The 144,179-nt window shown below is 42.3% G+C and overlaps 3 protein-coding genes, 1 long non-coding RNA gene and 1 pseudogene across 16 annotated transcripts; 2 read left to right on the top strand and 3 right to left on the bottom strand.

The window, feature by feature from the left end:
• The first annotated feature begins 44,056 nt into the window (after positions 1-44,056).
• Positions 44,057-46,471, top strand: Hirip3-ps1 (HIRA interacting protein 3, pseudogene 1; annotated as a pseudogene).
• Positions 46,472-56,382: 9,911 nt separating this feature from the next.
• Sh3yl1 (SH3 and SYLF domain containing 1) lies at positions 56,383-99,753 on the bottom strand. Of its 9 annotated transcripts, none has more exons than NM_001108705.2 (10): positions 99,600-99,753; positions 91,444-91,554; positions 88,500-88,613; positions 86,488-86,552; positions 77,742-77,854; positions 76,975-77,103; positions 75,173-75,335; positions 74,393-74,471; positions 57,651-57,707; positions 56,383-56,732 (listed from the first exon to the last, which is right to left on the bottom strand). In NM_001108705.2, coding segments are annotated over exons 1-10 (1,023 nt in total). In that variant the 5' UTR covers positions 99,601-99,753; the 3' UTR covers positions 56,383-56,541. The 9 variants fall into 9 exon arrangements, 5 of the variants coding, with proteins under 5 accessions (NP_001102175.1, XP_006240032.1, XP_063118146.1 ...); XM_006239970.5 differs by having other exon boundaries at positions 75,143-75,335; positions 99,600-99,740; XR_010052117.1 differs by lacking the exon at positions 56,383-56,732 and adding an exon at positions 63,357-63,500 and having other exon boundaries at positions 57,661-57,707; positions 75,143-75,335; positions 99,600-99,740.
• Positions 99,754-100,212: 459 nt separating this feature from the next.
• Acp1 (acid phosphatase 1) lies at positions 100,213-115,852 on the top strand. 4 transcript variants are annotated; one of them, NM_001313740.2, is made up of 7 exons: positions 100,279-100,325; positions 102,725-102,886; positions 107,411-107,484; positions 107,721-107,834; positions 113,382-113,443; positions 114,607-114,712; positions 114,880-115,114. In NM_001313740.2, the coding sequence occupies exons 2-7, from the start codon at positions 102,862-102,864 to the stop codon at positions 114,955-114,957; spliced, it is 459 nt and encodes a 152-aa protein (NP_001300669.2). In that variant the 5' UTR covers positions 100,279-100,325; positions 102,725-102,861; the 3' UTR covers positions 114,958-115,114. The 4 variants fall into 4 exon arrangements, with proteins under 4 accessions (NP_001129034.1, NP_067085.1, NP_001300664.1 ...); NM_001135562.1 differs by lacking the exon at positions 102,725-102,886 and having other exon boundaries at positions 100,213-100,325; positions 114,880-115,852; NM_021262.3 differs by lacking the exons at positions 102,725-102,886; positions 107,721-107,834 and adding an exon at positions 107,570-107,683 and having other exon boundaries at positions 100,250-100,325; positions 114,880-115,848.
• Positions 110,959-114,880, bottom strand: LOC134479359 (uncharacterized). The gene is made up of 2 exons (XR_010052581.1): positions 111,399-114,880; positions 110,959-111,278 (listed from the first exon to the last, which is right to left on the bottom strand). It is a non-coding gene; the product is annotated as an uncharacterized LOC134479359 (long non-coding RNA).
• A 1,142-nt stretch (positions 115,853-116,994) lies between the features above and the next one.
• Positions 116,995-126,585, bottom strand: Alkal2 (ALK and LTK ligand 2). Of its 2 annotated transcripts, NM_001109372.1 has the most exons (5): positions 125,713-126,407; positions 123,662-123,715; positions 123,501-123,581; positions 120,787-120,852; positions 117,022-117,582 (listed from the first exon to the last, which is right to left on the bottom strand). In NM_001109372.1, exons 1-4 carry the CDS (start codon positions 125,966-125,968, stop codon positions 120,788-120,790), a joined length of 456 nt encoding a protein of 151 aa, NP_001102842.1. In that variant the 5' UTR covers positions 125,969-126,407; the 3' UTR covers positions 117,022-117,582; position 120,787. The 2 variants fall into 2 exon arrangements, with proteins under 2 accessions (XP_006240033.1, NP_001102842.1); XM_006239971.4 differs by lacking the exon at positions 123,662-123,715 and having other exon boundaries at positions 116,995-117,582; positions 125,713-126,585.
• Between the last annotated feature and the right edge of the window lie 17,594 nt (positions 126,586-144,179).

Here is a 144,179-nt window from a genome sequence, read left to right as displayed (position 1 = left end):
CTGAAATGTTAACCGACATTGCCTACTTACTCAGGCTTCTGGACTGCCTTCTTGCCTCCCACAGCTCTTTCCTCTGCTGGCCATTGTGGTGGCAGAGACCCTGCACTTCTGTGCTGTGGATAGGAATTACTGGAAGGAAGATGATTCTATAGATTGACTGACTGATTAAAATCTCAATGACGTGATGAGGTTGGAAGGTTGAGGTTCCACAGCACGATTTCCCTTGGGTGATCTTTAATCTACTAAGTAGCCATTCATTGCCCAGCTCTATGTCAGATCTAACAATCTGCCACAGGATAAGAACCTTTGGAATGTATTGACAGAACTCTGTTCTTCACCAAGGCCTGAGAGCATTGTCAGATAACATCCAAAGTCTGTGGTGGGGTTCTCTCAGTCTTGCATAGTCTGCCTGTCAGATGTTCCTGCCAATTATTATTTTTTTCTTTTTTTCTTTTTTTCTTTTTTAACTTGAGTATTTCTTATTTACATTTCGATTGTTATTCTCTTTCCCGGTTTCCAGGCCAACATCCCCCTAACCCCCCTTCCCCTTCTATATGGGTGTTCCCCTCCCTATCCTCCCCCCATTACCGCCCTCCCCCCAACAATCACGTTCACTGGGGGTTCAGTCTTAGCAGGACCCAGGGCTTCCCCTTCCACTGGTGCTCTTACAGGGCTATTCATTGTTACCTATGCAGTTGGAGCCCAGGGTCAGTCCATGTATAGTCTTTGGGTAGTGGCTTAGTCCCTGGGAGCTCTGGTTGGTTGGCATTGTTGTTCATGTGGGGTCTCAAGCCCCTTCAAGCTCTTCCAGTCCTTTCTCTGATTCCTTCTACGGGGGTCCCGTTCTCAGTTCAGTGGTTTGCTGCTCCTGCCAATTATTTTCTAATGCCTTGATTTATCACTTTCTTTGTTATGGTGCCATAAACACTCTGTAAGTTCCAGTGTAGACTGGAAATCGTATTTGAGGAGATTTAAATCTATGTTCCTGGGTCATGCCATTCATGTTTTGCTCAATAATAAGCCATAACTTTTATTCTTTTGAGGTGAGAGATGTTTCTTTTGTCAACATTATAGATCATAGAGTAATTCCAAATAAATACTCAAAATTTCCATAACATTTTTTTAGAAAATAGGTTTATTCTAGATTTACAAATAAAATAATCCTGATAAGGTGGCAGGGGAGATATATATTCAGTTCAGGCATTCATGCACAGTCGGTGTTCCAAAACACGGCCCACAGAAGATAAAAATAGAAGGTCTTTGATGAGGGCAAAGTGAGCCCCATGTTCATTGTCAGAAGCCCGCTCTAGTGTCTCGAAGGGACATTTTGCTACAAGCCAGTATGCTTGTCACTCATGGCAGTGAAAGGGTGTCCAGAGAAAAGGAGTTGCCACTTCCTGATAGTTAAGCTCCTATGAGCTTCAACTTTCTTAGTTGTAATTTTGAAATACCAACGGAACAGTCATTGACTCTTACAGATGCCTTGGCAAAGGCAGAAACACACCCCAGCTTTGCATAGACTCCCTCAGAAAGACTCAAAATGGCCCCCACCCAAGTAAGAGATTTTCTTATTTACATTTCACACCAGCGTGAGGAGTGAGTCAGGCACTGGAGTCAGGGGAATCTTGTAGCCTGACTGCCAGTCAGTCAGAGTGCTTCTTTATTTATACAGAACTCAGTAGGCAGGGACAGAACCATGCTGTTCCAAAACGCAGATCTTATCATTTTAAACCCCACACATGTGTTTTAACTTCCTGTTGGTCATATGTTTAGTCATCATTGATAAACAGTGACAGGACAGACTTACCTTTTACAATCATTTTTTCCCTCGTCAACTCCATAACCACATTTTTGAGAGTCTAGAGGCATATTTTGCCAAAGCATGACAGCCCATTCTTGGGTTGGTAGCTCTTGCAGTTTCAAGGGCATAAGACAGAAGGAAAATCTCCAAGCCAGCCTGGGCAGATTGCCATGCCCCAAGCAGTGTATTATCAACTTTAATGGTCAGAGTGAGTGCTGATTGTCATTAGGTCCAAGAAAAATCTGCAGCCTAAACGTGCTGCACTTTGATTGCTGCCATAATACAATGTTTGTATCTTTGCGGAATTTATTTATGTGTCTAATCTTGGTATTCTCTTGTCCCTTGGTCACAGGACACCACAGTGGCCCTGTATAACTTTTCTGAGAAAGTGAGTCTTTTTTTTTTTTCCCTCCATCTTTATTAACTTGGGTATTTCTTATTTACATTAGTTATTCCCTTTCCTGGTTTCCCAGCCAACATCCCCCTAGCCCCTCCCCCTCCCCTTCTAAATGGACTTCCCCTCCCCACCCTCCCCCCATTGCCGCCCTCCCCCCAACAGTCTAGTTCACTGGGGGTTCAGTCTTGGGAGGACCCAGGGCTTCCCCTTCCACTGGGGCTCTTACTAGAATATTCATTGCTACCTATGAGGTCAGAGCCCAGGGTCAGTCCATGTATAGTCTTTAGGTAGTGGCTTAGTCCCTGGAAGCTCTGGCTGCTTGGCATTGTTGTACATATGGGGTCTCGAGCCCCTTCAGGCTCAAGAAAAGGAGTCTTAATACTTCCTTCTTTTACCATCTGTCTGCACCATTCTTTGTTCTTCAGTATATGCCCCTGTATGGGGCAGAGACAACTCTGGCCAATCTGACTTTGTTGCTTGAGGGGCAATACCATATGCAGCACTTAATCGTGTATGGCGCGTTTTGCCTGAGAGTACAGTAAGAAGAGGCTTTTAATCTGATCTGCTGCCCACTCCTCAGATTCAGGAGCCCCCTGAATCATGTTTTACTTTGTTCTGATTATCTTGTTCCTAAGTACAGGGGCAGACGCTCCAAGAGAATCTTGGAGTCAGAGCCTCATAAGGAGATCTATGTGAGTACCAACCTCCAGGACGTAAGGAGGATCTTCAAGTAAGCCAGATAAGGGTATCTTCCTAAAAGCAGGAGGGGTAAGATGCTCAGGACTTTCCTGGGGGAGCCTTAAAAGCAGTACTCCAGGGAGAAGGCATAAATGATCCATGAGAAGACTTCCATCAATCTAATATCCCAAGCGTACAAATATTTAAAAACAACCAAGGATGGAGATGAGGATGAAATGTGGAAGGCCACATGGGTTGAGGATTTAGCTCAGTGGTAGAGTGCTTGCCTAGCAACATGACAACGATTGTGTCACTTGGCTGAGCTTTACTGGATCTGTGTCAAGCAGCTGTGCTGGCTTTAGGGCTTCTGCTGTCCCCATTACATATGGCTGTACCAGTTATCGAAGGGATAATGAGGTCAGGTTTGATTGCAAAATAAAACAAATTTGGGGCCTTTAAGGTCAGGTGTCAGGTGGAGAGGCTGGAGGTTTCTTTAAGAGGCATCCCAAGGGGGAATGAGAGGGTACTGATGTCATCGACCCCATGGATAAGGGGGTGGGAAGGAAATAAAGGTTGCAGTAGCCTGTAGTCGAGGGCATCAGCAGGACTCAGGTAGTTCCGAACAAGACCAAGCCAAATAGTGGGTCATCACTGCATTCACAGTGAAGTGCTCAAGGCGACTAGGTGGCTGATACCAGGGCTTTTGATGAGGCCCAAAAGGCTTGTCAGAAGGCAGTGAAAAACTGAGCCCAGGACCAAGGAAAGGGATGGAAAATGGTCACATAGTATCACAAAAGCCACAAGGGCGTGGAGAAGCTCCGGGACTATATGCAGAGTCAAGGGGAAGGCAGAAAAAGGAAAAGTGAGGTAAGAGTCACAGTAGCCCAGTTGGGCCTAAGGAAGGTGCAGAACTGAAGCTGCAAGGGAGGCAGGTCAGGTGGAAATGAGGGATAGGGTCCCAGTGTGGCTTGTACCCCATGAGATTACAGGTTCTCAAAGAACCTATCCGAGTCAAGGCACCAGTGTAAGCGTTTTTCCAGCACAAGGGCATCTTGACAGTCAGGAGCCAAGGAATACCACAAAGTCACACCATGCACCAAACGTCACACAAGGTATTTGTTGGGGGGAGAAGAACAGAATGGTGGTTGTCCTTGTACAGGAAGAGAGATAGCAAAGGGCTGGGTAGAGGGTTTTTGGAGCATGCTCAGTGAGCTAGTGGAGCTTGTGTAATGAAAAGTGGGAAAGAACAGCTCTGCCAGCAGTTTTTGGCCAATAATGCTGAGTCGTGGGGGGTGGGGATTTCCAAGCTACAGGAGCGCCAGGCAAAGCTACAAGCAGGGTGCTTTCCTTTGGCCTTGGCCTCACCCATGAGACTTCATGGGTGTGATCTCTCTGACATTTCTGAGAACATAATCTCACAGCCAGCTTTCTGTTCCTCTGACTTTTCCAATATTTCTACCCCCTTCCACGGTGATCCCTGAGCCTTAGGTCCGGGAATTGCGTTGTAAATTTATCAGTTGGGGATGAGTACAACCTCCTCTGTATTTTGGTCAGTGTGGTATTCTGAACGCTCTCTGTCTACTACAAAGAGAAGTTTCTTTTTTATTTGGAATGAGAACTACAGTTATCCTAGGGTATAAGGGTAAGTATTCAGATATAGTTAGGAATTATGCTAATTTACTCAAGTGGTGTTGTGGGTTCTCCTCCAAGATCCGTGATCTTTACTAGCTGTCTACGTTTCCAGTACTACACATGGTTTCTTTCCCATTTGTTGAACAAGCTTTACATTCAGTTAGAGAGCTGTTGGTTACATCGAGGTATGTGTGCACTACTGCATGTAGTCTTATGGTTATCAGGCCATGCTGTTCACTGCTGTGGTTCAGAGGCATTGTAGCTGGGCAGGACCATTGGCTGTCTTCCTCCCTTGGACATTTACATGACTCTTTCTACTGCTGTGAGAGCTAGTCATCAGGGAGCAAGTTTTTAGGTCCATTTTGGCTTGGGTCCTCTGAATCCTGTATCAGAAGTTCCTGGTGTCTTCAGAAGTAGAGACATGTAGTAGAGTATGTGTACACACATACACATATATATGTATATATATTTGCGTGTATATTACATGTAATTTTACATAGTAGATAATAATGACTTTATCACACATCTTTACTGTCATTTTATCTTCCTTCCCTTTTCTGTATTTACTTCCCGTTTCCCTAATTAATGCCCCGACTTTCTCTTTCCCCCTTCAAATCACTTGCACCCTGCTATCCTCCTCTCGATTGGCCCTCCCGACCACTATCATTCGCTCATCCTTTCCTGGTTCTGCAGTCAGTCCAGGTTATATCCTCAAATATGAGGACTTGGAGCAAAGATGAGAAAGTTATACTTGTCTTTCTGGCTCTGGGTTACTTCACTCAATATAATCTTTTTCAGTGCTATCCATTTCCCTGCAACTCTCACTTTTCCTTACCATTGAATGTAGTCCATAGTGCACACGTACCACATTTTCCTTATCCATTAATCAGTCACAGGACCAGATTGTTTCCATTTCCTGTCTGCTGTGAATGCAGCAGCAATGAACATGGCTGAGCAGGTATCTGTGGAGTAGAATGTCAACGATAATGCTGGGTGTAGGCTTCTCATAGACAGCTTTTATTATGTTGAGTTTTGTTCCGTCTAGTCCCATTCTCTCTAAAACCTTTATCATGAAGGCATATTGTATTTTGTTAGAGGATTTTTCTGCCTCTACTGAGATGATTCTGTGATTGTTGTTTTTAAACCCCTTTACATGGTTTATTGCATTGATTGACTTTGGTGTCTTGAACCATCTCTGAAATTCCCAGACAAAGTCAACTCAGTCCTAGTGGATAATCTTTTTTAACATTCTTTTTTTTTATTAACTTGAGTGTTTCTTATTTACATTTCGAGTGTTATTCCCTTTCCCGGTTTCCAGGCAAACATCCCCCTAATCCCTCCCCCTCCCCTTCTTTATGGGTGTTTCCCTCCCCACCCTCCCCCCATTACTGCCCTCCCCCCAACAATCACGTTCACTGGGGGTTCAGTCTTAGCAGGACCAAGGGCTTCCCCTTCCACTGGTGATCTTACTAGAATATTCATTGCTACCTATGAGGTCAGAGTCCAGGGTCAGTCCATGTATAGTCTTTAGGTAGTGGCTTAGTCCCTAGAAGCTCTGGTTGATTGGCATTGTTGTTCATAAGGGGTATCGAGCTCCTTCAAGCTCTTCGAGTTCTTTCTCTGATTCCTTCAACAGGGGTCCCGTTCTCAGTTCAGTGGTTTGCTGCTGGCATTCGCCTCTGTATTTGCTGTATTCTGGCTGTGTCTCTCAGGAGCGATATACATCCGGCTCCTGTCGGCCTGCACTTCTTTGCTGCATTCATCTTGTCTAATTGGGTGGCTGTATATATATGGGCCACTTGTGGGGCAGGCTCTGAATGGTGTTCCTTCTGTGTCTGTTTTAATCTTTGCCTCTCTATTCCCTTCCAAGGGTATTCTTGTTCCCCTTTTAAAGAAGGAGTGAAGCATTCACATTTTGATCATCTGTCTTGAGTTTCATTTGTTCTAGGCATCTAGGGTAATTCAAGCATTTGGGCTAATAGCCACTTATCAGTGAGTGCATACCATGTATGTCTTTCTGTGTTTGGGTTAGCTCACTCAGGATGATATTTTCCAGTGTGGATAATCTTTTTGATGTATCTCTGCATTCAGGTTTTCCCATATTTTATTCAGCATTTTTTACTCTATTTCATTCATGATGTTGGCCTATAGTTTTATTTTTACATTGTGTCTTTACCTCGATTTGGTATCAGTGTGATACTGGCTTCATAAAAGAAATGTGGGAGCATTCCTTTTGTTTCTATTCTTTTTGGATACTTTAGTAAGTAGTGGCTGTAGATCTTCTTTGAAAGTCTGGCAAAGTTCTGCTGTGAGTTCATCTGGGACTATCCTTTTTTTTTTTTTGAGTTGGATGGGCGTTTGTTACTATTTATGTTCTTGATTTCTTCTTGGTTTTATTTTGGTAATTTGGCTGAATCTAGAATTTTCTTTTTTTTTTTTTTTAGTTTTCCAAGTTATGGAATATAGGAAACATAGGTTCTTTTAGCAGTCCCTTATAATACTCTAAATTTCTTTGGTGTTAGCTGTAATTTTTTCCTTTTTATTTCTGATTCTCTTAATTTGGGTCCTCTCTTTTAATTGGCTGGGCCAATGGTCTATTGATTTTGTTTATATTTTCTTAGATTCATTGATTCTTTATACTGTTTTCTTTTTTCTATTTCATTGATTTGGGCTCTGGTTTTTATTATGTCTTGCCATCGATTGTGTTTGGATTTGGTCTGATCTTGTTTTTCCAAACTTTTGAGTTTTATCATTAGGATGCTTGTCTGTGCTCATGATTTTTTAAATATAGGGACTAAGAGCTACAAATTTTTTTTCTTTTTTTTCTTCTTCTTCTTTTTTCTTTTTTTCGGAGCTGGGGACCGAACCCAGAGCCTTGTGCTTGCTAGACAAGCGCTCTACCACTGAGCTAAATCCCCAACCCCTACAAATTTTTCTCATAGAACTGTTTTTAATGTGTCCCAGGGGTTCTATTGTTTTATGCTTTTACTTTCATTCCATTACAAGAAATGCCTTTATTTACTTTAATTATTACATCCTGATCGAAGTTTCTCCTCCCTCCTCTTCTTTCCCCACCCCTACTTCTACTTCTCCATTTCTTCTGAAAAGGGCAAGCATCCCATGGATACCAAATAGCCGTGGTCTATCAAGTTGAAGTACAACTAGGTACCTCCTCTCCTATTAGGACTAGGACTAGGCAATCCAGTAGGAAGAAAGGGTCCCAAAGAGAGGCAACAGAGTCTGAGATAGCCCCTGATCCCATGGTTAGGAGCATCACAAGAAGATGAGGCTACATAACTATATCATATGTACAGAGGGCCTAGATCAGCCCCATGCCTGCAGATAAAGTTCAGCCTCTGAGCCCATATGACTCCAGGTTAGTTGATTCTGTGGGTTTTCTTGTGGTGTCCTTGACTTCTCTGGCTCTTACAATCCTTTCTCCCACTCCTCTACAGGTTTCCCCAAGTTCTGCCTAATGTTTGGCTGTGGGTCTCTATATTTGTTTCCATCAGTTGCTAGATAAAGCCTCTCTAATGACAGTTGAGCTAGGCACCAGTCTATGAGTATAGGAGAATATCATTAGGATTTAGTTCATCGACTTTGCTTCGCTATGCGTGTTTGGTTCTATTATAGGTCTCTGGGCTACCCAGCCTTCTGGTAGTTTCAGGCATAGGCTCCCTCCCATTGCACGGGTCTCAAGCTGGACCAGTCATTGGTTGGCTATGCCCACAAATTTTACCCCAGCAAGTCTTATGGGCACAACAAATCATAAGTGAAAGGTTTTTGCTGCTGGGTCGGTGTCCCAATCCTTTCTCTCGAAGTCTTGCATTGCTACATGTTCAGGCTCCATATCCACATTGGGAGGAATCTTGGTTGGCATCATCCTCATAGATTCCTGGGAGTTTCCATTGTACTAGGATTCTAACTCATCTCAGAGATGTCCTCCAGTTCCAGTTGTCTCTCTCAGTATTCTCCCTCCATCCTTCCCCAACCTAACCCCATCTGTTCCCCTTCCCATCCCCCATCTAGAACACACTCTCCCCCACCCTCCCCCATCCACGATGTCTATTGTATTTCCTTTTCACAGTGAGATTCATGCACCAACTGCTCCCTCAAGAGCCCTCCTTGTTATTTAGTGTATTAGTCAGGGTTCTCTAGAGTCACAAACTTGTGGAATGAATCCCTCTTCTCTCTCTCTCTCTCTCTCTCTCTCTCTCTCTCTCTCTCTCTCTCTTCTCCACCTTCTGCCCTCTACCATTTCCTGGCTCTCTTGGCTTTCCCTACACTTGTTTCTCATCCACTCCCACCCCCATTTCCTTTCTCATCCCCATTCCTACCCAGCTTTTTTCCTCCATCCACTTCTAATGATAATTTTATTTTCTCTTCTGAGATTCAAGCATCCTCCCATGGGCCCTCCTTGTTATTTAGCTTCCTTGGGTCTGTGGATTGAAGCATGAGTATTCTGTATATTTTGGCTAATATCCACTTATAAGTGAGTACATACAAAGACTAAACAAAGAAAGAGAATTACAGACTGCTATCTCTCATGATCATTGATGTAAAAATACCCAATAAAATATGTGCAAACTGAATCCAAAAGTACATCAAAAAGATCATCCATCATTATCAAATAGGCTTCATCCTAGATGCAAGTATGATTCAATGTACAAAAGTTTGTCAATGTAATACACCATATAAAGAAACTGAAAGAACATACTCAAACTTATGGGACACAATGAAAGCAGCGCTAAGAGGAAAACTCAGAGTTCTGAGTGTCTCTGAAAAGAAACTGGAGAAAGCATACACTAGCAGCTTGACATCACCCCTAAAAGCTCTAGAACAAAAAGAAGCAAATACACCCAAGAGGAGTAGACAGCAGGAAATAATCAAACTCAGGGCTGAAATCAACCAAGTAGAAACAAAAAGAACTATACAAAGAATCAACAAAACCAGGAGCTGGTTCTTTGAGGAAATCAACAAGATAGATAAACCCTTAGCCAGAATAACCAGAGGGCACAGAGAGTGTATCCAAATCAACAAAATCAAAAATGAAAAGGGAGTCATAACAGCAGAATCTGAGGAAACTAAAAATTCTTCAGATTCTACTACAAAAGCCTATACTCAACAAAACTAGCAAATCTGGATGAATGGACAATTTTCTAGACAGATACGAGGTACCAAAGTTAAATCAGGATCAGATAAACCATCTAAACAGTCCCATATCCCCTAAAGAAATAGAGGCAATCATTAAAAGTCTCCCAACCAAAAAACTCAGGACCAGATGGGTTTAGTGCAGAAGTTTATCAGACCTTCAAAGAAAACCTAATACCAGTACCCCTGAAACCATTTCACAAACTAGAAACAGAAGGAACATTACCCAATTCCTTCTTTGAAGCCACAATTACACTTATACCTAAACCACACAAAGACCCTACAAAGAGAACTTCAGACTAATTTCCCTCATGAATATCGATGCCAAAATACTCAAAATTCTCCCAAACTGAATCCAAGAACACATCAAATCGATCATTCATTATGATCAAGTAGACTTCATCCCAGGGATTTGGGCATGGTTCAATATATGGAAATCCATCAACATAATCCACTATATAAACAAACTCAAAGGAAAAAAACACATGATAATCTCATTAGATGCTGAAAGCATTTGACAAAAGTCAATACCCCTTCATGATAAAAGTCTTGGAAAGATCAGGAATTCAAGGCCCATATCTAAACACAGTAAAAGCAATATACAGCAAACCAGTAGCCAACATCAAACTAAATGGAGAGAAACTTGAAGCAATCCCACTAAAATCAGGGATTAGATAAGGCCGCCCACTTTCTCCCTACCATTTCAATATGGTACGCGAAGTCCTAGCTAGAACAATTAGACAATTAGCAAAAGGAGGTCAAGGGATATAAATTGGAAAGGAAGAAGTCAAAATATCACTATTTGCTGATGATATGATAGTATACTTAACGACCCCAAAAATTCCACCAGAGAACTCCTACAGCTGATAAACAACTTCAGTAAAGTGGTTGGATATAAAATTAACTCAAACAAATCAGTAGCCTTCCTCTGCTCAAAGGATAAAGAGGCTGAGAAAGGAATAATGGAGATGGCACCCTTCACAATAGTTATAAATAATATAAAATACCTTGGTGTGACTCTAACCAAGCAAGTGAAAGACTTGTATGACAAGAACTTCAAGTCTCTGAAGAAATAAATCAAAGAAGATCTCAGAAGATGGAAAGATCTTCCATGCTCATGGATTGGCAAAATTAATATAATTAATATAGTAAAAATGGCCATCTTGCTAAAAGCAATCTACAGATTCAATGCAATCCCCATCAAAATTCCAACTCAATTCTTCATATAGTTAGAAAGAGCAATTTATAAACTCATTTGGAATAACAAAAAACCCAGGAGAGCAAAAACTATTCTCAACAATAAACAACTTCTGGGGGAATCACCATCCCTGACTTCAAGATGTATTACAGAGCAATACTGTGATAGAAACTGCATGGTATTGGTACAGAGACAAGCAGGCAGATCAATGGAATAGAATTGAAGACCGAGAAATGAACCCACACACCTATGGTTACTTGGTCTTTGACAAAGGAGGTAAAACCATCCAATAGAAAAAAGACAGCATCTTCAGCAAATTATGCTGGTTCAACTGGAGGTCAGCATGTAGAAGAATGCGAATTGACCCATTCTTATCTCCCTGTACAGAGCTCAAGTCCAAGTGGATCAAAGAGCTCCACATAAACCAGATACACTAAAACTAACAGAAGAGAAAGTTGGGAAGAACCTTGAACACATAGGCACAGGGGAAAATTTCCTGAACAGAACACCAGTGGCTTATGCTCTAGCCACTGGTTATTAACAATAAACAAATTGGACCTCATAAAATTGCAAAGCTTCTGTAAGGCAAAGGACACTATCATTAGGACAAAATGGGAACCAACAGATTGGGAAAAGATCTTTATCAATCCTACATCCAATAGAGGGCTAATATCTAATATGTACAAAGAACTCAAAGAGTTAGACCCCAGAGAACCAAATAATCCTATTAAAAAGTAAGGTACAGGGCTTAACAGAGAATTCTCAACTGAGAAATATGGGATGGTCAAGAAGCACCTAAATAAATGTTTAACATTCTTAATCATCAGGGAAATTCAAATCGAAACAACACTGAGATTACACCTCACACCAGTCAGAATGGCTAAGATCAAAACCTCCAGCAACAGTAGATGCTGGCGAGGATGTGGCGAAAGAGGAACACTCCTTCATTGTTGGTGGGATTGCAGACTGGTAAAACCATTCTGGATATCAGTCTGGAGGTTCCTCAGAAAATTGGACATTGAGCTACCTGAGGACCCAGCTATACTGCTCTTGGGCATATACCCAAAAGATGCCCCAACATATAACAAAGACACGTGCTCCACTATGTTCATAGCAGCCTTATTTATAATAGCCAGAAGCTGGAAAGAACCCAGATGCCCTTCAACAGAGGAATGGATACAGAAAATGTGGTACATCTACACAATGGAATATTACTCAGCTATCAAAAACAATGACTTCATGAAATTCTTAGGCAAATGGATAGAACTTGAAAATATCATCCTGAGTGATATAACCCAGTCACAAAAGAACACATGTGGTATACACTCACTGATAAGTGGTTATTAGTCCTAAAGCTTGGAATATTCAATAAACAATTCACAGAGCATATGAAACTCATGAAGAAGGAAGACCAAAATGCTTTAGTCCTTCTTAGAATGGAGAACAAATACTCATGGGAGGAAATACAGGGACAAATAGTGGAGCATGGACTGAAGGAAAGACCATCCAGAGATTGCCCCACCTGGGCATCCATCCCATATGCAGCCACCAAACCCAGTCACAATTGCTAATGCCAAGAAGTGCTTGCTGACAGGAGCTTGATATGGATGCCCAGAGAGGCTTTGCCAGAGTCTTACTGATCCAGATGAGAATGCTTGCAGCTAACCCTTGGACTGAGCACAGGGACCCCAATGAAGAAGTTAGAGAAAGGACTGAAGGAGCTGAAGAACAACAATATCAACCAATCAAAAATCCAAGAACTCCCAGGGACTAGACCACCAACCATGGAGGGAGCCATGGCTCCAACCGCGCATGTGGTAGATGATGGCATTGTCTGGCATCAATAGGAGGAGAAGCCTTTGATCCTGTGAAGACTAATTTTCCCAGTGTAGGGGATGACCAGGGCATAAGGTGTGAGTAGGAGCATCTTTATAGAAGCAGAGGGAGTAGGGGAGGGAGTATGGGTGAGGGGGGAAACGAGATATCATTTAAAATGTAAATATATAAAATATTCAATCAAAGTATACTTATTAAAAAGGAACGAAAGTATCCGTACACTTTAAGGTAGCTCGGGGCACAAACAAAGCAGTGTGACTGATGTGGTGGTGATCCAGATATCACTCTTAAGCAGCAAATACAAATTGAGCCGGAAAATAGTAGCAATGGCTTTGCTATTCAGTCACACATTAGCCATGGCTTCCACTGAGTTGGCTGCTCATGTCCACTTATTAGATGACAGAATTGTTTGCAACACATTCATTCATTTTCCTTGTTTCGTTATTATGAAATTTCAGGAGAATGGACAGTAGTTTTCATAGGCATATCTAGAAGTAGTTATGGATGAGTCACTTAACCTTACAATCTCATGATAGACATTCATTTCCATGCCAACCCAACAACTAAGGATTATTTTGTGATGGAGACCCTAAAGTTCCAATAAATGAAGCAATTTACTCAAGGTTTCACAGTTACTTAAAGGCTAGAATTAAAACCCCCACTGTTCCCACTGAAGAAAGGGTCTTTTAGATCTTCACAGTGTTTGTCCAAATTATTGGCTATATCTAAGTGACCGACAATTGCTGTCTTGTGGAAAACCCTTGTGCACAGGATTATTTTGACAAGCATTTAAGAGACACCTGGTATAGTTTTCATTGCAAAATGAATCCTAGCACCACAAGTCACTACAGGACTGGTTAAATCCTCTCTCAGGCTAATCAATTAGAAGATCAGGATCTACAGGCAGGAAACAGAGTCAAGGTAAGCTCCCATTCCAGTCGTTGGGGAACCTGCATGGAGACCATGCTACACATCTGCTACATATGTGAGGGGAGCCAAGGTCCAGCCCATGCACACTCTTTGGTTAGTGGTTCAGTCTCTGTGAGTCATCCAAGGTACAGGTTAGTTGACTCTGTTGTCAAGGACAAACAACTCAGGAGGATAAGTTGGAATGTAGATGTCTCTTGCCACCTCAAATGTCACCGAAGTAGATGCTATGCTTTATGTCTGAGGAGATGAAGGTCCTCAAAGCAATACCAGAATGGTACCCAGTGTTGTTATGTCTTAGGCAGCCATGTATTGTTGAATCTGGGGTGTAGCTCCCCTAACATGCATAGGAGACACAATCTTGCAGCAGAATCTCTGATCCTCTAATACTATAATCTTCCTGACTCTTATTCCAAGGTGTTTCCTGAATCTCAGGTGTGGAGACTGCAATATAGATACAGCAAGCAGAGCTTGGCACATGACTGCCAGTTGCCATCTGATTTGGACCAGTTATGGCTTTCTGTAATGGCCTCTGCTGCAAAGGGAAGATTCTTGGATGAAGGATGAGAGCTGCAACTTGTCTTCAGTTATATGAGTAAGTATTTAGAATTCAGTTAAGATGTATACTTGTTTAGGAAAATGGTAGTAGTAGGTTCTTTTCTAAGATCCATGACCTTAGTAGCCATAAGTGGTTGGCTAGGCTTCCCATATCAGGCATGGTTTCTCCCCTGTTGAGCAGGCCTTAAGTCCTATTAGATGGCCATTGGTCACCACTAAGAGATGGGTGCCACTATTGCACCTTTAGGTGTATCTTGCTATGCTGGTCATTGTGGTTCATAAGGTCACATCTGGGTAGGACTATTGGTTTTATCCATCCTTGGGAGTTTGCACACTTTCCAATATTCTAACTAGTCCTCAGAGAGGAGGTTTTATGGTCAGGTCCAGCTGGATTCTGCCAAGATATGTGTGTGTGTGTGTGTGTGTGTGTGTGTGTGTGTGTGTGTGTGTGAAGTTTATGTGGTGTCTTCAGCAATAAAGACTTACCATCATCTCCTGGGAGACAACTAAGGGCAACAGCAATAACCTACAATGTTTTGGTAGGACCTTGGACTCAACTGCCCTGATCAACCAGTTACAAGAGAAGTTTCATAGCTGGAACTGGAGTCTTCATTAGATATTGCATGGTTCTTTGAGGGAACATTTCTAGTGAGAGTTTGGTTCCTTTTTGTTCTAATCCGAGGTGTGAGATAAGAGTTGCTTCAGAGCAGGTGATTGTGTTTTGTCTCATGCAGTAGCAGGGGTGTGATTTTTGCCATCTGCAGATAGTTTATCTCTGGGGACTCTGGAGAGGGTGTAAATGAGAAAGCCCTGAGAGGGCCTGTGGTGCCTGCTGCTGCCCCTGCCCCTGCCCCTGCCCCTGCCCCTGCCCCTGCCCCTGCCCCTGCCCCTGCCATTGCTGGCTGCCATTGCTGCTTCTGCTGTTGCTGCATCTGCTGTTGTGTTTGCTATTGCTGGATTGCTGGTTTGATGATTTACTGGACTGCTGGATATTCTGATGACAAAGATTTGAATTGCCAATGCCCATTATCAGCAGAAAGTAGCCTATAGAGGTCTATGCCTCTTTTCCCCTCTAACCATCTTTCTCTCCTACCCAGTGCTGGGGGTGGGGATTGGAAAGGATTAGGTGGAATAAGGACTTGAAAGGAGGTAGAGGCATAAGAACTCAATGAATGTATTTCAAGTGGTATATCCACACACACACATTAGAACATGGTTCACACACAAGTGTACACACAACTAGAAATTGTGATAAGACTTAACCCCTTCATATTATTTATTCTTTAAGAATGTTTGACAGATTTGGTTGGTTTTGTATGTAAAATAGATTATGTAAAATGGCCTGAAAACATACCACACACATATGTATATACACATGTATATGTCTGAGCATGAGTATGATATATATGTATATATAATTAGTTATAAGTATTATATGTAATTTAAGATAAATAAAATGATATAATTACTGGAGTCTTGCTCAAATCACTTTAGTGTTTGTTTACTCATCTTCCTTCCTTCCTCTTTCTGTATTGTCACCCCTTAGTTAAAGGTCCCTTTCACCATTTTTTTTTTTACCATTTCCCAGTTTAGCAACTATTTTAATTTGAAAAGTTTAGACGGACATTTTCTGTGAAGTTTAGATTCCATGGGATTGATGACCTGGCAGTGTCCATTGCTCTCCTGCCCTGACTCCATCTATACTGGAAATCATTGTCCTGTTTTAGAAGGGAGTTCGGATGCTCCAAAATGAATGCTATGGGTTGCAGTTTTACAGGTGGTAACAACGTAGCTTTCTTTAATCCTTCTCTTGAAGAAGGCTAAACAGAGAAAGTGTAGGCCTGTGTGTAAGGAAGCATTGCTTGATACACACACAGCTCTGGGTGCTTATAGGTCATGTTGTTCTCTGGCATCGGGCACGTGGGTCTGAGTCCTAGGTCAGCCATTTGTGCGCAGCCCCCTCCTCGGTTTCTTTTCCTTCCTTCTTCCCTCCTTCCTTTCTTCCTTTTTTCTTTCTGTCTTTCCTTCTTGAGACAGAGTATCCCAAGCTAGTCTCAAGTTCATTATGTAGGCAAAGACGAACATCTGGTCCTCCTGCCTCCACAGAGATTACGTGATGCCAGAGATGGAAACCGGATCTTTGTGTATTCTAGGTAAGTGTCCTATGTCGATAGATTCCCTAGCCTCCGTTTTCCTCCTCAAATTTGTGTTTAAGATGCTGCAGTAATATTATCACCAGAGCAATAGGATTTCCAAAGGAATTCCTGGTTCTGTGTGCACCAGATAAGCTCTAGCCATTGAAATGAGTTATTGCTTTTGTGTTGATTTTAATCTTTTACCTAGTTAAATCCCTCTTTAATAAATAAAAGTAGACAAGGGAACACTATCTTACATAAAATGTAAGATTACATCTCAGGATTGGAAATAAAGTGCCTCAAAAAGTTAAGGCATCAAATCCACATTTGCCATTTGGTTGTTTTTGGCCACTGTAGGAAATTTTAATGAAAACTGTTCATCTCGTTCAATCTGTGTTTGGGCTTTTGCTACTTCTCATCAATTACTAGTAATTTAAATAAATATTGATACAAAAGAGATAAATTGATGAAAGAATGAATGAGAGGAAGGGGAAAGAACAGGAGGGAAAGAAGAGAGAGGTAAGAAATAATTAATTTGATCAATGTAACATCTTACTTCTGGAAACATATTTCTGTCATACTTGTCTGTTGTTTTCTGTTAGCGCAGTTTGTAGTACAAGCTGGAAGTCTGTGTACTTGCATAAGCTGCATATTGTTTAATTTTCTTTGCAAAGCATTTTCATGGTGCTGACATTTTTATGGTCTTATAAAGTTAGTGATCTCAGCCATCTGGCTCTAATTTCTAGAACACCCCTGAGCTCTGTGCTTGGTTACACGATAGGTCATATGACATTTAGGTTTTGTTTTCTTTACTCTTGATGAGTGCTCACAGAAGGATTGTATAAACTTATTGCAATGAAGGTTACTTATGAGCTGACAAAACCTAAAGTCAGCTGTGCCGAGATCAAACACTGACAAGAGCTCTTACGATTCTGGAACAGGGTAGGGGCTATGTTTGTATGAAAGTTGCTTCTACACACAGATGAGTGACACACACTTTGAGGTAATGACCTACACACTGACCTCTGACTTCCCTAAATATCAAGGCTTTCCATTTCAATTCATCCTGACTTCAGGATTAGTTTGGGATTGTTAAGAAAGACACAAAATTTATCATTTTTATTATTCCTTGAAAGCAAATCTAATGTGCTACAAACCATACTACCTAGTATACTGGGCCCAGTCATTTTTCATTTTTATGTTAAAAAACCAGCAGGGTTCAACATAAAAATAAATAATTAAAAATCAATTAATCTAATTATAAACGTATTTTAAAATCGTTAACTGCTATAGTTTATAGGGACAAAACATCTGAATATATAATTTTAAAATATTTTCAACTCGTGTTTAATAAATAGCATTTTGTTAAGCATAGGACTACAATGCATGTTTATGGGAGAGATATTGGTCAAAGACATGCTGCTTTATAATGAAGGAGTAGATATAAATTGTAGTTAATGCCAACATTTGGAAAATTCTGATTTTGTTTTTAAAACATGTTTATAGTACAGTGCTGAGTCAAATACACAATATATAAAGCACGGTATCATTTCATCATCAGTTTATCCAAGAAATTTGGAACAAATGCTTCAGGAAATGGGAGTGCATGGGTTTATAATGGTACTTTGTAAGTTTCTTTCTTTTTTTTTTCTTATCTGCATTCTTTTTTATTGGATATCTTAACTTTGGACATTTTTATATTGGATGATATTTTACATATTTTTAACATAAGGGGAATCAAATTCTTTCCCAGTTTGGAAATCTTAAGTGCTGATTATTTTTTTTCTTTCTTTCTTTTTTTTTTTTTTTTTCGGAGCTGCGGACCAAACCCAGGGCCTTGCGCTTGCTAGGCAAGCGCTCTACCACGGAGCTAAATCCCCAAACCCGAGTGCTGATTATTTTTAATGAAGACCACTACATATCTGCTCTGTGCTCAACATGGATATCCTCTGGAGACGCCAGTGCCTTGTTGTCCTGCTTATTTCTTTTTATAAATCAACACGTAATATTAATTCCTCTGAGCGAAATATCACACATTATTTTATGTAAATTACTCTAATTTGGCCCAATGACTATTTTCTTTTAAGCTCATCATGTTTTCATCTTGATAATGTGCAAATAACTGGAGTTTGTTGTGGATTTGATTTATGGCTTGTATTATGTTAATTGGGTTCCCGAAATTGCACGGGAATTCTCATGTCTGTAGGACGCTGAAGGTCCCTACCCACAGTTGCCTTTGGTTGGTAAATAAAGCTTCTGGCGGCCAGTGGCTGGGCAAAGTGACAGAGGCAGGACCTTTAGGATTCGGGCAAGCAACACAGGGTGGGGAGAAGGCACCATGTTGAAGATGGAGAAGGTCCAGGCCTGAGAAGTGTAGGACAGAGAGACTGCCAACCTGTAACAGTGAAGGACTGTGGCCCAAGCGGGTTGCAGGCACGGGCCTGGGGCAGCCAAGACGGAATGTAGGTTTTAGTACGTAATGATTCAGGAATATTGGAGGGGAGAATGTGTTAGCTCTGGGGAGGTTTGGAAAGGTCCAGCCATTGAACTGTTTAAGGTGTATTAAAAATAAGGCCGAGTGTGTGAGCGTGTCTCTCTCATTCGAGAATCCAGAGCGTTGCAGCAGACAGTGAGGAACACACCCAGGTGCCGCTGGGAAGGCAGAGCAGATTAATTAGCTACAGCAACAGGAGGTCATGTATACCTTTGAGGTAGTGAGAACAGAATCAACCTGAGATGTCATTTTAGATAACGGAGATATCATAGGCACTAAACAGAATAGCGTAGCTAAAGTAAGCCAGCATCAGCGGCAACTGACACTCCTCTTACTAAATCCTTACTAGATGCTGTTAGTTTAAAGCACCCCAACAAAGAGATGTCTGAGTAAAAATGGCTTACCTCTTGTCCTTAGCCTGTTTACAGGAGTCCTAGCTGGAGAAAAAGGACCATGGCCACTCAGTGCTATCCAGTCCAGAGCTGCTTAACTGAGAACTAAGACAAATAAGTAATGACCAGACACAAACAACAACGTTATGGAACAGAAATAGCAAACCCCTATTCCACTAACATTTTTACAACATTAAAAAAATCACTTCCTGAAGCCTGCTGCCAGCCTTGCACAAACCCTTCCCTCACAGACCTACAATTTCCATGCCTAGTCCTTCCCAAGAGTAGGCTGCTGCTATCTTAGTGCTTGGCTTTGTCCAGAAGGAGTGAATAAATCTTTTGCCATACTGCTGAAAATATTTGCTCCCCACGACTCTGGACTAAGTTTCTAACGTATTTTGGTGGCCCATATCATCACCCCACCTCACTGGAGCCCATGGTCTATGCCAGGGAGAATGGTAAGTTAAAGTCAACTACAGCAACTGGGGGTGTCTGCTGCGAGGAGCAGAAAGCTCTTGGTCTCAGACAATTTCTGTTTACCTTTCCATTTGGCAAAAATTCTAGAGCTAAAGTTTCCTGTCTCCTCAATGGACTGAATTATGCTCGCCAAAACCTCCTTGTGGTTAGAGTTTTTGCACCCTCTCCTCCTTCCAGATTTACCCAAGAGAGGGGACAGACCTCCTTGGTCTTTTATCACCAGCTGTGACTCACGTCTTTCTTTTGCAAGCTAGAGAAAATGTTCTGTTCTCTAATTATTTCCTCCAGGTCTTTTCTTTCCTCAGAACATTCTCGTTCTTATCAGTGGTATCCTGGGCAACACTCAGTCTCTTGGCACCTCCCAAGGGCTTCCCTCTGTGATGTCTCCTAAACAACCTCGAATCTGTCTTATTAGAGAGAGATGTTTGGCCCACACGCCTGATATTCTATGGCAGCATGGCCTAGTCCTTACATAAATAAGACAAATAGGTAGTTTGGCTTGAAAAATGACTCTCTCCTTCACAATAGTCTCCCCAAACTTGATCTTTATCTCTAGGTCTTGGCAAAGGTTCTAAAGTGCCTTATGTTTGGGTTTCTTTTAAACGCATCTGCCACTTAGACATGCTTCATGCATTCCATTCAACTTGTCCTCTTCCCCCTTCAGCTGCATCCGGCCCCAACTCTGAAAGTGCTGACCAAGTGGCTTCCCACCATTCCATGCCTGACCACCTTCTTCAGCCTCTTCCGTATCCACTCTCCACTCTATCTCCTCAGCCACTTGAGCCAAGCCCCTCCCACACACATATCCACTCTGGAAGCCCTTTCCAGGCAACGGGTTCTGTTAGTCAGCAGCCTCTCTAATAAGTGGCTGGAATAGAGAACATTGTCCACATTGCAGTCCTTTCCTCAAACTGAACCAAAATTGGAATCCCTGAGGCAAAGCTCACACATTACAAAAATTAATTTCTAACCTTTTCTCGACAACTTGAATACATATTCATGACCTGTTTCCAGTCTGGTTTCCTCCAAACGAATGGTCATTAAGGCAATACAATATTGTACGTATGGCTTAAGGCAATAGAATGTTGGCAAGAAGATTTTTTTCACCCGTATGGTCAAAGATTTATCCACTCTCTTCGGCAATGAGCATGTTAGGATACTGAGGACGCTGCTATCTCTAAAGTAGATCCGCCATGGAACTGTCAGCTACCCTTCCCTGACTGAACTAAAAGTATTATATACTGTCTTGTCTCATAGAAGGAATGAAAGGACTGTTTCCAAAGCTATTAAATAAGGTAAAACCAGGTAAATCACTTGGAGACTCAAAGAAAACCTTCTATTAGAGACTTTTCAGAAATGCACAGGACTCCTCTGATGTAAATCCATCCTGGTCATGCACTTCGTCTCCCAGCCTCCTTATCCGAGAGCAAGGAGAACTACACAGGCCTTGAGGGTTCACATAATGAGCTTTGGACTTAGCCTTTAAAGATTTTAATAATAAAGGTGCATAAGCTGGGTGGGGGAAAAACAGAAAGACCATAAGATAATAATCCTACAAACTTCCTGCCTTAGTCATTATCAAAACACTCCAAGGACAGAGCCACCCTTGGCACCAAGAGCCACTCTTTCATCAATCCAAAATGCCTCGCAGTTTGTTTTAGATGCCATCATACTGGCCACTGGATCAAAAGCTGCCCAATTAAAGGTACCTTTCTCCAAAATTGTGCCCAGACAGTTGGTCATTGGAAGAAGAAAAATCCCTCTTCCAAAAGAGAAGGCCGACATTTCTCAAATCCAACCCTAATGGACAAAAATGATTCTCCTCTTCAGTGTTATACATTTTGGGCTCCTTCAGAAGTTTAACACCCCCCCAAAGTGGAACAGACCCCTTCTCATATTATCCAAATGATTGAACCCCTAAAACTCTCCCTGTGGCAGATAAGAATATGACTTTTGTTATAGAAACTAGGTTCTCTTATTCTGCCTGGATTTTGAGGTTCTCTTCTCCTTCTGAAATCTCCATTGTTGTATAAGATACCATTCTTTCACAACCAATGATGGCTCCCTTACTGTCTATTAGTCTAGAAGATCAAGTCTTTAGTCCTCCCTATCTGACTTTGCTCTTCTGTCCTAGCCCTTTTCAAGAGAGCTCTTGTCTAAATTAGGAACTAGGTTGCATCTGTATCCTGAAGCACTTCAACCTATTGGTTTATTTTTTTAGCCACTGCCCCCTCCCAATGCTCTACCTCTCTTATTCTAGTACTTCTTCCTCACTGACTATCCAGGTTTGGTTTTCTTCTCTGTAGAACACATCAACCCCATGCAAGTTCTCTCACACTGTGCCCATTTCCATGAGACCATCTCCAATGAAAGAACCAATACCCGTTGATACCTAAGTCTCTTAAGGGACCTCACAAATCCTTCTTTCCAAATTTCTAAAAGCTGATATTCCTAAGCCCACTGAATATGCCTTATTCTCTCCTTTAAAAGGCCAGTTCATTCTTACCATATGTTTTAAAACTATAGGTTTATCAATGAAACTATAGTCCTCTTACATCCTGTTGTCATGAGGCTGTCCCTCATGACATTCAGCACTTTATAGCAATAGACATTAAAGACGAGTTTTCCCCATTTCCTGATCCTCTGAGTCATAGAATATTTTCATCATGAACATGAGGATTTCTGAAAAGAAGTTGTATCTATGAAGGCAGATTGACTGATCATAATTACAGTGATGGAGGAGGTTAGAATGTTGCAAGTCAAGAGCTTAATTGTAATTTATGTTGACCTACCTTTAGCCCCCTAGTCATTCCTCGCCCATCTTTGGGTTAGAGATAACATCCCATGACTAACAGATTTTTAGATTGCATTAACTTAGCTGACCATTAGCTTCAACAACTCAAAAGCTAAGAATGTCATCAGATAGCATCTGAAATTTATAACTGAGATTTTCCCAATTTGCTGTAAACCAGATTTCCTAATTTGTTTTTCTTTACTGGCAAAATTTGGAACTGTCCTGTTTCTCTGTCTCTGTCTCTGTCTCTGTCTCTGTCTCTGTCTCTGTCTCTGTCTCTCTCTCCCTCCCTCTCTCCCATCTGTCTGCATGTGTATCCTTGTGTGTGTGTGTGTGTGTGTGTGTGTGTGTGTGTGTGTGTGTATGCAAGCACGTGTTTGTGGGGGAGAAAGAGAGAGAGAGAGAGAGAGAGAGAGAGAGAGAGAGAGAGATAGATTGTGGTTCAACTTTAATCAAACAGAGGAAAAAAAATGTTTAAATGAGTTCTAGTAATGAACCTTCAGAGACCAGCAACACCAAGACTTGTTGGCTAACACCCTCAACTACAGTGTACCATGAGCAAAAATAGCATATGTAGGATGATGTCATCACGCAGGTGTAGGCAGGTACAAGATAGAACGAGGCCTGTCATTGGACGAGAAGGAAGGATGGGCGGGAGAAACGTTTTAGAGAGAAGAGGAGACTGGAGAAGCAGCAGAGAGACCATGGAGGTGGATGTTAAGATTCCTCTCTGCACCTTTACAGGTTGCTGTGAATATTCTTAAGTGATGGATGTGTACAGGGCTTTGTGTGTCTAGATGAGCAAATTATATATTATCAATTGGATCAGAGGATATTGTGTTGTGTGTTCTTTCATTTAAGTTCAAGTAAGTTTAAGTATATGGTGGCTGGGGACACTAGGACACCACAGAATTGGGATGTATATTTCTGGCATGGTGGCAACCTGCCTTGGGAACTAGAAGGGTAGAGAGATTGTTGCCAGGCTCAGAGAAGCCATTGGCAGTGTGATATGGGATGGAGCAAGGTGGGTGAGAGGCTTTGCTGACTGAGATGGAGATGAAGATATCTTGGGGCACGTGGGACCAAGTGTGGGGTAAAATTTAATTAATTAAATTAATAAAATTAATTTTTTATAATTTTATAGCAACAGCATATAAGTTCCATGTCTTAATTTTTTTTCTTTTTTTTTTTCTTGGTTCTTTTTTTTTTTTTTTTTTCGGAGCCGGGGACCGAACCCAGGGCCTTGCGCTTCCTAGGTAAGCGCTCTACCACTGAGCTAAATCCCCAGCCCCAATTTTTTTTTTCTTTAAAAGCGTGTCACTTGACCAGTTTGAACAGTTTCTGTTGGCATGTTTCCTGGACTTTCTAAGCTATTTAGACCATTTTAAAAAGACATCACAGAATTAGAACATGGAAATGAGGCCCGTGCAGGGACATTTAGTGGCCTCAATTCATGTAAGGAGTGAGGACTCTTTGTTGACTCTAAGGCAGCACCTGCACTGGTAAGCCAGGAAAAGGAGCAATATCCTCCCATAAGCACTTTAGTCACTCACACTCGATGCATAGTTGTGGGCTTTTAGAATCTGGGAATGGTGCTGTATTCTTTTTGCCACAGTCTTCTCTTTCAATTACCTCATGATCAAAATTATATCATTGAATCCTTACTACATTGGGAGGTATCATGCACTTGACACAAATTATTTGATATAAATAACTCTATTTCGTGTTTGTCCTAGAGTTAGTATCACTATGTTAAAGCACAATAACCAATGACCAAGGAAAAGTTGTGGAAGAAAGGATTTATTTGGTTTACACTTCCACATCACAGTCTATCACTGAAGCAAGTCAGGGCAGAAACTCGAACAGGGTAGGAACTGGGAGGCAGGAGCTGATGCAGAGGCCCTGGAGGTGTGATGCTACTGGCTTGCCCATCATGGGTCGCTCAGATAACTTATCCAACCCAGACACAAACCAGGAAATGGTGTCCACTGCCTCCATTCCTGTTCAATGTAATACTTGAAGTTTTAGCTGAGACAATCTTTGGTAAGACAAATGACGGAGATAAGGGTGACACAAATAGGAAAGAAAGAAATTGTAGTGTGCTTATTTGCATCTGATATGATTTTACATACTAAAGATAGCTCTTAATTGAAAAATATGTTTTGTTGCCTGTGATAATCCTATCACCAAGAGATATTTCCCTTTTACTCTTCATTCCTTCAGTACAAAGTTGCTTTTACCGACTTTTAGTCAGTGGCATTCATCACTTAGCACTAAAAATAAAGGGAAAAGATATTTTTGTTAAACAATTGCTCAACTGTGCAGCCATCGGGTGAGGAATCTCCGGCCATGATTTCTGATTAGAGAGACTGGAATCAGGTTAATTCACAGTCTTTGCCATCCTTAACTGTCTGGAATTGCCTGAGTTGAGAGTTTTAGGGAAATATTCACTAAAATGTGTGAGACCAACTCAAAGGAATGTTGGGAGTAGGTGGTTCTATATCGGCATGCTGACCTTGTTGATCCCTGGCATCTCTGAATGGTACAGCACTTTTCATGCTGGGGAGAGGAAAGTTTATTCCTGTGTGACCTTCTGATACCACAGAGTTCTCCACCTAATCATGAATTTCAGTGTTGTGCAGCTTTTGAGTTAGCATTCCTATTCTTATATTCTTCTTTTTATCCAAAATATCTAATGCCAATATTTTCATGTCATTTCAGAGCAGGTCATTCCTGAAAACCAGCCTGTTAAAACTCACTCTTCAGCAAAACTAACTTGGAACTACATCTTTTCCCCCCTTCAAGTGGAAATGGATGTTTTTTCCATATACAATAAATTCTGATCAAGGTTCCACCTCCTTCATCTCCTTCTGGGTCCTCCCCACCTCTTCAAGCCATCCAACTTCAAATATTCTTCCTATTCCCTTTTAGAAAACAGACAAGAAATTTAAAAATGAAAAGAAAGCACAAGAAACTCTCTCTCTCTCTCTCTCTCTCTCTCGCTCACACACACACACACACACACACACACACACACACACACACACACACCCCTTAAAGAAAGAGAATTGGAAACCGTAATATAGAAGCAAAAGACCAATAAGAAAAAAATGTCAAAACAAAGCAATATGAGATAAAAAGTTTACAAAAATACAGCTGTGCTTGTTTTTGTGTTGTCCATCCAGGCATGGGGCCTGCTCTTAGGTGTGGTTTAATATATCCGGTTAGAGTCCAACTGGAAAAGACTTATTTTCCTTTGCAAGCAGTTGTCAATTAGAGATAGCTTATTGGTTAGGAATGGAGGCTTGTGTCTACCCCCCACCCCCTGCCTGACTCCCTAGCACTTGGACTCCACCTAACTTGGACATGTGCAGACGCTGTGCATGTTGCCATAGTCTCTGTGAATCCATCTGTATGCCAATGCTGTTGCATCTAGAAGATACCTCTTTGTTATCCATCCCCTCTGGCTCTAAGACTTTTACTGCCTCCTCTTCTGCACAGTTCCCTGAGCCCTAAGGAGAGGGATTTGATGAAGATATATTTAAGACATATTTAAGTGTTCCAAAGTCTCTTACTCTCTGCACATTGTCCAGTTGTGAGTCTGTGTATTAATAATGCCTGTGGTGCTTTGAATAGAATGGCCCCCATAAGTCCATAGGGAATAGCACTATTAGGAGTGGTGGACCTGTTAGAGTAGGTATGGCTTTGTTGGAGGAAGTGTAACACTAGGAGGTGGTCTTTGAGGTCTCTAAAGCTCAGTGCCTACTGGCTTAGGTCTTTTCCTGATGCTTATGGACCAAGATGTAAAACTTTCAGCTCCTTCTCCAGCACCATGATGATTAGTAGACTAAACCTCTGAACTCTAAGCCAGCCCCAATGATATGTTTTCCTTTATAAGAGTTGCCATGGTCATGGTGTCTCTTCACAGCAATAGAACAGTGACTAAGTCAGTTCCCTTTTACAGCAAAAGGAAGCCTCTCTGATGGCTGAGTGTGACACTGATCTGTGGGTATAACAGAATGTCATTAGGAGTCATTTTTTGCTCCATTTCTTTAGCAGAATAATAGAATTTGGTTTTCCTCTAAGATTATGGCCCATCTAATCTTAGATTAGGCATAGGTTCCATCTCATGGCGTAGGGATTGTAGATTGCAGGGTATGTAGCTGGGTTGATTGCTACCTTTCTACTCTGGTAACATGCAGAGTAACTTCTGGTAGCATGAACACTAGTCAGTGAGCGTCAAGACTCTCTACTTAGGCACCAGTGTTGGGAGCCATTTTGCCTGCTCTTATAAAAGTTTGCCTGCAAGGTAGGATCAAAAGGGTTTGCTGACCTGGCAGGATGTTCTGCAAGCAGGCAGATTTCCTGGTCTGATGACACATGGAATGATGAGAGGAGACACACTTAGGGTCAGGGCAAGGGGCTGAGCATTCTATTGACCAGTTCAACTTCTCCATATTTTATAAGTTATGCAGATGTTGTCTTCAGCAACAGGGCCTTAGCCATCACTTTGCAAAGAACAGCCAATAGTGATACCTTGACTACTTCTTTTTCAATTTGTATCCCCTTGATCTCCTTTTGTGGTCTTATTGCTCTAGCTAGAACTTCAAATACTATATTGAATAGATAAGGAGAGAGTTGGGCAGCCTTGTCTTGTCCCTAATTTTAGTAGGATTGCTTCAAGTTTAATTGGATGTTGGTTGGGGTTGGGGATTTAGCTCAGTGGTAGAGCACTTGCCTAGCAAGCACAAGGCCCTGGGTTTGGTCCCCAGCTCCGAAAAAAAGAAAAAAAAAAACAAAAAAGCAAAAACTAGATGTTGGTTATGTTTAGGTATGTGTCTTGAGTTGCTGGTCTCTGCAAGACTATCAACATGAAGGAGTGTTGCATTTTGTTGAAGGCTTTTTCAGCATCTAATGGGATGATCATGTGATTTATTTTTTGATTTTGCTTATATGGTGGATTACATTGATGGATTTTTATATAGAAAACTACCCTTGCATCTCTAGAATGAAGCCTACTTGATTTTGGTGAATGATAATTTTGATGTGTTCTTGGATTGGTTTTGAGAATTTTATTGAGTACTTTTGCATCAATGTTCATAAGCAAAATTGGTTTGAAGTTCTCTTTCTTTGCTGGGCCTTTGTGTGGTTTAGGTACTAAAAAATACAAACAACAAGGCTGGAGACACAGCTCAATGTTGGTCACTTGTCCTGCATACACAAGGTCCTAAATTCGGTCTTTGGGGTTGGGCCACAGAAAATTTATGAGAAGCCTACATAGACTAGAGGGGCATGGGGATTTTAAGGAACTGCAACTACATTGTAAATTCCTGAAAAATACCGAAGACGGTTTAAATTATATGGATACAATAATTATGGTAAAATAAACTTCAGTTTGAAAGAGAAAGAAGACACCAAGGAAACTGTCAGGGATTTAGACAGTAGTTAGCAGGATCCTAGATTCAGGCGATGTGAAAACATAGGAGGGAAAATAGTCTGTCCTACTTTAAAGACATAAGTCATGAAGGACGCTGTAAATTTCTTAGCGTGACATTGTAATACAGGAAATCAAATTGCTGAAGCAGAAGACATTTTTGTACTCTTGGAGGCTATAAATACAAGTTTAGAAGCACAGATTACAGTGCTGTTTTTGGCTGATTGAGAAATCATTTTGGATTCACGGGATCTTTTATCTTCAGAAGAAAACTAGGGAGGACTCTTAGGGAGTCCTAAGGAGACACAGGTGCATTGTGGGTCTGGGAAGGGGAGGGAGCATCTGGACTGTGTCAATTACTCTTCTTTAGCACCACAGTAATAAATCCTCCTGAATTCCTTGGCACAGCTGTCTGAGGGCTCCACAGAACAATCTGGATATTTAGCAAGATGCTGTGGAGTTTTTTTTCCTCATATCTGTCTAAACACTATAAACTCTAATTCTGAAGTCTCGTTTTACTATAACTGTTGGTGCCAGGTTTCAAATCATGGCTTACTTTGGGAGATCTTTTAAACACTAAAGTAACTGTCTGAGAAAAGATGCTTTTTTTTTTTTTTGAACTCTAGAATGATTCTGGTGCACAACCTATTTGAGAACAACCGGTCTATTCATCACCGATGTAATGAGTAACTTGTCCAAGTGTTGTTTGTCCACAATCTAAAGTATTTGCTCGAATCATCCAAGTCTCTACTTACTCTTGCTTCATAAGAGTAACTGAGTCAAGGGCGTGTAACCTTCCCTCAGCTGAGTTTGTACAGGCTTCTCGTCAAGCCCCAGCTCCAAAGGGTTCCCAAACTTACCAAATAGCATTACTGGTCGAAGGTCAAGAAAAAATGACCAGGGCTTGTGCGAGATGCTTCAGACTCTAGTCAAAACAGGTGCCAGGAGCAAGCAGGCAGGATTCAGCCGGACAGCGTGGGAGGTGACGGCCGGACCTAACGTTTTAGATACTACAATATGGTGCGATTACTGTTTTCTATTTTTGCATCTTAAAATAATTAAATTCATATGAACTAAAAATAAGCTCTGAACCTTTTAAGAAGAAGTAATGATAGCTTTATCTCTGAAAATAAATTAAATCAAACAATGGCACTTAATGGTGTTAAAGAAGAATGGTGTAAGCCCCCACTGTAGCTTGTCCTTGCTTCACTGAAAAACTGAGCCGAAGCACCCAGCATGAGGGAAATCCACTAGCTCCTCACTTTGGCTGATGTCTAAAGTGGGGGAGTCTGATTGTAAAAGGGAAGACATAACTCACTTGCATAACTGTCTCTGTCTCTAAACCCTTGAAATTATAAAAACCAGGGAACCAACTATGGTTAGAAGACATGTAAAGACACGATAAGTCAAGACAAGGGCAAATGTGAACAGAAAGAGCCGTAAAGGAATCTCTGAAAGATGAAAACCGAATGGCCTTTGACTTTAAAGAAGTTTGGTACAGGAGAGGAATGATTAAACGTAGCGGCCACATCCTGCAATCGACCATGGATGTCCACCCATAGGGACGAGCCTCATCGTATTGCACAGATGCTTAAGGCAACAGCCTGAAAAGAAGAGATCTAAAATCCAAATACCCAGGTACAGTGGGGTGACGTTTACAGGATACCCACATGATAAATACAGTTACGCGGAAGGTGAACCAACTGCTGCTCTAAGTAACAACAAAGTCTGTGCCAGGATGCGTGACGGCGCAGGAAATTGCATCCCCAGAGGCCCCTGTATAACAAGTAGGAGGCTCCACGAAAGCACATGGGAGGTCCCCAAGCTCCCTGAGTCTAAGGAGCATCCTTCCTTTCTCCGGGCAAGAAAGCTTCAATTCAGAGAGAAGTAGTACAGGGCATTCCTGTGCCTTGGGGACCCAGCAGACACCTGAGGGACAACGGAAGCTGCAGGTAGCCCCTGGAGATGCCTGCCCTTGGGCCCCTTGCTCACTTCACTATCTTTGCTCGTCACCTTGTGGTTCTGGGGACGCCAGACTGAATGAAGCTTTTGCAGCCGCCTGCAATCTCCCACTTGTGCGATAGTAAAGAAAGGAATTCATTTCTGCTGATGGGAGATGCATCCCTGTCTCCTCTGGTGAGAGTTAACCCAGCTGAGCAAGACAAACTCAGGAAGGCAGGCTTACATTAAGGTAGCGTAGTTTTCCCAGAATCCCCATCTCTCTGGCACAGTCTCTAAGCAGTGCTATGAGGGTTTTGTCTACCTCTGCCCACTTTTCTGAATGGACTTCTTTCCTTTCTCTTCTGTCTGCTTTTCAAAAGACGGTGACCACAGTCTAAATCCGCTTCCCTTAGTCCTTACTCTTTCTCTACAGGTACCCTCCCCACCATGTGGCTGAACTCCATGCTCACTTATTCAAACGGTATGGCTTTCCATCCTTCCCTCTTTCTTCCTCCCAGCGGCTGATAGATTTAGAACTGGTCTGTCCTGGGTTTGTTTTCTCTTTTAAAGTCTAAAAAAAGAAAAAAACTCCAAGCTTGTGGTTAAAATTATTTGTTCTTAAAGTTTGGAGCAGAGACTTAAGGAATGGCCATTCAGAGCCTGCCCCACCTGGGGATCCAGCCCTTATATATACAGCCACCAAACCCAGACGATATTGATGAAGCCGAGAAGTGCATGCTGACAGGAGCCTGAACAAGCTGTCTCCTGAGAGGCTCAGCCAGAGCATGACAAATACAGAGGCAGATGCTCGCAGTCAACCATTGGACTGAGCACAGGGTTCCCATTGAAGGAGTTAGAGAAAGGACTGAAGGAGCTGAAGGGGTTTGCAGCCTCATAAGAACAATATCAACCAATCAGAGCTCCCCAGGGACTAAACCACTACCCAAAGACTACACATGGACAGACCCATGGTTCTAGCTGCATATGTAGCAGAGGATGGCTTTGTTGGGCACCAATGGAAGGAGAAACCCTTGGTCCTGCCAAAGCTGGATCCCCCAGTGTAGGGGAAAGTCAGGGTGGGAGGCAGAAAAGGAGGGTTGACTGGGGAGGAGGAACACCCTTATAGAAGAAGGGGAGGGGAATGGGATAGGGGGCTTATGTCCGGGAAACTGGGAAAGGGAATAACACTTGAAATGTAAATAAAAATATCCAATAAAAATAAATTTAAAAAATTATTTGTTCTTAAATTCTTTTATTAGTAAGACTAAAAAAACCCAGGAGAGACTTCTGAGTTCCTCAGTATCACCTGTACTCTGTGATGTTAACTTACATACATCGTTGGTTTATTCTAGATACAATGCTTGTTGGTCAGCCTCTACATGTGTTACATGTGAGTATGACTGTTAGGTCCCAATGCTGTTCCAGGCAGCAGACATAATTGAAACCCTGCTTTCCACTGTGAGATGCCAAAGTCCTTCGGCCATTGGTGGATGTTTTAGAGACTGCTCAAGGCCTCCCCCTATCACTCTTACCATTGGCTCCTGTCAGCAAGAGACACAGAAAGGCATTTGAGACACCTGGGAAGAGAGTCTGGGATTTTCTGCATGGGGTTCTCCCATGGGCATGTTTGCAAGGGGGGGGGGCGTTTTAATGAAGGTAGTGGATGTGGGAAGAGTATGGGGGAAGGGAGGGATAAATTGAGCTGGGCAAAGGCAGGCAAGCAGGTGAGAGTGAATGCACTCCTTCCTTTCTGCTCTTAACTGTGGAGGTGACTCGACCGCTAATGTTAAGGTCTTGCTACCTCAACTTCCCTGCTAGAGTGGACCTAAACCTGGAGTTGTGAGATAAAATAATTCCCTTTTCTTCTGTGTTGATGTTGCAATTTTTATCACAGCCACAGAAATGAAGCTCTACAGTTTCACTCTGGAACGTTAATACGATGGACGGCAACTCTGTCAACAGAGTTTGGCTTGGTTGTTGTTAACAGGATGAAAACATCCAAAGGAAGAACAGGAGTCTGGTAAGATGTGACCTGTGGGAGCCAAGGCTCTACTTCTAGGGCATGCACCAGGACAGTGACGAGTACCACGGTAAAGTGACAGAATTATTGCCATCCCAGTTGGCTCTGGAATGACGTCTTCATGCCACCAATAAATGCACTAACATAAAGAAATACACAGAAAATAATAGTTTTAAATTTTTCTATTACATTTTATAGTGCTTGTGCGCACCGGCACACGTGGGTATACATGCATCCACACCACAGCATATGTGAGGTGGTCAAGAACAGCTTTTTGGAAATGGTTCCCTCCTTCCGGCTTGTAGAGCCTGGAGATGAATAGCAGGCTCTATTCACTGAGCCATCCTGTCAGTTCTGCATTGCATTGAAAATCATATAGCAAATTATGTGTGATATTATACTTGTAAAAGGTTAAGTAATTCCAGAGGCAGCCTGAAAGTGTATTATTATTGTTTACTGTTTATTATTATTTACACGGAACCCCTGAGCTAACTCTAGGACATCCATGCAGACCCCGATCACGTGAGACACGGAGGAAACTGCCATACTATTGCTTGATGACAGCGCGTGACTGCTGGGTGGCCAGAGATGCTCCTGGTGGCCACATTGTTCTAAGCCTTAACATCCTAAGTTTTGGAATTCCTGAACATCTAGGATTTAGTGAACGATGTCATTTTCCTTTCCCGGTAATATAAGGGCTCTGAAGACCCCCAAAGATACCTGGATCCTCCCATTCTTGGCCCTCTTCCCTGGCTCTGAACAGGTAATAAGACTAAGTAAGCCACGACAAGCGAAATTTTTTATGAAGTCACACTGGGGTGATGGCTCTCAATGGTCCAGAGTGTTGCAATTTAGAACATAAAATACAGAATTTCCTGTGAAGTAAGATTAGTATTCTTGCACTTTATCTTTTGGGGTTCAGTGCAGGAAGCCCCATGAATTCGGGGTTTGAATACATGGAGAGGATATTAGATCAAATAAACTTCTGATTATCTGGATGGCTTCTTGGCTCTATTCTGCCATCATGTGGCCAGATGTGGAACTACACTTTTTAAACCAAAGTCTCATTCCAGGGACCGAAGGACTACCAAGATGTGGCTGTGTGTTGCTAGTACCAGACATCACTATCAACATTCACAGCTTCCAACACGTATACCTGTGAGATGCACCTGTGACTGAGAGCACATGAATATTTCAAAAACGCTTCCCTAGAAAGAGGACAAAACCACGTGATTGCAAAGCCATGGCTTTATTCAGGGTTCTTCTCATGGGAGCATTTTGGCAAAACTTCCCCACTGCTGTGAAGAAGGTTGTGGCCTACACATCAGTTCCCCACTTGTCTCTCCCATCACTTCACCCTGGACTTGGCCTCTGACATGTAGCTGACTTGGGAGACTCAGTGAGTGTCTAAGACAGAACCTTATGCATTCTGCACTCTTACTGAGGCCAGGAGGTGGGATGGGGTCCTGACAAGTCTATAGGTTCCTGCTGTTGTGTTTATAGCCTGTTGCTTGGTGATAACCACTTGAAAACGTGGCTGAAGACATTCTGATTTCTAGAGAAAGCACAGCTGCTCATGGCTGCTGCACCCACAGCAAATGCCAAGCAACCAGAGCTTCCAGGGACTAAGCCACTACCCAAAGACTATACATGGACTGACCCTGGGCTCCAACCTCAGAGGTAGCAATGAATGAGAGCACCAGTGGAAGGGGAAGCCCTTGGTCCTGCCAAGACTGAACCCCCAGTGAACGTGATTGTGGGGGGAGGGCGGTAATGGGGGGAGGGTGGGGAGGGGAACACCCAGATAGAAGGGGAGGGGGAGGGGTTAGGGGGATGTTGGCCCGGAAACCGGGAAAGGGAATAACATTCGAAATGTAAATAAGAAATACTCAAGTTAATAAAGAAAAAAAGGAAAAAAACATATATATTTTTAAAAGGCAACAGAAACATCTGCCTGGAACTTCCACTGATGGGCACCCCGGGTGACTGTGGATCCAGTCTAAGTCACAGCGTCTTCATACCATACTAAGCCCTCCTGTCTGTTGACCAGACCCCATCGCTCACAGAGAACATTTCACCCTTCCTGCTACTGTGTTTCTTGGAGTTTCCACTGACTATCTTCTTCCCGGGGAGTCAGTGAGGCATATGGGCACTGGCCCACTTTACTTCAGTTTCACTGTTCTTGGTATCCTGAGTTATTTACTTGTGTCTTTCTGGACTCTGATTGGTAGATATTCACTCACTCTTGTATTTTGTGAGGTTTCTGGGGGTGGGGACGGGAGGGAAATCCACTGGTAACCAATCACTATACACATTGTTAATGACTGTGAGCCCTTACACCTTTCTTGTCCTGGTGCTGCTCTCTACTTCAGCTCAGGAGGATTAGCATGCACCACACCCTTGCTATCCTTTTCTCATTTATTTTTCTTACCCCTTCTTGGGCTCAGAACTGTGGTCATAAATTCCCATTCCAAAGACAAAAATCTACAGTAGAGAGAAAAAGCAATGGATGATTGGGAGAGGTGGAGGGAGAGGGGACGGGGAGGAAGAAAGGAGGAAGAGGATGTAAGGGTGGCAGCATCAGGAACTGGAGGAGAAGTGAGAGAGGTACAGAGGTCAGGAACTCAAACAACAACAACAACAACAACAACAACAACAACAACAACAAAAAGGTAGCAGGGGGGACGAGGAACTGGGGATAGCCACTGGAAGCTCCCAGATACCAGAGAAACTTGAGGTTCCCTGGACCCAACAGGATTGACTTTAGCAGTAATGCACAGAGAAGGGGGAGATAGAACTTGTGGAGAACACTACCAGTAGATAGGCATGGCCCCTGGTTGAGGGATGGGGCCACCCACCCATAAAGTTTTTTTTTTTAACCCAGAAATGTTCCTGTCCAAAGGAAGAATAAAGGACAAAAATGGAACAGAGATGTAAGGAAGGGCCAACCAGGGATGGCCACACCTGAGGATATATCATGTCTGCAGACACCAAACCCAACCCTGTTACCGTGGTCAAGAGGCGCTGGCTGACAGGAACCTAGTGCAAAGGTTCCTGAGGAGGTCTGGTCAGCAACTGACCAATGCAAATGCTGATGCTTGGAACCAACCATCAGACTGAGCTCAGCAAACCTGGTAGGGGAGCTGGCGGAAGGACTACAAGAACAGGGGGGATTGCAACCCTATTGGAAAAACATAGTCTAGCCTGACCACCCAGTTCTCCCAGAGTCTAGACCTCCAACCAACGAGTGTACATGGAGGGATCCATGGCTCCAGATACATATGTAGCAGAGGATGGCCTTGCCTGACAGGAACAGGAGAGGCCCTTGGTCCCGGGGAGGTTTGATGCCCTAGAGTAGGGGGAAGCTGGAGAGGTGGGGCAGGAGAGTGTGGGTGGGTGGGGGAGTACTCTCATACAGGCAAAGGGGAGAGGGGAGGGCAGACGTGGGATGGGTGGGTGGGTGGAGGGGTAACCAGGAAGTGGGATATTACTTGAGATGTAAACGAATGGAATGATCAATAAAAAAATGTAAAAGTACTAACTGCACAATTTTCTCCTCCTCCTCCTCCTCCTCCTCCTCCTCCTCCTCCTCCTCCTCCTCCTCCTCCTCCTCCTCTCACACACACACCCCTACCTATATTTTTGGTATATATGCGAGTATTCTGATAAAATAAAATCCCTGTGGTATATAAATCTGCTGTTGTCTTTGGTATTTTGGCTCTCCAAAAACCTTTAACAGATAGGACTGGGGAACTGGAGAACATCCTTCAGTTTCTCCAATGGGATTTACTAGTCAGACTCTGTGGGCACCAAAGAAAGCAAGTCCAGTTTTGACTTGTGCTAGGACATCAAACTGATTTTTCTATGCTGTATGCATAGAAAGATTTTGGAATTGACTGTGTTTTCTTTGCTGCCTTGGAAATCCTCATCTTACCAGCATGTGCAAAAGGAATTACAAAATTTTTACACATTTAAAACAAGTAGGTTTTAAAAATATTTAACATTCTGTCCCAATAAATGTGGCTGATAATGTTGACCACCACAGTAAACAGTTGAAAAGAGCTACACATCATAAAGCTAAACTTCTAAGCCAATGCTTTAAATCTACGTTTGCTGTACTCCCTCCCAAGGGAGGCTCAGTTACATAGTTGGGTATTTAACGTTTCAGAATCGTATGGCAACCACAGTTCTTGGTTTGGAGACAGGCAACCATTAAAGACTGAAGCTACATTCATGAGAAAAAGCCAGGTGAACATATTGTCTGAGACTCCTATAGTCGAGGATCAAGTTCATGGGTTCCTGTTGGAGAGGGGTTCGCCTTCAGGTACATGTGATGACTCATTGGAATAAGAGGAGCTGCTCTTGAGACCAAGATCCTTTATGGACGGTACAGCAGGCACAAAATTTAGTTTGGTGAACTCCAGCAAGATCTCAGGAAGCTTTAGACACATGTTAGTGAATAAGTTCCATGTTTTGTGACATAAGAGTCACACAACAGCCCTAATACTGCCTCCCAGCTGATGACACCATCATAAGGTACAGATCCCAAGAGAAGTTTCCTAATGGTCTCCTTACCAGAAAAACCCCTAAAGAGCGGCACCTCGATATCTCAGAATGAAAAGTTAATTTGCAGTTCAGAGACCAAACAATAGAATATTTCCCAATTGTAACATTTTGTTATGGACTAGCACAAATGTAGCAAGTTGGAAATGTAATTGCAACATGCCTACCTAGGTCTCCTTGAGCAGTTTTTTGATGCTAACAAGACATAAAATCCAGTATCATCCAATTCTGAGTGCATCATGCAGGAGAAACCCTCTATCAATCACTAGGAAAATTCCCCGCAGGCTTGCCTACAGCTCAATTTTATGGAGGCACGACTTTAGCTTGTGTCAAGTTGACATAAAATTAGCTATCACAGATGCACATAGAATAAAGTCAAAGTACAATGTATGAAAGAATTAATAAGATATTTTAAATAGTGACAGAACGGGAGTCCATTCACCACACAATGTTCTGCACTAAATGTGAGGGTAGCTTCTGTGACCTTCTGGGCTTTTTTCAGATCCAAATATGCCCACAGAAAGGACTAAATATGACATTCTTATCTATTAATATCAAGTCACAACTAATGATTTTAGAGACCATTAAAGAGATAAGAGAACGTTTTATCATAGTAAGAGACTGAAAATGTATCCAAGAGAGGAAAAAGACCACAGCCATCCATATATTACATCTGTACTGTAATTACCCCAAATCATATTGTAAGCTCCTGGCTCAATAACCTCAGAGGTATAAAGCATGGATGGCTAATTCATTAATTTTCTACCTTTCGTCTGGGTGCGTTTGCCTAAGAAGCATCTTGAGATTCTGCCACGAGAGGGCGCCAGGAGACTGTTAAGGAAACAGGACTAGCGCGGTCTGTGGGCCCCTGTGGATAGATTTTATGTCCACAAATAAAATAACAAACAATAATAAAACATGATCTTACACTTTTCTAGTGTGAAAAATAACATAGAAATGCCGTAAAGTGGCATAAAATAACAAAAAATATGTTTGAAGCAAGGAGAAGCTAGATTTTCTTCCACCACTGCAGAAAACCTGGGGTTCTGGTGCCTTAAGGAACTTAGACGGAACTGCTTTGGCCCAATCTTTAGGGTTTACTTAGCACGTATGAGGCCCTAGTTCCTTTCCCAGACCGTCAAATAATAATGATCATTATTGTGATAATGATCGCAGTATTGTGACAGTTAAATGATCCCCGACGTTTGGATTACTATTTATTTTTAAAAGTTTAAGATGGTGACTCTACTTCCGGATATAAAACAAACAAACAAACAAACTACACAAACCACCACAACAAAAAAGAAACAAAGTCCTCCAAGTCAAAGTGAAAAGTCCAAAGTCTCACTTAAGGCATCTCTTTCCCTTCCCAACAGCCTGTCTAGTTCACGGCCACTGGTAGGCGTATGATTGACAGAAGTGGAAGGTGACTTTATGTTCATACAACATTGAGGGACTTCCTGCAGCCTATAAAAATGCAGCCCAGCATTGTACACCGAGGACTCGACTTGAGACAGAGGGATGCGTCACAATCTTCTGACTGGCTACTTCATCCTCATGCCCCATGTTGCCTACCCTATAATGCTCCACTCATCAACTAAGTGAGTGGGAGAACCATGACTGCGGGGCAGGGGACCGTCCCAGGAAACTTGGTAAGGCTGAGTGGGTGGGAAACCCTAGAACCTCTGAGATGGAACTTCTGAGAAGATGGTAGAAGCTTTACCTGCTTCCGACACGGTCCCTTTCATGTGACCTCACTCTCGACATAGAAACTTGACCTGTGGTCATATTTACCAGAACAGAGTTCTCCGTGCTAATGAGGTATCTAGAGGCCCTGAGGGTTTGGCCAATAAGCTTCCCCTCCAGGACATTTCTTCCTGCAAAAGATATTTAATTTCTGGTCAAGCCTGAGTAGGTGGTATGCACTCATTTTCCATGATGAACAATCAGTAAACAGTTTGGAACCAGGACTGTCTCTCTCTCATCAAGACCTGCCTTTGATGGAGGCTCGACGGAGGAAGCCTTTGCCTACAGAGCTGTGCCATCTAAGTCTCCCTCTGCACTCTGGACTCCACCACTGAGCTAAGCCAGACCTCCCTATTCCCCCAGCCCCAGTCTGGGGAGAAGGTCCAAGCCTTTCTACATGGTCTGAACTGGGGAGGGAGAAGGTTCCAAGAACAGACAAGAGAACACACTGGCCAGCACCTGAAAGCTGTAGAAATCCCAGTACCAGGGATGAGAGTTGCTACTGTTAGGCGCCATGACCTTGACTTTATCTACACTTCACGCTAAGCAGACTTCAGCCAACGCCACACAGCCCAGGCTGCTCCCAAATTTCTGTTCTCAAGTTCTTTGAGAAAACAGGGACAAGGAACTTGCCTACAGGCATGACCACCCAGAAGGTCAGGCCTGCAAATCTCTACAGCACCACTCTCTTAAAACCATGTTTAGATTTTGTAGATCCTTTGCTAGATTCTGTTATGTGAGCATCATACACTGAAAGGTTTTAATTAAGGATTCTTAAATGTTGAGTGAAGTGTTCACTAGCCTGATCTGTAACACACACACACATACACAATTAAACTTGTCACATCATTTATTTTCTCTAAAAACAAGTCTCTTACACAAACTGCACACGTTACGTCTATTTAGAATTTAAGGTCATTTGTAGCTTAATGTCATGTAAATAAAGTTCTCCAAAATGCTAAGGTCGTCATTTGGAGTTGTGCTCTCTGACAAGCTAAATCTTGTCAGCTCCATACTGAACAAACAAAGCCGCTGGCCCGAGAGCTCAGGGGCCAGCTGGAGTACACCTCACGGAGACATAAGCTCCCAGCAGCATAGCCGAGGACACAAGACACCCCCTTTGCCTAGGCATTTAGGTCTGACCAAAGCATACATTCCTGTGATGAGGAAAGTAGCAGAAGGGCTGTCTTGATGGAATCTCTGAAACAGGGAGGGAACCTTTAAAGAATCTGTATTCTCGCCATTAGCTTGCTGGAAGTTTCAAATGGAGGTGTGCCCCAGGTATCAATCTCCAGGTCCTCTTGCCTCAGTTTCCTGGAACTATAGATATTGATAACACACACACACACACACACACACACACACACACACACACACACACAAATAAAAATTAAGTTAAAAAAGAAATGTGTCTCAATCATAAATACATGAAAATATTATTATCTGTTTTGTCACGTTTTATGACATAAAGCTCACATAATCCAATTTGAGAGGATGGACTATGGCCGTAAGATGCTTACTCACCATCCTCTAAAGAGGGCGGCTGGCCCACTGAGTCTATCAGCTGCCAGTGAGCTCCCACTCCTGAAAGGTTTCCTTTCTAAGAAAGGAAGCTGCACTCGGGCTTACTGATAGCAAATGTAACAGGGCGAGAGTGGTTGTCTTGCAGAATGAAGTCGCAAACAGCCCGTGCTTGTTCCTGCCTGCTTATTTAACTGAGGCAGATGTCTTGTTGCCCACAGAGGAGCCCTAAAGGTGCCATTCTTCAGCGACTGTGTCCTGCCTCCTGCCAGGCTAAGGAGCTTTGAAAGAATCTTCAGAAAACAGCCCTGGAAAGAATTCAATGGCAGCTTTGTCTTGAGGTCAGAGCTCACAGCTGAGCTCTACCTGGGTTTCCAAAGTCGGAGACTTTGTTCCAACTGACTAAGCCTCAGGGTAAGTCTCTGTGTCTCATTAGGAAAAAAATGAATACTTCTGCTCTGGGCTCTTACTTTTAAAGATTGTCTACTTAGTACCAAGGGGGAAGTGACCTGTGTTTTCAGTAGATTCTTTAATGACTCAGGAGAAATAATGTGTACCCACAAAAACGCAGAGACAAAGAATGATGTTTAAGTCACCAGTAGAAAGGAGCAGCTGTCCGAGTTGTCTGAGAAAGTATTTAAGTTTGCATAATGATTGAGGGTTATAAAGGCAAGGAAAAGGACAAATTGAAAGGGGAATGTTTAAAGCTGGTAAAATTGAGATCAATAAGTATATATAAACCCAAAAACGTACAAAACAGGAACTTTTTTTTCTTGATCAAATGTGATCATGTGACCACAAGCTGAGTTTTGGAACAGACCCAAGACGCAGGGTTGGGAATCTCCCACCATCATCTATCCCTGTGTAGTAATAACCATCAAGAGACCTGCTTACATTACACAAAATCATATAGACTAAAGCATTGAACAACACCATTTTACTAAGTTCACCTAGCAATTTTAATTAGAAAAGTCTGAAAGTTCCTGGGGGTTTGAAGGGGAGGCCTTTGTACTTGCTTCCTCCTGACAAACAGCTCTGTGAGCCAATAGGTGAGCATTCTCAGTCCTCCAGACCCAGACCCTCACAGCGTCTTCCCTATCCATGGCTCCGTATCCATTAAAGATCCACAGTGTTTACATAGAAATGCACCTGTATGGAGTGGACAGATATTTTCCTGTTATACTTCTTCCCTAAATGCGTAGGAACTGCTTACAGCATCCTGAGAACAGTAAAGAAAACAGAGATTAAATTGTTGGAAGGTGTGCACAGCTCTGCATAAAGGCCTCTTCTGTCTCCCAACAGGGACTGGAATATCTGAGAGCGCTGAAATCTGAGATACCTAGTGCCTGGAGGTGCAGAGGATGACTCTAATTCCAAAAGGAATCTGACTCTGTGATCTTTTGGATACATGCCATGTGGAGAATATTTGCTCCTACCGGTGTTGAACTTTGCTCAAATTGGTAACGAAACAATTTGGCGATATTTGTATAAGAAAGTATATACAGTTTTGACTTAACGTGTCTGTCAGAGATTTCCTGTGGCAAACAGTGCTTTGAGGAAGACGTAAGGACAGACAGGCAGATGACAGTGGCCCATATACAAAGGGTGGGAGGGGACAGAGGTACAACCTGAAGTGATTTAGTACTTGGAGAGGGAAACCTTTTAAAACATGAAAACATCTGCTGTTTAAAAAGAAACAGGATGGCAACCCAGTGGGATCAATCACATTATAGTAAAAAAAAAAAGACTTGAAGGATAAGCAGGTTTTCTATACAGTTATACATTTCCAATTCAGCCATTGAATATATTACAGACATGTATATACTAAAAGTAGACAACAAATAATATATAATACTTCATTTCCTGGTTAGACAAGTAGGTATGGCTTATCTGTCCTTTTCTTTAGTAATTAAGATATTAAAAATGTGATTTATGCTAAAATTGTTTTTTAAAAGGGTACAAGTTTCATTTGCTGTAATAAGTGTCAGGGAAAATTTTTGTTTTCATTGTCAAAATTAAAAAAATTGCATAAACTTTATTTTTTAAGAATGTTTATACGTGGGGTTGGGGATTTAGCTCAGTGGTAGAGCGCTTGCCTAGCAAGTGCAAGGCCCTGGGTTCGGTCCCCAGCTCCGAAAAAAAGAAAAAAGAAAAAAAAAAAAGAATATACGTGGTCTAGGGAGATATTTTGTTTTTATATTCTTGAGTGCAGTCCACATGTCAAATATTATTGAAGTAATACTAAGTTTATTGTTTGCTAACAAATGGCACCTGCATGTGACCTTCTAATGAGTTGCTGATAAGATTTTGAAGCATCTCTCTAATGTATCAACATTTCCCTTAGAGTCAGTGTTGAAGGTTTTGTTTGGTTGATTGCTTTTGCTTTTTTATTTTTATTTATTATTTATTTTATTTTGAGAAACACTGGTCAGGACCAAGAGGCGACACCATTTCAAAAGCATTAGAATGGCCAGTTTCAAGGAGATAGAAAACAAGTATAAAAATGTAGGAAAATTACAGCCATCCTCACCACAGGTGGAAATTTCAATGGTACAGCTGCTGCATAAAACTGGAAATCCAACATCCCCGCCAATTAAGCTAACACTACCACAGGATCCTATAATTCTAGATCTTAAGGAGGTATTTGCATATCTACATTCACAAAAGCCATTTTCAAGTGGGCAGAGATGGATGGGGAAGAGAAGACGACGAACTAGAATATTGGGCAATCAGAAATAAGGAGACTAATCTGCAAAATGGCGGATGCCGCCCCTCCTGCAGGGCGTAAGTGAGGTGAGCTAGTCTCGTCACAAATGACAGAAACCACATAGGACTCAATATGAAGAATTGTAAGTAGCCAAAAGTGAGAAAATGACGAGTGGAAGAGTTGTTGAAAAGAACTGGAAATAAAGAGAAAAATAACAGCGTTTAATGAGGCTAACATTTTAGTGCTGAGGGATGAAGATCCAGTCAAAAAGGGGAGCTCTTGAAATCTGGGTATAATAATGAAATGTAATTAAAATGTCTTCACTATGGATGGAAAAGTAGGGCCCAAGAAGATAAATGCCATGTTACATGATTCTAAATGCAGTTTTAAAAAAAGCTCACACAGAACCCTAAAACAGCAAGAGCTTACGGAACGATAATGCATACCTAGACTAGTAAAGGCTCGAGAGTGTCAACTCATAACAACTATAGTGTAACTGATGTCTCATCTCCATTCCAGACAGCGAGTCCACCACAGGGAGAGCAGCAGCAGGCTATTTCCAGAAAAAGGTTTATGAGCTGGAGGGTGCTGGTCTAGCGGACAACGCATCTGAGGTTAGCAAAGGAACCAGAGCCCTGAGCCGAAGGGGACCCACGTTTGGCTGTAATTGTAATGGCACGGCAAGGGAAAAGAATATGGCCTTGTTTGACACAGTAGCACCATTGCCCTAGAAGGAAGGAGCGTTTACTGAACACCTACTATGGGGATTTCCCCATGCATCACTTTATTGAGTTTTGTCCTCCACTACAGAACCTAGGCATTTGCTACATCAGAGACCTAATGTGGTGCCTTTGGGCTTTTTCCCCACCGGGTCACACCAGGGCCTCTAGCTGTTTGCACACTCTCAGGCCTTCTCCATTTTCACCGAGTAGCTGAAGACCTCGTGTACGGAGTAGCAGGAGGCTTGAGACGCATTTTCTAATGGTCAGTCATTGAGATGTCTGCTGATTTAGTGGGGTCTTCCTTTCTTGGTGTCTGGGTAGGTAGCTATAAAAATTGATTTTCTGGAGAGTGTGCACGGACCCTGTTAGTGAGATCTGCTTCTCTGTATCTTTTTGTTCCAGTGCGTCCTGTGTGTCTCCTTCTCTGCTATTTTGGGAGCTGTGCTGAAGCACACCCCTCCCCCATGCTTTGTGCCTGGTGTCAGATTCCACAGAGCCATGATAGAAACACTGGTGCTCAAGACCCCTAGCCACTCCTTCAGTCTTTCTCACTCCTCCCTCCAGGCTCAGAGCAACTATAAATAGGACATATAACCAAAGTTATGCTTTTTGGTTATGCTTTTTTTGGTAAAACCAAAGTTTTACCTTATATAATAAATATTTAGAAAAATATATTGAGATATTCATTTCACTTCTATTACATGCATTTTAGTGCATTGCTCTATAGTTAGGCAAAAGTACAGGGATTTTAATCTTTCTGTTCCTAGTGTCAAATAATTTGTGGCTATATGTTTAAATATGATATCAGTCTCGATCAACTAAATATTTGTAAGTGTATACATTACTGAGTCCCCTCAAGTACTATTGAAAATCAAAATTCCATATCAACCTTACAAACATACTACCTAGAAGACCTTGGTTAGGTTGGTCAGTCAGTGGTGATTTCAAAGGACTAATTTTTTGATACACATAGTTACATCTGTTGAGTAAAAGACATTTGATAGGTTTTTTTGAAAAAAGATGTGCATATTTCTGCAGGGCTACCATATTGAGAGCCATACTGTAGTGTGTTCTCAGTGACCAAGTCTCTTGGGTACGACCTCCTGGCACTGTTTTTTTTTTTTTTTTCAGGCTCTTTATTGTGATTATAACATGTCTAGAGGCACTGAGGAGAGATCTCTGATACTTTGGAAACATAATGGATAAAGCAGAGCAGTAGCGCCTTGCTGCTAATAACTATCTTTACATTCTAAAAATACGTTTACTGACAGCATGGCGCCAGGAAACGAGATGCCAGAATTCATATACAGCTTCTTTGGAGCTTGCCCTGACCTCAGCAGGTTTACACACTCCATTGTGCCACAGGCATTTTTGACTCACGTGGGTCAGGGTCATCTTGAACTGGAGGAGAAGCAGGCATTGAAGCAGCTGGCAGAGGAAGAGCTGCTGAAGTTGCAGGCGGATGCTGGTTCCAGGGACGGAAAGCTAGACTTTATCAAAGCGAGGAGGTCTCCTGCTCCCTGAAGTGACCCAGAGAGGAAAAGGTTCTGCTTCAATTCAGCATCCAGCTTTACACCATCCAGTCCAGACTGCTCAGGATGCCCAACAGAGGACAGCACAACCAAGAAGGCACCGCCAAGGAGAGCCTTTAAGGACGTAGTTGAGAGCGCAGATGAACAGCTAAAGACCTGGTTGCCGAGATGGGATTGGAGGAGAGCAGTGAGGAGGAAGCAGAAGGCTCTAGCAGCTCAGGTGAGGTCTAGAAGGCGAGGGCACTGAGGAAGATGGTGATGTGAAAAAAATAACAGAATGGTGGGGCTCGAAAGAAAGCTGGGGCCAAGAAAGTTGGGTCCAAGAACAAGCAAGCACCATACAAGGCAGATAGGAAGCGGGCTAAGGAAGAGAGGGGAAGCAGTGAGGAAGAGGCTGCACAGAGCAGAGCAAAGGTGGAGAGAACCACAGGCACTAAACGCCAGGAGGAAAGTAAATACCACAAAGAGAAGAAAGCACAGAGAGCCCAGATGGAGAAGCAACAAAGGGAGGGGGGTGCGCAGCCTGGAAGAGAAAGAGTGTGAGCAGAAAAATCAGGGCTGGGAGGCTAACGGAAGGTTTGGGAGACAGCAAGAAGAGGAGAGGCAGCCAGTAGTGGGGACAGGAGGGGGAGGAGGGGGAGGAGGGAGAGGAGGAGGAGGGGGAGGAGGAGGGGAGAAGGAGGGGGAGGAGGAGGGGAGGAGGAAGAGCACTTAACGAAGAGAAAGAGCAAGGACAGGACCCAGACTGAGAGTGGGAGAAGGCAGAGCACAAGCAGCGAGGATGACACGCAGGTGCAAGCAGCCGCTCGAGGCACGAAGACAGGCAGCCTGGGCAGCAGTAATGGTGAAGTGGCACACAGAGGCAAGTGAGTGACTCCCAGGCAGGACAGAACACCAAAGAGGAGAGACAGAGCCGCTCCAAGAACGGCAAGGCATAACGTCCCCCTTCCCTCATCAGATGCCAGTCCAGAACCCACAGGCCAGAAGGCTGGCTCTGGTTGCTGTGGAGAGGATCACACAGCTGTGGTTAGGCTAAAGCGTTACCTTCAGGCTTGTGGTGCCCACTGAAACTACAAGAAGCTGTTGGGGTCCTGTCACTCCCACAAGGAGCGCTTGAGTGTTCTCAGGGCTGAGCTGGAATCACTGGGCCGGAAGGGCAATCTTTCTTTGGAGAAGTGTCGGACCCTAAAGGAGCAGCGGGAAGAGGCAGCTGACGTGGTTTCCTTGGACACGAAGATGAAATGCTCAGATGAAATTCCCAGACAAAGGAATCTCCCTAGGGGAGCTTTATCACCGAACCCTGGGCTCAGAAGAGGAGCGGCCACGCCAAGAGCCTCTGAACTGGTCCCATATGTGTGGCATCATTAGCTGTGATGGCGAGAGTAACTGAACTCCATGCCCAGGATGAACCTTACCCTGTTTTACAAGGGCCCGTAGCACTGAAACAGCTTTCAAAGACAGACTATAGCTGCAGGGATCGAAGTCGGCACACAACTCAATTTCATGTTCTCTACAAGGGAAGCACGGGTGTGCGCACCAAGAGCCCAAGTGGAGTGAAAAGGACACCAACCGGCCCACAAAACTTTTGACCCCAAATTCATCTTGCCTACAGGAATTCAGGAATCAGGGAAGGAGCAGAAACTGAGGAGATATGGCTAAGCAATAACTGGGCCAACTAGAGACCCATTCCATGGGCAAGCACCAGACCTGACACTATTAATGATACTGCAGACAGGAGCTTGGCATTCCTGTCCTCTGAGAGGCTCCATTTAGCAGCTGACTCAGACAGATACAACAGAGACCTACAGCCAAACATGGGATGGAGGTTGAGGACTCTTATGGAGGAGTTGGGGCGGGGAGAGGGGGATTGAGTGTCCCAAAGGGGATAGGAACTGCACAGGAAGACCAGCAGAGTCAACTAACCTGGACCCGTGGGAACTCTCAGAGACTGAACCATCAACCAAAGAGCATACATGGACTGGACCTAAGGCCCCCTCCTCACATAATGTAGCTTGCTCTTCATGCAGTAGGAGCTGTCTCTAAAGCTGTTGGCTGTTTGTGGAATCTGTTCCCTTAACCCAGAAGTCTTGTCTGGCCTCAGTGTGAGAAGAAGCTCCTAGCCCTGCAGAGACTTGATGATGTGCCAGAGTAGGGGGATTCTCATCTCTCAGAGGAGAAGGGGAGGGACTATGGGATAGAGACTGTGGGAAGGGAGAACGGAGGAGGGACAGCAATGGGGATGCAAAGTAAGTATAATAATAGTAATAATAATAATAAACAAAAAACAAAAAACCCCACAATAAACCAGACTAAAACCCAACCAAACAACAACAATAACAGCAAAAATAAACAACAAAAAATATTCCTACTTATGTTTGCTTTTCTGTTGCTGTTTATCACAGATGACTAAAGATGACTAAAAAGAACTTGGGGAGAGAAGGGTTTATTTAATCTTACAGGTTATGTATGGCCCATCACCAAGGAAAGCCAAACAAAGAAACTGGGGGCAACAGCCACAGGGAAATGCTGCATTCTGGCCAAGCTCCATAACTGACCTTTGACTCCTTAGTGTGCAGGTCCATTAATGCTATTCAGCTTGAAACAAACGTTATGTGTAACAATGTATAACTTAATTCGAGATCAGAGATGGGTTATAAAGCTCTTAGTGAATAGTGGGTAAGAACCATCTTGGGCCGAGTGGAGCTCCTTGTGGGTTGGACCCAGGTTACAGGCTTGCTCTATCCCTGCCCAGCGTTGTAGTATCACAGCCATGCTTCCTCACTGCTGATATCTGCACAGCTGTCTTATCCCGGGTCAGCGGTGAGGATTCAGTGTGGGAATGGCTACATGGAAAGTACCTAGAAAATACGGAAATGCAGGGCCATACTTTATGGTTTAAATAAAACAATATTTAATTTTTTTACATATCAAAAACTCCTCACCATTTAAAATTATAAGACAGTTCTGTAAAATTTAAATTGTTTTGTTGTTGGTTTCAAATGAATTATTTAATCACATCTTTCTTAATATGATGTGTGCAGCTTAGTAAAACCATGCCAGTTTACTCTGTAATCGGTACTCACACCAAAGGTCAGTGTATTAGACATTGATCTAGGTCAGGAATTATCTGAATAAAAATAAATATCAGATTTTTATACAGTAAACCAGATTGTCCTAGTTTCTTTGCTGTTATAAGATACTCTGATGAAAGCAACTTTGGGGGAAAGGATTTGTTCGGCCCACAGTCCATCTGCACTGAGTTCATCATGGAGGGAAAGACATGGCAACAGGCAGTAAAGGCGGGAAGAGGCCTATTCTCCACCTCCTCAGAAGTCCATAATTTTCCCAAATAGAAAATTATGGGGACAAAGTATTCAGGTGCAAAAGCCTTTGAGGGTGGGGCATTTCATGTCCAAACTAGAATGCAGATAAAATCTGGGATCAAGGCTGGCAGAAATTCTGATCATGGAGTAGTGTGTGCACACGATGGGTTTGGCTACCCAGAGTGAAAGGCCACTGGAGATGGGTTTCTTCTTGTTTACAGTGTATATTAAAGTATGGGAGGCTATCCAGGGAGAAACGTTCAACACCAAAGCATACAAGTGTAAAGATTACAAAGACCCCCTCAAGACCAGCCATACATACCCCCTTACAGTCTCCTTCTCTCTTTTCCCCTTTCTGCCCTCTGTTGAGCTGTGAGTCTCAGTTTACACTGAAGACAGACTGGGGTATTTGGAATATTTTTATAGACTAATGTAAATATAATATAAAAATATGTGAAAGGGCCAAATACCACAGTGGCAGTGGCCCCGCCAGTCAAAGATCACTCTGGTATCCCATGAGACAGAGACCTTAAGGTGCGAAGGGCAACTCATCAGGTTGGCTTCCTTTGGCTGATGCTAGCTGGGTACCATGAGAGGGTACCAGTGGAGAACCTTAAAGGGTGTGAGTGGAAATCCTGTGGAGGGTACTGGCTGGGAAACTAGGGATGATATACTTGATTACCTTGGAGAGTATTATGGATAGCTTGGTATTATTGGGAGAGCACTGGTCAGGTACCTTTGGAAGGTAACGGTCAGAAATCTTAGACAAGCAGAAGTCAGAAGTCTTGGGAAGGAAGGTACTATTGAGTACCCTAAGAGTACTGGTTGGAAACTTTCTAGGGAATTACTGGTCAGTCACTCTGATAGGATGGTAGGTAATTTTCAACTGTTTATCAATGTCAACTTGTTGACAAAATTGACTCTGATAAGAAACTAGGGTGGCATAAGGAGTCTGTGATAGTTTGAATTAGAATGGTCCCCATAGGGTCATATGTTTGAATGCTGGATCCCTGGTTAGTGGAACAGCTCAAGAAAAATTAGGAGGGGCGACCTTGTTGGAGGTGACATGGCCTTGTAGGAGGCAGAGTGTCACTATGCTTTGAGGTTTCAAAAGCCCACTCCAGGCCCAGTCTTTCTCTTTCTGCCTGCCTGCACTCAGGATGTAAAGCTCTCGCCTACTTCTCCAGCACCATGCCTGCCTGCCTGCCACTATGCTGTCTGCTATGATAATAATGGTCTGAGCCTCTGAATCTGTAAGCAAGCCCACAATTAAATGCTTTCTTTCATAAGAGCCGTCTTGGTCATGTTCTCTCTTCACACCAATAGAACAATACTAAGAATCTATTTTTTTCTTACAATTATATATATGAGGGAGATTCTTTTTTTAAAATGAAAATGTAATTAGATAATTTCCTTCCTCCAACTCCTCACATTCCAGCCCTCATCACAACTTCTTCTCAAATTCCTGGCCTCTTCTTTCTTATATAGGTGTATATAAATATATAAATACAACCCAGTGAATCCATTCAGTTTTGCTTGCATGTATATAATTTCAGGAATGGACACTTGGTATTGTTTAGCCAATTATGGGCCACCCTCTGGAAGAAGACTACTCCTGCTCTTGGCATCTGAAGGAGAAACTCTTAAATCTGTGTGTTTAACCCATTTCCAGTTAAACATTTCCAGTTCTGAACACTAGGTGAATTTTATGTACAATGCTCACGATTGTGATAGTCCAGTGGGCTAATAGTGTTTTATTTGCCTGATTCTTTTTATACTAAACCAACATCAACCCTCTCTTAGGAGGAGCTCCCATTCATTCTACTATTTAGGTGTCAATGTGCACTAGTGGGAGGTCTCTTTCGTGTTATAAAAGGCTATTTTCATTGCCTATTTTCTCATTCTGTCTTTAAATATCTTTAAAAAAAATTTTATTCAACCTTTTTTTGCACTCCAGATTTTATCCCCCTCCCAGTCCAACCTCTGACTGTTCCACATCCCATACCTCCTTCCCCCGTCTCCACGAGGATGTCCCCACCCCCAACCCCCACCTCATCAGACCTCTCCACTCCCTGGGGCCTCCAGGCTTGAGGGTTAGGTGCATCTTCTCTGACTGAACCCAGACCTGGCAGTCCTCTGCTGTAGATGGGGGGCCTCATATCAGCTGCCTGGTTGGTGGTCCAATGTCTGAGAGACCTTGGGGGTCCAGGTTAGTTGAGACTGCTGGTCCTCCTACAGGGTCGCCCTCCTCCTCAGCTTCTTCCAGTTTTTCCCTAATTCAACCACAGGGGACTGGTCGGGTGTAAATATGTGCATCTCTTGCAGTTGCTTGTTGGGTCTTTTGGAGACCATGGTAGGTCCCTTTTTATGAACACCCCATAGCCTTGGTAATAGTGTCAGGCCTCCCCTTGAGCTGGATCCCACTTTGGGCCTGTTGCTGAACCTTCTTTTCTTCAGGCTCTTCTCCACTTTTGTTTCACAATTCTTTCAGATAGGAATACATTGTGGGATGGCAACTCTCTCTTTCACTTGATGCCCTGTCTTTCTGCTGGAGGTGGGCTCTACAAGCTCCCTCTCCCCACTGTAGGGCCTTTCATCTAGGGTCCCTCTCTTTGAGTCCTGAGAGTCTCTCACCGGTGTCCCAGGTCTCTGGTACATTCTGGAGCCCACCCCCCACCCCCATCTCAAGGTTGCCTGTTTCCATTCTTTCTGCTGGCCCTCAGGGCTTCAGTCCTTTTCCCCCACCCAATATCTGATCATGTTTCCCTCTCCCCGACCCTGTCTCCTTCCCCACCCAGTTCCCTCCCCGCTGCCCCTTCCAGGATTGCATTCTTCTCCCTCCCAAGTGGGATTGAGGCGTCCTTACTTGGGCCCTTCGGCTTGTTAACCTTTTCGAGTTCTGTGGTCTGTACTTGGGTATTCTGCACTCTTTTTAGCTAATACCCACTTACTAGTGAGTACACACCATGCATGTCCTTTTGGGTCTGAGTCACTCAGGATGGATGATACTTTCTACTTCCATCCATTTGCCTGCAGAACCTAGGCTGTCCTCGTTCTTAATAGCTGAGTAGTGTTCCACATTGTCTGTATCCATTCTTCTGTCGTGGGACCTCTGGGTTGTTTCCAGCTTCTGACAATCACAAATAAGGCCACTATGAACATAGTGGGGACATGTGACCCTGTGGCCTGGTGGGACATCTTTTGGGTATATTCCCAAGAGTGGTATAGCTGGATCTTCGGGTAGATCTATTTCCAATTTTCTGAGGCATCTCCAGATTGATTTCCAGAGTCATTGTACCAGGATCTTCAACTTACCGTTTATCTTCTTATTTCACTCGCAAACAATTCTATTTTCTGTGCGTCCTTTTGAGCATTACAGCTAACAATATAACCTCTTCTGAAGTGGAAATTAACAAGATAACTCCCAGACTACGAGGCTTTAGGGTCCGAAGCCAGGACCTTTCCCTGAGGAACCCAAAGCCTCCAGAATTCTAATCTTGTAGTCCAGGCTTCGTTCCAGTGATAGTCATCCTGACACTTTTACGTGAGGCCACCAGCACATGTTTATGTTCTGCACAGAAAATCGGCTATTTAGATTGGCCTCCATGGCAGGAATGCCTGTAGAACATGTAATGGGTGATGCCCCGGTGACCTGGGAGCTCAGCCCTGGGTCCTGATCGTGGCCTCTGCTTCCACATGGGCCTTCCGGGAGAAGCAGCAGCACCTTAGAGGCTGAGGTATCACTATTTCTGCAGAGCAGGGCCCCTCTAAACAGCAGCAACTCAGGGCCTGCAGATCTAAGGAAGGACCTATGCACCTCCTCAGTGTGGTAGAGCCATAGCCTGTGGGTTGACAGAACTACATTCAGTTAGATGCTGTTGCCATTCTCTGGTGGTCTGGTCTTTGCCCTCAGTAGCAAAGCAATGGGTACCACACTGCCCACCACCCTTGGCTCTCTATGTAGCCAGTGAGGTTGATGCTCCCAGGACAGTGACTCTGCCTTCATCCATCCCCCTTCCCGGGTCACAGCAGTAACATAGGTCTAGGCTTGTTCACTAGGACTTATCAAACATACCTCTATGTTTAAAGAACTTTCTTATTAACAAATGACGTCTCTTGGACAGACTGGCAGAATCAGCCCTGCTATCAGTTTGAATGTACGGTTTTCTTTTTAACATATGTAACTGCAGGTTTTTCCACCCACAGCCCAGTTGCTGAAATAAGGACTCTGAGATGTAATTATATATGAGTAAATGTCTAGGCCATAAGCTTCGGCTTGTTCCCCAGCTAGCTCATAACTTAATTAACCCATCTATTCTATTCTGTGAGTGCCACGTGCCTGGTTATCTCTGCTCAGTTTTGTGTGTTGGTCTCCTCAGAGTTCAGGGTGAATCTCAGGAACTCTCTACTCTCTCTACTGGAACTCCCACCTCCTATTTCCCGCCTCAGTTCATTGGCCAAACATCTTTTTATTGACAGGCGATGCTTCCATACAGAACACAGGAGAGGCTCCCTACAAACATGTACTTTAAAAGTGTAATTAAATGACACGTGATTTTATACTCAGTTGTTATTTTCAGTAATATAAAATATTTTTGCAAGTTATTCATGAATCCCCAAACTTAATGGATACACTTTGGTGTGGTTATTACCAAGCCAAAGACTGTACCAACCTCTCTGAGCTCATTTAATAACCAGGGTCCTAAGGCAGCTCCCAGAGCTACTGATTCGAGCTTCGGAAAGTCTGTCTGGACTGAATTCATCAGCTAATCCTCGGAAGAAACAGTTTTATTTCCAGACTGTCTAATATAAAGTCAACAGTTTTCAAATGTAATATAAGCTATTTTAAAATTTATTGTTGCATACAGTTGGGTGACGAATACCTTTGGCACTAAGACGAATCGTCTGCACAGTTCCTGAAGTTTTAGACCAATTAGAGTTTGTTCACGCATTTCAAATACTAAGCATAAAAATCAAACAAGCTTTTGTGAGATTACAGCAAAGGCTTTCAGAGTTGCATAGTTCTACTTACCGAGTTTGCCAGCAGGATTTACCCTGAAAATTTATGCATTCCTTCCCATGAGTATAAGCATGAAAGTTGGCCCCAGACTCTGTACCTGCCTCAGAGCTTCCCCCAGTGCCAACGCTGGCACTTGCCCACTGGGGCTCTACTTGTGATGCCCGTGGTGACTCGGGGAACTGCTGTAGCACCCACGTGAAGGCCCTGCTCATTTCCATGTGAGTTCAGAACTCTTGAGCCTACACAGACATCTTTTTTCCCCACATAAGGAATTTCTTCTTCTAGTCCTGTTTCTGACTGGAACTGTGCACAGGTGTAGCTCTGCTCCCTCAAAGCAGACCCTCTCCCATTTTTAACCACAAACAACCCAGCAAATGTTTCCATTATTTTAATATTGACTTCATATCTTTCCATGTTACTACAAACCCACTTGGATGTGTCTGGTGGGATCCCTAAAATTAACATGGTGATAAAGGATGACCACATCTTTTGCCCTTTGTCTGTCTTTACCAAGCCTATCCTATTTCTCCACAGTTTATTTTCCCTATTTCATCTGCTCATGCTCACGGCCAACATATTGATAGCCTTTCTTTATCTGGAAACTGTTATATTAACAGTACGAACCTCTAAGACCTCTAACTGGGTCAGGTTCATAGTGTTTGCTTCTTGGTGCCTATCTATGGTTCTGCAAGGCCAGTCTCTGCAGACACACAGAATGAAAACCTCCTCCGTGGCTCGCTGTAATCCTAGGTGTCACACGCTGGCCTTCTGCCTTCATGACATCTCTAGGTTCAATACTCATTGTTTCTTCTACTTATAAAATCTTTTCATAGATCCATTGGATTCTACATGGAGATTCTTTCTAAACATCTATTTTAATTGAAAGGTAAAATGTATGTCTTTATCATGGATGAGAAAATGTTTTGTACTATGTCAACACTGTGGAGTAATTAAATCTACTTAGAGTATAGCTAACTTCACATTCCCATTTTAGGGGTGAAAATACTTAAAATCTATGCCTTAGTGATTTTTAAGAATTAGACATGTCAACCCATGGGGCAGCGAGTTGTGAAAGGTACCCTGATTCCTGGTCGAGACGGGTTGAATCCCTGGAAACCCTAGTAGGAATGGCAGGTGCATATCCAACCTCCCAGATCAGGGTCTCACTAGCTGCAGCCCCCACAAACCCAGAGGTTTGAGCCAGGTCAAGTTACATAGAGCAATGCCCCAAGCCCCTCCTCCACAGGTGAGGATATGACCTGACATAGGCTCAAGACAGATCAGTCGTAGAGACAGGACCATGTACCTGAAAATGTAGATGAGGTCTTCCCAAACTCTCAGGCCAAACCGATAGGAAGTACCTGCTGTCAGACAGTGACTTATCCACAAAACTGTTTTTAAGGGTCGTGTTCAGAATTAAAGGTGTGCAAGAATCAATCTGTCATCTAAGAGCTTCTGTCATAAGAGCTGTTAACACACTGCTGCTTGAGGAAGAGATCTGCTCTCCCAAAATCACCGCCAGAAGCCCTCCTGCACCCCTTGCAGGCTAGTCAGTCTTCTGCTGGCTAAACCCGGCCTGAACGGAGGCGGAACAACGTCTGCCCAAGTTCTTTTCCTTTCTCCTGGATCAGCGAACCTAGCCAGACCAGAGATCTTCGTGGAAAACCTCTGGCACAGAGGCCCAAGATCACCCAGTACAACCACCGCAGTGTACAAAAAATCCGTGCTTCCCTAAGCAGTGCTTACTCAGGGTATATTTATGTCACATACTCCATGGAGAGTCTCCCTGGCCATCTTTGATAGAGCAGTATCCTACTTCCTTGTGCTAGCAATAATATTCTTTATTGTATTTATCGGTGTCTAAACCTAGTGCAGTCTCTTTTGATTTAGTTTTTATCGTTCTCCCTCTTTGTTAGGTAAACCTCATTCAGTTTTCTTTCCCCAACAAAACATATGCTCTGAAAGTACCCGTGGACCAACCCACATGCTTACCTGTCCCTATCTTCACTTGACCTGTTAGAGTACAAACACCCCTGTAGCTCTGAGACACTTCCTCCAGACAACACAAGGCCTGTGGGATTGAGATTCCAAGACAGGGCGCAGCACGGGAAACATTGCTCTAACACTCTGCACCTTGCCGGGTTAGGCAGGTATCTGAAAAGAAGGTGTCAGAGAATGAACTCTAGGAGGACGGGTGTGGCAGAATTAGCAAGGGAAGTCATCCTGAACACTGTGCTGCCTGTGCCAGCGACAGAGCTATCTCAGCACCTAACACAGGAAATGCAAAATAAGGCAGCTCGCCTTCTCTGTGTCTTACTTACGGTGGTCACTAGGAAAGGCAGGGTTCTTTGTCACGTAAGGAAATGTAACACTAGTTGCTAATGTTTAATAACTTCTTAATGTGCTCAGCACTGTTCTAAGCATTTTATGCACTCATCAGCAGTGGGGGAACTGAGGCATAGGGATTGGGTAGATTGCTCAAGATCAGTCATGCAGGCTGGTCTGAGGTTTACAAATTAACCAAAACATGCACACTCTTGTACAGAGCAGGGACTCACTGTGCTATGTAAGATGATTTGATCTTGCTCACTTCAGAGGAGCAAAGGAGGTAGCCCACTTTCAGCCAGTTCTATAACGTCATGATGACACCCGTTCCCAAATGACGAGTTAACAGGGGAGAAGTAAAAGAAATCTACTTGGTCATTATTTTATGGGACGTCTTTTATGGGAGCCTCCAGACTGATTTATACTTAAGTTCCATGATGAATGGACAGCTATGCAGAACTGCAACTGGCAACTGGACACTACCTGATATTCCCTGCCTGTGCCTGGCTCTTAGGATTTGTCAGACAAAGTACAGAGAATTTCTTCATGGTTAGTTCCAAGATGGAAAGGTGGAGGAATGGGGGAAGGCTGCTATTTCTAGGCATGAAGATTTGCTTTGAGAAAAAGAGGCTCTAGTTTCTATGACAGCTCCTGGGGGAAGACAAACTTTAGCTTCTGTGGTTCGAGGGAGGATAGATAGCAGGGCACAGCAGGTGGGAAAGGCGGGACCCAGAGCTCCCTGCTGAACACTCAGTCCCTGTCCTCTGTGCGAGCCTCTATTCTTCCTGTCCTGGGCTCATTTAATCACCCAAACCTTGTTAAGTGAAAAGAACAAACTGCACCCAGATGCTCAGAAGTTGAGCCACGTACATACAAAAGTGAGCAGTACTCTTCCCCCGGCATGTACTTGTTTCTACCAAAACAGGTAGAAAGCAGTCAGAGTCAAGGGTCAGCAGGGGTGTCTGATGAACACCAAAGAATCACGTCTGTAAAAACTGTCGATGGCAACTGCAGAACAGCTTATCTGATTAAGTTAACACAAAGTGCTTAGCCACATGCTGATTTAACCATTTATTTATATGCAGAGAAAATATTTTACAACTGGATAAAAACATTTGCAGAGCAAGGGTGTGTTTAAACAATCTGATGTAAATAGTGAATCCTGTCTGTGTAGAAATGTTTTTGTGTAATTATCAAATAACAAAATCGTATGAACTTTAATTCATAGTTACATAGTTGGCTGGGAAAATTCCAGTTTGACCTCGAAGTTTTCCTTCCCACCAATCAAAATTTGAGTCGGTCTTTGATATAACTATGATTCTGTCTCCTGCTTGAAAATTCAAGTCCCCGGGCTGTTGCCCTTCAAAAGAGTATAATGCTGTCACTTCTATTGGCTGACTCAAACTGCCTAAAACAAGAAAATATAATCAAATTATAAATAGTTTAGGAAAGAAGTTGAAGTATGAGTTGGTAAGATAGAAACTGATCAATTAGGGTGTAAATTTTGGCTCCCTGCAGAGTTTCAGAACCCACACTGTATGGCCTCTCAATGTTCACAATATGAACCTTAGAATTCTCTCCCTTCGGAAGACAAAGGACCTGAGCCAGATCCTGGGATCCACATGACAGGAGGAGGAACTGATGCCTACAAGTTGTCTTTTGGCCTCCACAAATGTTATATGTTGTGTACACTGTTTTACAATGGGACCAGAGCCATGGATCACAGCAGGAAACATGAAAACCAAGAACAGCAGGACCCAGCTGAGCCAGGAAAAGCCAAAAGCTCAGGTTCACCAGGAAAGACATTTAAAATATTTTTATCTACATGATAATATTTACAACTTTAATTATCCGTTTTCTTGACAATATTATTTATATTTATGCAAGATGGCTAATTCCTCAATAGTTTATAAATTCAGTAGCATATAATTTAATGACTTTAGTGGCAAATTTAGAACATTAAATTAATAGCTGTTTATTCTTTGGCCTCAGCGTGTGTTCAACACTTAAAAAAAAGTGCTTAATTCTTTCAAGATAAATTTCTAAGGAATATTTAAGTAAGACAAGTGGAGAAATACTTTTACTAGAAAATCATGGGCTGTTGATGGTAATGCCTGGTCCTACAGTCTCTACTGGCCTCTCAAGGCTTATCAGAGACCAAAAGCATGCCCTCTGTCACTAAAGAATATTCATAATTAAACTCACTTAAAAAATCTCATAGTTATGAACATCTTCCCAGAGATTTTTATAACCCATCAAATTAACTGGAAATTATGTTATTGTAGAGTGGTTATATGTAATTTTTAAGTAATAGCTTTTTACTTACCAGTTTTCTCATGATAGCTAGAAAGCTCAGGATATAGCTTATATTCATTTCTATTACCTGTTAAAGTAAAAATAGAATGGGGGGATTTAAAAGCTTATTATAGTATATAAAATATACAAACCCATCAAATCCTAACCTTATTAAAGGTTTACACTATTGGGCCAGGCTGACAACTGAGAGATGCCCAAAACTGTACAAAAGCACATGTACAAGGCAAAGCAGCTGATGTGCCTGATACTGTCCACGGTCTATGCACATCTCTCCCAGAACCTTATCACAAAAGGTTACAGTCCCACATGGGAGCTCCAAACGTTCACACTTCACATGGATGAGCCGCTGTACAGCTTCTGATAGACACCTGAGTTCAGGATGAATCTAAACAGTCCTAAGGCACATCACGTTTCTCCTTTTGAATTAGAGACTGAAAACCACAGTGATCTGAATCTCATGATGGCTGACAAAAGAAGATCAACAGGCCCTTCCTAGCAGAAGGAATGCACAGCATCCCTTTCAACCTTCAAACCATATTCTCACACTCTCAACTGGCTCCAAGGAACTCCTCCATGAACTAGAGGTTCATGGAAATGGCCTCCTCTCCATATGCCCCGGCAGCCTCAAGCACTCTGAGGACACAAACACACCATGGAGTTCATGAATAGAAAAACACAGATAACACTGTTAGCACATGAGGGAAAAATAAAAGAACCTACTTGAAGAAACTGAATAGGAATAACTTTGGGTAGATTACTAGATGTTAGACAGATACACCAACTCAACTCTGAAATGGAAACAGGAGCCATGAGTGTACTCCACCAGGAAAGGAATCTAGAAACAAACAAAACAAACAAACAAACAACACCCCAAGACAAACAAAACGCCAACAAAAGAAACTAAAATTTTTACTGAAAGTCATAAAATAAACATCTCTACCAAGAGAAAACATAGCAAGACCAAACTATGATGTAGTGAAGTTAATATACAAACAAGATAATAAATGAAAATCCAAATTTTATAGAGCAAATAAGGATATTTAACATTGTTTTAACTTATACATTGTGAAAGGAAGGAAAAAAACTGATAAAATGATCTCAAAGTAGCTAAAAAATAAGTATCCCTGAATCAGACATTAACATTATCAGAAGAATCTCTGAAGAATCTAATACAATATTTCAATAGGAGGTAGAAAGACCTCTTTAGTCATGGTTTTAAAAAATAATGAATTTATAAAAAGTAGAAAGTGGATATATTTCACATAACAATTAATTTTTTTGCTGGGCAGTGAAAGAATGCACTTTTAATCTTAGGACTCCAAAGGGCAGAGACAGGCAGATCTCTGTGAGTTCAAGGGCAGTCTAGCCTACAGAGAGAGTTCCAGGACAGCCAGGGCTTGGTAAAATAATGAACGTATACCTAGAATAAATGTAGAATATTCCAAACCCAATGACAAAGCCCCAAGAATACAATTTTTTTTCATAATTTAAGCAAGAAAATAAATATCCCAATAGGGAAAACACTGACCAATAAAACGAAGAGCTTTTCACTAAAGAGTAAAACACCAGAAAATATATTAAGAGATTTAATTCACTAACATATGGGGATGAACATGATCCTGTTAACAAGGAAATATGTCATCCTTGCCCAAGAAACACATCAAGATGTTCCAACACAAACAGGTGAGGCATGCGTGAGCTGAGAGAGGCTGTGATAGATGGTACCATGTGGGTATGTATTTGAGGGGGTGCATTACATGGCGAGGAACATATCTGGGTGGAAGTAAACATGGTGGGGAACTTTTGTGGTGGGAAATGAAGATGGTAATGTTTACGGTGAGAAATGTACAAGAGCTATATGGGTGAGAAAATGGATTTGGAACATAAAAGTGGGACTGGGAAAAGCCCGTTATCATCATGAAGAACATTATTACTTATTCCAGCCCTCCTTCCACTAATAGTGGTTGCACTTTAACATATAGTGTTCTTCCTATACCAAATGTTCTTGAAGGGCAAGATCCCAGGTACAGCCAACTTTGTGCTCCATTCTATGAAATCACATACGGTAGTATACATTTAATATAATCTATGTTAATAGACTAGATACATGCAAAACACGATTCTAATAATAAGTGTCGTGAAAGTGGTGATAAGACTATACTAGTTCAGCTTCTACTTTTGTGATAAACAATAACCAGACTTAGGAAGGAGAGGGTTTATTTGGCTTATGCACCGTTGGTCACAGTCCTTCCCTGAGGGAAAGCCCGGAAGCATACAGAAGCATGGACAGGAACCATGGAGGAGAGCTGCTTACTTGTCTATTCTTAGGCTCACATTCAATTGCTTTTCTTATCCTCCCAGGTCCGTCTACCTGTCAGGGGTGGGTGGCTACAGTGGGGTGGGCTGTACCTTGTTGATAATCAACTGAGAAAATACCCCCATAGTCATGCCACAGGCCAATTAATATTCTCCTTTCTCAGATATGTCTAGATTTGTTTCAAGCTGATCAAACCTGACTAGAACATGGACCCTTCTTTGCCTGCTAACACCATTCCCAGGCCTACCTCTGGCCACATAGCTCCTGCACAACCTTTCTTTGGTCAATTTCCCCAGTTTTAAGCTCTACCACACCATTTATTGCAGGCTTAGCTCTTCCAGTTCCTGCACCAGTCCAGCCTGGGGCAGGCTAGATGGGACATCAGATGACAGAAGAGTCACAGGGCAAAAAATTCACATAACAATGGGCCAATACAGTATGATCTGTGCCCATAAACCCACCAGTCCCGTAGAAATGGTCTCTGAATTGCTTAGATGAACTCTAGAACATAGAAATTTGAAAGAAGAATCATAAACTTCATCAAAGAATTCAAAGACTATGAAGAAAATATGAACAAATAGCTCAAGGAAGTTAAGGAGTATAGCAATAAACACCCGAACAATATCCAAGAAAACACAAATAGATGAATAAATTAAACAAAGACAATTCAAAAATTGAAAATCAAATTCAGTAATGTGATAGAAATCCTGGGGAGAACTAAAGCTGAAATAAAGATGGGAATGAAAAATTCAACAACACAGTTAGAAAGCGCAGGGGAAAGCCTTACAAGTAGAATGAGTCCAGTAGAAGATATAAGCAGGAGACGATAAAGTGAATGGACCACTCAAGCAAAGAATATGAGATATTAAAAAAAATATAGAGAAGGGGTATGCAGAAACTTTGGGACACCACACAAATGACCGATTCTTTAAATTATAGGCCTAAAAGAAGGAGAATGCCAGGTCAGTGACATATACCAGATCCTCAACAGGATCATAGAAGAAAGCTGCTAATTAAGGGGAGATGTACTCATACAGATAATAAGCAGCAGAAGGAACACCAAGTAGGTGGTGTCAGAAAAGAAATGCCCCACAGAATATTATAGCTGAACACTAAGTATACAGAAAAGAGGGCACTGAATACAAGAGACAAACCAAAAGTCATATATACAGGAAAACCCATCAGAGTAACAACAGATTTTTCAATGGAAACTTTAAAAGTCAGAAGAAACTGGAGGAATACACTTCAGGTTCCAGTAGACCACGGATGCCAACCTAGATTACTATACCCAGCATTTATCTACCATAGCTAAAAGGAGAAGGAAAAACATTCCATGACACAAACACACTTAAAGAATTACTGTGCACAAAATTAGCCTGACAGAATACTGGAAGTAATAATTTGGACTGAAGAGAGTTATGAATGTAGCCAAGACACTACAGAAAGAAAACAAATAAAGCTAAAATTATTGAGATACAAAATATCACTAAGAATACAAACAGGGAAAAAACCAACAACAACAAAATGACAGCAAGCAAGATACACCTTTCACCACTAACTTTAAACACTAATGACTTCAACTTCCTAATCAAAAGACACAGGCTAGTTGAACAGATTAAGAAAGAAAATCCATTTATCTGTTGTATACAAGAAACTCATCTTACCTTCAAAGATGGGCACTATCTTAAGGGAATAGGACTGAAAAAGATATGCCAGACAAATGGGACTAGAAAACAATTTGAGGGGTCACTATTCTAATACTTGATAAAATAGACTTTGAGTGAATTAATCTGAAGAGAAAATGAAGAACATTTCATTTTTGTCATGGGCATGATTAATTCAGAAGATATTACCACCCGTGTGTGTGTGTGTGTGTGTGTGTGTGTCTGTGTGTGTGTGTGTGTCTGTGTGTGTGTGTGTGTATGTGTGAAACTCTGGAATATCCAATCTCAGAAAAAGAGTAAAATTGGAATTAAAGACACAGATTAATTCTAACTCATTAATAGTAGGTGATTTTAGTACCTAACTTTCTCAGGTACTAAGCTTGGCAGGCTGCATTTCCATATTTATTTGCATATATAACAATGACAAAAGATTAAGAGCCTATACATTTGAAAGGGAGTGGAGGGCAAGGAAGAAATGAAGCAGAGGGGTAATGTGATTATATTTTAATTAATTTGAAAGATAATAAAAAAGAAAAGCAGTCAGTCCTAAGGGAAATTTATAGCTCTAAGTTCCTACATTAAGTATCAGGAAAATACAATAGCTGATGTAATGATGCAACTCAAGAATTTGGAAAAGCAAGATAAATTAACTCAAATCCAATAGGTGACACGAAATATTGAAAACCAGAGCATAAGCCGGGCAGCAGGGGCCTATTCTTTTAAACCAGTACTTGGCAGGCAGAGGGAGGCTGATCTTAGAGTTGAAGGCTAGCCTAGTCTACAAAGTGTAGTGCCAAGGCTACACAGAGAAACTATGTCTTGAAAATTGAAAGCCAAACCAAACCAACCAACAAACCAAATAAACAAAAACCCAAAACCAGAGTATAAATTAATGAAATAGAAACAAATAAAATAATACAAAGAATCAATACATCTAAGAGCTGGTTTTTGAGAAGATAAATACCACTAACAAACCCAGTTATTCAAAAGAAAGTGATAACCCAAATCAACAAATCAGAAATGAACAGGGAAATATTACGACAGATGTCAATTCAGCTTATATGGAAATACTTTAAAAATCCATACTCAATTATGTTAGAAAAATCTACAAATGGACAGATTTCTAGATTTATCCAAACCATCTAAATTAAACCAAGAAGAGGCAAACAGCCTAAACAAATACATAACCAAAAAAGATTAAAACAGTAATGAAAAGTCTTCTGGATTAAACAAAAACAAAAAACAAACAAACAAACAAACAAACAAACAAAAAAAGCCCAGGACAGATGGATTCACCACAAAAGTCTACCAGATTTTCAAAGAAGATCTACAACTAACATTTCTTAAATTATTCAAAACAATAGAGACAGAAGGAACATTTTCAAATTCCATTTACAAAGCACATACTACTATAATTCCCAAACTAAATAAAGACAGAACACAAAAGAAGTTGACAGGCCAATATTCCTGATGAACGCAGACACAAAAATACTAAACAAAGCAAAAAAAAAATACAGGATTATATATAAAAATGTCATCCAGCACAATCAAGTTGGCCTTACCCCTGAGATGCAGGATAGCTCAGAATATTTAAGTCAATAAATGTAATAAATCATATAAATGAACTTAAAGACAAAAATCACATGACCATCTCAAACATAAGAACTTGACAAAAACTGACATGCCTTCATAACAAAAGTCCTAAAAAATAGTAGGGCAGGAGGATGGTACATACCTGAACCTAATCAAGGTTATATATGACCAACCTATAGCCAACACCATCCAAATGCAGAAAACTTGAAGCCACCTCATTAAAATAGGACTGAACCAGGTTTGTCCACTATCCCCACTTCTTTTCAGTATAGCACTTGGAACCTAGCTAGAGCAATAAAACAAGAGAAGGAAAATAAAAGGATACAAATAGAAAAATAAGTCAAATTACCCCTACTTAAAGGTGATTTGATATTACACATTAAGAAATCCCACCAGAAAACTTCTAGAAATAATCAACACTTCCAATGAAGTGTTAAGATACAAAATTGCCTAACGGAAATTAGTGGCCTTTCTAGATACTAGACACAAACATCCTGACAGAGATGGAAACACTCCTGTTCACATTAGCCTCGGGGTGGGGGTGGGGTGGGGAAAGCAAAACCAAATAAAAACCAACCAACAACTATGAAACCCGCCACTCAATTCATTGCCCACCCCTTATACCCCCTCCCCCAAAAAAAGAAGAAAGAAAGAAAGAAAAGAGGATGGAGAGATGGTTGAGAGGTTAAAGGTGCCAGGTAGTCCAGAAGATCTGAGTTTGACTCCCAGTTTGCACATGGCAGCTCACGACTGCCTGTTCACTCCATTCCCAGGAGTCTGACACCCTCTCCCGGTCTCCCTGGGCACTGTCCACATGTGTCTCACACACACACATACATGCAGAGAAGACACTAACACACATAAGAAAGAACACACATAAGAAAACCAGAAGTTTTCTGGTGGGATTTTAATGAAACAATTAAAATAAACCAAAGTATCTGGGAATAAACCTAATGGGGAAAGTAAAAGACCTCCTACAGTGAGAGCTTTAGATCTCTAGAGAAAGAGATAGATGCACACGTCAGAAGCTGGGAAGACCTCCATGGTCACGGACTGGTAGAATTAATACCGAAAAAAAATGACCATCCTATCAAATAATTTGCAGATTACTTTTGATTCAATGCAATCAAAATCCATATTACATTCTTCATAGAAATTAGAAAATGTCCTACATCATACAGAGCCAAAAACACCCTAGAGAGCCAAAGCAATCCTGATCAGAGAGACTGAAGGAATAACCATACCAGACTTCGAGCCATAGTCGGGAGATGCAGAAATAAACACAGCATGGTACCAGAACAAGAACTGGCATGTAAATCAACTGAACTGAATAAAGACCTAACTGTATGTGCATGTGATTGTGCCTACTCATTTTTGACAAAGATACCAAAAATACACACTAGAAAAAAGACAGCTTCTTCAACAAATATTGTGGTTAAAAACTGGATGCCCACATTTGGAAGTATTGACTACATCATATCTACCACACTGCACAAAAAGGAACTTTGAATGCATCAAAGATCTCAATGTGAAACTTGAAGAGCTGAAGCTGCTAGAAGAAAACACAGGCAGAGCCTACAAGAGATGTCTGTGCAAGAAGGTCTTGATTAGGACTACAGTTTGCCCAGAAATTAAGGTCATCAGTTGATAACTCTGATCTTCATGAAACTAAAAGAGTATCTGTACAACAAAGTAACAATCAGGAGTGGAGAGAATATTAGCTAAACATCCTACAGACAATGTCTAGAATAAACAATTGACTAAAAAAAAAATAAAGATAACAAACTACTCAATCAAAACCACATGATCATTTCATTAGATGCTGAGAAAGCATTTGACAAAATTCAACACCCCTTCATGATAAAAGTCCTGGAAAGAATAGGAATTCAAGGCCCATGCCTAAACATAGTAAAAGCCATATACAGCAAACCAGTTGCTAACATTAAACTAAATGGAGAGAAACTTGAAGCAATCCCACTAAAATCAGGGACTAGACAAGGCTGCCCACTCTCTCCCTACTTATTCAATATAGTTCTTGAAGTTCTAGCCAGAGCAATCAGACAACAAAAGGAGGTCAAGGGGATACAGATCGGAAAAGAAGAAGTCAAAATATCACTATTTGCAGATGATATGATAGTATATTTAAGTGATCCCAAAAGTTCCACCAGAGAACTACTAAAGCTGATAAACAACTTCAGCAAAGTGGCTGGGTATAAAATTAACTCAAATAAATCAGTAGCCTTCCTCTACACAAAAGAGAAAAACAAGCCGAGAAAGAAATTAGGGAAACGACACCCTTCATAATAGACCCAAATAATATAAAGTACCTCGGTGTGACTTTAACCAAGCAAGTAAAAGATTTGTACAATAAGAACTTCAAGACTCTGAAGAAAGAAATTGAAGAAGACCTCAGAAGATGGAAAGATCTCTCATGCTCATGGATTGGCAGGATTAATATAGTAAAAATGGCCATTTTACCAAAAGCGATCTACAGATTCAATGCAATCCCCATCAAAATACCAATCCAATTCTTCAAAGAGCTAGACCGAACAATTTGCAAATTCATCTGGAATAACAAAAAACCCAGGATAGCTAAAACTATCCTTAACAATAAAAAGACTTCAGGGGGAATCACTATCCCTGAACTCAAGCAGTATTACAGAGCAATAGTGATAAAAACTGTGTGGTATTGGTACAGAGACAGACAGATAGACCAATGGAACAGAATTGAAGACCCAGAAATGAACCCACACACCTATGGGCACTTGATTTTTGACAAAGGAGCCAAAACCATCAAATGGAAAAAAGATAGCATTTTCAGCAAATGGTGCTGGTTCAACTGGAGGTCAACATGTAGAAGAATGCAGATCGATCCATGCATATCACCCTGTACAAAGCTTAAGTCCAAGTGGATCAAGGACCTCCACATCAAACCAGATACACTCAACCTAATAGAAGAAAAACTAGGAAAGCATCTGGAACACATGGGCACTGGAAAAAATTTCCTGAACAAAACACCAATGGCTTACGTGCTAAGATCAAGAATCGACAAATGGGATCTCATAAAACTGCAAAGCTTCTGTAAGGCAAAGGACACTGTGGTTAGGACAAAACGGCAGCCAACAGATTGGGAAAAGATCTTTACCAATCCTACAACAGATAGAGGCCTTATATCCAAAATATACAAAGAACTCAAGAAGTTAGACCACAGGGAGACAAATAACCCTATTAAAAAATGGGGTTCAGAGCTAAACAAAGAATTCACAACTGAGGGATGCAGAATGGCTGAGAAACACCTAAAGAAATGTTCAACATCTTTAGTCATAAGGGAAATGCAAATCAAAACAACCCTGAGATTTCACCTCACACCAGTGAGAATGGCTAAGATCAAAAACTCAGGTGACAGCAGATGCTGGCGAGGATGTGGAGAAAGAGGAACACTCCTCCATTGTTGGTGGGATTGCAGACTGGTACAACCATTCTGGAAATCAGTCTGGAGGTTCCTCAGAAAATTGGACATTGAACTGCCTGAGGATCCAGTTATACCTCTCTTGGGCATATACCCAAAAGATGCCCCAACATATAAAAAAGACACGTGCTCCACTATGTTCATCACAGCCTTATTTATAATAGCCAGAAGCTGGAAAGAACCCAGATGCCCTTCAACAGAGGAATGGATACAGAAAATGTGGTACATCTACACAATGGAATATTACTCAGCTATCAAAAACAATGACTTTATGAAATTCATAGGCAAATGGTTGGAACTGGAAAATATCATCCTGAGTGAGGTAACCCAATCACAGAAAAACACACATGGTATGCACTCACTGATAAGTGGCTATTAGCCCAAATGCTTGAATTACCCTAGATGCCTAGAACAAATGAAAGTCAAGACAGATGATCAAAATGTGAATGCTTCACTCCTTCTTTAAAAGGGGAACAAGAATACCCTTGGCAGGGAATAGAGAGGCAAAGATTAAAACAGAGACAGAAGGAACACCCATTCAGAGCCTGCCCCACATGTGGCCCATACATATACAGCCAACCAATTAGACAAGATGGATGAAGCAAAAGAAGTGCAGGCCGACAGGAGCCGGATGTAGATCGCTCCTGAGAGACACAGCCAGAATACAGCAAACACAGAGGCGAATGCTAGCAGCAAACCACTGAACTGAGAATAGGACCCCCGTTGAAGGAATCAGAGAAAGAACTAGAAGAGCTTGAAGGGACTTGAGACCCCATATGTACAACAATGCCAAGCAACCAAAGCTTCCAGGGACTAAGCCACTACCTAAAGACTATACATGGACTGACCCTGGACTCTAACCTCATAGGTAGCAATGAATATCCTAGTAAGAGCACCAGTGGAAGGGGAAGCCCTGGGTCCTGCTAAGACTGAACCCCCAGTGAACTAGATTGTTGGGGGGAGGGCGGCAATGGGGGGAGGGTGGGGAGGGGAGCACCCATAAAGAAGGGGAGGGGGAAGGGGGATGTTTGCCCGGAAACTGGGAAAGGGAATAACACTCGAAATGTATACAAGAAATACTCAAGTTAATTAAAAAAATGGGCTAAGGATCAGAATAAAAATTTCTTAAAAGAAGAAATAAAAATAATGGTCAAGAAACATCTTTAGGCCTTCCACATTCTTAATTAGGAAAACACAAAACTAATTTGATATTTCATCTAACCCCAGGACTAATGGCTAAGATCAAGAAAAGTACCAGCAACTGCTAGAGGGGATGTGGAGAAGGGACGCTTGCTCTCTGTTGGGAACTGCAAACTGGTACAGCCACTGTGCAAGTCAGTGTGGAGATAGAACTTAAAAGTAAGACACTACTGCTGAAGACTCTACACTTTGGACACAGGGCTTGGAGGAATGGAGCCGGAGTAAACCTAATAGCCTCCTCCCTGAGGAATACCCCTGCAATACTGAAGGTAAGCTACCAAGGGAGGAAAGTTGTCTAGGGAGGAAAGCAAGCCCTGCCTAAATGTAAGGTCTACGCACTAAAACAATGATCACCCTGGTAAGAGTCCCCAGTGGTGCAACAGTGGCTCTTACAGCCAGTGGCAACCAACAGCCATCTGATTGGACAAGCCTTGCCCAATAGCAGGGAATTCATGCCTGGTACTGGAAACCCAGTTGAGTACCCATAGCTAGAGAGGTCACAGACCTTACAGAAGAACCTACTGTTTCTACTTTTCTAAACCAGTATAATTTTTAACTGCATCATAAGTACTTATCTTTATGTCCAGGGGTAAATATAGTTAGTCATCAAAGCTGCTTTTTGTAGCAGATGGAAATCATTATAGAGGTAGTCACTACTTGTCAGAATATAGAGAATGACTGACTGTGGGGGACTTAATCCTAGGTGACATATCTACAATACAATACAATACAATACAATACAATACAATACAATACAATACAATACAATACTATACTATACTATACTATACGATACAATACAATACAACAATACAATAATACAATACAATACAACAATACAATACAATACAATACAATTGATACAACAATACAATACAATACAATACAATCCTAGTGCCCTGCAAACAAGGCACTGGGAACATCATGGAAGAAGGGATGGAAAGATTCTATATATACACAACAGGAAAGAAGGGACGGGATGCAAAGATTATGCATATATATGCATACATACACACACATATATATATCTTTGATAAAAATAAAGAGGAAGAGGTTATGAATTTGAAAAGAAATTGGGAGGGGTTGGGGATTTAGCTCAGTGGTAGAGCGCTTGCCTAGGAAGCGCAAGGCCCTGGGTTCGGTCCCCAGCTCCGAAAAAAAGAACAAAAAAAAAAAAAGAATGAAAAGAAATTGGGAAAACTGGAGGAATTAGAGGAGAGAGAGAAGGGGGTGTAAATGATGTAAAGACAGTACTCATGTATGAAAGCCTGGATTTGAGAATTGTTCTTTCTATCTGTGTGAAGAACTGAGTTGGGATTTTGATGGGGATTGCACTGCACCTGTAGATTGTTTTTGGTAAGATGGCCATTTTTACTATGCTGATCCATGAGCATGGAAGATCTTGCCATCTTCTGAAATCTTAGATTTTTTTCCTTAGGGACTTGAAGTTCTTGTCATACAGATCTCTCACTTGATTAGTTAGAGTCATGATAAGATATTTTATAGTGACTATAGGGTGTTGTTTCTTTCTTAGCCCATTTATCCTTTGTATAGAGGAAGGCTATTGATTTGTTTTGAGTTAATTTTATATCCAGCCACTTTGCTGAAGTTGTTTATCAGCTGTAGGAGTTCTCCGGTAGAATTTTTTGGGTGGCATATGTATACTATCATATCATCTGCAAATAGTGATACAATGACTTCTTCCTTTCAATTTGTATCCCTTTGACTTCTTTTGTTGTCTAATTGCTCTAGCAAGAACTTTGAGTACTATATTGAATAAATAAGGAATAACAAAAAGCCCAGGATAGTGAAAATATTCTCAACAATAAAAGAACTTCTGGAGGAAACGCCATTCCTGACCTCAAGCTGTACTACAGAACAATAGTGATAAAAAACCAAATGGTATTGGAACACAGACAGACAGGTTGATCAATGGAATAGACCCATTAATAAACCCATATACCTATGCACACTTGATCTTTGACAAAGAGGCCAAAACTATACAGTGGAAAAAGAAAAGCATTTTCTACAAATGGGGCTGGTCTAACTGGTGGTCTGCATTGAGAAGAATGCAAATTGATCCATATTTACCTCTTTGTACAAAACTCAAGTACAAGTAGATCAAGGACCTCCACATAAAACCAGATACTGACACTAATGGAAGAGAAAGTAGGAAATAGCCTCAAACACATCTGTACAGGGGACAATTTCCTAAACAGAACACCAATGGCTCAGGCTCTAAGATCAACAATTGACAAATTACCATTTGAAACTTTACCTCATGAAACTGAAAAGCTTCTGTAAGGCAAAGGACACTGTCAATAGCAAGAAACAGCACCAACAGATTGGGAAAAGACCTTTACCAATCCTACATCTGATAGAGGGCTAATATCCAAAATATACAAAGAACTCAAGAAGTTAGACTCCAGAAAACCAAATAACCCAATTAAAAAATAGGCTACAGAGCTAAACAGAGAATTCTCGACTGAGGAATCTTGAATGGCCAAGAAGCACCTAAAGAAATGTTCAACATCCTTAGTCACTAGGGGAATATAATTAAAAGTGACCCTGTGATTTCACCTCACTCCAATCAGAATGGCTAAGACAAAAAACTCAGGTGACAGCATATTCTGGCTAGGATGTGGAGAAAGAGGAACACTCCTCCATTGCTGGTGGGATTGCAAACTGGTACAACCACTCTGGAAATCAATCTGGCGATTCCTCAGAAAATTGGACATAGTTCTACCTGAGGACCCAGGTATACCTCCTAAAGATACCCCATCATATCAGAAGCCCATGTGCTCCACTATGCTCATAGCGGTCAGAAGCTTGAAACAACCCAGATGTCCCTCAACCAAAGAATGGATATAGAAAGTGGGGTACATTTACACAATGGAGAAGTACTAAGCTATTAAAAACAAGGACATCATGAATTTTGCAGGCAAATGGATAGAACTAGAAAATATCCTGAGTGAGGTAACCCAAATACACACACACACACACACACACACACACACACACACACACACACACACACACGGTATGCACTCACTGATAAGTGGATATTAGCCAAAAAGTTCAGAATATCTATGATATAACTCACAGACCACATTAAGCTTAACGAAAAGGAAGGCTCAAGTGGGGATACTTCAATCTCATTTAGAAGGGGGAATAAAATAATCATGGCAGACAGAAGGAGGGAGGAACCTGGGTAGGAGAGGGGAGGAAGAAGGGAAAAACGGGGGCAGGATTATGGAGGGAGACAGGAGAGAAGTCCAGAGGGCCAGGGAATGAATAGAAACATGTAGTAGTGTGGGCAGGGAACAGAGAGGGGGAACTACTAGAGAATCCCGGACTCCAGGAATGCGAGAGGCTCCCAGGACCCAATGGGAATGACCTTAGCCAAAATGCCTAACAGTGGAGATATGGAACCTGAGGAGACCACCTCTAGGAGATAGACATGGCCCCCAGGTTTAGGATGGGGCCACCCACCCATCTCAAAATTTTTGACCCAGAATTGTTCCTGTCTAAAGGAAATTCATGGAGCAGAGACTGAAGGAAAGGCCATTCAGAGACCGCCCCAAAGTGGGATCCATCCCATGTACAGACACTAAGCCCTGACACTATTGCTGATGCCAAGATGTGCTGGCAGACAGGAGTCTGGCATGGGTGTCTTCTGAGGCTCCCAGCACCTGACTGAGACATATACAGATATCTACAGCCAGCCATTGGATTGAAGTCCAGGACTGTGATGGTTTGTAAAAGGTGCCCAGGGAGTGGCACTTTTAGAAGGTGTAGCCTTGCTGCAGTAGGTGTGGCCTTGTTGCAGTAGGTGTGCCCTTGTTGGAGTAGGTGTGTCATTGTGGGTGTGGGCTATAAGACCTTCATCCTAGCTGCCTGGAAGTCAGTCTCCTACTTGCAGCCTTCAGATGAAGATGTAGAACTCTCAGCTTTGCCTAGATGCTACCCTGCTCCTACCTTGATGATGAAAGACCGAACCTCTGGACCTTTAAGCCACCCCAATTAAATGTTGTCCTTTATGTCCTTTATGAGGCTTGTCTTGTTCATGGTGTCTGTTCACAGCAGTAAAACCTTAACTAAGACAAGGACCCCTATGGAAGAGTTAGGGAACAGACTGAAGGAGCTGAAGGGGATTGCATAGGAAGGAAAACAGTATCAACTAACCAGACCCTTCAGACTCCCAGGGACTAAGCCACCAACCAAACAGCTTATATGAGCTGGTCCACAACCCCCACTACATATGTAGCAGAGGACTGCCTTATCTGGTCTCGGTGGGAGGGGATGCGCTTGGTCCTGTGGGGTCTGATACCCTAGAGAAGGGGGATGCTAGTGGAGTGAGGTGGGAGTGGGTGGATGAGTGGGGGAGTGCCCTCTTAGAGGCAAAGGGGATGGGGGATGCAGTGGGGGGCTGTTACAGGGGGATCAAGAAGGAGGACAGCATTTGAAATGTAAACAAATAAAACAGGTATGATGACAAGATGAAACCTGAGTTAAATACTAGTTAAAACCTAGTTATGTCAGGTGTGACATAGTTGCCAATGCAGCTGCATGACATAGTTTCGGCTGCAGAGCCGTCACCTTGTATAACACATCTCTCTGGCTTTCTAGGATACAAATGGAGTCACTCTTTCTTGTATGCTTGCCTGTTGTGCTAGCTTTTATATCATATTCGTCTTCAAATACAACTTTGGGAGGGGGTAAAGTTTTCTGGGAAAGGGATTGAGAGCATTAGTAGAGAAGAAATGGCTCTGGTGTTCATAGCAGTAAACTGCCCCCACTCTGGCCATTCAAGCAGTCAACCCAGGCATAACGGGACCAGGGGTTCTGGATGTGCAGGCTGACTGCCTTAACAGTTCTCTGGGAAATCTTAGCAACAACCCATGATGACAGAGTTGTACCAGCAGATACTTGAAGTGGGAAATGCTTTTGAGAAACCTGAAGTTTTAGTAGTTAGGAGAATTGAAGACCCCTAAGGAAAAGAAACACCAGACCTGGGTCACTGAGAACAGGAATGGCCACTGAAAATACAAGGGCAAGGCAGAGGAAGAAATAGCTGCATCTGCTGCACTAGCAGACTGACCTTCCTGGAGCGATTCCTCCCGGGAGAGATTGGAACATACTGATGTGACTCCCCCTTCCCCTTGCCCCAACACTCTCTGCCTAAGGAAACTAGGGTACAAGTTCTAAGAGATGGAATTTGAGCCTGTGAAGGAGCCCTGCGGAAGCTGCAAGAGGAATTAATACTACATATAAAAAAGTTTGAAGAGTACTGTGGAAATAGGTATCTGGGAGAGCATAATCAAGCTAAAAATCCTGACATTACCCTGTCCTGTTTAGCAGCTTTCTCTTCTCATGCTAACACTGTAACTACGAGTTTATGCCCAGATGACCTGTGATGTGGAGGGTTTTCTGAGAGTTAAAAGGTAAAATATAACTCACTTCTGCACACACTGAACCATGACTTTGTGTGTGCAGTGTGCTTTCCGGTGAAATAGTTGCATAGGGATGGGGTTTTTCAGGAAGCTAATGAATGGGCTTGAGGAAAATAACGACAAGGGTTTTGATTATGTATTATTGTGTAATAAGAAGTGTGTCACCAATAAAAGACTGAGGTTAACTCAGAAAAGAAAAAAAGGGGGAGAGGGAGAGGGAGAGGGAGAGGGGGGGAGGGGGAGGGAGAGGGAGAGGGAGAGGGGGAGGGGGAGGGGGAGGGAGAGGGAGAGGGGGAGGGGGAGGGGGAGGGGGAGAGACAGAGAGACAGAGAGAGAGAGAGAGAGAGAGAGAGACTGCAAGCTGTCTCCAAGCACAGCTTCAGAACAGCAGGGAGTCGCCTGTCAACTTGCACCTTCATCATTGCCTGAGGTCTTGAGTTCATGCTGATCTAATCCTCCCACTCTAGAGAACTCTGAAGAACTGAGGCTGGTCCTCAGTTGTATACCTAGCTATACCTGGTTCGCTTCATGGAGACTATGTAGTACTTCTAAGAATATACAGCAAAATAAATTGAATTTTTAAAGATTCTTCTATTTTTATTTTATCTATATGAAGGTTTTGCCTGTGTATATGTGAACCACACACGTGCCCTGCCCACAGAGACTTGAAGAGGGTGTCTGGTCTCCTGGAAATGGAATTACAGAAGTGTTTGAGGTGCCATGTGGGTGCTAGGAATAGAGGCAGGTTCCTCTGCAGGAACACCGAGTGTTGTTAAATGGTGAGAAACTTCTCAAGCCCCATATGATAACAATGAAATATAAATCTTATTGTAGATTTATGAAAATACTTTATGAATGAGAGATGTCTTCACAAATTACAACAGTGAAGACTTGTGTATGAAAGCCTGTGCCATGGCTTAGAAGATGCTGAACCTTCCATTTTTCTCTTAAATGTTCTTCTATTTGATAGAGAAATATAACAAAGGTTACCTGTTTTCTTAATACTTAATACTTCTTTGAATACTGTTATATTTAAACTACAACAGAAGCACTTACTCTGGGAGCCGGCATTCAGCTGCACAGGTGGGCGTGATGGCTGTGGCCTTGATGATGGTTTTGGAGGTAGTTCTTTGGCCTGGGAGGCACAAGAATAAACACACAAAATTCAAAAATCTACTCTTATAAGAATAGGATGATTTTGCCTCCAACCTGCCTATTTATCGGGTTTCTGTCTTTGTATTCATTAAACTCAGAAATTCCCAGAAACTCATGTGTATGGGACAGAGCTGGATGTGACACTCTAACATGGGCTGAACCAGTACACTCTGGCACTTGAACCGCTCCCCTCTGACGTGTGTGTGTGTGTGTGTGTGTGTGTGTGTGTGTGTGTGTGTGTGTGTGTGTGTGTGTCTGAATGTGGTCTAGTACACTCTGGCACTCGAGCTGCTCCCCACTGGCAACTGCATGAGGTCTATAGGGACTGTAGGTCCAGTGATATAGTCACAGGAATAGTCAGCAGAGAAAGGCGGTGGTAACTTAAACTCTACACTTCAATTTCACTCTGTCCAACAGGCACAAAGGAGGGACCAAAGAAAGTCACAGCTAGAACTGGTCCTCTGACATTACCAGATTTCATCCTAAGAGACATACAGTTTTAGGAGACAGTCTTTTCTTAAAATCTCTACGATGTCAGCACTTGAGGACATGCCTGAAGCCTTTACATAAGTGAATCATAAAGGAAGTCCAGCATATCACTGGGAACTCCTAGCAGAGACAGAATGTGGTAAGACAGGACTGCTGGCTCACTGAGAGAAGCAAGGAGCCCAGCCGCAGCACCTTCCTCTGCTCCCGAGCCACTTTCTTCAGATTGATGCGCTGCCCTTCAGTTTCATACTTTTCAGTGAAGGAATTAAGGATTTCATACAGGTCTTCTGCTTGAGCAGGCTGTGGGACATCCCCAAATAAGATGTCATAAGCGCGGATGTCCTGACAGTAAAATCTAGCAAGTACAACATGAAGAGCATTTTTGTAGCATCCAGAGCTGCTTTGGAGGTAAATTAGCATGTTCACATGCAAGCGTAAATATTCTCAGGAAATACATCGTCTACCACAAGTCTTACCCCATGTCTCATTCTTAGACCCACCCCACGCTCACCTTCTAAGTTAATAAACATAAATATTGATATGTACTTTTCTTTCATATAAAAATCTTATCACATATACACACACAAACACAAATTATATACAAATACATAAGCAAATAAGGTACACATATTTCATAAGCTTTATCTTTATGCTTCTATAAAAGAAATCCTATACATAGCTTTGTGATTTCTTTTTTTTTTTTTTTTTTTTTTTGGTTCTTTTTTTTTCAGAGCTGGGGACCGAACCCAGGGCCTTGTGCTTCCTAGGTAAGCGCTCTACCACTGAGCTAAATCCCCAGCCCGTGATTTCTTTAAAATGTTTATTTTAGCTGGAGGATTTGTAGTTAATTAAGGGATTATTTATTGTAGTTTATCTAGGATTTAGCTGAGCTTTAGGAAGAAGACTGCTAGAGGTAGGGGTTTCTAAAGCCATTCTCAACTTCATGAAACCAGAAGTGGACAGACACATCACTCTTCTATAAGATGAAGGCTTTCATTTGCAAACCTTCATTTCCCTCATCCAGACTAGTTCTGGTTTATAGCAAGGTAGCAGTATGGTATTGTTGTACCCTTGGGAAAATTGCCGTGAGCCTGGTTGGTTGGGGCATTTATTCCAAACACAGTGGAATGTCTGTTCATATTGGCAGGGTCCTCTGTCATTCAGACTGGTACCCTTGGGATTGTGACTCTGTAGTCTGCTGAGTTTGATCTCTAAGACTACAAGGAAAAACTGTAGTTTGAGGAAAAACTGACCAGACACAAGATTAAAGAAGCTCTGGAATAGCAACAAATATTTTAAAAATCAACTTGTGTTTTGAATCAAAATCGGTCTCTATTTGGTATAGAAGACAATCCAGTGTGTGCTGATAAGAAATATTTCCTAGTGAGGTACTTCTGACTGACCCACAGGATTATTTGCTGTGCTCACTATGAGGCATGAGATGTCACATTGTTACCAAGTAAACAATGTGTGGCCAACAACTTATGGTTGTACTTACTATAAGCCCAAGCAGAAAAACAATGCACCTGCAATTGAATATGCCATGAGTGTAATCTTATTTGGCAAAAGAAGACTGAGGAGAAAGAGGAGGTAGTTGAAAAATGTAACATGCTTTGTTTATTTTGTCTAAGTTTTACTTTCATAAGCATATACTACTTTTCAAAAATTTTAATTATTTTTTATTATATTGTGTTTGGCCTGGGTATATTTATGCAGACGGCATGCTTGTCTGGCTGGCAGTTGTAAGCCACCATGTGGGTGTTGGGAAACAAACCTAGGTCCTCTGTAAGAGCAACACGTGCTCTTCACCGCTCTCCCAGCGCCAAGCCACACTAATTTTATCTTAAACATTTTACATATAGACCTTGTTGTAGTTAAATGATAATAAATGTACTTACAAACTCTTGAACCATGACAACTTTTGAAGTATTATCTTCTCATCATGCACTTAAAAAAAAAAAACCATCAATCAAAGTCACTCTGTATAAACTTACTTCCGATTAGTTTCTTTCCTTTCAATCAGACAGCTTCCTTCTAGGGAAATACCAGCAAAGAGGCCCCGGGATTTGCAGTACGTGAAGACGGCTGCAGAGCTCCTCAGGGACACGTTGCCTTCCAGGTTCCTACAAAAGATGTCAGAACCAAAATGACTACTCATCACTGGCCCTTGGCCTTAAGACCTGTCTTCCTAAGCCGTGGCTTTCTTTGGCTGAGCTAGAGTTTTAATGTGGCTTGACAGAGAAGGCAGCTGTGGGAAGACATCACATGAAAGTGCTGTGGAAGGGCTGATGGTCTGGTGGCATAACACTGGAGAGAAAGATCTGGGAGCTAGTCCTCTCAACCAGAGGACTGGTTCAGAGGTGCTGATACGGATTCTTCTGATGCACAGCATTTCAGATGGCTTACTGCTTAACTTCTATAAATAGGAGCAATCGTAACTCCCTAGCATGGCTACAAATGCAAGAATACTGTCTCATTACAAGAGAAGGAAAACAGGTCAGTGTTATAAATGCTGCTCAGTGAGATTCAACCGTTTCACATTCTATTCTAATACTTTAAGAAAACCCGTTATTCCAGAACACTTTATCACTTACTCAAACTTGACTAAGCTTATAGAAAATGCTACATCAATTCAACAGGAAGCATAGCTTCTGGTGCTTATTAAAACATTTATTAGTCATTTGTTCAATTTACCTTAATTCATTTTGAATGTGAAAAACTATGACTTCTTTGCCTTTATAGTTTAGAATATTTTACTCACCTGCCTAGGGGCCCAACTGCCACAGTAAAATTCCCTCCGAGGGTCAGGTTTCCGCCCTTTGCAAAGGCTTCTACAGCTCTGTCATAATTCAGAATTATCACCAAATCTGACACCTGAAATGTAGAAACCCACTCATTTATAAATAGCCGGGATCCTGGATGTACAGATATACACACTTATGCCGAGCACTCGGGAGGCACAGGCAAGAATATCTCTACACAGATGTGTGTGTTCAAGGCTGTCCTGGTCTATATATCAAATCCCAAGCTGCTAGCTAGTCTACTGACTCGACAGACAAACCACGCCCCCTCCCCAAGAGCAAAAGACAGAAACAAATCAGCCATTCCTAAATGGCTTGCATAAAATACACGTGACTTTATATACAGCTATACCATATATAATGAAAACTTTCAATGTACATAGGAAGCCAGATATGGACGGGATGCCAGTACTTTGAGTAGATAGGGCCGGAAGCCAGCCTTGTACAGGTAATTATGGCAAATACCTGTGAGCCACCCAGCCTTCAGTGCTCGCCTTTATCCCCCAACCACTGGCAGTGCAGCTAACCATTTACCAATGAGCCTGCAGATTGTCACACTGATAACCAGAACAGATCAAAAAAGGCGAAGATCAAATGGCCTCTGCTCTCGAAATAAACTACAAAATCTAGTCTCATGGAACTCGGAGCTGAGATTTCACATCGGGCTTCAGGTCTGAGGCGACTTCTACGCCCTGGCACTGCATTTTAGATATTTAAATGATGTTCGTTGGCTTCCGTTGTTAGTAATGTCTAAGGAGACTCAAGTGAAAGCTTACATCAATACAACATAGTTTGTTTCTCAAATTCACACTGGCCATAGGAGGCGCAAAGTTAGAGAAGAAAAGGAGTATCACCTATCATGTGGGAGGCATTATGGAGACGGCAGTGCTGACACCCCCCCCCCCCCCCCCCCCGCCCCAAGTGGGGTTACTTAGAAGATAATTGGGTGTGAATGCCACTGAGTCTCAATTGTTGTGTCACCTTGGGGGAAATGTCGGTAAACTCTCAAAGCCTGGCTCCTTCTTTGTAATGGTGGTGGCGGCATGCTCACATAGCCACCCTCTTCTGTGTGAGGAAAAGAAGTTAATGAAAGCCAAGCAGATTCTAAAAGATGCCTTAATGTGTATAGTTCTTTGACATTTTCTAAGTGTTTTCTGAGCAGTGTTTCATTTGATGTACAGAAAATTCCTGTCATTAAAAACATCCTTGATATAAATGGCTCTGGGCAAGTGCAGAAGCCTTTTCAACTCTTGCTAACTGTCCAGTGCAAACTCCCCCTCCCCCATGGCAGTAAGAGTGACACTGTCCTAAAAAGGACTTTGGCCAGGTAAATGGATGACTAAAGCCTAAAGGTAGGGTTTCTGTTTACCAGAGAAGCAGATCTCCTAAGGCCCAGTCCTATTTGCCAGAAACCACCCTTAACCTCCCCCAAAGGTCAACAACCTTGGGCAAGGGCACCTAGTCAATCCAGATAGTCTTTATCAGCGCAAGTCCCCACCCTGCTGACTGCCCTGAGCTTCCTACCATTTTCTTAATTGCCCTTCCCCACCTCATCCCCTGCTCCAAGACAGCCCAGGCTGTCTGATACCCAGTAACTCCGCCCAGGGACTGGCCTGCATCATCACTTATACCAACGGAAATACAGACAAACTTCTGAAGATTGCAGTGTTGAATGACAGGATAGTTTAGCATCTCTTTATTATTGTTTGTTTGCTTTCTATAGTCTCTCATTCTGCAGCCAATGCTGGCCTTGGAGTTACAGTCTTCCTGTCTTGGTCTGCTGAATGCTGGATTACACTACACCTGAGAGCATTCTGTCTGCCCATTTAAGCATTTCATGTTGTGATGTCTCATAGGCACCTGGAGGTAACAAAACAACCTTGTATCGTTTGGTACATTCACACTCAAAAGAGGTAAATTTCTCTCCAGAAATGCTGCACTCCTTGCTGCATACTGTTTAGTGTAGGCTTTGAGGGGAAAGGTTTCCAAGTGTTGCAGCTCTAAGTAGAAAAGTATTCTGGCAGTCTGGAGCCAAGGAACACCACAAACTCACACTGCACAACGAATCTCACACAAGAGATGTACTCTGCTAAGGAAAGAGGTCAGAGGGAACTGAGCAGGACACAGGGTTTCTTGGGGGAGGAGTTTTCTAGGGTGAAGGGTAGGGTTGATGGGATTTCAAATCCTAAATTTGGGGCAAGCCCAGGAATTGGGACTTTTAGCTCTGGGATTGGTAGGTTTTTGAGCTCAGGAGTTGGTGGGTTTTGGTGGGCTTTCAAACTTGGAAGTAAGTTCAAACTTTTTACCCTATACTTTCAACCACTCAGAACAGTAAAGTAATAAAAAGAAAGAGGCCACTTAGGAAAAGTCAGGCTTCTAATTTTCTATTTGCTCTTTGCTCTGTATTTGGTTTCTCTGAAATAAGAGTAAGATGATCCTAATTTTTGTTTGTTTTTGTTTTTCCCCTGGTGATACTACTAGTGAAAAAGATTAACAGCCAAAGGGCGAGATTTCTATAGCAGAAGCAGAAAAGTCTTCCCGATGAAGGCAGGGCAGTGGAGCAACACTGAGATAGTATAACACTGGAGAATCTGATAAAGTTTGAATACTCTGTATCAAAATTTAATTTAAAAGGTACACATTTTTCAATTAAATACACTCTTAAACATGAGAGCTAAAAATGCCAGCTCCAAAAACATCTGAGGGAAATGCTCTCAGGAGACTTTTCTCTGAGATATTGTCTGAAAGCTACTTGAGATTTGTGTCACATTCCTGAGTCACTAATGAGGTCTTCACACAAATTCAGATATGGCTCAGAAGTAACACTGTCATTTGGCTGCTAGTCATCAGCCTGTCTCTGAGCACTAATAAGAAGCCTGGTGTACTGTTCTTTTACATCCTGCTGTATGTCATTGAAACATTCCTTCCTGTAGGATGCTTCTTAAGCAGGGAGGTAAACAACTCAAAATAGCTTCAGGAAGTTCCTGAAACTGACTAAATTCACTAGCTCCTCCTTGTTGTAGGCCTACTTCAGAGTAAACAATAAAAGCTGAAAGTTCTCCTTAGGTGGAAGGAAGCTGAGCTGCAAAGACTCTTGCAGTTTGTGTGAGGGGTAAGGTTAAGTTTTAATTACTGTGCTTAAGAGATCTATAAAACAAAAATGCTTCTAACACATAAGCTCCACTTTTCTGTAAACAGGTAACTTCTTGGAACACTGGGGCCATTCATGTAAAATAACAGCCCATGTGTTTTCACTTCAGTAAACAAGGTTGGCTGTCCCAACAACACAGGATGCTGGATCACATGTAGGTAGGAAGTATGTAGATAGGAAGTATGTCAGGATGTATGCTTGTCCCTGATTGGATGAAGGCACAAAGTATATAAACTTGTAGGTTTTGCCTTTATAAGTCTCTGTCTAATGTAATTCAGTGGCATTCTCTGGGAATCCTGGGGGTGGTTCTGGCCAGTGTTCATCTTCTTAACAGTATTTAATAAAGCTTTCTTCAAATTTGGCTCAAATATTGTGGTAGTCATATTACTCTTATCCTGTGGGATTAACAATGCAAAGATGACTCCAAGATCAGCTGCCTAGAAGAAGAAGAAACTAGAAGAACTGCCTAGAACTGAGTAAGCCTTTATTGGTGCAGCTTGTCTTTGAGTCATTTTTGCTCCTATAACAACCCCTTACCCAACCCATATTACTATAAGTAAGCCCAAGAAAACTCACTGGTTCACTCGGTTGGGACTTTGGTCTGTTGTAGGTTCTCTATCTGCAGTGAGTAGATGAGTATTGCATTTTCTTACTCATACTCCACAGAGGTCGGCTTGCCTTCTCTCCATTCTCCCAATCCTTGTTGACTCTGGAAGCTATGCAGTTTTCCTGCTGATCTTGTTACAGGGGCTCACATGTCTAACTCTGAGGCAGTGGCTAGTCTCACCACACAAACCAGATTTAGTGGTTGCCTCCCAACATCTCCTAGTCCTCACTCAGCTTGGTCCTTGGAGGGTCAAAGACTAAACAAACTCTCATCTCTGACAAAGCTTAAATATATATTCTCTCTATAAAAGGCTGAGGTTGGTTGGTGCTCCAACCCCTACCAAATACCAGTGATAGAAAGTCAGTGTCTATTGTGAACTGTCAATCTGCTTATTCTAGGATAGGCTAAAAGCAGTGCTGTTTTCTGTGCTTTGGACTTTACTGCCATTTTCCTATAAAGAAGCTGTTAAATGTATTCAACACATACCCTGTCATTATATTCTTATTCTACTGGCTTTCAAAACTGCATTTCTCAGAGTCGAATTGCCCATTAAGAAAACAATGGGAGTAAATGTTATAATCTTTGAATAAATGTGTGGAAGAATGTGCTACCTGTTGTAGGTTTTGTTTGTCCATTTGTTTGTTTTACCTGCAGAACTCTCTATATGTCTACAGTGTTCAGGAGGAACTTTCTTGGAGGACACAAGCCTGCCTGTTCAGCTGGATACAACAGGATAAATTAGATGTAAACTTACTTTCACCATTGAAGCCTGCCCAATCTGTGCTTTGCTGGGAGGCTGCTCCACAGGTCTCTTTCCTTGCCACGAAATGTCCAATTAATCTGGGATATTTTTCCATACAGAAGCAATAGTTTTATATCTTAATCATATATAGTTACCAAACCTAGACACTATTGCTGATGCCAAGAGGTGCTTGCTGACAGGAGCCTGATATAGCTGTCTCCTGAGAGGCTCTGCCAGAGCCTGACAAATATAGAGGCAAATGTTCACAGCCAACCATTGAACTGAAAACAGGGTCCTCAATGGAGGAGTTAAGGGAAAGGACTGAGGTAGCTAAGGAGGTTTCCAACCCAATATTAGCCAACCAGACCCCCCCTCCCCCAGAACTCCCAGGGACTAAACCACCAACCAAAGAGTACACATGGAGGGACCCATGGCTCCAGCAGCAAATGCAGCAGAGGACGGCCTTGTCTGGCATCAATGTGGGGAGAGGTCCTTGGTCCTGTGAAGGATGGATGCCCCAGTGTAGAGGAATGTAGTGGGGGGGAGCACCCTCATAGAAGCAGGGGGAGGGGGTGATGGGATGGGGATTTCTGGAGGGGAAACCGGAAAGGGGATAGCATTTGAAATGTAAATAAAAGTCCAGGCCTGTGGAGGATGGCCTTTGGTGCAGGGCAGGAACACAAAGACTCCAGCCTTGGCCAGCACAACAGGAGCTACAGTGCCTGTAGGAGCAGAAAGCTTCTTCTTTCTGTAAGTCCTCCCCCTGCCCCCAGCAGACCCCAGGAAGACTTGACAGCTAGTGAGGTTGGGGCCCCCAACTCAGAGTGGCCACAGGGAGAGTCTCAAAGCTGCAGGGCTAGACCGGAGACTAGAGGTAAAAGCTGTGCTGGGTCCTAATGCCTGCTCTTTCTATGGGCATTTTCCAAATATAGAGGCAAATGTTCACAGCCAACCATTGAATTGAAAACAGGGTCCTCAATGGAGGAGTTAAGTGGCTTCTTTTGAGATAAGATATTTTCTTACCTGGGACTCCTTTGCCCTATTACTGTGGTCTGCCTTTGTTTTTGCTCCAGCAAACATGGACGATCTTACCATTGTTCTTACTTTTTAATTATAAAGACTTGTCAAACTAAGGGAAAAACCCAACTTTCCCAAATTCCTTTAGATGCCTGGGTTTTATATTTAACGTTTTAGCGTATACTATAAGTTTTAAAAGGGCTGAAGGGAAACATAGATTAGAGGTTTTACTTGCAAAGGAACCAAGATCTCTATGCCTCATAGAATCATTCTATTATCCTGTTACTTGATGCCTTTATAGGAGGAAAAACATGCACTAAAATTTCAGGCTGTCTGTCCCCATCTGCAGACACATGCAAACTCGCTGTGGATAGATGGAGCACTAGCTTCAGGCTTGTGGATGTCTTTTGGGGATGGGGAAGACTGAAAAAATTCTCATATGCTGTTTTAGCTCACTGAAAAGTTGGCTCTGGAGATAGGATTTGACTCGCACAATTCAGACCGAAGCATGTTTATATCAAATGTCCTACAAAGTCTCTGTTCTGGGTCAGTTGGCTCACGGACTCTGTGATAGGGAAGAGAACAGAACAGCCCAAGAAAAAGGCACTGTGTGCTTCAGAACATCTAAGAGATTAACTATTTGCATAACGGTGCTTATAAGAATGGAATGCTCATACATGGAGAGGCTAAAAAGGATTTTCTGTCTAAAATCTTTCAAACATAATTCCAGCATCACAGTCAGCTAAATTTTCTTGGATGCTATAAACATCAATTTATCCTGCATGCTGTATAAACCATAAAAACTAGCTTGTATTTTCTACAAGGTTTATGACCTGGAAACTTACAAGGCCTGATTGTTTATGTACACAGTAATATCGATTTATTACATTACTCCATGTGTATAATTTATACTCAACTTTTTTTTTTTTTTTTACTAATGTGATGCTGTGCAATGTCTTTTGTGCTTAATAACCACCTGCTTGAAGCAATCACAGCTGGGCTTCTTGAGAAATTCATATTCCTCCAGGAAAGGAGGAGACAGACAGGGGGCTTGTACCCTCACACTGGTATCCAGTCCCTCCTCTCAATAGTTGTAGGCAATTGGGCCATAATTCCATAAGGCCTCACGGTTTTTCCGAGAACTAGGTTATACAGGTTAGGAAAACTAAGAATAAGGGGCCGTGTTGGGGGGCCGTGTCCATCTGTTATACACACTAGGTAAAGACTCCATTGAGAATAGGTGTCTACCACTTCACTCCCCTTGCCCAGGAAAATAAATTCTTATGGCAAATTGTATATTTGTGTGTTATTGGTAAGGCTCCTAGTACTTGATTTTTTTAATTGTCTAATCAAGGGTAGTTATATGTAAAGGTTAAGATGGCTGCATGTTTTTATGACTCGGAAGAAAAATATGGCTGGTCACCTTAATCTACCACAGCAGATGTTAGCTCGCTGAGTGGTTTTGCCCTATTTGGTCTTTTTTTTTTTTTTAAACAAATAATGCTCACCCACTCAAGGTCATTGATATCTCTAAAGCTCTTACTGAGATGTAAACTTACTTTCTCAGGATCAGGGAGACAACCAAAAAAAGTTACAAAAGATACAAATCTGAGGTTATATCTCTAAACATAGAATAAATTGTATTAATAAAGATGGGGATACATCCATCAAAGTTCAAAGCTCAGTCGCAGCAGATCTGAATATACTGTATAGGGCTCTGAAGAAGCCATGGAGAGGAAAATAACAATGAGTAATTGTTTACACTCAGCACCTACCTCCCAGACGCACTTATGAGGACACAGTAAACAGAGTAACACTGTCCTTAGTCCTGCTGGCTGAAGGCTAAGGTATCTGCATCCTGGCTCATGGCCATGCATGACCTTGACGTTGGACTTCCATTCTCCTTCTCTTGAGTAAGCTACTCCCAGGGATTTCCCACCCATGGCAATAGGAACAGGCTTTCCCTTACTCTGCATGGGGTTCCTGGGGAACTGCTCATTATTTAGCATCTATCTTTTAGGGCATCTGTCTCAAAAACACTTTAAAAGAAGCACTAAAAATACTAAAGACAGTATTTGAGATGCATTAAGTAACTCTAGATAATAATTCAAAACCACATTTAAAAATTAACAATTACCTCTCTTGCATGTTAATGAAATAAATTCCAGAACTAATTTTATACCACCATAAATATAAGCTTCGTGATCCAGACTTTGTAAATGACAAAAGTTTAAAAATTATAACACCATTCCAAGAGCTTTGAATATATGTCAGGCTATTTGAGCATTACTATAAGCTAAGGGAGGGCCATTTTCATCTCTATGTTGTAGATGAAGAGAGCAGGATCCAGAAAGGAAAGGAGACTTTCAACATCACACTGCAGGTGTGGGTGACTCTGGCTACAATTTGAGCCAGTGCCACCCTCCCACATAGTATAGTTCACCTAGAAACCCATGTGCTTTGAAAACAATAAAGTATAGCATTTAATAAGATGTTTGTCTAACATCCTCATGTTTCATTTCTTTTTCAAGGCTACTAAGCTGGAAAAGAATCCTCAGTTTCTAAAGATTGATCTTGTTTTGGGCTTTAGTTTTTCTGAAATTTAAGCTACCGATTACTACTTAATCTCTCAAAATGTTCAAAACAAATGCCACTTGACCTGATGCTCAAAGCAGGCTCACAGGGAGTTGGGGCAAGGAGAGGACACAGGGACTATAGAAATGGTACGGTGTAGAAAGACAACTGGGAGTTGGGGAAGACGAGACGGAGACCGGAAATAAGCCGTGGGATTAAGAGAAGAGGGCTGGGGAGGGACATCAGAACTGGAAGTGTGGGTAGCTTATCTGTGGAAAGGAAACTAGCAGGGTAAGGCATTGGAATAGCATTTCCGAGGTTCTGAAGTGGCTTCTACTGTATTCAATGCTGATGAAACTTGGAGAGGCAGAACTGAAACGTTTTGTGTTTATGTTGTCTTGAATATATGCAAGTTAATACAGAAGGCGAAAGACAGACGAGTTCAAAGAAAGGGAAGGAAGGAGGGAAGAGGAGAGGAGTGGAGAACAGAGGAAGCCGGAAGAGACTGCTCTGAACAGTGTAAGAAGCAAATAAGGGCACTAAGGAGGCTCCATTCTTCATGCTGAGCCTGGCTACCTTCAGGGATTGTGACAACGACTTAGATAGCCCACTTACCTCTATTCCTATTTCAAATCCTCCACCGAGCCCAGCTATCCCAATGGCTGAAGGAGCAGACCATTCTGACAAAAACAACAACATTTTAATATATAAAATGCATCATATGAACATTAATTAAGACAATACTTATTTTTTAAAAAGATTCATGAATCTTATACTTTAAGTAGTTTCAAAGATAAATGTTTTAAAAATATATTAAGTATTCACTAAGAGTGTCATACTCACAAACTCATACAGGTCATGCTTTCCCTAATGGCCCACATACACCTGAACTGTGATCTCATTATCCACTTAAAATATTCAATGGTGAGAATTTCAACTATCAATATTTTTAAAACTTACCTGCCCAGGTTTGGGTCACAACAGTGTCAGTCATTAGAGATCGAGATTCAAGAGTGTTTTAATGACTCCCAGGAGTTGGGGATGGTGGGTGGTGGTGGTTAACATAATTCTAAATTGTTGCTGTCATATATTGTTTTGGCACCTCTTGTGCAAAAGAAGCTTCCGTTATATTTGTAATTTAAGCACAGTATTTTTATTTGGAGTTTTAAAATTGATGTGTGTTTATTTTTTTCTGTATAGAAATATATAAAGAAAAACTGTTTTTAGCTTGGTGTTGACAGAGTGTTTATCTCTAAAGGACACTTCTATGCTAACTTCCCTTTGCTGGGGAACTCATCCTAGCTAGGTATTGCTGATGGATACATCTAGAATTAACCTGCCAGTCTTGGAAGAGCTTTATTACAGGAATCAGAGCCTAACAATCCCAGAGCTGCTTCTCATGTCTGTGCTTAGCAACGTCTACCTTACAGGCCTGTTCTCTGGGATCAGAAACTCGCCTTACCTGATTTGGGCCAGCCTTTCTGTTAATTTCAGCAGGTGGATAGCTGCTTTTTCTGGAAGATGGGGCAAAGAAACTCAGCCTTTGAAAACAATAGAAAAATGCAGTGTGGTTGAGAGCAGGGATGGAGAGGTTGGTAGAGACGGACCCTTATGTGTAAACCACAAGTGTCTGTCAGTGGATAGCAGATGGATCTGTAGGGCCTTCTGGCAGAGCCCAGCCATCCACTGTGTTTGTGTCACTGCTGAGACTTCTGCCCGTGAGTATTTGGGCAATATGTCATAGAAAGAGCTTCGTATTTTCTAACTCTAAAGATTTAGGATTTTCATTATTTTAAAACGTGGCAATTTAAAAAAATTAACTGAAATGATTACATGGCAAGGGTTTTTATTAAAGGGCCCATAGAAGGAAAGTGTCTGGTGCACACAGCACTGGAGCTGTGGTGCACGCCAATACCAACAGCAACCCACAACTGTGGGAAGGTAACCCTACTGGCTCTGGGGACATCTGCAGGAAAGCATGAATCTAACTGAGGGATAAAGGACGTGTTTATCAACACCCGTGCTCATGATCTGGAAGTATAAATGATTTCCATTAAAGTAGTTATTGACAGAGCGAGGAGTCCTCTCACAGGAAGAACAACACGAGTCAAGCTGAAAAGGCACTTGGTTGGTTCTGACAGGCGACTAAGTTTTAAATACTAGTATAAAGCTCTTAAGAGTCCTAACAAATGCATTTTGAATTTGTCTCAGAAAAATCAAATTACAGTTTTTAGTCCAAAAAAAGTTACAATGCTCTGAACGTGATCCTGCTGGGAGGAGGCAGGAGGTCTTAAAGAGAAAGAAGTGAGACTTTTGCAGATAACATTCATAAACAGAAGGGACTTGTTTTTCCATGGAACTGAGGAGTAAGAACTCATATTTAATGAAAAGCATGTAGTATGTTCAAGAAAGTGTTCTGTGGAAGGCCTGCAAACCGTAATAGAACAGTTGGACACTCCTCTCGTAATAACCTGGTAATAATCTAAGGCCAGCTTTCCCACTGTCTCTGACACACACTACATGGTTTAGAAGACACACACAGGGCATTCTCACTGGCCACATTCTGTATGAGACCAAGAGAGATGCCAAGCCCGGAAGATGTAAGGTTTCTACAAAGATTAACTTACTTCCATCCGGAAGACGTGCCAGGACGATCCCGCTGCCTCCCCTGGCTGTGACCAGAAACCCGGCTTTAATCACAGACAAAACTGCAAGACCTTTTGCTTTTGCAATCACATGGGCTGCAAACAAACAAAATAGCAATGACTCAAAGACAGCTTGTGACAGAGTTTTGATTTTTAAAGATACATAGCTGAATTCATTATTTATTACTATGAAAATTAAGCGATTTACCATTTCAAAAGGTTCCTAAAAATCTGTTTGAACTACCATTTTATACTGAAATTCTAATTTTATGTATAAAACTTGTTTATTCATATTTCAGAGTTCATGACATAAACTGAGAGTTACAAGTGAATGTGTCCATGAAAGGTACAACCTCACTACAATGGGAATTTGCTTACATAATAGCTTATTTTCAAACTTATGCTTCAACCTTTCAAAGATATCACTGGAAGGCAGTTTAAGCCCCGGTATGGGAGTACACACCTTTAATTCTAGTACTTGGAAGGTAGAAGCAAGAAGATATCAAGACTAGCCTGGTCTACACAGTGAATTCCAAGCTAACCAGGACTAGTGGGGCCCTGCCTCCAAAACAAAACAAAACAACCAGCCAATCCCCCCACCAAAAAAAGAAATACATACACAAAAACGATTGATAAATTCTCTACACAATGTGGAATTTCTAATTTACAACAATAGGGGCCTTCTGGAAACCATGCAAATCCAGAGCATAGCAAGGTCAGCGCACATAACTTGGGGAACCTTCCTCTGTGGGAGGCAAAGAACAAGGATACTTTCCTGGGCACCAGAAATTGAGGACACCCCTCCTTTGAAGGTCTAATTTTTGTTTTTATGTTATGTGTATGTGAATGTATGTGTGTTATGTATGTGTATCGCATATCTGATGAGGTCAGAAGAATGTTGACTCCCCTAAAACTGGAGTTAGATGGGTGTAGGCTGCCATGGGGATCCCGAGAACCAAACTTGAGTCCTCTGTAAAAGCAGCCAGTGCTCTTAGCTGCTGAGTCAGCTCTCTAGTCAAATACCTTACTTTTGTGTTTTCAAGGAGCTGTAAATGCTGTCATAGATTGGAAATTATAACATATATATACAATCGAGCATACTTATTATTTCTTTATTTTATTGCCCCATGTTGGTACCATGTCAATCAGGTATCAATGTCATTCTGGTATCAATGCTTCTAAAGTTACTAATTTGAAGACATTAATCATAAAGGGACACTTTGGAAAGTTAGCATACTTCACATGTCAACTGCCATTTCTCATACATTATCCACTCAGATTCAGAGACAGTAAAACACGAGTAATTTCAAACTAGTTTCTTCATTTGCAACACGGAACATGCTAATGCAGATTTGCTTCCTAACTGTTTATACCTCAGCCTTTAGCATCAGGCACGGCAACAGAGCTGTTTCCACCTTCCCTGCAGGATGCGTCTACTCAAAGTTCAGATTCTCTTCTCGAATCGCCCTTAAGCTTAAAAGCAGTGCCTCTGAACTGGGTGTGTGGGTGCAGTTCACTGGAGACCATGTGGGAAGTGAAGTGCATGTTCCTGAGCGTCCTTCCAAAACTGACCGGGTTGCTCAGCAGCGGGGTCAGACCCCACCCTCAACAGCACGTTCTCTCCAGATGGAGGATACTGCTGAGGTGACTGCAACTCCTGCTAACAGTTACTGTAACAGTGTCCTAACAATGTTTCTATCTCTAGCATGCAATTTCAAGGCATCTGCTTAGAAAAAAGATTGAGTGTTTCTTGACTGAAGGGCAGTCACACACTTTAATTAGGAGAACGAATTTTACAACACTGTCCAATATGGATATTTTTGGTATAAAATGAGCATTCCCTGAAACATTCTTGGAAATAACTGGACTCTGCTTATAGTAACCAACTAGTAATGGTTCCCACGGTTCACCTCTGGGTCAGTTTGCAAGTAGTTAGTCTGACCACTCAAAAGCCGTATGAGGAACACATTAGAGCAAGCACTTCTTTATCGCTCTGAGTGCAATTTGCTACAGAGGAATGGGATTCAGGACTGGGATTGATAAGCAAGGAGATACTAATACAAAACTGTACTGGGAATTACTGACCAGTGTCTTCTTTAAAAAAAAAATCATAGAAATTGAGTATTTTCTATAGAAAGAAAAAAAAACCCCACAAATTAAAATTTATTGGTCAACATGCTTGACTTTGCTTTGGTACTAAAAATAAAAATCTTGCTGTGGAAAAGATAATATTATATATTTACCCTGTTTAATTGCAAGGGAACATTTGGGTTTGATTCATTAGCCTGTGTGTGAACACAGGATTAAAGCCACAGCGTTAGCACTTGTTATAAATCATTTCAGAGGCTACTGGATTTGGTATTGTTGACGAAAGCTTTGGGTGTAAAGTAACAGTGTAGAAGAACAGAAAGCCAGTTATGGCGTTCATCAGAATTATGGTACCAAATTCTCTTTGGTACCTTTTGTTTACATGAAATGTTACTTGTAAATACAATTCCCTTATTTTTTAGAAACACCATCAAGTACTTTAGAAAGCTTACATCAAAAAAAAATTTATCTGAGAGATTAGCCAGGAAGTTTTGAAAAATCTGTCTGCAAATTCCCCCAAAACTGATTTTAAAAGAACGGAGTTTAAAAAGGTAAATGGAGCAAGGACTCAAAGTGTTAGGTTGGTACTTCTAAGTGGAGGAAAGCAAAGTGAAGAGATTCCTCTGCTGATTGGTTGGAGGACTGCTCGTCAAGTGCTGCCCCCTCTGAGGAGAGTCCTCTGTTGATTGGCTGGAGAACTGTCCTCCAAGTGCTGCCCTCTGAGGTCTGAAACTAGGATAGTCTAAGTGCTTACTTGTCTCCACAAGGCACCTCTACAGAAACGCTAAGCAGTGCAGAAAGCAGCACAGAAAACAAACATATGCAGGAATTTACCTACCAGGAATGATCTTATCAGGCCCATTTCTGGAAGTTATTTCTGTGAATTCTCTTAATATTTTGGCAGCCTTCTTTGCTTCTGACTTCAGATTAGAAGGTATTGGGTTATTCACTGAAAGAGTAAAAAACATACTGCAGTGGGGAAAAAGAATCGAGTTTCAGAATATATTTCAGTTTCACTTTTCTCTCACACAATTAAGCAAGTCTAAGTCAAATTAAAGTCAAAGTCTACCAAAGGGAATGGCTTCTGGTTCTCACTTACTGACATCTCATGTCTGGGTCCTCAAGCTGTGAAATCTTGCAGACAGTTTACACTAAACACTCAAACTCTCACCATTTATGAAAACATGGGGTCTTGGGATCCTAGGCAAATGCTGGCTGGCCTTCTCTCCTCATTAAGCATCCTTTCCCATAATTAATTTACTTCTGTATTAATATAAGATTCAATTTGAAGATTAACAAAACATATACTTTATAATTGCTTTCAGTAGATATAATATTTGATACAGTTGGCTTTTCTCATCATATATTTTGAAAATGGCTGGCTGTCACAAGCAAAATTCTGGGATGCTCAGAAACTGGGTTAATTTGCCCAGTAACATATGCTGGCTCTTATAAAACACTTTACATTCCCAGTGTAAATGTGTTTCATTGTTACAACAGAAGACATGCAACTCTTGAACTCCACAGCATGCTGGAGAAGGAGCACCGCTCTCTTGTCTGGGGATGAGCAAACATAAGTCCAGGTGAGTCCAGCAGCTGTGGTCCTCATCTGATTGTCTGTGGTCAAGTGTTTCCCATGGAAACTGTCCGTGACACTCATGCCACCACTTTGCCCGGTAATGTGACAGCAGGAATAACCAAGTAGTATGGGAGAAACATTTTTACTTAGCAAAGCATATGTGGGGTAGTGGACCATGAGAGATAGCCTGGTCCTTGGTTGACCTAATGGCTTTGAAGCCCTGGAGACCCTGAAGGTACAGTAGGAGCTTCGCCTGCTTCCCAGCACCAGGACCCTGTTGGTTGCAACCTTCCATAGATTTGTGGCCATCAGTCACATAAGGGCAATGTCCCAAGCCCTTCCACATGTAGATGAGGGATCCCTAACATCTCAGACCTGTGGTCACGTAGGCTCAAGACAGAGATCTCCAAGCTAATGAGGTACCTAGAGGCCTGCAGGGTGTTGCCAATAAGATTCTCTTCCTGACATTTCTTCTTGCAAAAGGTGTTTAAACTCAGGCCCACCCTAGAAAAGGGGGTGGGGAGGTTACTCATCTACTTTCAACCATGACAATAAATGGTTTGGAATCACAGGCTGTTTCTTTTCATCGGGATCTGCTGTAGGGAGCCATGGAGCAGGTGTCTGCCTACAGAGCGGCTGTCTAATCTCCCGTAGCAGGCCTCTCTGTACTACCAGCCACAACTGCTGCCAAGCCCGCCAAGCCAAGGACAATCTTCAGCTAGAGCTCCCCGCCACACATTCGGCCCCAAGCTAGACCCATTCCGTGGGCCATTCTGTGGGCCCTGCCTCATCGCAGGCTCCCCCAAGCCAGCTCCAGCTTTCCACACTTCTGACTGTACTTTCCCACCCCTTGTGGTGCCTCGGTGCTCCCCTCCAGCCCAGCACACCCGCCCCAGGGGCAGCATGTGATAAGCACAGTCAAGCTCCCCAAGTGTCCATGTCTTGTGGAAGAGCGGATGATGGACCCACAACCCTACAAATTAGAGCTATCTAAGAACACGGTACAGATGCACGTCGGCAGCTGGTATGTCTGAAATATGTACTTATTTTAGAAGTAGAAACTGAAATAGAGTCATGGCAGAGTCTTGTTTGTTTTCCTTATTAGATAACAGTTTGGCTGTTTGTGGCCCAACACAAGATCATTAGTTCTTACTATGGGAACTAGTAAAGCTATGGGAAAGTACATCAATGGCACCTTTTAGGTAGAGGGATGCATTTCCAGTTTGTAAAAAGTCAAATGAAATGTATACGCAATGTATGGTATTCCTTGTAAACTTACCAGTTTCCTAACACTATGTATGGCAGTGCGCATTTTTAAATTCAATTTTACTACAGAATATTTAAATGCTGGTTCTCAAATCTACCTGTCTAGCTGATGATGTTTGTACAATAAGTAGCCCCACCTCATTTAAACAATTCTAGTTTCTCTAACCCATCTACAGCACCAGCAAGATTTGTTATTCTACATCAGTTTTATCTGTTTGAATTTCATGTGAGAGAAAAAAGGATTTTACCTTTTCTAGCTACCTTATTCGATATACCATAAAATTAGTTGGAGTCAACTATGTTGGGCAGAGATCAGAAGCCCATCCTTTTCTTTCCTGCCAGGCTGTATTCTTATGTGTGGGAGCATCACAATTTAGTCTTCCATTTCCTTTTTATTTTAATTTTTTAAATAAACGGTTACGTTGTTTCCAGTTTGGAGCCACTCCAAACTAAACTGCTATAAATATTCCCACCGTGGTCGCTTGTGCACAAATGTTTTATTTCTTTTTGATAAACATCAATAATAGAAATTGCTAGTCCATAATAGTTAAGTGTATGGTTAATTATACGTTTCCAAAGAGTCATCCGAAGTGGTATTTTATTCTTCTAGTAAAAATTCCTGACATAGTTAGCGACTCCACATCTTCAACAAGTGCATGGTATAGACAGTCTACTAAATGTTGCTCGAGTGGCATTACAGTGCAGACTTTTCACATTCCTGGCAAAGTTGCAAACTTTGCTTTGCTTAATTCTATTTCTTTCCACCCCCCCCCCAAATGAAAATAGTCTTTACCCACATAATATATCTTGATTAAAGTTTCCCCTCACTCTTCCCCTCCCAGTTCCTCCTCCCGCCTCTCCCATCCAGATCCACCCCTTTCAGTCTCTCAGGAAAAAAAAAGTTTCTAGTCAATAATAATAAAGTATAACAAAATAAAATACAAGATAAAATCATCGCATTTGGAGTTGGAGAAGACAAACTGAAGGAAAAGAGCCCAAGAGAGACACAAGAATCAGAGATTCGATCATATGCTCAGGAATCCCATGTCACTAAACTGGAAGCTTTAATGTGTGCACAGAGGACCTAGTGCAGATCCATGCAGGTCCTCTGCATGCTGCCTTGGTCTCCGTGAGTTCCTAAGTGCTTTGAGCATGTTGATTTAAAGGGCCTCATTTTCTTGGTGTCCGCCATCCCTTCAGCACTAAAAGTCTTTCCCTTTCTGCTTCCTTGGGTTTCTCTAATTCCTGAGTACAGTGGTTTGATGGAGACATCAATGGGACTGAGTGTTCCAAGGACTTTCAGTATCTACATAATGTGTGTCTGTAGGTCTCTGTATTTGTTCCCACATGCCGCAGGAGGAATTTTCTCTGATGATGGATGGGCAAGGCACTGATCTTTGAGTATAGCAGAATATCAGTTCTACTTTCTAGTTTCTGGTTCTTGGTCACGAAGGCAGTGTCAGGTATGAGCTCTATCTTGTGGAGTGGGCCTTCAGTCAAATCAGATATTGTTTGGTCACCCCAGAAGCTTCGTGCCACCATTGCCCTAGCGTACCTTGAAGGCAGGACACTATTGTAGATAAGAGTTTGTGGCTGGCTTGGCGTTTGTTTCATTTTGGGAGCACAGAATACCTTCCTGTACCAAAGATGTTGGAACATGGGAGCAAAAGCTCAACTATTCTATGTTCAATGAGTTGCATTAAGTATTGTCTTCAACAATGGGACCTTGCTGTCAGTTTGTGGAGAGCAAACTATTATCTTGGCAACAGCTTGGGATTCCTATGGGAATCTTTGGTCAACAACTCAATTAGATCATAACCAAATCTTAGTACTGGAAACTTCACTTGGTGACAAGAGATGGCCCGATGTGATTCTGTTTCCCCCATTAATAGTAGATTGCATTTCGATCACCTTCATATAGGTATACATTTTAGGAAGCTTCTGCTGCATTAGGTTTCCATACTACCCCTCAAATGGCTCTTAATTTTAGCTGTCTTTCCCCATACTCCCTCCATCACCCCCTCTCCCTTCTCCATCCCTACCCGGTCCTGTTCAAGCCCTGTCTCCATCCATAACTGTATTTTACTCTCTGTCTCTAATGATATTTACCTGTATTGTCAAGACCTTATTCTATACCTACCCTTTGTGCTTCTCCGGATTGTAGTTTGCTTATCGTTGATATAATAACTAACATCTACACATGAGAGGCTACTTGTCTTTCTGGGTCTGGGCTATCTCAGATGACCCTTTTCTAGTTCCATCAATTTAGCTGCTAATTTCATGATATCGTAGAGGCTATACAAGTTTGTACTGCCACCAGCAGTGAATGCACGTTCCCTTTACTCCACACAGACATCAGCATGAACTGTCACTTGTTTTTATTGATTTTAGCTGTTCTGGTGGGTTAAAGATGAAATCTCAAAGGAGATTTGATTTGCATTCCCCTGATGGCTAAGGATGTTGAACATTTCTTTAAGTGTTTCTCAGCCATTTGAGTTTCCTCTTTTGAGAATCCTGTTTAGAGCTGCACTCCATTTTTAATTGGATTATTTGTTCTCTTGATATTTAGTGTTTGAGTTCTTTATGCACTTTGGATATTAGTCCTTTATAGGATGTAGAGTTGGTTAAAAAAAACAAATCTCCAATATGTAAGCTGCCACTTTACGCAAGAGACAGTGTTCTTTGCTGTCTGGAAGTGTCTCAGTTTCACGAGGTTCCATTTCCTAATTGTTGATATCAGGGCCTGTGGTATGAGTACTTTGTTCAGAAAGTCATTTCCTGTGCCAATGAGATAAAGGCTATTTCCCACTTTCTCTTCTATCAGGCACAGTGTATCTGGTTTTCTGCTGAGGTCTTAAATCCATTTCGAGTTGAGTTTTGTGCAGGATAAGTATAGATCTGTTTGCATTCTTCATTTAGACATCCAGTTTGGCCCTCATACTTTGTAGAAGATGCTGCCATTTTTCCAGTGTGTATTCCTGGCTTCTTTTATACCATGAGCATGGTTGATCTTTCCATCTTCTAATATCATCTTCAATTTATTTCTTCAAACTTTTTTTAATCATACGTAACTCACAATATTTTATATTATCTGGGGCTATTGTGAAAGCTGTTGCTTTCACTCTGATTATCATTTGTACAGGAGGGTTGCTGATTTTTATGTGTTAATTTGCTATCCAGCTACTTTGCCAAAAGTGGTTATCAACTGTAGGAATGTCCTGGTAAATAAAGATATTTTGACTTCTTCCTTTCCAATTTGTACCCCTTGATCTCCATCAGTTAGTTCTCTCATTGTTCTAGCTAAGACCTCAAATACCACACTGAATAGAGATGTAGAGAGTGGAAAATCTTGTCTTGTACCTGAATTTCTCTCAATTTTAATTGTTCTTGACCATAGGCTTACTATAAACTCCTTTTATTACACTGAGGTAATTGTATTCCTAATTCTCTCCAGGACTTTTATCATGAAGGGTGTTGAATTTACCAAAGTCCTTTTCTGCACCTAATGAGACGATCATGTGGTTTTTTTCTTTCAGTTTGTGAAATTACACTTGAAATGGTTAATTATTTTATCAATTTATACATTCTAAAGCATCCCTTCATCTCTGGGATGAAGCCTACTTGATCATGATTGATGTGTTTTTGAATTTGTTTTGCAAATGTTTTACTGAGGATTTTTACATCTATTTTATATGGAAATTGGTCTGTAATTCTCTTTGTTGGGTCTTTATATGATAACTATGGACTCATAAGATGAATTAGCCAATGTTCCTTCTATTTCTATTTTATAGACTAATTTGAGGAGTATTGGGAATAATTAGTCTTTGAATGTCTGGTAGAATTCTGCATGAAAACAAGTGCCTGGGCCTGTTTGTTTGTTTGTTGTTATTGTTTGGTTGGTCTGGTTGGGAGACTTTTGATGACTACTCTTATTTATATCACTGTGGGTTATAGGTTTGTTTAAACTGCTTATCTAATCATGATTTAACTTTCATAAGTGGTATGTGTCAAATTATATCTTTTTTTTTTTTTTTTAGGTTTTCCAATATAGTGGAGTATGGGCTTTTTTTTTTTTTTTTAAGTATGTCATTATGGTATTCTGAATTTCCTTGGTGCCTGTTACATCCTACTTTTCATTCCTAATTTTGTTAATTTGGGTATTCATTCTCCACCCTTTAGTTAAATAAGGGTTTGTAATATTTTAATTTTCTCGAACAACAAACTCTTTTCTTCATTGATTCTTTGTATTGGCCTCTTTGTTTCTATTTTATTGATTTCACCCTGAATTTGATTATTCCTGCTGTTCATTATTACCTTTGGGTGTGGTTTCTTCTTTTTGTTCTAGAGCTTTCAGGTGTTCTGTTAAGTTGCTAGTATGAGATTGCTCCAATTATTTTATGTAGGCACTTAGTACTATAAGCTTTCCTCTTAGTGTGTTCCATGAATTTAGGTATGTCATATATTCATTTTCACTCAATTCTAGAAAGTCTTTCATTTCTGTCTTGACCCACTTTTCAGTCAGCAGTGTTCAGTTTCCATGAGTTTGTAAACTTTCATTAGTTTCTGTGGTGGTCTGAGAGGATACAGGGTGTTCTTTAACTGTTCCTGTATCCACTGAATCTCGCTTTGTTTCTGAGTTTGTGGAGTTTATGATGAGGTGCTAAGAAGGCATATTTTTGTTTTTTGTGTTTGGGTGAAATGTTATGTACATATCTGTTAGGTCCATTTGTTTATAAAGTCTGTTAGCTCCAATATTTTTGTCTAGTTTTTGTCTGGACAACCTGTCTGTTGGCAAGATTGAAATTATCAGCATGTGAGGGTCAAAGATTCATGCTTTGTGCATGCCATTTAAAAGGGGTAGGGGAGTAAATGAAAGTGCTAAGCCTTAAATGGTAAAGAGTCCTGTCATTTCACAACACCACTTCCAAATGAGTGGACAGACAAGGACTCTGAGTAGTCATAATATATCAATAAAAAAGGGGAAAAAAAAGAGTAAACGTACCAGCGGATCTTTAAAAAATTATTTTGAAAGGTAAAAAGAGAGAAAAGGTAATATTGACTTATTTCACAGACATTGAATACAGTGAGCCAATAACCAGTTCTCCTTAGTTAAGACGCAATAAACAGGATGAATGTTATCACTTTGTCTATTTTAACCTCCAACGTAGCAATTTGAAAACAACCAGATGCTGCTATGGTATTTCAATAACAGGCCGCAGAGCAGAGTAAAACAGCACCTTCAAACCAGCCATGTTATTCTCTAAACTTCGTTTACAGGTTTACTAACTCATTAGTAATCGAAACATTTCCTCATATCTCAAGGAAGTAGCTGGGCCAGCAGGACTACAGAACCTGTTCACTTGGTAAACACAGAACAGGGCAAGGCTTCTGCCCCAGGGCAGGGCATTCCTCCAGATGGAGGTGGTTCCTTTAAATCTTTCTTCACTGGTCTGCCTTGGCAGGGTAGTGGTAACATTTGTTGAAAGGAAAACAGCATATTTTACCACCGGAGAAACCTGCTTCCTATTGTTACCGATTTCTTTTGTTCCAAGGAACCTACAGGTACTATAGCCTAGAGACGCAGCAATCAAATTATCCTCCACACCACTCCTTTTTTTGTAAGGTATTGCAGGACCAAAGACACTGTGTCAAAGACCGGACACCTCTTCCCCTAGAAGCCCTAAACCCATGTGAGCCCCTCCCCTAGGGGATTCTCTGTTCCCAGAGATCACATTCCCACAAAGGCCCTACACAATCCCCAGCTCTACATCTCCCTCAACTGCGTCAAACACACAGGATGCCAAGTCTCAAAACAAGGTGAAACCAGAAGATAGCAAAACGTCAGATATTAGAAAAAAGAACAAAATGAGTGTCAGTCAAAACTGGAAAGGCATGAGGAATTTTTTTTTCCTGCACTGAACTGGAACGACTGTGGTTAACAATCAACCAAAACATTTATGATCAGGAGTGTAGAAACTAATCTTGAGTTCTGAGGATTTGCAAAAGAGGATCCGAGCAGTATGATCTTGGTAGATGCGCCCAGACAAACCCAGGAACTTCACTATTTCTCTCCTCTTTCACAACGCCCTTCGCAAGAGGAAGAGTTGCCGGGGTACCGACACGCCCCGGCTGCTCAGACCCTTACTCACTGGTGCCAGCGGCTCCGCTCCGTGCCCAAGCTCCTCACTCCAGTCCAGGAAGAGGACGGTGTTCTCCTTGGTCCGCCTCCCCGACCGGACCCGCCCAGCGGGCGCACACCTGACCCAGGTGAGGGAATAGGTGTGTGCCCTGTTTTTGCCAATGAGATCACTGGTCCTATACACTTGCTCAGAACATAGCTCAACTGCGTCTACCCGCCTCATTCCTTTGGAACCTTGCAAATCACCCCCTCTTCTTAATCGGGAAAACCCACCGCTAGTACCGTGGCGCGGCGTAGGGTCGGTGGTCCAACTGGGTAACTTAGCTTGGAAGGGAGGGTAGCTCCGATCGGAGGAGCCCCCCTAGGAGGGTCTGCAAGCCGCTCTCTTTGAGCTCATTGGCAGCCCTGGCACGTTCTGCTTAACACTGCGCCACCCACCCTGCTCTGGGGGTCGCCCCGCGTTCACCCTGCCCTCGCACTTTAGCGGTGGGATCAAAGCAGAGCCCAGAGTGAACGCTAGACCCGGTTGCCAACCACAACTCCCTAGCCCAGCCCTTTAGGCAGCTTCTGGCCCCGCCTTGGGCGGAGTGCGAACGTGGGGCGGCGGACTGCGCATGTCCGCGGGCAGAACCTGGCAGTGCGCATGCGCCACGTCTCTACGCGGTTTCTGGGCGCCAGGGTCTGCACCGAAACATGGCAGAGGTTGGGTCCAAGTCAGTGCTGTTCGTGTGTCTCGGTAAGGACTCGCCGACTTAAGGGTCTTTTTCTTTGGGACCCCGAAGTGCTCTCCGTGTTAAGCTTCTAAACAAGAGCCCTGGGCGGAGGGAAGAAGAGCAGAAGGCCTTGGCTGGGCCCGCGCCTAAAAACATTCATTTGCCTGGCTTTTTCATACGCATCCCCCATTTTCTGGTACTCCCCTGAACCTAAGGTCTGTGTAGTTTTGTCCCAGATTATGCCCCGGTCTCCTTCCTGCCCTTCCGAAGCACGTGTCACCCTCCCAAGTGCCCTTCCACCACAAATCTTTGTCCTACTCCCGTCTCTCTCCCAAGCCTGTAGGCCCTTTTCACTTGCTTCTCCTAAGTCTGAGAGTCGCCCATCACCTGCTGTGGTAGTTACTTTCATATCTCTGTGCTAACACTGTCTAACCAGAACAACTTTAGGGAGAACAGATTTGTTTTGATTCAGTTTCGGAGGGTTCAGTCTACTTTTGAATGATTGCAGACTCTGGGCTTGTGGTGAGGCATCACGGTCATCAGGGCGTCCAGAGCATGAGTCAGGCTACCTGCTCCTTGTGGACCGGAATCACGGAAGGGGAGACATGGAGGTAGAGAACAAGACAAGCGGTTAGCCCCAAGAGCAAGCATCGTGATGTATTTATTTTCTTCTGTGTAGCCCCACTTGTGTTTTTTCATCACCTCCCAGTAGTTTGGTTATATTTCTAATCTAATGGAGTAAACCATTGACTAGGTCAGAGTCCTTACGATCAAATCCTCTCAGGCTATGCCTTTACCGACGTCCTGAAAGTTGTTTTTTCTAACCAGTCAAGGTCACAATGAAGATAAATCATCATCCCTGTCATTTCCTCAAGCTCTTGTCCCTCACCAACGTGCTTTTCTTATTCTGAACCGTCTCACCTGCTAACTGGCAGGTGGCTTCATATTTGTAGTATGACTCTCTAAGCTGGCCCCTTCTATTAGAACAGCTGGAGTTCTTGCCTTCCCCAGAACCCCACCCCACACCTCTCTCATTCTGCCAAGGTGAGCCTCAGTTACAGGAAGACCATTCTGTGACAGCAGTTTCCCAAACAGGTTTGTTCGATGTCATCTTTGGGTCCCAGTTGCTGTGGTTCTCAGCCAGTCTCTATTTTTTTTTTAAGTTGTTCTTTTTTTGTTCTTTCATTTTTTTATTGGATATTTATCTACATTTCAAATGCTATCCCCTTCTCAGTTTTTCCCACCAGAAACCCCCTATCCAATCCCACCATCCCCTGCCTCTATAAGGGTGCTCCCCCACCCATACACCCACCCACTTCTTCCTGCCTTCTGCCCTGGAATTTTCCTACACGGGGGCATCCAGCCTTCACAGAACCAAGTGCCTCCCCTCCCATTGATGCCTGACAAGGCCATCCTCTTCTACATATGCAGCTGGAGCTATAGGTCCCACCATGTGTACTCTTTGGTTGGTGGTTTAGTTCCTGGGAGCTCGGGGCCCTGGGTGGGGGGTTGGGGGGTGGGGTGTGATATCTGGTTGGTTGATATTGTTGTTGTTCCTATAGGGGTGCAAACCCCCTCAGCCACCTCGGTCCTTTCTCTAACTCCTCCACCACTGGGGACCCTGTTCTCAGACGAATGGTTGGCTGCGAGCATTCTTTAGTTCTCTCTGAGACCTTGGTTGTTTTCAATCCCTGGGACAATTACTCAGTTTTGCTACATGAAAAATAGTTTTTCTTTTTATAAGATGAATAGTCTTTCAAATACTTCTAACACAGAATTTTCATTCTTAGAATTTCAACATTGATTCTCCTTTAAGTAATATGTAATTCTTTTCTTTTTTCAGAGTTCTTGCCTCATTGCCTCGGTTCAGCAATCATTGGTCTTTTGGCCTTTGCTTTTCCTACAGAGTAGCGCTCCTCCTTTTTCGGCTAGAAGTCTGCCAAGACTTTCTGTCCACCTCACTTTATCTTTCCCACCCACCTGTGGGGACCGCCCTCAAGAAACTGTTGCTGTCCTTTGCCTTGATGTGTGGTTAATTTTACTGGGTACCATGCTGGGTTTTTCTTGAAAAGCCATATATTTTATAAAGACAAAATAAAGAAAAAAAAGTCAGGGGTTTTCATCCCCAGACTGTTAGTCACTTCCTTTTATCCCCCTATAGAGATATTTTATCGCATAAATTGCATTTTTAATTGACAGCCTGTTGAGTTCTTAAGAAGAGCTATCTTTCTAGTGGGCAATTGCTTTTTTTTTCCTTTATTTTTCCACTTTCAGTACAATGTAGTGTGGTGTTTGCAAGGTATCTGTACTAGGTAATTTCTATGAAGAGAAAAGTAAAACTGTGGCCTTATTTCATGTTATCTGTGCTGGCATATTACACCCACATGACTTTTTTTTTTATTTTTTTATTTATTTTTTTCAGAGCGGGGGACCGAACCCAGGGCCTCGCTCTACCACTGAGCTAAATCCCCAACCCCCCCACATGACTTTTAAAGGGAAGTACATGCTTGCTTATGTTTGACTTCAATATAATTCAGCATTTTGTCTTTGCCACTGGAGATGCATGTGGTGGTGAACACCGCAGGTAAAGTCCAACTGTTGTGAAGCTGGTTCTCTGCCGGTCTCCATCAGTCAAGGAACGCCAGTGGCCTCGTCCAGTGGGTGAAGTGTGCAGCCAAAACAGAGTGGGAGCTGGGTGTAATTTGTAGTCAGGACTCTCTTGAAGGTGAGCAGAGACAAAGGTGGCAAGAGACCTGTCTGTCTGGGCTCAGAAGGCAGAGCATGAGGATTTCAGGTAAAAGTTGTAACCGGAGAAATCACTATTTTGGAGATCAGGCAGCTTTCTGAACCAAGATTTCTTTGCCTGTGGGTACCAAACTTGTTTCATTCTAAATACCTGGGGAGAAATTGGGTCCTTATATACAGCAGATACTGTAGGGCAGGGATCTGCATCCTCTGTAAAGAGCTGGGATGAATCCTTAAACTTCATGTGGTGATAACTTAGTGTAGCCATAGCTTGGCTCTGTTCAGTAGAACTCGTTCCTGGATGCCAGCATTGGAACTTGATGCAGTTTTCACATGTCACAAGGTTTTCTGTATTTGCATTATTTTTAATGAGCTAAAACTAAAAATTTGGTTAACCCTTTAGACAGCATGTGGATGTGGTAGTCCAGGAGTGGTCATTTCTGGACCCTATTTGGAGTCTAAATATCATAGGAGGCTGTATGAGGATTGGGTTTACTCTGCGTGAGATAAGCCTTGGGAGGTCCAGAACAGAAATGAGAGGGACATAATTTGTTCCATCTGCAGTGTGGAGATTAGGCTGCAGGAGGCCCTGGGAGAAGCAGGGATATCATTTGAAGTAAGATGTGTTATAGTCAGTTGCTAGTCCAGGAAACTTTGAAGATGGTATAGATGCGTTCTACCAAGAGACCCTTTGGAGGACAGTAAAAGCTGTTGTGTTTGAAATGCACAAGTTTTATTCCTTCAGAACCTTTTTTCGAACTAGTTAAGATTGAAGTTGTTTTAGCAAGATGAAGAAAGGAGCATTTTGCTCTGTGTAGCTAGAAGGGACTCCACAAAGGCAGGTGTGATCTCAGCTTTAGTCATAGTGGTTGTAAGAAAACGAGGCTATGTTTAAGTTTCAGGGACTTGTGGAAATGAAAACCTGAGGCTCTGTGCTTTTCTCATGGCCAGTGTACTCACTCTTATTAATGTGTGTATGCTTTTATTTTCATTTTTGATGGGCTCAGAGGTCTAACCTCAGCTGTCTATCTTTAATAACATTAATTTTAATAACAAATTGGTGAGCTAGAGGCAGAGTTCCCTTCTATTGATCTTGTGCGTTGTATGATTTGTAGTCTCCAGAGATAGGATACTTTGAATCTATACTTACACACCTTACTTTACATATGGCTACCTGGGGGTGGGGCATGGGTGAATATGCTAAAACGATGATATGTCCTGAGTTTTTACATTCTAAAAGAAACAAGACTGTTACTTCATAGTTAATGATAAGTTTTCTTATACAGACGTCTTACATTTTACTTTTACACACTAAGATATTACATTTCGGTTACTTCTAAACTTCTAGAATAATGGTGCTTGTCCTAAACTGCCCACCACTGTTACCTCTTTTGTCTGGATATGTGGTGATGTGCAAAAACTATAAACAGAGTGAATCAGTGCCGAGGGTGGCCCTTATGAAACACATCAGGACTAGGGAGATCTTCATTGGTAAAGTTCTTGCCTTGTAGACATCAGGGACCTGGGTTTTACTCCAAGAACCTATGTTAAAATAAAAGAAAAACAAAACAACACTAACAACAACAAGAATTGTACATGGTAACATACTTTTATAATCCCTGCACTAGGTAGATAGAGGTTGTTGGGTCCCTGAGCCTCCTGGCCAGCCAGCCTGTCCTACTAAGGTTACTTAAACTAGTAAGAAACTCTCTCAAAAATAAAGGTGGGCAACCTCTGAGAAATACCGCCCAATATTGTCCCCTATTCTCCATCTGCACCTGCACGCTTGCATTCTTGCACCCACATGTACTCATAGAAAAACCAAACAAAAATTAGAATGTAGAAAGGGAAACCTTCATAACCAGGACTAGCATATGGAGGACATTTAAAATGAATTCCTGTCTTAGCTTTAATGATTAATTAATAAGACTATTATTGCTCTTAATCTTTCTTTCTCTCTCTCTCTCTCTCTCTCTCTCTCACACACACACACACACACACACACACACACACACACACACACAGTGGAGGGGGCGGGAGAGGAGGGGAAGAAGCCAAGTACTTAGTTTTGTAGATATGGAAGGATGCACAGTCATGGCAGGAACTGGTCCAGGGACCAGAGCATTCATATTTCATCACATCTTAGAATGTCTGGTTGTGCATCAGAAGCCAGGAGCTTTTGACCTCCCGCATAGTTTCTTGCTTGTTTAATTTTTTCTTAATGTTTGGGCTTATGTGATAACACCCAAATATGGTGTTTTGTCTTTCCGTGCACCTCAGAGTCTCTCTTATCCCATGCCTTCCCACCTCTTGCTCCTTAGGCCAAGCATAACTCCTCTAAGATAGGACATAGAACCTATAATTTCTCTAGTTTCCTGTAAGAAACCTGAAGCCTAGTAATATTACCCCCCTTCTCCCGTAAAAGCCTGTGTGCCAGAGTGAGTCCCATACAAGGAGGAAAGCGTGAGGCACAGACCAACCTCCCCAGGCTCTTCCAGGTCTCCCTGCATTGGTTTCATTAGGACGGGCTGCTTGGTTCAGTTAGAGTTCTTATCAGATGTAGTTGTAAAACTATATATACCGACGTTCATTTAACAAATGGGAAGTGGGACAGTTTTTCCAGCTCTTTGCCTCTTCAATCTGAAAATTTTCATGTTAGATAAACTAATTAAGCCTCGTGTGTTTTTCTCGTATAAACCTGCTCATCAGAGTTGTCTGGGGTGATTTAAATGTGGGTGAGGCTAGGAATCAGACCTTAGACTGTTTCCCATTGGCTTTGTCATGTATCCTCCCAGAGTCTCACTGTCTTCTACCCTGAGCTCTTCTGAACTCCCCACCTCGTAAGAGGAAGTTGTATCTTAAATAGCTTTCTATCTGTAGGCCGACCATAATACTTGGCTCAAAAGTAATAGCCATACAAAATAAATGTGTTTGGTAGCCACATGGCCTTCAGGTTGTTCTCCCTGGGTTCACTAAGTACCGACTTGGCGTGGGATTAGGGCTCCTCGTCCCAGGCCCTGCCTTCTGTGTCTAGACTAGTACAGGTTCTGCCTTCAAGTCCTCCCACAGTGCTGCTTAACTTCTTATCTTAGGAACATCAGCTCAAGCTTAGGCTCCCTGGCGTCCCATTTAGCTTTGTGGAATCTTTGTTTCTCTGGTCTCATACCATTATGGCACTTGTTTATCAGCATTCTCCTCCTTCTCCTCATCTACCTCCTCCCCCCTCCTCTTCATCCTCCTCTTCCTCCATCATCATCATCATCATCATCATCATCATCATCATCATCATCATCTTCTTGTGTCTTGTGTCTTGTGTTTTCTCAGTGTATGAGTCTGCCTCTTTGTTTATCTGCTTGCAGAGCTAAGGTGTCATTTGTCCTTGTTGGTATAGTAAGAATTTGGTTCTTGTCCAAGTGGGCTCTTAGGAAGTCATCCTTGATTTCCCTGGTATTTTGATGGAGTATCTGTTAACACCTGGAGGCCCCATAGTTTGTGTTTTTGGGGACTCATTTGGATCCTGTGTCATTATCCCCTCACATTTAACTAGGAACTCTGGATATCAGTACTATGCTGAGCTTCCTGGTTAGGCAGTAGAGCTCTCAGCATATTGTCAGTCAATGACAGGAGGGTGAGGTGTCCCCAAGGACAAGAAGACTTATTATTTGGTTCCCCAGAATAAATTTTCTCTTCTTCCATCTCCAATCTATATCTTTTAATGAGTTACAATATATTACTTATCTGAATTCCATGGTCATTCTAAGGAATCACCAAGCCTGACGGAGAGGGAAGGCAGATGTGTAGCCTCTAGTATGGAGCTCCTGACCTATCTGTTGACATAAGAAGTTGGGGTATGTGAGGCAGTCAAGAGAAACCTCTCCCTGCTCCTCTAGCTGGCTAACTCTTGGGGACCACAGTCTTCTTGGGACAAGGCTTTACATATGATTACTCAGTAAAGCCTGTGTGGAATTGCGTTGTGTTTTGCTTTGAAGTATTACTAGTCTTTATTATGTATGGTATACTTAAAAATGCCTATGTCTGTTCTATTATACTTTATTTTAAATGAAGCTGACTGCAACTCATTTCATTGATTTCAAGACTTGCTCCTGGTTCATTGCTAGTGAATATTGATTTGGGTTTTATCTGCTTCCTTGAGCTTTAGTTACCTCAGCCATTCTGTGAGGACCATGAATCTAGTTTGATTAACTGTTCTGTCAGGGAATTCTGTACTGCCTTGCCAATCTTAGGTGCGGGCACTGGGCATCCGTTTTGGGAGTGGTCCACCCAGTCTTCGGGCCAGGAATTTGTACCTACCTTTCTGCCACAGCTAACGACCTCTGTATGTCTTCTTCCTCTCTTTTTTAAGGTAACATTTGCCGGTCACCCATTGCAGAAGCAGTGTTCAGAAAATTGGTAACTGATGAAAACGTTTCAGATAACGTGAGTACCATTCAGTAGGGTGAAGAGTCCAGGCTGAATACCTGTGGGCATCAAGGTGCCACAACACTTCTTTTCTCTCCCGCAGTGGAGGATAGACAGTGCGGCTACATCCACCTATGAAGTGGGGAACCCCCCTGACTATCGAGGGCAGAACTGCATGAAAAAACATGGCATCCACATGCAACACATTGCACGGCAGGTACCGTATGGAGCTTGACATATGTTTTGTGTTACAGTGGGCCATTGACAGCAGCGCCGTTTCCGACTGGAACGTGGGCCGGCCCCCAGACCCAAGAGCTGTCAGCTGCCTAAGAAATCATGGCATTAGCACAGCCCATAAGGCAAGACAGGTAGAAAAGATCTCGTTTAATTTCTACTACCTAGAATTCCATAACTTGAGAGTCTGACCACCCTGTGTTTTGCAGAATGTATTAGGTAGGGGTCGACTAACTTGCTGCCTGTGTAGTTGTGGAAGATTTGGACCTTGGGTAACTTGTTAAAGTACAGATCCCAGGTATAAGCCGCAGTGAGGCAGTGTGGCTGGGAGCCAGGCCTGGCGGTGGTCTTCATATGTTACCATGTGCAGACAGACTTCTGCTCATGCTCCTAGCTTGTTAGTACATAGAAATGTCTTTTCTACTTTGAAGTATCTTAAACATACAGAGGGGCTTTGGTGTTAGCACAGAGGGGGTGGTGTTAGCACTTGTCTCACCTGAAGACTATGGAATTAAAACAAACTCTTCTGTTACAGATGAAGGTAGTTTTATATTCATATTATCAGAAAATGGCAGCTGTTGTATTTCTTTGAGTTCCTTATTGAAATTAAGTTGTTCATTGACCATTTTTAATTGCTGATCTCATTAGGCAGAAGATGAAAGAGTGTATATCATTCGTTCACTTAGGTCGTTTCAGGCTTTTGCATACATGGTCCATCTGCCACTGTCTGGAGAACATGGACTTACTTTGAGTGACCAATCAAAACTGTAAGACATGTGGTTCTTTTAATTTCTGCTCATGTATAGCAAAAGCAAATACAATATTTTACATTCCTAGGCCTTGAAAACCAAAGCCAGAAACTTCCTCCAGAGCAGTTTTAATGACTAGCTTTAGGAGTAGCATTTCCGTAGAATCTTTGTTTCTTTTATGTTGTTGTTTTTCTTTTATTGTCTTTGACTTTTCAGTTCCAGAGCACTAGTAAAGAATTCTTCGTGTGTCAGTATCACATTTTCCTTATGTTTGTAGGTTCGTTCTCTTTACTGATTGCCACACTTCATGTAAATAACTATTTAGTACAGTTCTTAACATTTTTCTAGTCTGTCAACTTAGGTTTAGTAAACGGCATGTGGTTAGGGTACCAGTTCTATTGAACAAAAAAAACAGTGTCTTGGGATAGGAGCTTTTAGCAAGGCAGACTAGAACAGTCCTTGCTGCTCAAGTGTCCCCATTTTCAATGTCCTTTCATCAGCTTCTCCATGGACTGAGTCTAACACCAAGGTTATTTGGCCGTTTCTCCCTTCTCATGCAGAGGTCACCCCCAAAGTTTCGCTCATCATTTTAACATTATAGGAGTAGGATCATTGGCTCTGTTTTGCTGAGTCCGGGTCCTACTCTGGCTCTTGAGGCAGTCCTCATGGGTCAGCCTCCCCAGTGCTGGGAGTCCGGGTGTGCACCATGTCCCTGGCATAGCGGAGGGGGCCGTGCACATGCAGCTTCTTTTCCATGTTGCTGCCGAGTGTCAGAGAAGTTGCGTTGGTCAGGGTTAAGTGCTGTGTTGTTCTACTGTTCTACCTCTGCTGGATGGTGGGCAGCTTCTGTGTGAGAGTATGTAGGCAGTGGCAGCACAGAAGGCGCCATCTAATGGGTTCATAGCCAGTGTCTGTATCTATGCCTCACCAAATGCACGGGGCATGGCTTCTTGAATTTAGGAAGTGCGTATGTAAAAAATTGATAGTATCGCTACTTAGTTTGGAAAATGATCTGATTGAGATTGTTTTTTATTTGAAATTATGTATCTTTGTTTCTGGCTGCTTGTTTTTCTTCTGGTTTACAGTTACGCAGCTTTGCTGTGGGAGATCAAAGATGCTTTTGAACTGTGACTTGATGCTTTTTTAACCAGTTTTTGGGAAATTAGGCTTTACTTTTTTTCTGAGAGGCAGCTTTTATGTGTATTGGGCAAAAAAATCTTTGTTCTTTTTTCCTGTTTGCATCCTGATACTCTGTTCTTATTGAGAGGTTTTCTGCTGACCAGGCTCTGTTCTGCTAAACTTCTTACTGACAGACTATTTTAAGTTTTACTCGATCTTTTTGTAATTGTAGTTTTCTGGTGAAACTTAGCCTCTTACAGTTTTCTGGACATCATACTGTTTTTTTTTTTTTTTTTTTTTTGGTTCTTTTTTTCGGAGCTGGGGACCGAACCCAGGACCTTGCGCTTCCTAGGCAAGCGCTGTACCACTGAGCTAAATCCCCAACCCCATGGACATCATACTGTTAACTATTAATTTATAATTGATTCTTTGACAGTTTCACAATTGTGCATAATGTATTTGCTCCTATTCACCTCTGTTTTCTTTTATCTCCTTCCTCCGCTCCCAGATTCCTTCTTCCGGACATACCTTTCTCCTGCTTGTGTGTGTGTGTGTGTGTGTGTGTGTGTGTGTGTGTGTGTGTGTGTGTGTCCGTTCATCCCACTGAGTTTAATTAGGATTGTTTGCATGCCTATGATGTGGGGCTGTTTACTGGACAGTAGGTAACTTACTGTTGGCTACACCAGTGAAGAAAAGTTATCCCCTCAACTCAGGGTAAGATCTCATGTACCCCTCCCTCATTCTTGCCAGAATACTGATGGGCTCCATGTTTGTAGGTAACAGAAGCCGTTGTGGGTTCACAAGTGAAGACATTCTTAGTATTTTAAGTAAGGTCTGCTACTGCCTTTCTGCTTCACTTCTGAGCCTGATCTCTTTTCCTCTTTTTGGGGAATGGGGAATTACATCTTAGGTGGAGCTTGGTACGTGCTTTTAAGCAAGTGGTCTGCTACCGAGCTACCCCAGCATTATTTAGTTTTTATTTTGACAGTTTCACTCTGTAGCCTAGGCTAGCCGTGAACATGATTTTCCTGCTTCTCTTTCACAGTAGGAGCTGAAATTCCAGGCCTGTACACCTAGGCTTGGCCAGTTGGCTTTCTTCTTGCTTTTGCTGTGTGGTGCCCTTTTGGTGCTGTGTAAATAATCACAGTGCCTGAAAGATCATAGTTTTACCGCTGTTGCTGTGAGGATGCTGGTAGATGTTGTCAGATACAGCATCTCAGTAGGATTGCAGGCTTGTAGTGCCTCTCAGTACCCTCTGCTGCTGGGCCTGAAGATGGCATGGATTGCTTACTTGCAGGGTGGGAACAGCTCAGAGTGTGGTTTCTCTTTACTGAGTGCACATAACTCTCCTTGGTCTCGTGAGCTTTCTGCTCGGGCAGGAGAGGACTTGGTCAGGTCAAGTGGGACAGCCTACACTAACTCTTTTCCTCGGCCTGTGCTCTTCCAAGGTTCACTGTCCCGCCATGCCTGGGCCCAGCTTCTTCTCTATGGTCCCAGGCATCAGGGCAGGTAGGGCCTGCTTTTCCACCATGGCCTTTGCCTGGCTTTCTTTGCTCTTGAGGAGGCTTCTAGGCCCTTGACACCATTGGCATCTCTGTCCTGGTGGCTCTTTGTGCAGGACTCGGTGTGTGTTACAGCTAACCTCTAACCATTGCGTACTGGGTTGTGGTTTAGTATCAAGCACTAATACTTAAGAGTGATCCACAGGTCCTTTGGAAGCATTCCTTTTTTTTTTTTTTTTTTTTTTTTTTCTTTTTTCGGGGCTGGGGACCGAACCCAGGACCTTGCGCTTCCTAGGCAAACGCTCTACCGCTGAGCCAAATCCCCAACCCTTGGAAGCATTCCTAAATTGCACATAACTTCACCTTACATAGTGTATCCTAATATAACCCAGTGCAGAGGCAAGTAAGAATATCTGTCTGACAATGCCGTTTCCTGACCTGAAAATTAAAAACACCTGTGGGCTAGAGAAATATCTTGGTGTCTTAAGACTACTTCCTCCTCTTCCATAGGACCAGAGTGTGTACACACAAACACACAAACACACACACACACACACACACAGACACAGAGAGAGAGAGAGAGAGAGAGAGAGAGAGAGAGAGAGAGAGAGAGAGAGATAGACAAAAAACATCTTAACAGAAAACCCATAGCTATAATGGATTTTTAAGTTTGAAAGCGTTCGTTTGTTTTTGTTTTATGTGTGTGAGTATCTTACCTGAGAGTATGCATAGCACATTTGTGCAGGGCTTGCAGAGGCTAGAAGAGGGTGTCACCGTCTCTGAAATAGGAGTTACAGGTGTGAGGCATTATGTGGGTGCTGGGAACTGAACCTGGGTCCTTTGCAATAGTAACATACCTTTAACCACCGAGCCATTTTTCTAGTCCTGGATTTGCATTTTTTCAAATTAAGAAAAAATTGATTTTGTTTTAGTTTTAGCATTGATAAAACCTCCTAAATGGGCTGTTTGGAAATGGACTTGACTACCTTGGGGGTTAAAGAGCTCTTGGGTATAATGACTTGGGAGAGAACTCTGGGAGGATCCAAGCAGTACTCACTGGGATGAGCAGTTAAGGTCCACACATAGGGACTCAACTGGAGGTGATGTGTTATCTGTGGCTATATTCCTGTTTGTCACACTGCTCTAGTGGGCCAGGTATTCTTAGGAGCGTGTTCATAGTCTTGGAGAAGAGTCTTGGTTTCTGTGTAGGCTCTAATAATGGGATTAATTTGTCCTGTGCTTCACTGTGCATTTTCCATGACGTAAGTTCTAGCTGCTCTTCTTTCTCAGTTCGTTTTAAAATACAAAAATCCTGTGTGGCTTGACTCTATAAATCACTAAGCAGTACATTTTTTAGGATAAATTATTTATAATAAGTCCAAAACTAATGCTAAGATATTCTTCATAACTTGAAAAAATAACATTTTATGATAGTATTTGTTTAATGTCTTTGAAATAAGTTATAAGTGTTGGGTATTGGGGATATCAAAACAATACAGTCCTTTGATTATTTAAGTGCTATGCTATTAGTATATGGACGTGCATACTAAAAGCTAAAATTCCTCATTTTTAATAGAGTGACAAGCAAGTGACCATTTTTATTACTGTTTGGTTATAGTCATTGTTCTTTTAACCCAGGTGTTTCCTGGGTAGTCAAAATCTAGAAGATAAACTTCTTCAGCTGCACTGAAGGGAGCTTACGTGTCTTAAATTATGTGGTGCCAGAATAGAGCACATTGATGAGGACCTGCGGGATCCTCCCTGTTAGCTTCAGACAGACTTGCACTCGTGGATCCTTGTCCCTGGTGGGCCTTCTACCTTTTGAGAATCCATTAGTTCCCCTGTTCTGAGGCTCTGTGTCTTCTCTCTTTCTTGCTTTCCTTGAGAGTATTTATTCTCCTTCACAGGGATGGCCTCACAAGAACAAAGAACTGTTCCTTAATTAATCTGGAGTGGTTCCCAAGGCCTAAGGCATGGAATGATGGATGTGGTGGGGGTGACTGCATGGAGTCATTTCAGATTACATCTTACAGAGGGACCAAAACTAACAACAACAAACTTTACGTCCATGTTTTATATTTCTGATTATTTCAAAGAACCTTTTACAAAACTATTTTGTAATAAAGTTTTGGAAATACAATGATTTTGTTTTAACTTCAAATGTACTCTAAATTGTGTGTTTTTTTTTTTTTTAATTTTAGTGGATAAGTGAACATAGAATTTAGTTAATGAGTTAACATGTAATTACATGGTTTTTTCAGCTATAATGTTGTATGGATGTAATCACTGTTTTTTGATTTCTTAATTGTAGATTACAAGAGAAGACTTTGCCACATTCGATTATATACTGTGTATGGATGAAAGCAATCTGAGGTAATCATATATTTTTGTTTTTTTGATAAAGGGTTTCCCTGTGTAGCCCTGTCTGCCTTGTAACTCACTTTGTAGATTTGACCTTGAACTCAGGTATACTTATCCCTGCTTCCTGAGTGTTAGGTTAAAAGGTAAGCACTGCCATGTCCAGTTCATGCAGTAATCATACTTTACACAGTATTTCTTTCCTCCTCTCAGTTGTGTTATAGGCCCAACAAGTTGTCCAGAATGACTTGCTAGTGTCTTACAGTTTTTGTGTACAAGGTTGATTACAATCTACAGAGTGTTCAGGAGGGCAGGAGGATCAAGGTATGGTTATCTCAGATCTTTACAGAAGTGTGTCTTCTGAGAGACCGTCCAGCCACTACAGGAATGGACAGGGAGAGCAGCTGGTTCGGGGCTCCAGGTGTGGAGGTGATTGATGCCTTGGTCACTGGTTCTTTTGCTCCTGTCACAGATGAGGAGGCGCTTGTATCCTATTTCCGTATAGTTGCTGCTCTGTAGAGTAAGTGACAAGACAGACCGCACTGGGTTTATGGTTTTTGGCTAACCAGCACGGATGGGCTCAGGGTTAAGATGTGGCCTGCAGGTCCACATCCCTCATCAATAAATTTGTTTTATTATCAAAGAAGAAATCAAGGAACCATGAACTTAAATTACTTCCCTAGGTTCATAGGATGGATGGGTGGGCTATAGGGAGCATAAAACCATAGCTGCTGCCACTGTGGCCTGCTTTCCACTAAACTTGCCCAACCACACTTGGTCCTGACCTCACTCAGCTCTCCTACACTGAGTCCATCTTCCCTGCCTTCCTTGCCCTGAACGTTGTCCAAACTGTTTCTTTGTCCTGGGATATGGTATACATGGTCTTTTGAGTTCTTTTCTGCCATTTTATGTATCTGAAATGTTATCATTTTTATTGTATCAAAATACATTTCACAGAGGAAAACTTTATTATATAAATTAAAGATACACATTTTGGGTGTCAGAATCAGTGCACTGTGGCATACAGCTGCAGAAGTCCATAGGTCTGCAGAGTATTCTGTTTCATTCCAAATGAGGTTGTACTGTTTTGATAGGATATTTCATAAACCCTGAGCAGATGTCCCTGTTTAACTTAAAACCATAGATCAGAAATCTAAGTTCATGTTTCGATTTTCCAGAGATCTGAATAGAAAAAGTAATCAAGTTAAAAACTGCAAAGCTAAAATCGAGCTACTTGGGAGCTATGATCCACAGAAGCAGCTCATTATTGAAGATCCCTATTATGTAAGTACATTTCAGGTTTGCAGCCTCTGTTAAGATGAGCAGGATGTATTTATTCTGTGGAATTAAATGAGCAGGATGTATTCTGTTGTATTAAATGACAGGTTTGGGTCTTCTGAGGACACTGTCATCATAAACCATTGCTAGTTTTTCTTTTTGTGTCCTTGCAGGGCAATGACTCTGACTTCGAGGTGGTGTACCAGCAATGCCTTAGGTGCTGCAAGGCCTTCCTGGAGAAGACTCACTAGCTGGTCCTAACCACCACCACTGAGCAACCCACTCCTCAGTGCTGTGCCCAAGGGTGGTGGCAGTCCTTAGCCCCATACCCCACCTCTCTTTTCAGCTGACTTACTGTATATCTTTAAAATAATTGTAGGTGGAAATCAGGCATTTGTTCAGAAGGATAAAAACATTTGAGGCAGACATTTGAGGTGTGGCTCAGTATTCTTAGACTAACAAAAGCTCTGGCCTCGCCATAATTACAAAATAGTGGAACGAGCAACTGTGGAACAAAAGAAAACCCAATAAAGTAAGAATGACCCACAAGGTCCAGATCAGCCTTTGAGCCCAGCGAGCCTGGGTAGTCTGGTCTAACTGGAGTGTGAGCATGGCCAGCACCCAGTGTGCTGTTTGCTTGCCTTACACTCTCTATTCTATATTGTCTCTTATTGTGACAATATCTCCATCCATGGCAGCCTTCCATTTAACACTGGGAGAGTTTAAACCCAGACACACCGAGGGTTCAGATATTTGAGAGAGGAGAACCTGGATGTGATGATGGGCCTGGAACTCCAGCAGGCCATCCTGGGCTGTACAGTGACTCCCTGTCTGAAAGATAAAAATGCTAACAGATGGGAGCAACAGGTTGGTGAAGTTAACACCTTTAATCTCACTTGGTTTTTGTGTAGTTTCTTGAGCTTGGTTCCTATTTGAGCCACTTTGCTTCTTTAAAGAGAAAGTAAGTGTGCTTAAATAGTGGTGTGCGTTTGTAAGTGTTCTCTCATCAACATTTTACAAAGTTACAGGCAAGCATGAGTAATTTTAGTGTATTTTCAGAAAAGGGACCTCAAATTTATGTGGATATATGTCAGAAAAGATTGTGAATTAAACTGGGATGTTATCAAATACAACTAAAAATATAAATCCCGGTGTCTGCCTGCTTTCTTATTGACAATGACAAGGTACCTAAAGCATTGCGTGCGTGTGCCTGTTCTTTGCTCTAGTGTGAATGGTGTGAAGTTTGGGGAGTTAGCCTCTCTATTAGAAAGTAAAGTGACGGGACATAGGCACATTGCTGTGATGGATGGCGATGGATGTCCAGCCGAGAGACTCCAGGACCTTCATGTAGCTGGTGCTCCCTTCCCGCTTTCTGGCTGAAAAGGCAGTAACTGTCTGTTTTAGCCTGTCTCAGCTCTCTGGTCACAACTGGTGAGCTCCAGTCGTGCAGAACTTCTAGTTAGAAGAAGCATCTGGACGTCGGAAAAGGAAGCACAGAGACCTGGGATATGCAGGTATCTGTGTGGCCAGGGTCCTCTCTGTCAGAGGAGGAAAGCTTAGACCTGACTCCAGAAGAAAGCAGCCATCCCAACACCCTCCTAACAGAAAGGCATGATGCTCTCCCAGCAACAGCAGACACTTTAACTGCCTGCTTCTGGCTCCTGTGGGGTTTTGGTCAGAGTTTTCACAAAGTTAAAAACTAGGAAGGGAAAGGGCAAGTAGTCAGCCATAAGGAGGAAATAGATTAAGTCAAAAGCCCTCTGTCCTACTTCACTAGTTGCTTCAGAATCTCGGATTTCTCTTTCATGTCATACAATCCTATTGTTTTCTTGAAATTTTACATGTATATATCTTACATGCAGATCCTTGAAATGTGGGGTTCTGGTGGCTGCTTTGTTCTATGGCTGTCCCAAACAGCACCATAAGGGCTCATAAGCAGAGAAACTTAACTTTTTACATTCAGTCAAATTACGTTTGTTTAAAATATAGCTATTAAAATTTAAAATTGTTCTCAGGGTGCTTCTTGGCTTGGCATTCTCTTACAATCAGTTAGAAATGGTAGATGTGCAATATTTGGAGTACTTATGGCTAAATGAGACCAAGCTATCAGGAATTTATGTCATTCAGTACTTAGTTACATCTACACACACACACACACACACACACACACACACACACACACACACACACACACAGAGAGAGAGAGAGAGAGAGAGAGAGAGAGAGAGAGAGAGAGAGACTGACTCTGAGCCGTGACATTATTACAGAAGAGTCATTCTGAAGACTGGTGATTATTTCAAACATTTCATTTATTTCCTTGTATTTATTCACAGTATTTACATACTATACAAGACCTGGAATGTGCGTATACATTTACAGAGGACAAATGGGACTGGCCTGGGCATATCTGCAGATACATATGCCACTGTCTTCAAATAACTGAGGTTTTTTGGTTTTCATTAAAATTTGTCATGCAGTTCCAAACTATACTTTGGGGTTTTAGTTGTAGAATACAAAATGTCAAATCATACTATACACTCTATGAAAATACAGTTTAATGTTCTGCCTATGTTTCTAAAGAAATATTCCTTGTGTTTCCACCTAATCTTAAAAGGGAAATACCTCATTTTACAGAACAATACATCAAATGTAGAGTGTTGTCTGTTCTTATAATCTAAGAGTGGCAAATCTCACTGACAGATACACTGATTTGCTGAATGCATATTTGTAAACTGTCAGCAACATAGAAAATGCAAAGGAATTATGGAAGAGTGCAAAAATAAATCTCTGTCCACAGGAGGTGGGCATGAAGATGGTTCTGCTCTGTTGGTTTCCAAGGCACTTTTCAGGGTTCCTGGTGTGTCGCTCCTTTGCAGCTGAAAACAATTACATTTGATTTTATATAGCTACTCCTTATGACCAATTCTAGAGGACATGATGCAAGTTTAGCAATATAACAACACATTTATAAACAAGGAGTCTGTATTTCTCTTATGTTCGAAGTCCAGGTCCTTCCCCCGCTCCCACCTGGAAAAAACCCAATTCTGTAGTTTCCATGGGCTAGCCTTGCCTAAGGATGACAGCTACCAGGCACACCTGTCAGTAAGTACTTGCTCAAGTTTAGTGCTTGGTCTTAGATGTGTGATGGGACTCTGGGTATTCTGTCAACAGATGTGCAGTTTGTGTCATCTCTGGGGAAGAGTTTGCTTGCCTCACACTGCTGTGTTCACAAAGCCACTAACTAATCAAAAGCCTTTAGTAGTATTCCTTGTTAGAGTTTACCTTTTAGTCGGGAAGGTACCATCAAGGTTACTAGGCCACATTCAGGCTAAACCATACGTTGTATAGTTACTACTCGTGCCTCTTCTTAAAACAGCCCAAGCTCAGGCCTTTTATTTACCTGACCTGTAGTTTCAGTAATGAGGTCTGTGTGCAGCCCAGAATGTGTTTTCTCTGGTGAGAGGATGGTTGCTGAGTTTCCCCACAGTAACCTCATGAGTTTGCTCATTACTTTTCGTATAGGATTTGTAAGACCGGCCCCATAGGCTCTGGTCTAGAGCTAGGAACAGTCCAGTGGTCTTGAAGATAGAAAGTGAGGACTGGATACAGCAGAAAACTGGTGTGGCCACTGAACTAGCAGAGCATGTGCTTAGGGGTTACTCCACTGTAGTGAGGCCTGATGCTTAGGCTGACGCTGAGGCCCTGACTAGTGCTCGGAACCGAATCTGCAAAGTACCTAAAGAGATGCCTACCTAAGTCTTAAAAATAAAGTTTTAAACTAATAGTTGACAGAGATAGTAACTAGTGTTTTGAACTGACATACACACCTGTATTTTGGCCAAACTCAACCTATTCCATTTCAGACACGTGACTGTTGAAGCAGGTGGCCTTTGGTGCGGAAGTGTGTGAACACAGATCTTCCTCTCTTTGTAACTGTGCTACAGTATCCTGTGAAATCCACACTGATTAATGTAGGGCTGTAACGGGCTAGTGTGGAACTTACTGTGGCTGTTCCATGCCATATCTATTCAACATACTTTGCCTTTTCCTTCCTGTTTTTCTGTAATCTACTGTACTGGGCAAGCACGGATGTGCTGCTGATGCCTGGCAGACAGACCAGTTAGAGCAGGCACATGAGTACAGCGTACTGGTGGGGGTTTGTCTCTGGGAAACTGAATTCTGCAGGAACAGCCAGCCCTCAGGAGACTAGATGGTACCAAAGGCATGAAAGTTCTCAGAGGGTAAGTTAGATAGTCTTTGGAAATACTTCCCAAGTGTCTTCTAGTAAGGTGGTGACACCTTTACAAAAACACACCGGAAGTGAGGTGATATCCCCCAAGTACATCACCTGTGTGTGTGCGTGTGTGTGTGTGTGTGTGCGCGCGCGTGCGTGTGTGTGAGAGAAGACATTTCTGTGTGCTATAAATGCAGGGTTTGAGAGAATGGGAAATGTTGGAAAGAAGGGAAATGAGGACACACACTTCTCAACTTTGGCATAAGAACACCCGCTTCCTCCAGAGAGAGCCGGGTGTGTGTGCAGCCCTGGCTGTTTTCCCGTTTCATACCTAGTAGAGAGCCTATTCCTTTCAGTGGTTCTTGCTCCTGATAAATCAGTCTAGATTGTGAGGATGTGGCCAGCACTGTGAGGCTGCTGTGTACTGGCCCTGCTGACCCACCCAGCCAGGTCCAAAGCTTGCTTCTGCACAGTGCTACCTTTGTCCTGAGCATGCCTGTATACGAAAGACCGCTGCTCTCATCCATTTTTTTTTTTTAATGAGACAAGCAACTACTAAAATAATGTAACTTTCACCTTTTTTTCTCTTTTGTTTTTTGTATTTTCTGGACAGCAGGCGTGTTTTCTGGGAAGAACCATTTGCATTCAGGAAGTCGGTCTGATTTGTGGTGTGAACTCCAACCTAATGCCTGGTGCACTTACAATGTTAAAAAGCACAGAACTGCTTAGATTAAAGTTCTGTCAATTCATCTGAAATGATTGAGTACTGCGGAGTTTGTGTTGGAAAGTAATGCTGTCTTCCCCCAACACAATGAGCTGAGAGCCTCAGGGGTCCAGTGTATAGTTATAACCTGATAGTGCATTTACATTTCTGCCACTAAATATTAGCATTAACACTCAGAAACATCTGTGTTATCTGTGTTAAGTTTTTGTCATAATGATAAGACTCTAAACCTTTACAAGACATGTCAAGTTTGTGTGGCTGTGGTAATAAATAGTGTAATCTAACTCTAAACAAAACAAAAACAAATCAAGTAGAACATGCTTGGTTCAGTGGAACATATATAAGCATGAAAAATGTTTTTAACTTTACTAAGGTACAAAGGGAATGCACATTCGACAGGTATGTTTCAGGGCTTTGTGTGTGCATGTGGTAGGTACACTGTAGATGTGCCTCCTGGTACGCATACAGAAGCTAGAGAAGGATGTTGAGCATTCTGGTATATAACCCCACCTAAGTCCTTCAACACAAGGTCTCACTGAAACTGGCAGTAAGGTAATTCTGTGTAGCCGCTGCAGCTCTGGGGTTACATGTGTCTGTAGCCATGTCTGGCATTTTACATGACCAATAGGGATTTAAACTCTTGAGCCTCGTGCTTGCATAGCAAGTACCCTTACCCTTTGAGCTATACACCCCCCACCCCCCTGCCCCTATGCTTCAGTTTTTTAATTTGGTTTTATGGGCTGATATTGTTGGCTAGCAGGGAGACACAGTTTCTGGCCTACCTCATTCTCTATGTTGTTTATTAAATAAAATTTGAAGGACATTTGTGTTCATCCATAACTGTCAGTAATGGTTAAACTAGGAATTCTACAGCAATAGGCTGAAACATGGATCCTGACACTGTGCTGTAATCAGCCAAGTGCTGTCTGGACTTCCAGTCCACTACCGATAGCCAGCAGGGGGAGCCTTCTACTCATGGCCAGTGTTTTGGAGTTGGCTGTCTGGCTCAGGGTGAGGCTACTGTGGGGGAAAGAGTGCACGACTGAATTCCATGTGTGTTTTATGACCTAAATGGGATCCTGACACCTGCTGTGTGGCCGTCACGATTGCCTGGGAGCTTACCTTATCTCTCCATGCACATGGGACTGACAGCCAGCCGGGTAAGTAACCTGGCACATCTTTTATAGTCTGCAGTGAAAACAAACCATGGACCCTTGTCAGTTGTCTGCACAACACGAAAATTAAACCCAGGCTGTTTGTTGTTGTTCTTTTGTTTGCTTGTTTTGCAAGTACACAAAGCACTGTAACTATGTGGATTTTTAGTATTCCGAAGTCCCTAGAAGCCAGAGTCTTAGCTGCAATCATGAGTTCTAAGTTGCTTACTTTCTTGGCGTTCCAAGCGAAATAAGATGAGGGCTACGGAGGGGACAGACACAGCGTCTTTTGAACTATGACTGCCTGGCCTCAGAATGAATTTGAGGCCACCCCGAGCAACTTGACAAGAACATGTTCCAAAAAGTAGAAAGGAGGAACGGGGATGGTGTAGTTAAGTGGTAAAGTGCTTGTGGGAGGCTCTTGAACCAATTGTCAACAGTAAAGGGGAAAAAAATTAAAAAGCAACATCTCAAGTGTAATAAGAAAAAGTGTAACTGTAAAAGAAAAAGGTAATATTTTTTGAGTGCAGCCTGATATTTACTGTGGCTTCCTAGGATTCTGCACTTCATTCTTCTCCATCAAAAAATATGTAAAAAGGTTCAGTTACCGCAGCTATAGGAGAATTTCCCCAGGACAAAATTATGTGAAAAGCTTCTATAATTTATGATTTACTACAGTTTATTTCTCAGGAAGTATTCACCCTCAAAAGAATCTGAATGAGTAACAATGACAGTTTACACACTCCGAAAACGTTACCTTCGAAATGTTCACGGCATATCTACTTTTGGTTCAAAGAGGAAAGAGAGCTTAACTTGTTTGGAATTGATCTCCTAGATTTTTACTTTATTGATTTTCTTTCTCACTTTTTTGGAATACAGTTTTTCTAAATAGGGTTTATACCAAGGTGGAGTAGATTGTGAGCCCAGGAGTGACGTAACTAACAAACGGTAAATACTTGCATTTGTAACCTGTGGAGATACTGTGTTCCCATCTGAATCCAAGTCTCAAACAACACCCCGTAACCACTAATGTGCATGTAGGTAGAACATACTCTGTTTATCAGGAAGAAGAGAGACTTGGTTTTCATTCCGCCATGCTCCCATGGCTACCAAAGAAGGCTGGGCTCTATGGACCATATTGATTCCAGCACCCCAGGATTTCAGTGAAGTTCTCTGTACATCGTAAAGCATCCTGGAAGAGCTGCCCACTACTGTTCTTTATGGAAGAAGAGGTGGAAAGGGCTAATCTCAATGCACAAATGCATCAGCCTTCTACCTCTGGGACTCAGCCTGAGCTGCGACCAAAGGTCTTTATACTATTACAAAAGTATACGACAGTGTGGAGCACAGTATAACTCTGGGGGAAGCTTGAAGAGACTGCAGGGTGGCGCATGAGCTGTGAGCCTGGTCTTGATGCTTCTGTGACAAGCCATTTAAATCCTGTCTTCTAATCTCTAAGTACATAGGCTTTAATGCTAGGAGGTCATGTTCAAATTTAGAATCTGGAACCATTATTATATGAGAATATTTATTGTAAAATATATAGATACACACTTAGACAATAAAAAAAAAAGGTTCTACGTGCCCAAGAAACAAGTTAGGTATTCTCAAACAGAAGATGGTCTCAGTGCACTAGAGAGCAGGGAGATAATGACCGAAGGGGAACATACGGCAAGTTCAAATGGAAAATCAAATTCTGTAGGAAGCATGTCTGTTCACCTTGAGTTCTAGGCCTGACTCTGATAAGTGCTACTGAGGCAGCCTTGCTGGGCCAAGACCACAGGTGTGAGGGCATGAGCCGAGCAGTGTCTGTCACACAGAAGCAGTCTGTAAGTGACAGGCATCATTCAGAGAGCTGCTGCCCAAACAGAAAGAAACTCCTACGTCATGTAACCGGTATATTTGTGGCAAGCAAAAGGGCCACTTCAGCCTGCTGACCCGGCTTCTGTCCTCTGTCACCTCTGCCAGCAAGATCCTGGTGTGCCTGCAAGGCTTTTCTCCTTTGAGTTTTAAATCAAGCAAAAGTCATCACCCCATTTTTAAAAAATGGTTTTATGAAGAGTGCAGGGAATCATTTTGGGGAAGTGAAATATACTACAGTAGATAAATAGATGGAGCTTGTTGGAAATGAAAAGAAATTTAATGGAAAGAAAGATACGAGAAATGGGGCCACTGCATGAGCCCTGTGTCACCGAGCTGAAGAAGAACAGCCAGAAGGACAACATTCGGAAGTGCAAATAAAAATCTTGGGTGCTGAGGGGTTTATGATTGATGGGAGGAAAACCACACTAGCCAGAGCCATGGAGATGGCCAAAAAAGCTTGACCAAAGAGCCTCAGGCCAGCCAGGCTGGTTATACCCCAACACTGACCACCAGCAGACACCTGAGCAACTCGCCCTACCTGTGTGGTGTTCAGCTGAATAGAACATGGGCTTTGGGCCAGGGTTCATAAACAAATTAGGATGCGGATGAGAGGGGTCAGCCCATTGCAAGAGCTGACTAAGCCCAATGGGTCATCGTGAGTGGCACTGGTTGCTGCAGAATCTAAGCCACCTGCTCCCATGTCTGGGCATCCTGCCCCAATCCAGTCAGATGGGGACACTCAGGCCCCCACCCCTGTCACAGAGCAGCCCCACTGTACTGAAGGAAGAGCAGAGTTTTGTCTACTGGATGCTCACTTACATGCAGGGATGGTGCAGTCCCGCGTGTTGTGGTAAAGTCTGTGGAAGTGCTTGCTGCACTTCGGACTGAAATAAAGAGGACCTGGAACACAGAGGAAGAAAGTCACAGAGACTCAGGGCACAAAGGAGCAGGGAGGGCAGAGGACTGAAGGGGACACACACCTGTGAGATGTTTCAGAAACTTGTCCTTCATCCTTAGATCTCGAGGAACAATCTCTACGAGGGGTGAGAAATCGTATTACTTGAACAGAGCACCTATGAAGTGTGGTCGTTCAGTGAATGTGGAGGAAATTCTGAGAATTGCATTATCCATACTACAATGCACTGGATAAAATAGGAGAACACTTGGTAGTTGCACAAAATACAATGTGGACACTTAGGTCGGGACATGGTTTTTTTCTCAAGCAGCATTAACTACTCCTAAAGCTCCAAATGTTACCAGTCTATTCTCTCTGGGTATAAAGTTACAGGATGAAAAGAAACCTTTTTTTTATATGTTCCAGTAGATGAATCGCTTGCATACACTTTACTTTGAAGAACTTTGAAATCAAATTCCACAGCATTTAAAAGTTCAAGAAGTAAAACCTGAACGTTCAACTCCCAAAGTGTGTCATTTAAGGATCAAGTTTCTTTACGGTTTTCTGATAGGCTGATTATATATATATATATATATATATATATATATATATAGGCTGATTATATATATATACACACATATATATACATATATATATATATATATATATCCTTGGTTTATAAGGCAAAGAGGGGAATTAAAGAAAGATTTTTCACACACCATTTCATAATCATGCTTTCAGGGGGCACCTGGTCTCCAGCAACGATTCCCTGATTTTTCTTTCTGAGTTTGGATATTGTCTTTGCCTCATTTCTCAGCCTCTTCAATCATTTTCTATGTCTCTGACCCACATGAGGCAAGCAGTTTCTCTATGATTGTGTAATGTCACATTGTATTTTACCAGAAATATTGTCTTCCCCTTTCCCAATAGCTGACGAGAGGCACTGGCATGGAGTCTTCCAGGAGGGAGATGGAGACTACTCCCCAAGGCCTTTCTTCGTGCACTCCTTATTTGAGTCAGTTTACACAAAAGTGACCCTATCATATTTGACCTAATTGTGTCATGAAAGCATTAAAAGCTTGTATGCTTCCCTGAGAAATTCCCACGGGCCACTCTGGGAAGGGCTCCATCAGGGAAGCTCTGGCCATTTCTGCCTCTGCTGGAAATGGTGGGCTGGGAACCCTCCCCTGTAAGGAGCAGAGCGTCCTGAACTGGGCACCAGTACATCTTGGAAGTGGATTAGGATTGCTATCTTACAGGCTCACACAGTTTCTTGTTTCTGCCAGGTTTCTCCTGAGAAACAAGCAAAAACAAACAACACACATGCAGGCACACACACACACACACACACACACACACACACACAAACACACACACAAACACACACCCCTCTGTTAATTTCAAAAGTTGATTTATCTTTAAACCCGCTTCTGAAAAACAGTTCTTAAAAAACTACTAATATAATGAGTCTTTCAGTCACAGAAGGTAGCCCTGCTATCCATACTATCAAGACCCACTTTTACTCCTCGGTGCAGTGAGGCTAGAACTCTTCCAGGGCCCACAGTGGCAGGACCCCACTCACTCTTTAGGTCTATGTTGCTGGACAATCACACATCCTTGGTTTCTCAGGTCCAGATGCCAAGACTCATTCCCATCAGTTCTGCGTTGCCAGGACCTCACCCCCTCCTGCCCTTGTGGTTCGAATCCTTGGCCTTCATTCCTTCTCTACCTTGTAGGTTGGCGTCTTCAGACACCCACCAATCATCTATTCTGGACCCCTCAGGTCTACACTGCTGGGATACTCACTTTCTGTTCCTCATAGTCTACTCTGCCTGGATCCTCATCCGCTCTGCAGCCCACTGGTCCATACTTGCAACAGCTCAGTCTTAATAACTTTCTGTACCTCGTGGTCTGCACTGCTGCGGGGCACTCCCCCACTTTGCTCCTCAGATGCACACTGCTAGGGCTCCCTCTTCCACAATCTGACCCTACAGGTCTACACTGGCAGATACTCACCTCTTACTTTCTGCCTTTCAAATCTTCGCTGCCAGAACCCTGTTTCATGTTATGGTCTACACTGCTGGACTCTCACCCACTCTAAGCCCTCCACCAGGGTCTACACCGAGGAACACTCACCCACTCTCTGCTCTTCTTGGTCTGCCCCATAATCCGTGGCCTCTCTGCGGCCCAGGGCAAAGTCGGACTCGCCAAGGAGCTGCAGCCTTTTGGAGTCTCCTATGTGGAATTTCTTCAGCTCCTGGACCAGCTCAACTAGCAACCTCAGCAGCGTTTGCCGGTCTGCAGGCCCCCTGGGCTGCGCATGTCCCGGGTCCCCCACGGTGCTCAGTAGCAGCAGTAACGCAAGGAGCATCGGGCGCCCGGACACGCGCATGGCCTGGTGGGCTGTGTCGCGGGTCTTGGGACCCGCCGCCCCAGCAGCCCGCGCCCAAGTTTCCCCGCACGCGGAGTCCAGGCGGAGCCCGCCGCAGAACTTTCTTTCACCGCGGGGTCGGCGCGCGGGGTCTTTGGACACCTCGATGAGATGGGAGGTCACAGGTGACGCCCGGGGCTGCTGAGGTCCGGAGCCGCGGAGCAGATGGGCCGCCCTGGACTTGAGAGATCGGGGCACCTGCCAGCGGTGGCTCCCGCACTGCCCTCGGGCACCTGTGCCCACGCCGTGGATCCCGCGTCGCCCTCGGGCACCTGAGCTCACGCCGGAGGTCCCGCGTGTGCGGCGCTCCTCGGTTCTTCAGTCCCGACACTACTTCACGAGCTCCAGCCCCACTAGTCCAGCGCAGGGACACAGGACGCACAGCTCCTACGGGGACAGCGCTCACCCTGCTGCTCCGAGTCCGGCTGTCCTCGGGCGCTTCTTATCCCCGCGGCCGCCGACGTCAGGCGGGTCCCCCGGGTTCCGAGCGCCGCTTTAATTAGAACCACCGAGCGCCGCTCTGGGGTGCGGATATTCGTCAGGCCCCTCCGCCTCTCGCTCTCTCATCCCCTCCCTTGTCCCCTCCTGGCCCAGTCTTCAGTCTCCGCCCCTCCCTCACGTCTCCACCCGCGTCTGGTCTCCCCCTCTCTTGTCCTTCCTCTGCCTCTCCTGTCTCCCTCTCCGGCAGTCTGTTTCCCTCCGTTCCTGTCACAAGTGACAGGATGAGCAGAAACGCCTTTACCGGGAACTGGGATCTGTTTTTGTCTAAATGTAGATCTTGGGCTATTTAAAAGGAGCTGCTTGATTGCCTCAACATTGAGTGTCATCTAGAGTCCGGACTTATTTGAAGAGGGATCTGCTGAACACAGGCAGGTTTCTGCTTCTGAAGAAGGTGATGGAAGCAGGAGCGCCTTGCAGAAAGCCCCACACTTGGAGGGACCCAAGCAGTCAGCGAAGGTTCTTAAAGTAGCGACACTGCTGTACCTCGCTGGACCCTGGGCCAGGTTGGCTCCGAGGCTCTTGCCACTCAAGCTGCATCTTTAAGAAAGTTTGATCTTTTGGAAATAGCCAGGCACATTTGCAAGGGCTCAGCAATTTACTTGCTTGATTTCTTTTCCCCTTGTGATAAGTATTACCAACTGCACAGTTTCCCATTTCATTGGTGCTTTCTGGGCAGGAGCTGGAAGTCCTCCAAGTCTGCGATCACATCGGGGAAAGGTGTTCCTAGTAGAGCATCAGAAAGGGAGAAGGCAAGCATTAAAAGCCCTGATCTTTAACCCGCAGCTGCTCAGGCGGCTGCGAAGATGCAGTGCCTTACAGGTGCTCACCTGCGTTGACCACGGGGTCGCTGTGTGCCAAGCCCTGCTCTGCACTGTTGGTCCTTGAGTTCTAACTCAGTCTCCTCTCTCCACCACCTTCTCCCTCCCTTCACTGGTTCTGTTTCCCTAAAAGATCAAGTGCCTGATAGGGTGGGACCAGTAGCTATGGGAGACCCTCCTAAAATGGGACCCCTTGGGTGATGGGTCTATCTTTAAAGGCAAGCAATTTGATTTTCGAATTTGGGTTTCTTTTAGTTTAGTCTAGGTTTTTTTTTTTCTAGTTTATTTAGTTTTGTTGCATCCAATAAAGTTGAAAGGCATAGGTTCCTGACGAAATGCATGCAAGGCAAAGGAAGATTTCACGAGAAACAGATCTTAAGCAGATATGATGGGGTACTTCCCCTGTCCTCCTTTTCTCTCTCCGTGTATAAAGGGACGTGAAGTTCTGGCAAGAGGGAGTCCAGCTGCCCAACTGCTTTCCCCTTCAGCAGGTCAGCATCACCATGCTCTGGTATCTGAATATCTATGCATCACTAATCACAGTGCAATGGAAACTTAGAGAGTTTCTAGCTTATTGTGATTATAGTTTAGACTTGCCTAGACCTGTTTGAAACAGCGCTTCGCAGAATAAAAAGCTTCAGTTTTAGAGATGAAATGAAACAAAAGAGCAGCAGTGGAACGGAATCTACCCCTTCGAATTCTACCAACACAACAAACCTTGCTAGTGGTGAAATTATCCTTCTGTGGGACAAATTGAGTCTTCGTGGGATCCCTCTCTATCACCCAATTGTATTGTGCTTAACTCAGTGCACTATATAGATAGGCATGTGCACCAACAATAGAGAAAATGTATGCTTGGTTGGTTTGGGTGCATGAAGTCTTTCAAAGGTCAGATAATTTGTGTGTGTGTTTAATATTGCAAAGTTGTTCGGTAAAACGACTCCAAGCATTCCTCATGCCAGATAATATAAACATTTCCAGACTTTAAATACTTACTTGAAAGAAGGAACTCATTATTAGTGTGCATTCAGCTTTTATATGACATTGTCAAGGTGGATTCTGTGCAGTTCTCCGCTTACCAGAATGGTGGGTCTTTTAAGCTCCCTGGTAGTGAAGGCTGATTTCAGGACCATACATGTAAGTTCACAAGGACTTTGAATGTAGGTTGAAATATTACTTGGTCACTCCAATTCTCTTTACATAAAGTCAACCTATATGATTGGACATTGTTCCTAATCTAAAACTAAATAATTTTGTGATATCACAAACAACAACAATCAACTGCCTACAGAAAGCTGGAGGGAATTCACCTGAAATCATTACTATTAGCTTAACATCCATTTGGGGGAGAGAAATGTTATTAAGTTTATGTAATTCCCTTCATTACTAAATGAGCAACTGTCTACTACTGCCAAGGATTTCATGAGCTAAAAAGAGAAAAATAGGAAGAAACTATATTCTGGCTTGTCCTGGCTTATTTTTCTATTGCTGCGATAAAGGCTATGACCAAAAGCAACTTGGGAAGGAAAGGGTTTATTTGACTTCTGTATGCCTAGTCTCAGACAACTGAGGGAAACCAAGCCAGTAACTCAGCACTGGAAGGCAGGAATGGAGGAAGGCAGAGGCCATGGAGGAATGCTGCTTACTATCTTGCTCCACAGGACTTGCTCACCTGATTTCTTATAAAACTCAGGACGACCTGCTCATGGGTAGCACTGTCCCCAGTGGACTGGATCCTCCCACATTAATCATCAATCATTGATCAAGGCGATAATACCATATAGACTTGTCTACAGGCAATCTGAAGGACACATTTTTTTTCTCAATCAAGGTTCTTTTTCCTAGATAACTCTAGCTTGTATTAAGCAGACAAAAATTTTAACCAACACACATACCATCAGTGAACACAGATATTTACATTAGGATTCATAATTGCAGTCATGACGTATCAACAAAAATTATTTTATGGTTAGGGGTTCACCACAACATGTTGTGTTAAAGGGTCAGAGCATTAGAAAGGTTGAGAATCACTGCTTTAAACTCTCTCTTCCTCTCTCTTTCTTCATGGTATAGCATATAGTACCAGTTAAATATAAACTGCATGTCTTAGGATGAAAAATCATATTTGTTTACCAGTATATTGGCTACTTAACCATCTCACTAGAGAGATGAACAGTCCTCTTCCATAAACAATAGTTTTATGGACTACAAGAAAATATAGAAATTCTGTTGATTTTACTGTCAATATAAAGCAGTATGCTAAGAATGCACTAGAAACTATAAATATTTTAGGAGGTTCTTATTACTTCATATTACTGGGCCAATCTTTCTAACAAAAATGTAGTAATGTAACTCTCTAAGAATTCAGGAATGGTATCTACACAGAATTCTGTCTTTCTACCCCATGTGTAAAACTTTGTAAGTCCTTTGCCCCCTTTTTTTTTTGTATCATGGGCAGACCCAGGAGACAAAGTTTTCTACCAAGATACTTGATACCATGACTAGTTTGCCTTTGTTCAATATTTCCCTATAACCAAGGTGAAGAGAATGCTCCCTGTTGGGCAGGCCTGAGGGAAAGACACACTTGCTTATTGGTGTTACACAACCAAGCTGGGGAGAAAGTCTCAAAACACCTTAGTATCTTGCTCTTTGAATACTTCAACCTGCCATCTTTCTATGCTGACATTTGCAAGTACACACTAATCTTCAACATAAAAAAAGCAGTCTGTGATATAAAATAACATTTGAACAGCAAAACTGGTCTATAGGAATATCTGAGCCCAACAGCATTGCATGTGCTCAGGAGTGACGCCAAACTACTTATTTACATCTCGTGTGTTCTCTGCAGAAGGCAAAATATCCTGGTTACAAGTAACACACAGAATGATGCAGGGTCATGTAGAGATCTGAGAAGTGTTATAACAGTCTCGTGTATCAAACTCTGAAGGCTTGGGTTTTGATAATTTAACTCTTCTGACAGATCAATATGTGGTAACAATCTCATATGCACTGTGCTTCTCACCCATTCTTATTAAGAGGAATATCTCGTATAGCTACTCAGGTTTCTTTCCTTCTGGGACATTGTCTGCTTTGGATCCATGATATAGGCCTGAGTGGGAGTGAAATAAATAAGAATTTTAGAAGAGTCAGGCCTGCTGTTGGTCGTTAAGCATATAGATCTTGGGCTACTCTTCTACCGCAGGTAGGATTAAATTCGGTACAAATAAAAGGAATTTGCTGTTCGGCCTTCCTTCCCTGAAATCATAAGCAGCCCAGGAATAAGCCATTACCAAGCCCTATCCAAATTTAGCAACAGTACACTTTGGAGACAACATAGGGGAGTGCAAAGCACAAACAAAGCTCGGGTTGTACAACATGAGCTTTACTTTTACTCCAGGGGCTGCTTCTCTCATTGGTGAAATGATAGAGGCGTGTACTAAAGACAGAAAGGAGGCCCTTCTCGCTAACAATAAGCTTTACCCTGCACTCCAGCCAATCTGAGGAAAATTCAGGAATCCATGCTCTTCTGTCTAGTGCTTTTTCTTTCCCTTTAGAAGATATTTTATCGATTCATTTATTTACGTACATAAGTATTCCATATATATATATATATATATATATATATATATATATATACCACATGCACTTTAGAATCCTATTCATTTAATTTTTAAGATTTGTGTGTTTTCACACTTTCTTCTCTTCCCACTTCTTGCTTTTATTGACTATTCCCCTTGGCTCACCTTTCCCTTGATCACCCAGTGGCCTCTGCAGGCCAGGTGGGGGCCCCTTTGCACTCTGTGGTTTTCCTGTCAGAGCACTCATCTCCTTTGCTGTTTGGTTTTCCTGGCATGCCCATTGCTTTTCTCTTTTCTTTTCTTTGTGGTATATGCATACAGGCGTGTGACTGAACATGTACCTGTGTGCATGTGGAGGCTAGAGAAGAGTGTCAGGTGTCCTCTCCATCACTTTCTACCATACTTCCCTGTGACAGGCTCTCTCACGGAACCTCTAGACTCAGGCTGGCAGCTACCAAACCCCAGTGAGCCTCCTGCTTTTGCCTCTCACCATTTGGAATTACAAGCATCTGTGTCGGTGCCCAACTCTTTACGGTAGGTTGTGGGCATTTGAATATCAGGTTCCCATACTTGTGCAAAAGTCTTCTCACCCACCGAGCTATTTCTCCAGCCCCACTAAGTTGCTTTTCTGTATCTTCCATCAACTACTCTTCTTTCAACCATAGAGCCCTTGACTCGTTATATAACAATGGCGTTTAGTTTAGTGGCATAATTTTTAAAAATGAGTAAATGTATTATTGCTATGTGTTTTTACTGAAAGCTACAAATAATTACTAAAGCAAATATTTCTTGGACACAACTTTTCATTACTAAAACAGATAATGGGGATAATAAACTTATAAGGAGAAAGCTTTAGAGTTCAGACCATTGCTTTTGGATAGATGGAAAAGGAGCACATCATGGTAGGCACACATGAAAGGGAGCAAATTGCTTACCTTAGGGATAGAATAGAGAAAATAAAATTCTGGTGTCCCACTGTCCCTCTCAAGGACACACTTAATGACCCAAGACTTCCCACTAGGCTTCATCTTTCAAAGAAACCACCACGTCCCAATAGTGCAGGTCAGGTACCCATTCTTCAACACATGTCCTTTATGGAAGGCTTAAGATCCAAATTAGAGCAAATTGTGTGTGCCCGTGGTTTCCAAAGTTTCACGACCATCTCATAAGTGCAAAACCTATTCAGTCCCTGATGCCTCAACAACTGTAACCTCATTCAAAAGTAAAATTTCTAATTTTCCTTCAAGATTCAAGACAAACTCAGCTAATTGCTTATGAAACAGTGAAGAAAGAAGCTATCCCCCTCCCCTGGTGGACAATGTTATAAGAGGCACAGAATAATCACCCAGCACCAACAGGGAGGAACAAGGAGCAGAATGGAACAAGCCTCAAACAAGACCAACGCCCAGAAAGCTAAATATTAGATCTCCAAACTCCATGAGCCCCAACCAATGCTCTCTGAGTAGATTTGGGATCCCAAGAGTGGTGGGGCCGCACCCATGTGGCTGTGCTTCTGCCCTCCCCAGAACCTCTCTCAGCTCAACTCTTCGTCTCTAGCTTTCTTTTGTAGATATCCAACCTTTCTGGCACCTCTAGCTTCCTGGGACCTCTGTTATAACTTATATTTCAGTCCCACAGGTCTACAATTCACCCTGTGAGGAAGACCTGCCCCATCACACACTGCCTGACCTCAGGGTTTTCCTTAAAATCTCAGCAGGAACTGTGACCCCAACTCTTGTATTCTTCATGCCTGCGAAATAGGTGTCATGGAGGTAACATCAAGGTTTGATGGCCAATGAGCTGGACATGGGCTCTCTTGAACAACAGTTCCAATGGCTTCTGCTGCCTGGATACAGCTGTCTAGACACTATGGGTCTGAAGGATACCCTGAGTCTTTTACCAAAAGATTCTACCCTGGAAAGTCTCTTAAAGACTTTGGAATTTCTGCCTTTCTAAGCCTCTGGTGGTTGAGGTCTTGCTGATTCCTGAGATACACTTGACGTCGTTCCTACACAGGTGAAAAACATTTGACTTAATTCTCCTTGGTGTGAGAAACAAAACTCTTCTAAAAGTGTTTCTTTTCTCATAAAACTGAGGCAAGATCTGTTCTGTTCCTTGTTCCTTCTGATTATCAGTACAAATTTGGCTAAGAGTAGCCATCAATATTAGTGTCACAGTGTTAGTACTGAGAAGGTTTGAATTTTTTCTATCAGATAATCTTTAAGGTTAATCTTCCACAGACCTTCAAGATATGGACAAAATTCAGCCTATTCTTTGCCAGGATTTCACACAGGTAACTTTCAATAATTGCCATTGTCATAAGAGCCTAACCAGCCTAATCCTCCCTGTCTGCATTCCTATTATGATAATGGTCTTTTGAGTTCTCTCATGAATTTAGGATTTCAATAATTTGTTTTAGGTTTTTCTTTAAAGAAAAAAATTGTCCTTATTATTTTATGGCTTACCAAAGTGTCTGTTGTAATGTCTCTCTTTTCATCTCTAATTTTGTAATTGGGTTCTTCTCTTTCTTTCGATTACTTTTAGCCAAAGGCTTGTCAATCTTGTTCATTGTTTGGTTCATCGTTTCAAAGAACCAAAACTCTTTATTGATTCTTTGTATTCACCAAAAGTTTTTTTATTAAGTTCTATTTACAGTATTCAACACCATCAGATAGAGCCAAATATCAATTATCTAGGCATCCTTCAATTAAATCACATGCACAACCAAGATTGATAATTACAGGCATCTGTGCTGTGAGAACAGGGTTACCAAAATATAAAGATATTTTGAAATAGACACATTGAAGACATGTGAGCACACAGTAAAGAATGACAACTATATTTTAATAAGAGTATTGATGTTTTATTTGAACTGCTTCGTTGTTCCTTGTAGGAAAAGATATGTTCAATGTGCTCTGTGATGACAGGCAACTATTCATATTGGCATGGAGTCAGGCAGAGGAAACTCCAGAATAAAGCTTCCAAGGTCAAGCCCAGAACCTCAGAGGTCAAGGTAGAAATATGAGCTGAAAAAAGGAAAGTCAATAGGACAGGAAGCTTCATGATTCTCCCCAAATCTCTCCAGAATTAAAAAACTGCACATACAATTTGAGTTTTTGTTCCTCTCCTTGTAGATGAGTCACTGAATCTTGATCCTCAGTTCTTCATGCTGTACATGAAAATGACAAGTGCACATACTGCCTCAGAGTGTTTGGGAACAATAACATATGTTGATTTCTTATTACAATGTCTAAAATTTAGTAAAAAAGTAAAAGTAACCACGATAGTTATTAATTCTTGATAATGTTCTGTATGGTCTGGAGAATGATCTACAACTTCTGGACTTTGGGTTTCAAATGAATAAATTATTGTATCAAACAAAAGTCAAAGAACAAGTTGTAAGTATGGGTAGGAGAGGCAGACAGAGAGCAAAGCATCATTTAATCTGATACAAACCCATCAGAGATGACCAGAGTAGCTGGATAAAGCAAATGTAAGTAATGTCATCAAATTGTGGGCTCATAGTTCTCCAGAAGAACACTCCTGTGGTGAAGCTATCAGCAAGAGTTCATGATAGAGGTGTTTCTCTACAGATGTGCTTTGAGCTTTACATACCCCATTTTATACTACAGGATAAACAATAGTAACCTCTCTTTTTAATAGTTTACCTTCTAGCTGTTCTCAAGGATACAGCATGACCCAAGGCATGGAGTTTGAAGGTCATTTGATATAAACATGACAATGTGAGATAAGGGAAGGCCTTGTGTCCAGAGTCCACTTCCAAAAAGCTTAAAAACACATAGTAAATTAATGTATATATTTTCCCTTCATTTCTAACAATATTTCACAAAAAGGGCATATTTAAAATCCCATTGAACATATGTTGTTTCAGAATATGCAACTTGTTTACAAACATAGATAAGTAAGTAAGCATCTAAACAAACCCAGTTGGCATGCTTTCATGAGAGGAACAGCAATCATGACCTGAATAATGACTGAGCTTCTTCTCAGTGGATCAGCGTCCAGGCCAGCAGTGGCCAGAACAAGCCTAGACTATGCCTGAGGATTTAGGCCAGTGGGTAAATTTACATATGTGTGGGTAATGTCTATTGCTTCAATCTGAAGGGACAAACATGTATAATTAAGAGGACATATATGAGGTATTCATTTTTTGCTACAGACATACTAGGATTATGAGTTTATTAGACATGGGTACACTTTGCTCATCAGACCCTTACCTCCAATCATAAGAACATTTGAGCATAGCTTTATTGCTTCTCTGACACTTTCCCACCATTAATTATGCAGTCCTTATGAAAAGAACAACCAGGTATTATTTCAACCCATTTGGACTTCTATAAAAAATATCATAAACAGGGTGGTATATTAACAGCATATTTATTTCTCACAATTTGAAGGGGGAGGAAAGTCCAAGGTAACTCATCAGTAGATTCTATAGTGTCAGGATTTTGGTGAGTACCTTCTTTTCACATATATGTGCCTTCTTGTGGCTTCCTCAGTGGTGGAAGGGGTCTGCAGCTTCCCATGTTCTCCTTCATAGGCACAAGAATCCTGTCATGAGGTTATTCTCCTGACCGCTTTAGTTTCCCAAGGTCCTTCCTCCTATACGGTTGCCTTGAGAACTGGGTTTTGATGGGAATTTTGCGAACACACAAACATTCAGACTGTAGCAGACCCTCATGCTGGGCTAGCTTCTACTTTGGGCTTGCACAGATCTTGGTTCTCACCTTGCCCTTTTCTCTTAATCCAAAAGCCCATCCCCTGGAATAGCGCAACCCACATTTAGAGTAGGCCTTCCAACAGAGTTAAGCGAATCTAGAAACTCACTCACAGTTTGTTTTGCTAGATAATTTTAAATCTTGTCAAACTGACAATCAATCCTAGCCTTCACAGACATTTTTCTCTGAAGTCTATAGTTTTGTACTGATATAGTATTACTAAAATTAAAAAAAAAACATTTCTAGTCTTTCAAATCACAGTATTTATATTACAAAGCGATAGTAGGTTCATGATGCGGAAAGTAAGTGCCCTGGCATTATCCAGAATATGTGAGACATGACTTGTCAGATATAGACCTTGACAGCTAAAGTGTATGCTGATATCTAGAGAGAAGCAACTCCTCATATTGCCTGATGTAGTTTTCTAGGTATTTCCTATCAGAGCATGATGATAAAGCAGTTTCCAAGGGACAGGATTTGCTCAAATCAATTGATACGTTCTACTTAAAATGGTAGACAACCTTTCTTACTGCTGGTGACTCTGTTCTTACCTAATTTCATTGAATTATATCTAAAGACAAATTTCCTATAATTTTCATCTAACATGAAGAAATTTTTGTTTCTTCACCAGCTTGAAATCAAAGAGGGATAGAAAATAATGAAAAAAAACTTATAGTCACTCCAAAGCTATAACTTATATTAAACCAGGCTTTTTTGGTAATTGTTATGTATAGGAAGTGAAAGCTCTTTACATGTTTGACATGATGAATACACTTGTGAAAGAGCAGTTCCTTATGTAGTTATAATTTCCTTCATCTTTTAAAATACAGCATCAGTGAGAAACTGTTATATCAAATGTCAGTGTCAACTCTATTAAGTTTAGGGACATTCAGACACACAGGAAGGAGGAAATCAACCAGCCAGATGCCCAAACGTTTGGCATCCATGAAATTCCACTGAAGTGATGGCTCCTCACAAAGTCATTTTGCTGAGTTGGCTCTGAGGATAGGCCTGCAATTATCCATCCACATCCCTGGGAATACTGGTGAATTTAAAGCTGACATAATTCTTAAATGTGCTAAAGATGTTTGTTGTTTAAAGAGCCCATGGGTAACTTAATTTTTAAAATAAATAAGCATTTCATCAGGAAAGTTTCTATCCTCTCTTCCTTTTTTGGAAAAAAAAAAGCAAATCTATAAAATTTTTTATGTCACTCTTTATAAATGGATTTTAAAAACAAGTTGTGGACATTTTAGAATTATTTTTATTACATATCTTTTATACCATCTATTTTTACAGTGTTATAAATATTAGTATTTAAGATTTCTTCTTGGCTCACAAGAAAGAGATGCTCTGTTTAGTGCTGTTGGATAGCCTTTTCTAAATCTCCTCCAGGAAGAGCAAACTTCAGCCGAGCCATAGGATTTGGAAAGATATGAATATACTGTGTCTCTTTGCTACACAGGAAGAATGCATTCTTCAGACCCTGCCATCACTCATGTATTCTTTCTCACAAATGCATTTTTAAAAAGTATTAACATGCCGGAATGAACAAATGAATGGGTTTCAAATAGAACTCTACCAACACGTGTCTGAGATTTTCTTTCACCTACAGAAGCTGTTAATTTCTCCAGAACGCTCTTGAAGATCTGGTGTCTCCTGATGTTGGAGATGATAATGAGGTTCTCAGGTTAATCAGCAGGTTAGGAATCTTAGCCTGGCTTGGACTCTCTCAGTGAACTGAACTGTCGCTACTGTCTCCAACCCGCAGAAAGGAGCGACACCACAGCGTTCTTCTCAAAGCAGTTTATTCAGGAACCTTACAACATGCGAATAGGAATCTTTCTTTTCTTTTCTTCCCTCCCCCTCTCAGCCCCCCACCACACTCCCTTATATCCTCCCTCAACTCCGCCTCCTCCGTCCAGACTGTGTAATCTCAGTTCATGGGTCCACGTCACATGGCCTGATCTTGCGTCATGGTGCGCCTGCGCAGCTCTCACAATGGATGTGGCTAGTTTCAGGTGTGTGAGGAAGTCAGGTGCTAGTCATGAGACTTAGCTGCAGTCCCCGGCGCCATCTTGGGACTGCTGCCACACCCGCTCCCCACACTGAACATTGGTTTCAGTAAGATGTTTAGGTGATCATAAGTATGCTAATGGCAAAAGACTCTTTTGGGTCATTTAAAATAGGCTAAACTATTAAAAAAAAAAGACCACTGGTCCTGGGTATGGTAGAGATTTGGCTCCTTAACCACTCACCGCTCTTCCCTGTATTGCCATGGAACATTTCTCTATTCTTTGATTTTTCTAGCCCCCTATTGAAAATTTCATATTATATACACTTTACTCTTACATTCAGTTGAAACAATATTAACTATACATACTTCTTTCCTCCTTCCATCTGTATCTTGTTTTTATATTTTTTATTTTTTTAAGGCTTAAAATGGATGCATTCTGTTCAAGCCCCTGAATCTGTAGTTTAGACTATAAATGATCCTCAAGTCGGAAATAAGTGACAGAGTAATGGCTTTGGTGGCTCAAAAGTGGTTGACAATTACACATAAAACACATGTGTGTGCCACAGACTCATAGTGGTTGACAATTACACATAAAACAAATGTGTGTGCCACAGACTCATACATGCATGGTGTCAGGAGGCGAGGGCCTGAAAAAGCCACTGTTTCCACCCTGTGGATCGTCTCTGCCTTTCCCACCTCAATGTGAGAGTCTTGATTCTAATCCGACAGCCTTTGATAGGTACCAAAGACAGAGTCTGCAGCATGGTTCCAGCCCTCTCCATAATTGGAAATTTGTGTGTCTGCTTTTATCTGGCATACCAGCGTGTGTTAGTTGTGTTGCTGGGTAAGCACACTCGGTCAGTGCTCGGAAAGAGCCACACATAATTCCTGTAGGGAGCATTTAAAGGTGTTTTTTTGTTTTTTAAATCCTGGACGCTGGGGACTTGTCCTTGCGATGGCAGCCCCAGTCATAGCTGCTGATTGAGCAGTAGGTTAATTCACTGACAGGTTAAAATAATTAGTGTCGTGTTTGCTGATACGTTCCAGGAAACAGCTTGCTTTGACTCAAACAAATAACCAATCATCTCTGATTCTGTTGCGGTCCATACAGATGCAGCTTACTCTTATACCTGGCTAGGAGCTGCAATTTTACAGGCCGCACTTTTGTGTTCAAAAGCCTTTGTGCAAAATCCTCCTGTGTGTCTTGATTTAATTGGTTGATGTGGTTATGAGGCACTGAACAAGCAGGTCTCACACCTAATGAAGATTTTGTATGAGCGCTCCCTTGATCAATAACAAGTCGGCTTTTGTTTTATTTATTATTGTCATGATGATGATGATGATGATGACGACGACGACTCTGTGTGTGTGTGTGTGTGTGTGTGTGTGTGTTATGTGAGTGTGTGTTATGTGAGTGTGTTGTGAGTAGGTGTATGTATGCCACAGTGTCAATGTGGAGGTCAGAAGACAACTCTGTAAGGTTGGTTTTCTCCTTTAACCTTTATGTGGACTTCTAGGGTCAAACTCAATCAATGAGGCTTGGCCAGGCAAGTGCTTTTACTCAGCTATTTTCACTTTTAAATTGGGCTTGGTTAAAAAAAAGTGTTAGTGTTTAAGAGAGGTTGAAAATTGCTTATGTGTGCTTGTCTCACAAAAGTTAAGACCACACAGCAAAATCAGCCCAAACGGGGGGTCTTGAGCAGCTTTAAGGGACTCTTCCACTTCTAGATTTTCTTTTATTTCTTCAGCAAATGAGACAGACACCAGGCTTACTGTATAGAAAGAACAACTCAGAGAACATGTGCCTGTGGAGTTGATTGGTTAAAGATAGGGGAGGAGAGTGGGTAAGATTGAAAGTTTCTATGTCTGGTATGCTCCTGTGAACAGGGACCTTGGAGATTGAGCGTCTAGGAATCAGCAACCCGAATCAGACTCCACCCTGACTCTACTACCTGGTATTACACACTGTGAGTGTGCAAACATGTGGTCAACAAAATAAATGTTTTCCTAAATATATTTAGTATTTTTCTTTCTCTCCTTTCTTTTTCCTTTCTTCACTCTCTCTCTCATCCACTTCCTAATAAAAAGGAAACTAGGGTTCTCCTTCGAGTTCTAGCTTTGCTAATAAAAGATTTATAAACATACCTGTAAGGAAGGAGGCTCAATAGTTTCATTCCTGCTTGAGAAACAACAACAATAACAAAGATAAACAAATGAAAAAGGCAGGGACGCTGTACATCCAGACATATGCCAGGAGGAGGGAGAAGGAGAGGAAGTCACGGCTTTAAACTTCGGCACCTAGATCGGAGATACAGTGAGGAAAACCGGAATTGCAGAAAAGGCAAGCTTAGGGTTTTAATGAGTATCTGAAAAGAGATGAACGTGCTGAGCCCTGGTTGCAGATCTGCGTTCAGAGGGCACCAGTTCTAGATGCTTATTCCCAAGAATAAGGCCTTGTGGTTAGAGATAGAAATGAAGATGATCTGTATGAAAGGAAAATCACTTCTGAGAATGGAAGAGAACTAATGGGCTGCTGAAAGTGTAAAACAGCATCCGGCCTAAAAGCGTATGCGTTCTCTATAGGAAGGACACTTACATGGCGTCTCCCTGTCCTCTATTTCTTGGACTTTATCTCCTACAAGTGGATAGAGGTCACAAGCCTAAGACTCGATCAGCTATGTGATCAAAAGTATAAAGATTAGCTCAGCATAAGAAATCTTTACACTCAAAATCTCAGTGCAAATAAGTATCATGAATACATCTGGCTACGCATTGAAAACTACTTTTCTTAGATTCTAGGGCGACTTGGCTTTATTTGCCTCTCAGAAGTCTGGTAGCACACACATCCGGCTAGCTTCATCCTAGATGGCTACATTTTAATACACATAGATGCACTGGGCAGAAATGTGAAGCTGTGTGGGGTGGAGAGCATCCAGTGATTCTAGGCACAGCTTTGTAAAGTCCTAAGCCCACAAAGAATCAGGATTGGATGGCCTTCTGAGTTCAGGAGACAACAGGAATGAATCAGAAGATGTGAAATAAATTTTCAGGGAACACAGACCCGGAGATGTGTGTGACATAAAAGTCTTAACTGTGTTCACTACTGTGTGAGACAATGGTAAAGTATACACAGTTTTTATACAAGATGGTTTTACGGTTTTTTTTCTTTTTAAAAATTAAATTTATTTATTTTTTTCTTATTCACTCTACATCCTGCTCACTGTCCCTTTCCTGGTCACCCCCTCCCACAACCCTTCCCCATCCCCTTCCCCTTCTCTTCCAAGTGGGTACCCCCACCCTGTGTATTCCCTCTTCCTTGCGCACCAAGTCTCTGCAAGGCTAGGCACTTCCTCTCCCACTGAGGCCAGACAGGGTAGACCAGCTGGAAGAACACATCCCAGATACAGACAAGGGATTTTTGACGCAGTCCCCGTTCCAGTTGTTTGGAACCCACATGAAGACCAAGCTGTGCATCTGCTACAAATGTGCATGGGGCCTAGGTCCAGCCTGGGTATGTACTTTGGTTGATGGTTCATACACTGAGAACTCCAGTTAGTTGATTCTGTTGGTCTTCCTGTGGAGTTCCTATCCCTTTCAGGGCCATATTCTTCCATAAGACTCCCCAAGCTCCATCCATCTGTATCTGTCTGACTCAGCTCCTAGGTGGAGCCTCTCAGAGGTCAGCCATGCTAGACTCCTATCTGCAAGCATAACAGAGCATCACTAATAATGTCATGGATTGGTGCTTGCTCATGGGATGGGTCTCAAGTCGGGCTGGTTTTCCTCAGACTCTGCTCTACCCCTCATGCCTGAATTTCTTGTAGCTAGGATACATTTGGGGTTGAAAGTTTTGTGAGTGGGTTGGTGTCTCTATCACTCCACTGGTGGTCCTGCCTGGCTTACATACAGGAGGTGGCCTCTTCAGGCTCTATATCCCTAGTGTAGTAGTCACAGCTAAGGTCACCCCCATTGATTCTTGGTCACCTCGCTTATCCCAGGTCTCTGTCTTGTCCTGGAGATGCCCTCCACCTCCTCACCCCAGTTAGTTGCAGATTTCCATTCTTATTTTATGACCTGGCTTATGAATGTGTCTTAGTTCCCATCTGGACTCTGCACTGGGCTACATGATGTTCTGGTGGAGAGCAGAACACAAACGCTGTGCTTGTAAACATTTGCAATTTGGCTCAGATAAGAAGCAAAAGGAACTGTGGAGAGCAATATGTATTAAGGTCTATGTTTATCTGGGGGGTTTTCACGTCAGCTAAGGGGCTCTGCATGATCAATTAACCCTGCAGGAGCTGCTATCAAAAAGGCAGCATTGAGTGTCTCATGAATGCATACTTGATCTGCATGGGGGGAACCCAAAGAAAACAGAAGGTTGCAAAGTCAAATAAGACAATGCATTTCTATGTATACAGGGCTTTTGAGGGACCACCCATGTCTCCACTCTTCTCTCTGAGATTTACACCACAGCCTTTGCTGTTTTTTTCTCTCATTCACAATGTTAGGTTTGAGCCCGCTTTCTAGTTCCAAGCAGAGTGTGGGAGCTGGTCCACAATAGGCCCATCCCCAGTATGGGAGCTGGTCCACAATAGGCCCATCCCCAATATGGGAGCTGGTCCACAATAGGCCCATCCCCAGTATGGGAGCTGGTCCACAAGAGGCCCATCCCCAGTATGGGAGCTGGTCCACAATAGGCCCATCCCCAATATGGGAGCTGGTCCACAATAGGCCCATCCCCAGTATGGGAGCTGGTCCACAAGAGGCCCATCCCCAGTATCAGCAGAGGCAGTAGGAGGTTTCAAGGAATGCATAGTGGGTTTGTAACCCCATTAGTTCCCCTTCCTGGCAGTACCTAAGATCGAATCTGCTTCTCCTTGGAAACATCCTACTACTTCTGCTTTGACTGGGGATGGATTTTTCTCCCTAACTGAAAATATTTTGAGGCCTTTGCAGTGCAGGTACCAAGGAGGTCAGCTTCTGCTGTAGTCAGTCCTCTTTGTCCTTTGTTCTTTGTAATGGAGTGGACCTCATCTGTTGCTGGGATGGGTTCCTTGGGACTGATATACCTGTGTCATTAATGAGATGCTGCTTTGGTTTCACTTTTGATCCTAAGTTTACTTATCTGATATTTAGTTGACTTTTTCTCCATGGGCTCGGTGAAAAGGATGCCTTTGAGGTGAGAAGTGAAGAGGAAAAGTGAGTCTCTCTCTCTCTCTCTCTCTCTCTCTCTCTCTCTCTCTCTCTCCCTTTCTTCCTTCCTTTCTTCTCCCCCGCTCTCTTTCCATAAAATTATGGACATCAAATACCTTCTTTCATGAATCTTATTTCATTCTTCTGCAATAAAGTATGATCTCTGCATGACAGAATGTGGCCAGGTAATGCAGTCACCTGACTAGCATCGGGAAGGAAGACAAAGGTCTTCTATACCCAGTCATCCCTGGTAAGATGCTGGATGCTGATCTACCGTAGGTATCTTATAGCTTCTCCCAGTGTATCAGGGGTCCTTAAAGATGCACAGTGGGTGTATAACCCTTTTGGTGGGTGTGGCCACTGGAGCCTGTGACTAAATGGCATGGATGGACTCCTGTTTTTTTGGAGACTATAGGTATCAGAACAGCAAGTATAGGTCTGGTTTTCTTTTCACATACTGCCTTCTTTAACTGGGTGATTAAAATATAGTGACATTCAGTAAGTATTTTGAATGTTTGAATCAGTACCCTCGTTTAATTAAGAGTGAAGATTTTAGACAAGTCTGTAGGGAATATTTTCAATTAGAAAGTTTTAATTATTTTTCAAATCAAAGCCACTTACCTAGGTGATGTTGAAGACTGTGTCCATCGAATACTTTCCAACAGTGCTACAGGTTGCCGAACAAGATTATTTGGAAGGCCCAATAGATTAAAATGCATTCTAGGAGAGAGATTTTCTTTGACTGAGACCATCAGCAAATGGCAGCCAAAGACAAGCCTACAGGCCTAAAGTTTACATTTGCAGTAGAAGACCCAAAATGTCTCTTGCATGAATGCTTTCTAATGCTTAAGATCTAAATTGTGGAATCTGCTCCTAATGTTATTTTTGACTCACTGGTGAGAGGTATTAATAGGACAGAAATGGGGGCAGAAGTGGAAGGAGTTGGTTGCTTTCACCACCCACTTGGTCTGAGAACATCAAAAGAAAATTACATATGGATGCACTGAAAACTAATGGCTGTGCCCACCAGTCATAGGAGCTGGAAAGACAGGGAGAAAAGTTAGTTTCAATCCCAGAATAATGAAAACTAAACTAGTTTAGCTGAGCCACATCAGGTAAGAAGGAAGGCCTGGAGCTCTGGGCAAAGTGGAGAAAGATGAAGAAGAGGATTCGAAGAGTTTGCCATGCGATGTGTGCCACCTGCTATAAGACAGTTCCCCCCTGACTCCTGTCTGACTCTCGGCAGGAGTTTGGCCTCTGGCTCCTGGCCTCATTGTGTGATTGGAAGGGCCCTTTGGCCATACTTACTCTATGCATAGTCTGCAT

Source organism: Rattus norvegicus, chromosome 6, assembly GCF_036323735.1.
Source record: "Rattus norvegicus strain BN/NHsdMcwi chromosome 6, GRCr8, whole genome shotgun sequence".
NCBI classification, from domain to species: domain Eukaryota; kingdom Metazoa; phylum Chordata; class Mammalia; order Rodentia; family Muridae; genus Rattus; species Rattus norvegicus.
This window is presented reverse-complemented; position numbering and strand designations above follow the sequence as displayed.

Bases quoted from the DNA above. Each gene is read 5' to 3' on its own strand.
- Sh3yl1 (XM_006239970.5), bottom strand. The intron at 88,614-91,443 runs GTAGGTAAATTC...GTTTGTTTGCAG, and splicing joins GCCTGATAAGATCATTCCTG to CCCATGTGATTGCAAAAGCA. The intron at 77,855-86,487 runs GTAAGTGGGCTA...TCTACATTTCAG, and splicing joins GATTTGAAATAGGAATAGAG to GTGTCAGATTTGGTGATAAT.
- Acp1 (NM_001135562.1), top strand. From the start codon at position 100,283: ATGGCAGAGGTTGGGTCCAAGTCAGTGCTGTTCGTGTGTCTCG. The intron at 107,835-113,381 runs GTAGAAAAGATC...TCTTAATTGTAG, and splicing joins CAGCCCATAAGGCAAGACAG to ATTACAAGAGAAGACTTTGC. The intron at 114,713-114,879 runs GTAAGTACATTT...GTGTCCTTGCAG, and splicing joins TTATTGAAGATCCCTATTAT to GGCAATGACTCTGACTTCGA.
- Alkal2 (NM_001109372.1), bottom strand. From the start codon at position 125,968: ATGCGCGTGTCCGGGCGCCCGATGCTCCTTGCGTTACTGCTGCTACTG. The intron at 123,716-125,712 runs GTGAGTGTTCCT...CACCCCTCGTAG, and splicing joins CCAAGAAGAGCAGAGAGTGG to AGATTGTTCCTCGAGATCTA. The intron at 120,853-123,500 runs GTAAGTGAGCAT...TTTTCACTGCAG, and splicing joins GGACTGCACCATCCCTGCAT to ACTATAAAAGATGTGCCAGG.